Raw genomic sequence first — 120,659 nt, 5'->3', positions numbered from 1 at the left:
TTAGTGATTCTAAATGCCAAGCACATCTAAGATGAAGTTTTTCAGGCTCCATGTGAAAATGAGAGAGAAAAAAAATTTGGCTAACCTAAATGTATTCAGTTTTTAAAATCCGAGGCTATGCTCTTTCTATATTTTCCATGTTAAATGTCCTTTCCTTCATAAAGCTACTGTAATAGCAGATGGTAGTTTTGTGGGGTTCTTTTTCATGCTCTTATTCTGAGAGTCCTACAAGTGCCCAAAATAAATTTAGACATTTTACTGGCCCATGAGGTCCAAATATCTGAGAACAAGTAACTGCTCAAGTCTGTGGAGTGTAAAATGGATTTTCTTTTCTAAAAAAAAAAAAAAAAAAGCTTTTTTTTTTTTTCTGACTTTGAAGAAATATGTAGCTCATACATGAGAACAGGGAACTCCAAGTTCAGGACTGATGTTTCCTGGGAGAGGGAGGACAGGGGCCCTCAATTGATGCCTTCAGGTTTTGTTTCTTAGGCTGCCTGACTGCTACATGGAAGCTCGCTATTTTATTCTCCATATAGTTGTATGTCTAAAATATGTTACACTAAAAATAATGCATACAGTACCTGGGAGATGAGAACTTACAGAGGGAAGGAGAGGAATGAAGCCGCCGGCAGGCAGTCCAGGATGTAGGGGACTTGGTTGGTATTAGAGACTGGATGTTTGACACTTCTCACTGATGAGCTCTTCCTGAAAAGGGCTTGAGGGGGCCTCAAGGCAAGAAGAAAGCTGCAGACACTTCTCTTTATTGATGGCCCAGGAGGACAGGAAGAGCATCTGAGGGTTTGGGAGAGGAAGTGACTCACTTGAGGTCCTGAATGAGATAAGAACCTGGAATGGAATGAGGGCTCTGAGGGCTGTTCCCTCCAGTGCCCCTCCATCACCTAGTGGCCCTGCCCCTGGAGGAAGTGGCCCTGGGGGAGGTGTTGGGTGGAGGGGGTTGCTGGGGACCCACAGGGCAGAATATCCTGAGTTTTAGTGACTCTTGTCACACCTGATTCTGCAGGAGATATACAGAACAGGTTTCAGCGTTGACTCCAAACTTCCTTGAATACTGTGAGGGTTGAGCCGGGTTCCACTCCCTCACGTGGTCCACACAGCAGCCCTACCCCCCTGTCTAGGACAAGAGGAGGACTAGAAAGTGTGTAAGAAGCCTCTGAGCAGCCAACTCGGCTTTAGGGCACTGCAGGGAAACGTAATTCTCTGAAAGCCACTTCTCTGAAAATCAATTTGCCAAGACTAGTTCTGCAAATGGTCCATTTGCTGGTATTTCCCAATTTATATTTTAAAAAATCAATTTATAAAAAAAAAATGTTTTTAAAAACACCCGATAAGAATTACAGAGATTCATGTCAGGTAAGATGGGTTAACAGCTTTTGAAGATTTCTCTAAAGTGTCTTGGTCCAGTTTAACATTATAGTTTCATTTAGTTTTACTTGTGGTTTGATAATTATTTTAGTTGCAGTCAGTTCACTGAAACCTGACAAAGATGAAAGTTCCCTGTTTGATTTTTTTCCCCCTCGTACGTGTGTCTTTGATTTGGGGGAAGGAGAACCGATTCATTTCGATTGACTAGTCTCTGATGTCAAGGATTTTATGAATTGTAGATAGGGCAGGCGTCTCTCTTCTAACAGGTTGTCAATATAGACTGTTGCTTTAGTCCTTTTTTTATTTTATTAATTTTTTTATTGTTTAAAGTATTACATATTTCTCCTTTTTCCCCATTGACCTCTCCCCGGCCACTTCCACTCCCAGCACATGCCCTCTCCCCTGTACTGTCTGTGTCCACTGATTATGCTTATATGCATGCATGACAGTCCTTTGGTTGATCTCTTACCCCCACCCCTACCCCCTCCAAATCTCCCCCTGCCTTCCTTCTGAGGTTTGATGGTTTGTTCGTTGCTTCCATGTCTCTGGATCTACTTTTGTTCATCAGTTTATGTTGTTCATTATATTCCACAAATGAGTAAGATCATGTGATATTTATCTTTCTCTGACTGGCTTATTTTTCTTAGCATAATGCTCTCCAGGTCCAAACATGCTATTGCTATGGTAAGAGTTCTTTCTTTTTTTACAGCTGTGTAGTATTCCATTGTGTAGATGTGCCAAAGTTTTTTAATCCACTCATCTGCTGATGGGCACCTAGGCTGTTTCCAAATCTTAGCTATTGTAAATTGTGGTGCTATGAACATAGGGGTGCATATATCCTTTCAGATTAGTGTTTCTGTTTTCTTAGGATATACTAGTATACTTAGAAGTGGGATTACTGGTTCAAATGGGAGTTCCATTTTTATTTTTTTGAGGAAACTCCATACTGTTCTCCACAGTGGCTGCACCAGTCGGCATTCCCACCAGCAGTGCATGAGTGTTCCTTTTTCTCTGCACCCTCACCAACACTTGTCCTTCATTGATTTGTTGATGATAGCCATTCTGACAGGTGTGAGATGGTACCTCATTTTTGTTTTGATTTGCATCTCTTGGATGATCAGTGACTTTGAGCATGTTTTCATATGTCTCTTGGCCTTGTGTATGTCCACTTTCAAAAAGTGTCTATTTAGGTCCTTTGCCCATTTTTTATTGTATTATTTATCTTCCTTTTGTTAAATTGTATGAGTTCCCTGTAAATTTTGGAGATTAAAGCCTTATTGGAGATAACATTGACAAATATGTTCTCCCATGCAATGGGCTCTCTTGTTTTGTTGATGGTTTCTTTTGCTGTGCAGAAGCTTTTTATTTTGATGTAGTCCCATTTGTTTATTTTCTCCTTAGTTTCCATTGTGCTAGGAACTGTATCGGTAAAGATATTGCTATGACATATGTCTGATATTTTGCTGCCTATGGATTCTTCTAAAAATTTTTTTTTTATTGATTTCAGAGAGGAAGACAAAGGGAGAGATAGATAGAAACATCAATGATGAGAGAGAATCATTGATTGGCTGCCTCCTGCATGCCCCCATGGGGGAACAAGCCTGTAATCCAGGCATGTGCCCTGAGCAGGCCGGCTGGGCTAGTCCTTCCTTTAATTCACAGATTTATTAAGTGGCTCAATCAAATGGATATTTGTGCGTGTTGAGTATTTGTAAATGCTTTGTATCTGAAATCTGAATCACACACAAAATTAACATTCAGGTGAGCAGAACTGGACTGATAAATCTATTAGAACTGGTTGGGGTGAAAACACAACTGATTTAAACTAAAAAAAATTTCCACCAAATGCTTCCAGATGTTAACCAGAATATTGATTTTAGAGAAATTACTCTACTTCTGGTCAAATCAGATGTTTCAAATTTTATATATTAAATAATACCTTTGCTTCATTGAGTTCCCCTGTATCTTTATATCTTGACTTATACCTGTTCCTGACAGGCCTGATGAACCCCTCCCTTGTTTAAGGTCCTTATCAAATGCCTTCTCCTCCAGGAACCTTTCCAGAGCAGGGTCAGGCACATTGTAGATCCTCAATACATGCTCTGGGAATGACTAGATCTTCCCTTTCTTTGTATAATCCACATCTAAGTGCACCTTGTATTAAAGTTCCTTGTGGACAAGGCCTAGCCTCCGTCTTCAGAATTCCAAACAATAAAGTAAAGCCCATCAACATTACACTAGATTGGGAACTCTGAATGCATGGCGTGGACACTCCTGGACTGTGGTTGATTTAGCACTAGCTTACCCTCCTACCATCTGAACTAGATATTGGGCTCCCTCCCCCATGAGCTATCACCTCCACCTGCAGAGATGGCAGCTTCCAGAGTGTCACGGGGTTAAAAGACATCTCCACAATGTCATACTCATTGAGCAGAGGGAAGACCCCAAGTGTGACTGAAGAGGGACGGTGACTCTCTCAGACCCTGTTTTTATGAAAACAGCCAGCATGTGGCCATAAGATTCCAACAGTTCTGTAATAGTCAGGGTTCTCCAGAGAGACAGAACCAATAGGACATACAGAGACACGTAAGAGATTTATTATATAAACAGGATCACCTGAGAAGCCCCAACTCTTCCATCTGCAAGCTGGAGACCCAGGACACCCAGTGGGATGGTTCAGTTCAAGTCTGAAGGCTGAGAATTGGGAGCTGATGTGCAAGTCCTGATCTGAGTGTGAAGGCCCGAGATTCAGCAGCTCTGACGTCCAGGCCAGAGGAAGATGGACGTCCTAGCTCAAGCAGAGAGCGAATCCGCCCTTTTGTTCTGTCCTGGAGCTCAGTGGGTTGGTGATGCTCACCGTTCTGGGGAGAGGTGTGATGTGCTTTGCTCAGTTCACCAGTTCAAATGTTAGTTTCATTTGGAAACACCTGCACAGATGCCCCTACAAATCATGTTCACCAGTTACCTGGGTGTCCCTTAGCCCCGTCAGGTTGACACATAAAATTAACCATCGCAAGTCCATTTCCTCTTGGTCTAGAAATACAGAGATCCTAGGGCATGTAACTCATAGGACAGACAGGTGTCAGATCACTTGGACAAGTTTACAAGATTTCACATCAAGATCAAAATCAACATCTCTCACCCTAGCCAGTTTTGCTCAGTGGGTAGAGCATCAGCTTATGGACTAAAGGGTCCCAGGTTCGATTCTGGTCAAGGGCACATGCCGAGATGTGGGCTGGATCCCCAGTGTGGGGTGTGCAGGAGGCAGCTGATCAATGATTCTTTCTCATCATTGATATTTCTATCTCTCTCCCTCTCCCTTCCTCTCTCTGAAATCAATAAAAAATCAACATCTCCTTTTCTACCCAGAAAAGTCATCAAGAGAAGGTTCTCAATAGGTACAGGAACTGTATGTTCCATTCTCAGGAACAACCTAGATACATTATCCTGTCCCCTCTTCTCTGCAAACTAGTCCAGGTTCTGAGTTTTGGGGTTATTAAATACTAATGGCCCAGTGCACGAAATTCATGCATGGGGGGGGGGGGGGCATTGTCCCTCAGCCCGGCCTGCACCCTCTCCAATCTCGGACATCCCTCTCACAATCCGGGACCGCTGGCTCCTAACCACTCACCTGCCTGCCTGCCTGATCGCCCCTAACCACTCTGCCTGCCAGCCTGCACGCCCCCAACTGCGCCCCCCCCCCCCAGCCTTCTCACCCCCACCTGTCAACCCCTGCTGGCCTGCTCGCCCCCAACTTCCCTCCCCTGCTGGCCTGATCGCCCCTAACTGCCTCTGCCTCAGTCCCACCACCATGGCTTTGTCTGGAAGGATGTCTGGAAGGTCTCCCAGTCTAATTAGCATATTATCCTTTTATTAGTATAGATGGCCACCCTACACATTGTTCACTGGAACTGTGCTCGGTTACCCTCTAGAGGGAGCAGAGGCGGCCTTTCCCAGCCTCCCACCTATGAAGTCAGGGCTTGCCTTCACCTCCTGCCGCCCAGCCCAAAGATGACCTCATCGGCCCCTCCCTGTGCTTCTCTCTGGCTCTACTATAATCTGGGACAGAGCCCAAACATCTCATCCTGCAAGCTCCTTCTTGCTTCTCTGCAGCTGTTTCTTATCTTAAGGTACTCTCATCTCTCCCCACTGCAGATGGTCCTCACTCCGAGAGCACTGGCACCCATTTACAATATCACCTCTGCCTTTCCAGCCCGTGCCTGCCCCAGCAGTTCTCATCCTGTCTTCACAAGTAGAATACCCAGAGTGCTATTGAAAAAGACCATGTTAGTCTGGTTTTCTGACCCCTAGTTGGTGGGGAGCCCAGGCTTGGTTATTTCCTTCCTTCCTTCCTTCCTTCCTTCCTTCCTTCCTTCCTTCCTTCCTTCCTTCCTTCCTTCCTTCCTTCCTTCCTTCCTCTCTCTCTCTCTCTCTCTCTCTCTCTCTTCCTCCCTCCCTCCCTTCTTTTTTTCCCCTTCTTTTTTTTTTCTTTTTCTTTCTTTTAATTGATTTTTAGAGAGAAAGGGAGAGAAACATTGATGTGGGAGGAAAACATTGATCAACTGCCTCCTGTACATCTCCTACCAGGAATTGAGCCTGCATCCTGGGCATGTGCTCTGACTGGGAATTGAACTACTAATCTTTTGGTACATTGGACAAAGCCCAACCAACTGAACCACATGGGCCAGGGCCTTCGTTATTTTCTTTAAGTTCTCAGGTGCTTTGGGGCAAGGTTGAGAAGCCAAGAATAGAAGCACTGCTCTGACCTATTCCTGGAAACCATAGCTACTAGGTGCCCTGGGCAGGTGGGCAGGTGGGCAGAGCTCAGGGAGGATCTAGAGAATAAGCACTCAACTTTACAGAGCTCTATGGTGGTAAACCGCTGGGTGCACAAGTCAAGTCTGAATCACGTTGCGAACGGATGGTGCTTTGCTTGTTGACCTGCCAGCCCCAGTACTCACTCTGCCACCCAGAGACACTAGGTGCCAGGAGCTTCACCAGCCTGGGAACCTTTCTGCCTGACAGACCTTTGACACAAATCGAAGTTAAAATCATGGGGAAGGGGATGGCAATACTGTCAAGGAACTGTATTTTCCCCAACCCAAGAGTCTGGTGGCTACAAAAGCATGGTGGAGGTGCTAATTGTGGTATGCATTCATTCATTCATTCATTCATCCACCACTCATTCATTCATTCCATAAGTATTTTCTTGAGCCACCCACCTTATTATGGATCTATTGGGACATGGAGCGAGATGTCACACCAGCCTCTGCCCTCTAAGGGAGATGAGATATATGTGTAAATGATCATGAACAGAGACAGTGGGTGGCAGGTGACTCGTCAATGGATTCTGGTGTCACCAGTGTGCACAGCAAGGGCAGAGATGCTGAGGTGGTGGTCCAGGGCTCTGTATTGAAGGTGAGTGAGGCTATCAATAAGCTAGAGGATGCTCTTGGCAGAGGGAACCATGAGAGTAAAAGCATGGGAGTGGGGACATGCACTGCCTTTGGGGTAGGGGGGACATCTGCACTGCTGGGCAAGTCAGTTACACTTTCTGTGCCTCAGTTTCCTCATTTGTTAAGTGGGAGAAAATGATATCTCCTTCAATGCTGTTGGGAAACCTAAGTGAGGGATATGGATAAATGCTAAGAGTAATGCCCAGAACAGCTTGTTTTATACAAGTAATATAACTCTATGCATTATTAGAAAATGAGATGGAGACTCGCTGAAGGGTTTAATCAGAGGAGGGATATGGTCAGACTTGTGATGTAGGAAGCCTGTCTCAGCAGTGCTGTGCAGGACCAGTGGGGCAGGGAAACAGACCCTGCGGGAGGCTGATCTGATGACCTGAACTGATAAAGGAGAGATAGGTAGGACAAGGCGAGGCTGAGGGAAGGTCACTGCTGGTGGCCGGGGCTGTCTACACCTCCCTGAGCCCTAGGGAGGAAGGAGGGGAGAGAGGAGGAATAAGATGTGTGTGCTCCTGTTCCTTGAGGGTAGAAAAAGCAGGACAGGGTGCACCACCCACCATGAGGAAGCCCTGGGGACGCTGTGCCGTTGCAGAGGGGTGGACTGCCTGGAAGCACCAGGCGGAGATGGACCAGCCTTTGACCACCAAGGTTCTCTTTCCCACTCCCACTGCTCAGGCCAACCTCACTAGTGGTCTTGGAGGGCTTAGCTCTGTGAGTTCTAGAAGGAACCATGCAATAAATTTGGTGAGGTCTTGTTCCTGCCAACCGTAGGTGGGAAGGGAAAAAAAGGAGGGATGGTGGGGGCGGGGGGTTGGGGAGTGGGGGAAGGGGAAGGGGAAGTTGACCTTGAGTAAGAGTTTGGGTAGAGCTTCTTGGCTGTGGGGTTCTCATTAGAAACACCCCTTCCTCTGCAGGCTTTATCAACATGTTATAAGAGCTAAAACCACTTGGGACCTGGTGAAATCAGGTGTAGACCCATGGTGTGCTGTCTTCCCACAGACTTCTGTGTCCCTACAAGTGTCCTCAAAGCCCAGGGGCTTTCGACTGGGCTATTGATGCTGGACAGCTTTGCTTTCACAGCTCAGGGTGGAGCCTGATTGGTCCGGGGAGCTGCTCTGCTTCCTGTGAGTTTTGTTTTCCATGAGGCAGAGGGAAATTCCAGTCAGGAACCCCCGTAGTGTCTGTCAGGGTGTGGGGGGAGGTTGGAAACAGCTCGTTATCTCTCCCAAAACAATGCCGGTCCCTTGTCCTGTGGGCTGGCTCTGGAAAACAAAGTATCTTTTGAGCATGCACTTTTAGACCAGAGGATTGTACTCCTGTGTTATCATTATTGCAGGTGGACATAACCAGGATCTGGGAAGGAGAGGGACAAAGAAATAGAGAACAATAAATAATTAACCTGGTAGCTCTGAAAGGGACCCCAGAGGCCTTCGACTCCATTGTTGGCTGAAGTTTGGGATCTGTACCAGTGATGGTACTGGAGGTGCTTTCAGGCCTTAAACTGGCCACCGCAACGAAGAGAACAGGCCTCCCTTTCTGAGGCTAACGTATCCAGGCTGGATTGTCTAAGATGGCTTTGTTTTCAGGACATTGTTATTGTTTCCTTTTATTCATAGAAAGGGAAGCTTGTTTTCCACTCATAATACTGACATAAAGTGTCATTTCAAACACATTTACTAAATGCAGAACGTGTGGATCAAAAAACAGAGAGCAATACAAAAAAATGCAACATTGTGATGGTGACTCTCGAGTGACGGGGCTTTTGGAAACACGAATGTGACTGAGCCTTCCCTTATACTTAGGAAGGGCTCACGGCGGCGATAGAGGGATGGCTTGTCCAAAGTTCCAGGAGAGAAAACAGGGTGTGATGGGGACGGGTGTAAGAGAGCTGGAGAATGGGAGAGAGAGAACAGAACAGAAAGTGACACAGGCAGAGAACTTTACCTGTGGAGACTCCCAGGGAGAAGCCTGCAGCTGGAGGGTGAGGAGCCCAGTCACTCTGGACCCACAGTGGCCTTCCCTCCGACGGCTCTTGCACCTCAGGAAAGGCCACAGCACTGGTCACCTCCTCTTCATTTCTCAAGCCCAGTGGGAGCCAAGGCCCAAAATTTGGCTGCAGTCACAGAGGGACTTTTAAAAATACAGCTTCCTAATCTAATTTGTTTCACCAAAGGTTTTTAAAAATTACTGGAGGCTGTAAATTCTTTTTTTGCACATCAAGAAAAGCATCGTGAGCTGTAGATTTCTATCAGCCCAAAGAGAGGCAGAGGGGCAAGGGACTGCTAGAGGGACTGGTACTATCTGTCTTGAAGGAAGGAAAGAAGAGAGAGCACTTCTTGTCCTTCAGGTCCAGCAAAACTAGAGAATGAAGGTCAAGGTCAGTAACTTTGGGAGGAAGTTGGGATAGACATCTAGGAAATGCTGTGGACATGAATAGATGACAGCAGACGGGTCATCTGGTAAACCTGCATAGGCTCTAAAGCCAGGAGCTTGGGCTTCTGGAAGTTTCTAGTATATGCAGAAGTCTAGATTGAAGGCTAGTGTGGAAGTGTGGAGGAGAGAGCTTTCCCCAAGATTCTCTGCATGCTATTCTCTCGCCGGACTCCCACCACACATGGAAGCATCCTGGTCAGAGGCTGGCAGACATCACTGGCTCTGATGAAGCTGTGTCTCCGGAGACTGGAGCAGGAGAAAGGGACATCTCCAAAGACTGGGTGGTGGGAATCCTGCCCAGGTCCCCAGGGCGTGGGGTGGGAAGGTATGTAGTTGAGTTCAGTGGCTCCCTGGGGACCACCATGTAAAACCTGGGGAAGATTATAGAGCTGCCCAGGCTGTTTGGGGCAATGCTACGCAGACTGGACATTGAGTTGGCTCCCAATGAAATGCAAGTGCTACCAAAGGGCAGGAATGACAGGCCCGTTCCCTGCAGAAGGGAGTTTCCTGCAGCCATTGGCTCTATTACAGACCTGTGCCTGCCACTCTGAGAAGAGCATCCAGAGCATGACTTCTGATTTGTGGCTAATATTTGAAGCCCTCATTTGTTATCTCAGTCCATGACATCTTGACGTGTACAACACATGTGTCCCGATGACAGTGCCTTTGTGGGGGTGGGGGACTGCTGAGGGTCACTGTCAGTCTCCTTGAGATGTCTGTTGCACGCCTTCCCCACTCTCCAAAGTAAATTTCGAGAATGCTTAGCCTATGAGTTTAGGCCAGGCTAATCCAACCCCTACTCTGAGAGTCAGTGAAAATAACTCTCTGGCCATTTTCTTGTGATGCAGTAACAGAAACAGCTTAATTACATTATGAAAATCTATCTAATAATAGAGGAATATGCAAATTAGCCAGGACGCCGTAACATCACGACTGAACAACAGGGACCTGAGGCTGCATGGCGCCTGCCCGGGGTGAGGAACTTCAGGCTGCACCCCCGACCCCAGCACTGGGCCGGGGGACCTCAGGCTGCGCCCCTCACCCGGTGGGGCTTGACAGGGGACCTCAGGCCACGCCCCTCACCTGGTGGGGCTTGACAGGGGACCTCAGGCTGTGCCCCCCCCCACCCCAATGCTGGGCTGGGGGACCTCAGGCCATGCCCCCTGCCCAACAGGGCTTGACAGGGGACCTGAGAGTGTGCCCCCCCCCCCACCCAGTGCTGGGCTGGGGGACCTGAGGCTGCACCTCCCACCAGGAGGGGCTTGATGAGGGTGGGACCAGCCATGTCTGGGTCTCACCCAGGCTGGCCGGGTCTGGGTCTCCTCTGTTTTCGAGGCACGTGTGTGTGGTGGGCAGGGACTTGACTCTAGGTCCCATGGTGTACCCCAGACTATGACAGGAGGGAGATTTTCATATACATTTTACTAATTTTCTTTCATCTCTGACATTTCTATTATAGAGAAAGGGCAAGTAGCAATATTAAAATATTTCCTCTAATTAATTCCCTTTTAATGTGCATGAATTTCATGCACCAGGACACTAGTAAAGTTAATAAGCAGGAGCAATGGGGCATTTTGGGGATGCACAGAATTAAAATTGCGAATGATTGAGAAACAGCTGTCGTCTTCCAAAACACAGGCTGTCAGAGCCCAATTCACAGCCACCCAATCACAGTGGCCTTCCCATTGTGACCTGGCTCCCACACCCCTTGACTATGGGAGAAGGGATGTGTTAGCTGATGGAGGTCCCCTTTTGGGATCCCTGCACCCATTTGCACACCTCAGCCCAGGAACTATCTTTCTGGTGGGGCTTTGGGAGATGGGTGGTGTGTGTGTGGGGGAAGTGGGCAGAACATGGACATGTGGGCTGGGCACCTGCCAGTACTGACTGGGCTACAGCCTTAGATTGTAGTTTTCCCCCCAGATAGTAGAAGTATGGTTGCATGCAAGTGGTGGATACCTAATAAATAGTAGTGCTTATTGCTTGTGTTACTGGACCATGATGTACACCTGCTCGACAAATTTTGCATGGTTGTTATGCGTCCAGGATTAAGAAGATCTGGAATGTTTTGTGTGGGACAGGCGAGGGGAAGGAGAGAAGAAGAGAGAGTGGGAAAGAAGAGAGATGGAGAGGAGGAGGAGGAGGGAGTGAGAGGGTTGATGGAGGGCAGAAAAGAAGAGAGAGGGAGAGGAGTAGAAGGGAGTGAGAAGGCTGGTGGGAGGATAAAAAGAGAGAGCACCTTGTTCCTTCATTTGCCTGGGGCAGTGCAGCCAGAGCAGAAGAGTTGGAGCCAGTTCTCAGCTCCACTGTCATGCAGCAGCCATATGGCCATCACCAAGTCAGTCTCTGTCCCTCACCTCTACCCCACCCCCATCCCAACCCAGTGAAACCAATGATACAAAATTTTTGGACCGGAACCCGGATTCTTTGTCCTCCAGAGTCAAAGAATGAATCCACAGACAGAGGGTAGTATAGCAAAGGTGGAGATTTATTGAAGAACAAGTACAGACTCCCACGTGGGGAGAGGGAAAGAGTCCCACAGAATGTGGTAATATGCTAATTAAGTACAGACTCCCACGTGGGGAGAGGGAAAAGGTCCCACAGACTTCCTGTTTCCATGGTTTATAAAGGCTGCAGTTCCTGTGTCCTGATATCCCCTCTGATTGGTCAATATTCCCTTTCAAATTGGTTACTATAGTGACTCCTGAGGCCCTCCCCTCATTGTCTTCCTATTCCTTCTGGGCTTTCTTCCTTCTTCTTTATTTTGTAAACTAGAGGCCCAGTGCACAAAATTTGTGCACGGGCGTGGAGGTGTCCCTCAGCCCGGCCTGCACCCTCTCCAATCTGGGACACCTTGAATGATGTCCGACTGCCGGTTTACAGAGATCGGGCCTAAACCGGCAGTCGGACATCTCTCTCACAATACAGGACTGCTGGCTCCTAACTGCTCACCTGCCTGCCTGCCTGCCTGATTGCCTCTAATCACTCTGCCTGCCGGCCTGCTCACCCCCAATTACCCCCCATGCCAGTGTGCTCACCCCCAATGGCCCCCCGTGCCAGTGTACTCACTTCCAACTGCCCCCCCTGCTGGCCTGCTCACCCCCACCTTCCCTCCCCACTGGCCTGCTAGCCCCCAACTGCCCCCCTGCTGGCTTGCTCACTCCAAACTGCCCCCCCTGCTGTCCTGATCAGCTCCAACTGACGCCCACTGATGGCCTGCTCACCCCCAACTGGCCCCCCTGCTGGTCTGCTTACCCCCTACTGCCCCACCCCCCACCAGCCTGATCACCCACAATTGCTGTCCCATCCTGGCCTGTTCATCCACAACTGCCCTCCCCTCTTGGCCTCTAACCACCTCTACCTCGGCCCTGCCACCATGGCTTTGTCCAGAAGAATGTCTGGAAGGTCTCCTGGAAGGTCTCCCAGTCTAATTAGCATATTACCCTTTTATTAGTATAGATAGAGGCCTGGTGCACAGGTGGGGGTCGGCTGGTTTGCCCTGAAGGGTGTCCCAGATCAAGGTGGGGGTCCTGCTGGGGTGCCTGGCCAGCCTGGGTGAGGGGCTGAGGGCTGTTTGCAGGCTGGCCAAGCCCCCCAGCGGGGACCCTCACCCCATGAGGGTGTGGCTAGCCTGGGTGAGGGGCTGATGGCCATTTTCAGGCTGGCCATGCCCCCTGGCACCCCAAGCTCCCAGCCCCTCTTTTATTTCTTTTCTTTCATTTTTTTTCAGCGCCTCCTTGAGTGGAGGCCAGGGCCGGCTGGAAGTATCTGGGATTTATTTATCTTCTATAATTGAAACTTTGTAGCCTTGAGTAGAGGCCAGGGCCAGCCAGGGCAGGCGGGAAGCTTGGCTTCCTCCATCGCTGGGGGCAACCCAAGCCTCCTGCTCACTCCAGCTCCATGGCTGCTGCCATCTTTGTTGGATTAATTTGCATACTTGCTCCTGATTGGCTGGTGGGTGTAGTAGAGTGATGGTTAATTTGCATGTTTCTCTTTTATTAGTGTAGATATAGACCTTTTTTTGGCTATTTCCAGTTCCTTTGTCTTATGGGAATATACCTGTTGCTGCTTCCTTGTCTTATGTAAATGCAACTGTTGCTGCTCCCTTGTCTTTTGGAAATGTAACTATACCTGGCTTCTTTGTATTATGGAAATATACCTTCTCTTAGTCTGTAGCCCCCTGTGTTTTTCCATGGACCCCAATTCTAAAAATTCCTTAACACTGCATATGTCCCCCTAAATATCCTGTTTTACCAAGAGAGGTTGAGTAAGACCACGGCATTCAAGATCAGCTTATTTGATGGATGGAACTGGAGACCATTATGCTAAGTGAAATAAGCCAGTCAGAGAAAAATAAATATCACATGATCTCACTCATTTATGGAATATAATGAACAACATAAACTGATGAACAAAAACCGATCCAGAGACAGAGAAGCATCGATCAGACTGTCAAACCTCAGAGGGAAGGTAGGGGAGGGGAGGGGTAAGGGGGAGAGATCAACCAAAGGACTTGTATGCCTGCATATAAGCCTAACCAATGGATACAGATAACAGGGAGGGAGAGGGCATGAGGTGGGGAGGGGCAATGGGGGGATAAGGACACATATGCAACACCTTAATCAATAAAGAAATTTTTAAAAAAGAAAAAAAATAAAAATCATCAAAGAATCTTAAAAAAAATCAGCTTATTTGCTTTGTACACTGGGATATAGGATTCAAGGACAAAGAGCATCAGACCACAGCCATGCCTGGACAATGCTTGTGTGACCTACTGCTCTGCTTCAGGCCCCTGGAGAGCCTTGGTTTCTCTTCCTGAAATTTACTTCTTATTTGTTCCCTCTGGTTTGGTCCAAATCCCAGGGCACTGAGCTCCTGCGGGCCTAGCTCTCCCGTGACTCTCCCCACAATAGCTACAACCCAGCTGAGTTTTTAGGACTTGCATTAGTTATCTATTGCTGCATAAAAATGATATAAAAACATTGTGGCTTAAAAGAATAATAAACATGCATTATGTCACCATTTCTCTGGGAGCAGCTGAGCTAGTGGTCCTGGGTCAGCATCTTTGGTGAGGTTGCAGTGAAGAAGCCAGTTGGTGAAACTTCATCATCAGAAGGCTCCACCTGGGGCAGGTAGATCTGCTCCCCCCAGGGGCTTCCTTACAGGTGGGCAAGCTGGTGTTGGCTGTGGCAGGAGGCTCAGCCCCTCCCCTGAACCTCTCCACAGGCCAACACGGTGTCTGGCTTCCTCTAGAGTGAGTAACTAAAGGCAGAGCAAGGCAGAAGGAAGTCACACGTTGTCGCATCCATCTTACTGTATTGGTTCTGCAGACCAGCCCTGATACATTGTGGGAAGGGACTGGAGAAGGTATGAATTCCAGGAGGGGGATCACTGGAGCCCACTGGGTGGCTGGCTACCACAGGAGTCCGCAGGCCTGAAAGTCTGTGCGACTTTGACCAGCCAGTTCCCTGTGCCATTGACTCTTGCTACCACAAAGCTGAAATAATTTAGCCTTTCTGCTTCATTTGGCAAACACCTTTGAGTACATTCTCTGTGTCAGGAGAAGTGATAATCCTGGGGACACAAAGACCAATTCTTTAAAATCACAGACTAGTAGAGAAGGTGACACTCAAACTGGAAAGTGTTGAGTCATGGGCACGAATAGATAGCTGGGTGGGATGGGTGGGGACCCAGCAGAAGGAAGTGGTCAAAGCGGGGAGTCAGGGAAAGCTCCCTAGAACAGGTGAGGCCTAGCTGGGTCTTGAAGGATGAATAGGAGTTCATGAAGCTGAGGGAGTGAAAAAAGGAGGGAGGAATAGCATTCCAGTTTGGGGACCATGTGGGCAAAACACAGACCGATGTCAGCCTGGCTCGTCAGGGGGATTCAAGGTGCTGGGCATTGCTGGGTCAAGATGCCGTTTCTCTCAGGTGCTCTGGTTTCAGAACCTCCCAGAACCAGTGGAAAGTTTTGCATGCTTTGAACATGTGCCATTAAACAGGCAGATGCCAACTGCTGTGCTTGTTTGCCAGTTACTGCAGTGGAAAGCAATTCAGTGGAAAGTTCTTGGGAGAGTCAGCCCTGGAGGACCCGCTGTAAGTTAGAACAGCAGAGAATGATAGAAATAGTTTCCATTTGTGGAAAAGATTGTTTCATGCTTCATCCCTGTAGGCAAACAGTTTCATGGTTTCAGGAACCCCCTCCCCAGTTGCTCTCAGATGGGGTGTGCAGGAGTGTATATACTAGTATGTCTGTGTATCATTTTCCTTTGTTTTGGAACAGTACGCTCCCTACTAGAATCAGCAGGCATGCATAGGTCTGAGACAGGCGTACTCAAACTACGGCCCGCGGGCCACATGCGGGTGTTTTTTTACTTCAAAATAAGATATGTGCAGTGTGCATAGGAATTTGTTCATAGTTTTTTTTAAACTATAGTCTAGCCCTCCAATGGTCTGAGGGACAGTGAACTGGCCCCCTGTTTAAAAAGTTTAAGGATCCCTGGGAGAGAACATGTGACTCACAGGCCTGCCCGCACCAGTGAGTCTAAAGGTTGTGTTGAGTTTTCAGCAACATCTGCCACCCTGTAAAATGCGCTATACCTTTAATGCTCTGGAAAAGTAATATGCTAGGTATTTAGCATATACAGTTTGTGAGGTTTGTCCTGTGTTCAGCTTTACTGTCTTTAAATGATATATTCATTTGGGGTAGAGACTGTTCTAATCCCTCCCTCCTGTCCCATGCATAGACACTGCACATGATAGAAACCAGGGGAAGAAAGTGTGGCTGGAGGGAGTAGACCCTAGGGTACCTTCTGCGCTTTGCCTTTCCCTCTTCTCCTTCTCCACAGGCCCTCAAGACTTGTTCCCTCCCCTCCCCAGTCACCACAGATTCCATGTGTCTCTCTGGACAGTTGGGTGGGGAGCTGAGGGCTGAGCTCATACCTGGAAATCACCCAAGATGGAGAGAACCTATGTGGGCCCAGCAGGAGGGGGTATATTGGGGGCTGGAGTGGAGTCTGCCAGGAGAAGACAGACAAGGTCTGTGCTTGATGGTTGGCAAAGGTAAGTGATGTCAGATAACAGACTCTTTTCCAGCCCTGGAGCAGTTTCCAGGCGTGGAAGGAGGCCTGATGCCAACCTTTCAAGTCGTGTTCAACAGACAGCTGTAGATTGAACTGCAGAGAGTGGGCCTGGATGGGAGAGAAATAATCCAGCCAAAGTGGTGTAGCCTGATCCTTCATGATTTCATCACTCAGCCCCGCTGGGAGGACTGGAGCTGCAGCCCTGGGCCGATTTCATGGTAGTGGGGAGGGCCCGGCTTCCGACTCCCACCAGGCTTCCACAGAGGAGAGAAGGGAGATGGAAAGGCAGTGGGCCTCCGTCTGGGTTGGTGACTCCAGGTTATCTGAAAACAGAGTCCAGTTCAGCTTCTGATTCAACTGAGGTGGACAAGAAGTTAGGAGCTCCCCTCTCCACCCAGACAGGGATGTTGTTGCTGACACTGTGATATAGGTGACACTGTCACCTTCTTACCCCAGCCCCCACTTGCTTTGTCTGTACTTGTTAAGAGCTGGCCCTATAGTCACATTTATGCCTAGATTCTGATTCTTCAAGAGTTGGAGGTGCAGGCTGCTCTGGCCAGCTGGGCCTGTGGTTAGAGCCAGATTCTGACCTCCATATGCACAATTTCCCTTAAGCAGCTACAATCTGAGAGCGAGGACCTGTGGCCCAGGCATCCAGACAGAAGCTCTGGTCATATTGTTAAGCATCTATATTCAACATTTGTCTATAGAATGTACAGTATTATTTCAGTTTTGGTCTCTGTAGCTATGACTTCAAGGATGTGTACTCCTAATGACACACATCTTTCTTTCTTTTTTGAAATACAGCCTTTATTTTTTAGAGCATCTTTAGATTCACAGCTAAATTAGGTAGACAGTATAGAATTCTTGTATCTCCCACTTCCTCCCCCCCGCTCCCACATAACTTCACCTATTATCAACATCCCAAACCAGATACAGTGGAACTTAATTTCTCAAACTTAATTTGTTTAGGATGGCTGCTTGAGAAGCGATTTGTTTGAAAATTAAATCATTTTTCCCCATTAGAAATCATGCAAATTGAATTAATCTGGCCCAGACCCCTGAATGATTCCCTGTTTTAACCTTTCTTATATACAGTACATGTCTAATGTACCATCTATATCCTATCTAATAAAGAGGGAATATGCTAATAAACTTCCCTGCCCTCAAAGATGGTGGCACCCATAGCCAATAAGGAGGGAATATGCTAATTGACTGCCATGCCCTCAAAGATGGAGGCGCCCACAGCCACAAGATAGTGGAGCCCAGTCCCCTCAGCCCCGCCGGAGTGGCAGGCGCACGGAAAGGCTGGGCCCGACCCCAGGCGGGCTCAGCCTTGCCGTGCGCCTACCTCCAGAGTCCCTCAGCCCCCCAGCCAGCCAGGGCCAGCCCAAGGCGCAGGCAAGCCTCGGATGGCAGCTGCCCAGCCTCACAGGGCCATCTGAGGCTCAGGTAACCAGGGCCGGCTGAGGCTTGCATTGCCAGCAGTGGCAGCAGCAGAGGTGTGATGGGGGTGTCACCTTCCCCTGATCGCCGGGTCAACCTCTCGCCCCTGAGGGACCTGGACTGTGAGAGGGGGCAGGCCAGGTTGAGGGACCCCTGCTCCAGTGCATGAATTTTCATGCACCGGGCCTCTAGTATATATATAAAAGGCTAAGTAACTGACCATCAGTCCATCCAACCATCTGATCGACCCATAGGCCAGTACATATGATGCACATTGGCAATCTATACTAATAATAGCCTAGGGCCATCACGACCAAAACAGACGGCCAGTCTCTCCCGCAGGCTCCCATTGATTGGGGGATGGCTAACAGGGAACCAGAGTGAGTGGCGTGCAGGGACTGGTGAGCAGCTGGAAGGCAGGCCTCTTGGTCCCTCCTCCCGGTCCTCAGACTCCAATCAATCGGTGGCGGAGGCGGGGCGAAACTGGCTTCCTTAGTAGTCCTGCAGGTACAATTTTCAGAGGACAGGCCAGGCACCAATGGATCAGCACCGCTGGCACGATCTTGACAGTGCTGCCGGCCTCCTGGATGCAGCCACTTCCCCTCCCTAGATGCTCCACGAGGAAGAAAGGATACCGCCAGCAGTGCTGGGGCGACCAGCGGTGACTGACTGCTCTCCCCATGCTTCCTCCAGGTCACTCGAGCCGGCCCCCACTTGCCTCGCTCCAGATGAAGTGTGATCACTGCACACAGAAGGAATGCAGTAAGAAAACAAAAACCAATGATCAAGAGAATGCCGCAGTCAATGTCCAGAGTCCGGCTCAGGAGAATGGAGAGTAGGGAGAATTCCATAAGCTGGCCGATGCCAAGATATTTCTGAGTGACTGCCTGGCGTGTGACAGTTGTGTGACCGCAGAGGAAGGAGTCCAAGTTTCTCAACAGAACACCAAGGACTTCTTCCGTGTTCTGAACCTTAATAAGAAATGTGATACCTCATAGCACAAGTTGCTGGCAGTGTCCGTGTGTCCTCAGTCTCTGCCTTATTTTGCTGCTAAATTCAGCCTCAGTGTCACTGATGCATCCAGTAGACTCAGCGGCTTTCTCAAAAGCCCAGCGGCACACTGTCTTTGACATGAAGAGAGCTGCGGACTTCAGCATCCTGGAGCCTCAGAAGGAATTTGTGCGTCGGTACTGCCAGCACCGTGAGGAAGAGCCCCGGCTACCCTTGCTGACCTCTGCCTGCCCTGGCTGGGACCGATATGCAGAGCGTGTGCTGGGTCACCCCATCACCCCCACCTCTGCACGGCCAAGTCTCCCCAGCAGATCATGGGCTCTCTGGTGAAGGAGTACTTCACCAGACGGCAGAACCTGTCCCCAGACAAGATTTTCCATGTCATTGTGGCCCCGTGTTATGACAAGAAACTGAAGGCCCTTTGAGAAGATGTTCCCACAGCTTTACATAGTTCCCAGGGTGCTGACTGTGTGTTAACTTCAGGTGAAATTGTCCAGGTAATGGAGCAAAGTGACCTCGTCTCGAATGACGCCGCCGTGGACACTCTGTTTGGAGACATAAGGAGAAGGAGGTGAGGCTCCATGAGGGTGCCAGCTCTGACGGGTCCCTGGCACACATCTTCAGGCACATCGCCAAGGAGCTGTTCAACGAGGACATGGGGGTGCTCACCTACCGCACCCTGAGGAACAAAGACTTCCAGGAGGTCACCCTTAAAAGGGACGGAGCGGTTCTGCTACGCTTTGAGGATGCTTACGGCTTTCGGAACATCCAGAAGTGCTCCTGGAGCTGTAGAGGGGCAAGTTCCCCTGCCACTTCGTGGAGGTCCTGGCCTGCGCCAGGGATGCCTAAGCGGCAGGGGACAGGCCCAGGTGGATGACGGGTGTGCAGACAGGGCACTGCTGTGGCAGATGGAAGACATCTACGCTGCCATCCCGGTGTGGCCCCCGGAGACCAGCGCCCACGTGCAGGAGCTGTACCAGGAGTGGCTGGGGTCGGGGGTTGGGGGAGCGCGACTCCCCACAGGCCCAGGCACCCCTGCACACCGCCTAGCAGGGCTCAGGGCAGCTTGCCAGGACATCAAATGGTAAAGGTCCAGCAGACGCCTGGCCTGCAGGCCGCCTGAAGAGGGTGTCAGACACGTGAAGGAAAGGCTTAGCATCTCTGTCATCGCTTTGGTTTTCAGAATTCCCTGCTCCCCATCTGTCGACTCCCTCCCTCTGAGGGGCACTGTCGTCGTCACATGGGTGCAACTGGAATATTGTATCTTGAGAGGATTGCCCCAGTGTATGTATCCTTTTATCCGATGATGAAAACATCCCAAAGAACAAGAATGGAGACAGACTACTGTCCTTTAGGCTTAAAAAACCCCCAGGAGTGTCCTGCGAAGAGCTGAGACTTGGTTCTGCCCATGCGCCTCAGAGAGATTGGATGAGGAAATGGCCCGGTTTGGCCCTGACTTTACCCACTTGTGTTACTCTTGAAGGTGTCTTTGCCACAATGTGAATAAACTGCCACCTTTTGGAATAGGGGCTCATACGAAAGTCTGCATTTCCAACTTTTCTTGAAACAGATCTATATTCTGCAGCTGTGGCCACCGTCCTGAGATCAGGTCTTGTTGACCAGGTCCTGTTGATGGGAATCAGGGGGCACTGGAGTGGAGGCCCCTTTCCCTCCCCCATGGTGTCCTTTTACATTCAGGGATCGAGCTGAACTTACTTTGGGGGAGGCCTGACAAGGGTGACAGGTGTCACAGATGGAAGGGTGGAGAATGGAGAGGCAGACACCTTGCTCGGTCCCTCCCTAGGTGGGGTCAGGCAGATTAAGGTGGGCTAGCCCACCCCACAATTGGGTGAGGTAGTGTCCTCTGTGTCCACCTCTCACCCCATGGGCCCACCCACTCCCCTCAGCTCCGGACAGCCTTCTGCTTTCCACGACAGTACACTCTGCCCTCACATGCTGCTCGCCCTAAGTGAGAAGGAAGACAGCAGTTGGCCCACAGACAACTATACAGAAAGATAGGGCTCACAGCTGGTGAGCGCAGTGGCAGTGGTGGGAGCCTCTCCTGCCTCCATGGCAGTGCTAAGGAGCAGTGAGCTGAGTGGTAAGGAGCAGTGAGCAGGAGGGCAGTAAGGAGCGAGGGGTCCCGGGCTGCGAGAGGGATTTCCAACTGTTGGCTGAGGCCTGTTCCCCAGGCCTAAGCTGGCAGGCAGACATCCCCTGAGGGGTCCTGGACTGCGAGAGGGTGCAGGCCAGGCTGAGGGACCCTCCCCCCATGCCCCCTGTGCACGAATTTTGTGCACCGGGCCTATAGTTTAAAAATAAACATTGACTCGCACATGTGTGATACATATAAAGCTCACTGGCGCCAATTGCACTCGTGTGTTTCAATCTGTCATTATTGATAGTGAATTTGGTTGACACTTCTATTATAGAGTACTAGAGGCCCGGTGCACGAAATTCATGCATGTGGGGGGGAGGGTGTCCCTCAGCCCAGCCTGCACCCTCTCCAATCTGGGATCTCTCTCACAATCCAGGACTGCTGGCTCCCAACTGCTCGCCTGCCTGCCTTCCTGATTGCCCCTAACCGCTTCTGCATGCCAGCCTGATCACCCCCTAACCACTCCCATGCCAGCCTGATTAATGTCTAACTGCTCCCCTGCCAGCCTGTTTGCCCCCAACTTCCCTCCTCTGCCGGCCTGGTCACCCCTAATTGCCCTCCCCTGCAGGGTTGATCGCCCCCAACTGCCCTCCCCTGCTTGCCTGATCACGCACTACTGCCCTCCCTTGCAGGCCTGGTCTTCCCAACTGCCCTCCCCTGCTGGCCATCTTGTGTCCACATGGGGGCAGCCATCTTGTGTGTTGGAGTGATGGTCAATCTGCATATTACTCTTTTATTAGATAGGATGGGCAAATAGCAATATTAAAATATTTCTTCTAATTAATTTCCTTTTAATGTGCATAAATCCATGCACTGGGCCACTAGTTTAATCTATAAATAAACACTTCTTTTTAAAAGTTTATGGAACCACCCCTTAAACAAATTTAACCTTAAACAAATTTTTCATATATCACTGCCTCCAAAATACTACCACTGGCTAACTGCTTTTCTTGTATCCAATCAACAATTTTTCTATCTAGTCAATTGCCTATGATTTTTTTTTGAGCACTTTCACACCCTTAGATACATTAGCACTCTTTGTTTTAAAATTGTGCTAATCATTGATTTAGCCAGCAACAAAAGCATTCTCTCCTTTGTTTGTTGCCTGAGTGATGCTTTTTGTCATGCTGAGGTATCAGCATCAAAGGGTGGTCAGATTGAGAACTGAAGTTTTGGTTGACAACAAAGACATTTTTTTCTGTGAACAACTTGGTAGAGAACTGAATTGTTTGAGATGGAAGAAGTTCTAGAAACAAGGTTTGACTGTAGTCTATTTGTTACAATTGATTCATCCAAAGTCCATAGTTGACATTAGGGTTCACTCTTGGTGTTGTACATTCTGTGAGTTTGGACAAATGTATAATAACATATATTCACCACTAGTGTCATATAGAGTAGTTTCACTGTCCTAAAAGTCCTCTGTGTTCCACCTATTCATCACTCTCCCACCCTCAATTCCTGACAGCCACTGATGTTTTTACTATTTCTACAGTTTTGCCTTTTCCAGAATGTCTTATAGTTGGAATCATACAGTACATAGCCTTTTCAGATTGGCTGCTTTCACTTAATAAATGCATTTAAGTTTCCTTCATGTCTTTTTCATGGCTTGCTGGTTCATTTCTTTTTAGCACTGAATAATATTCCATTGTCTGGATGAACCACATTTTATCCATTCACCAAGGACATCTTGGTTGCTTCTAAGTTTGAGTAATTATGCATAAAGCTGCAGGTTTTTATGTGGTCAGATGTTTTCATCTCCTTTGAGTAAATATCAAAGAGCAAGATAGCTAGATCATATAGTAGGTTTTGTAGTTTGGTAAGAAACTGACAAACTGTCAAGTGGCTGTGCCATTTTGCATTTTCACCAGCAGTGTGAGAATTTTTATTGCTCCACATCCTCACCAGCATTTAGTGTTGTCAGTGTTTTGGATTTCAACATTCTGATAGGTGTGTAGTGATAGCTCATTGCTGCTTTAAGTTGCAATTCCTTAGTGACATGGTGTGGAGCATCTTTCCATGTGCTTAATTTGCCATCTGTATATCTTCTTTGGTGAGGTGTCCAGGTCTTTGCCCATTTAAAAATTGGTTTGTTCACTTAACAAATATTTTTTTTCCTAGTCTTTGGTAGCTGGGATTTGAATGCCTTCTCATTCTCTTCAGGCAATTTATTTTTTATAATTTTCTGAATTTTATAAATTTTCCATAATACAAGTGTATAAATTTTAGCATCAGAAAATGCAATTTTTAAAGTGCTGTTTTACTTTGATATTTTATTATGGCCTGATTTTTGCATTGGAAAGATCATCTGGCTGTGATATGGTGGTGAGAGTGAAGTGTGGCAGGCCAGTTAGGAGGCTGTTGCTGTTTTTAAGACCAGACCTACTGCAGCTAATACTAACTTGGAACAATGAAAGTGGTGGGCAATGGTAGGATTCTAAATTGTGGAAGCAGGGTGTCATGGCTTACAGATGGAGTAGTCATGGGGTGAGAGTGAGTTAGAGGAATCAGATTGGATGAATGCTCATAACATTTACTGAGATGGGAAGATTAGGGGAGGAAAGGATTAGGGATGGACAGCAAGTTCTCTTGGGTCAAGTGTGAGATATAGACTTCCCAGTGGGCATGACAGATAGGCTGCTGGGTAGTGAGTCTGGAGCTCAGGGAGGTGAGAACTAAAGATATAAATTTGGGAGTTACTGGGTGTTGGTGATGTTCAAGTCGTAGGAATGGATCAGATGTCCCAGGAGCATAAAAAAAGAAGTCTGGAGACTGAGGCTTGTGGTTTCCCACATTTAGATCTGGAAGAGAAGGGGCCAAAGGAGATAAGATGCTAGGAAGATAGAACAAGGAGAAACATGAGGGTACAGGAGTTGGAGGAAGTGTATTTTCAAAAGGAAGGTATGGTGGGCTTAGTCAACTTTCCTGAGAGGAAGTTGGAGAGTTATGATGCAGAATGAGCTGGGACTGCTGGGCAGTAGCATAAACTCAAGATGGTTGGGTCCAAGGTGAAGGACAGACAAGGTCTTCCACCAGAGGTGGATCCCTGAGTGGTGGTAGCCTGAGGTAGGATTGGGTGGGGAGGGCAGGTCCTAGGGTGACAAGCATGTTTGGTTCAAGAGCTATAATGCAGGGTTGATACATAGCTGCCTTTCATCTCAGCTTTGCCACATACCAGCTGTGGGATCTTGGGCAAGTCACTTGATGTTTTCAGATTTCAGATGCCTCTGCTGGTAAGGAGGGAATCAGACTAAATGCCCAGGTCTAACTTGATTAATCTGTCTCTGCTTGCCCTGCTCAGTGAAGGAGGGAAATGAAAATATTTTCACCTGCCCCTAGCAGCAGCTATGAGAAATCGGAATTCCATGGTAGATTATCAAAATTCTTTAAATGTAGCTGGTTTTGCCTTACTTTTTGATCTATTCAACAACACAAACATTATCAGATATTTTAATGCTAGTTCCTTTGTTAAGAGGCAGGAATGTAGTTAACAAAATGGTCCTTGCTGGAAATTCTCAGGGTTCGGTTTCATGGAATTGCTTCATTGGGTGAAGTGGAAACATAACTTTCTTACTGCTTCATCTTATCTAATAGACAAACATGTAAATTGACCATACCTCTGTTATGCCCACAGCCGATCAGAGTGAGTATGCAAATTAGAAGGCCAGAGATGATGGCTGCCCAGCTGCTCTAGGCAGTCTGCAGCGAAGACTAAGACGGCAGACTCTGGCCGAGCGAAGGCCTGGATCCCGGGTGCTGGAGGAAAACCAGTGCTGGAAGCCAAGGGAAGGAAGGCCTATTGCACGAATCTCTTCGTGCAACGGTTTCTAGTTTTAATACAGTTGTGGATCCATGTTTGTGTCAGAGAAAAAAGGGTAGGCAAAGAAAACAAGTGGTGGTAGATGGAGGGAGACACTGGGAAAAGAAAAGGGCCGTGTGAATTAAACCAGAGTCGAGATTAGTCTAATAATACTGCCAGCTGTAATGAAGAGGATGTTGAGTGCTGAATTTAGGCAAAAGGTTTGAGTTTCTGTGAGATGGTAAACAGCAAAGGAAGCTGTGTTTGACCAACATTCTGACCTTACTTTGGAAAGTGAAGGCTGGGGCTTAGAAGGGGTAAAGAGGTTGAGAAGTTGAAAACTTACTAGATACCTGCAATTCCTTAAGTTCTTTTCCTTTTTTAGTGAAGTTTCAAACATATACAAAAATATACGCAAAGACTATAATGAATTCTTAATATCTCTCATCTAGCTTCAGAAATTCTCAGCTTATGATCAATCTTGTTTCATTTTTAGCTCCATTTTCCTGCCCGTAATTTTGAAGGAAATCCTAGACATAATACAATTTTATCAATAAATACTTCAGAATTTGTCTCTAAAGGTAATCAGAATGCTGTTAAACAGAAAAACACAACTACTGAACTTCAAATATCCAGTCAATAGTGGATATTTCCGATTTTCTTATTAAAAAAGTTTGTTTGATTTAGGATCCAATTAAGTCCATACATTGCAATTGTTTGATATGTCTCAAGTCATAGTTAGAAACCTGATACCTAAATTAGAATTTGAAATTAATCGAATTCATCAGAATGCTTTGCTATTAGCCTTACAATCACATCCACTAAGTGGCCAGATATTCAGCTGTCTTCAACTCAATTGCTGTTTGTGATTATACTGCATCCTAAATGGCTTAATAAGATGCACAAAATGACCCTTGCTGGTTTGGCTTAGTGGATAGAGTGTTGTCCTGTGGACTCAAGGGTCCTGGTTCAGTTCTGGTCAAGGGTGCATGTCCGGGTTGTGGGCTCGATCCCCAGTCGGGGGTGTGCAGGAGGCAGCCAATCAATGGTTCTCTCTCTTCATTGATGTTTCTCTCTCTCTCCCTCTCCCTTCCTCTCTGATATCAATAAAAATATATTTTAAAAAAGATGCACTAAATGACCTAACTCTTTCTCTTATTCATCAATTAATTGCAAAAGTTTATGTATACTTTTTAAAAACTGTTGTGAGGTTTGCCATTACTTCAACATATTCTGACAAATGTTCCCCAAACATCCACCAGCCAAGAAACCTTTAAGGGTGATTGTTTGTGTGCTTTTTTTAATTGTATAATTCATTTATACAGAGAAATCATTTGGATTGATCTATATACAGTCTTTCTGAATTTTCACTTCCCCTGGCCAATTATAGTTCACATACCAATCAACATTTACTTGAACTGATCACCATTATAAAGCTGCCACGACACAGAACTTTTAGTCCCCACTTAAAGACTAGGATCTCATTTGAACAGGAACACTTTATAATAAAAGATTAATGTCTTTTCCCCCCTCTTATGAATAAATCCACCAAAATTGATCTAATGCGGTCAAAATTTCAACATATTCCATTGTCTTTTCAAACCCATTATTCGCAGGCATTATAAACCAAGGCAAATAAAGTCCACTTCCCCCAAGCCTTCTACAACTTACTACACACTCTCAAGTTTAGCTTTTACTATCTCCTTTCACATTCTGGCACAACCAGATAGTTTTCCTTTAAGACAAAACTACTCTCTTTTTCCCTCTTTTTTTTTTTTTTTTTTTAATATTTATTACCAGTCAGCTGCCTTCCCTCTTGCTTCTCAGACAACACTAAAACTTTCAACCAAATTCTTAAGGTGGTTTTCCTTTCAGTAATCTAGAATATACTGTCAGTTCATGTGTGTTCATCGGCCCAAAATGCTACACTTTAAAAATGGCAATTTTCTTAATTGGCTCAAAAAACAGTATGGCTTGGTTTCACTTGGTAAAGTTAATATGATTTAAAATATATATATTTTTTTATATATATATATACATATGCACACAAACACATTTTTTAATGAAGGAAACAAAATACTTTAAAGACATGCCAATTTGAAAGGCATCAAAGTAAAAAAATAAAAGCAAATCCTAAAAACTACAATAAAAAAATTAAATAATTGGCAGATTAAATGAAAATGAGGAATGTGTAGTGGAAAAACAAACTAACATAAAGCATTCCAGTTGATAAAATGGAAAACCTATTACGTTTTATGGTTTGTTTTCCATGGAACTTATGTTTCGATGTAAATTCTGAAATATTACATGTATTCCATGTAAACTTTAGATGCCAAAGTTAAAATTTCAAATTCTGCACACAAAGTTTATCAAAATAACACTGGTAAAATCCTAGTATTTGCAAAATTTTAAGTTTTGGCAAATACTGTAAATACCACAATTGGTTAGTATTGAAAAGTCATGATGAATGCAGAATGAAGAGAAAACCATTTCATAAATGTTTCATTTGATTGAAAATACCAGGCTTGAATGTTCTAAATAATCTCGAGAAAATATCTGGGGGGGGAAAAGAATTGCAGTTTAACAGTAATCTGTATGTATGTATATGTGTGTGTGTGTATATATATATATATATATATATATATATATATATATACACAAAGATATATATATATATATATATATATATATATATCTTTAGCTGCCTTAAAAAAAAAAGGGGAACAACCACCAAAACCAACCAAAAACATAGAAAATGTTAAGACTGGTACTAAGTAACCCTGCAATGTTCCCATGCTCACATTACAAGATAAAACAAACTGTACACATTTATAAATAAACAGTTTCTCCACTAGTTAACACTCTTTATACCAAAGTCTCTTTCCGTTTGCCACTGAAGTGGGTTTTGTCCCTTGCTTTCCGGAAGCCAGATTGTGTTCGGTGTGCTTTGACACTCTTAATGTTGTCTGTGGCGTGCACTGGGGAGCCACATTCTGAAGTATCTCCATCAACTTCGACCTGAGTCACACTCGACACCGTGGATGCCCTTCTCTGGGCCCTGATGTTGCTGGCGGCGGGGTTGTTCTCTTCACACTCCTCATGGAGCTCTGGCAAACCTTGCAGCTCAGGTGAATTAGTAGCCTGCTGGAAAGGGGCAATAGCAGTGCGAATACAATTGAACCACTGCTGTTTGTGGAACACATCATTTGCTTGTAGAGTGTGTGACTGGCCCGGAGAGGGATCTTGGAAGCGAACTCTAAAGATATTTTTAGCTAGAGAAATAAAAATGAAAATAAATAAATACATAAAACAGCAGACTTAAATAAAAAGATTATTCTAGATGACATGGTCATACTATCTTAATAAGGGTGCTGGTTATCCTATATAATAAAAGGCTAATATGCAAATTGTCCCCTTGACCGAGAGTTTGACCAGGGGGTGGGGCCGGCCAGCCAACCTCCTGTGTCCCCTCCCCCCCTGGGCTGTCCCGGCCCTCTAATTTATATAATATGCAAATCAATTAGGTAGATACATGATATAAAGTTCATACATGACTTATCAGATACACCTGCTGGTGTTAGAGCAGCAAAGCACTTTACATAGCCTATCTAATAAAAGAGTAACATGCAAATTAACCATCACTCTGCTACACCCACAAGCCACGCCCACCAGCCAATCAGGATCAAGTATGCAAATTAACCCAACCAAGATGGCTGCGGCTACGGAGCGAGCAGGAGGCTGGGTTTCCTCGGGAATGGAGGAAGCCAAGCTTTCCACACACCCTGGCCAGCCCAGGCCTCCACTCAAGGCTACAAAGTTTCAATTATAGAAGATAAATAAATCCCAACAAAAATGGCGGCAGCCACGGAGCTGGAGAGAGCAGGAGGCTTGAGTTGCCCCTGGCGATGGAGGAAGCCAAGCTTTCGCAGCCCTGGCCTGCCATGGCCTCCGCTTAAGTCTACAAAGTTTCAATTATAGAAGATAAATAAATCCCAGATACCAGGGCCTCCACTTCGGTTGCCAGGGGGGTGTGGCCAGCCTGCAAACCACCACAGGCCCCTCGCCCAGGCTGCCCCACACCCCACCCTGATCCAGGACACCCTTCAGGGCAAACCAGCTGGCCCCCACCAGTGCACCAGGCCTCTATCCTATCTAATAAAAGAATAATATGCAAATTGACCATCACTACAACACACAAGATGGCTGCCCCCATGTGGACACAAGATGGCCGCCACAAGATGGCCAGAGGAGAGGGCAGTTGGGAGGGACCAGGCCTGCAAGGAAGGGCAGTTGGGAGGGACCAGGCATGCAAGGGAGGGCAGTTGGGAGCGATCAAGCCTGCAGGGGAGGGCAGTTAGGGGTGACCAGGCCTGCAGGGGAGGGCAGTTAGGGGCGACTAGGCTGGCAGGGGAGCTGTTAGGCATCAATTAGGCTGGTAGGGGAGCGGTTAGGGGGTGATCAGGCTGGCAGGCAGAAACGGTTAGGGGCAATCAGAAAGGCAGGTAGGCGAGCAGTTGGGAGCCAGCAGTCCTGGATTGTGAGAGGGATGTCCGACTGCCCGTTAAACGGGCAGTCGGACATGCCTCGAGGGGTCCCAGATTGGAGAGGGTGCAGGCTGGGCTGAGGGACACCCCCTCCCCCGCCCCCTGTGCACGAATTTCGTGCAACGGGCCTCTAGTTAATGAGTATAATAGTATATATAGGACAATGGAACCTATTTCTTTTCTAATTTTTTGTGTAGGAACAGAACTCTTAAAGATTAAAACAAAATATATTTAGGTTCTGAGTTTGTTTAGTTAAACTGTTTTAAAGCTAGTATTTTTACCTTTATCTGAGTTGCTGAAAGCCCCTCGAAAGGACCCTCCCATTCTCACATCTCCATCCTGTAGGTCTTCCAAGACCAGCTCTTGGACTGGGATAGGCTGCCGGTAAACCTGGTAAGAGTGTCGGTCATTTCGTGTAACAGGCCGGGTCAAAACCAAGATGTCTTGAAACAGGAAAATGTAAAGTTTCTGGAGAAAGGGGAAACAAATGCTTCTTAAGTATGGTACTTTGTGACTGTAGGTGATTGAAATCCATTAAAAGAACTTGATTTGACATTAATTTCATCACATTAATTTACTAAGATACCTTTACAAATGACCCCATAAAGATGGTTATTTCAAGGCTGTGCATATTCTACACGGACAGCTTTTCTAATCTCAGACTATATAAAACTTTTAAAATTGGTGTGTAACATTAGATTAAGCAGCAGCTGAGTAAATGCTACTCCCCACAAAGACCTGATTATCAGCAGTAACATGACTAGAAACACCAGTACTGTATTCCATAGTTTTCTAACAAAGGAAGGATTAAAAAATGCAAGCTGGTAAAAATGTTAATTAATGGTTCTACTTTGTCACAAACAAATTTAAGCCTAATTGTTTTAAAACAATTAGGCCTCATGATAGAAATCAGAGATATCACATTTTAACTTTTTCCAAAAAGAACCTCAACTTATAAATTGAACTTTTGAAAAGCACTTTATGAAACAAAAATACTATCTATCCAAGCTTATACTTAGTTCTAGCTGGTGCTTTTGTAATTATTTAAAAAATAAGTTTGCTTTCATTCAATCTGCTGCAGAAATGTGTTCAGTAGTACTAAGAATGACTTCCATCACTATAAAATAAACTCTACATTTTTTGAATGAGTATTCTTTATTATATATTATGAAACTTACTATTTAGAAAGGAAACTCCTAGCCAAACAAGTTGATGACTTATGCTTCAAAACAAAATATTATTGATTCTCCACTAAGGCATTTAAGTAATTCATGAGAAATCATGTTTGCTTTATCAAATAACATGAAATAAAACCCAGTAATCTTTCATTATGTGATAAATTTAAACAGGGTTGGAAAGAAAAATAATAGCTCACTTTACATTAGCATTCAAATGCACTCACATGTCCATTTTTGTTCTTCAGTTCCCCGTGGCAAAGCAATGCTTTGCTTGCCTCAATTCTAGGATCCTTTTGCTTTTCATCCAGATACTCCAGTTTGTCAATATAATATTGGCATTCTGATTCGCCTTTCTTCAAGTTGATATCAGAGAGAACGCCTTGTATTATCAGTACCTAAAAATTACCAAAACATTGATGGAGCATTTTCAGCTTACTAATTTATCCTGCTCCCCTATAAGGCTAAAACATCTTTTTAAAATGATAAAAATTTTAAAGCTTAAAGGGACTCTAGAAATCAGTAAATTCAATCAGCCCCTTCATTCTACATATAAAAAAAAAGCCTCAGCAAAATTGGGTGATTTGCCCAAAGTCACATAGCTAGCTAGTGAAAAAGATCAGATTAGAATCCAGTTTTGTGATTAAAATATAAAATATATTACGTCTCTTTATACTATGCAGTGCACTACCATATTGGGTACTAAAAACAACAGAACACTTCACTATGCTGGTGTGATATGCATAAAATTTGAGAGTATCATTGTAAATCTTTTTAAGGCAAGCTAATATATAAATTTGCAAAACATGAGTCATGTATTTGACTACTTACAGCTTCTTCCAGAAGCTGAACATCAGGGTGGTCTTTTGGAGTGTGTCTAAGAATTTCTTTTAACAGTAAAGGGTATTTGACTAGGCGACTTCGAGGAATATCTAGGAAGCTCCAAAGATCTAGTTTTCGACTGAAGGGAGACTCAAGACATCTCTGGAGAAAGTCCTGGACTCTTGGATCTTGTTTCTTTTGATCAAGAAGAGCTTTGGCTGCCAGCTGGTTACTACAATAGCCTTTGTAGGCATTCAAGCCTGGCAACTACAGAGTAATTAAAGAAAACAAAGTATGGTAAGTTTCTGTTATGATTTAGTCCATTAGTAAGCCTGTGAACACAAAACACAAAAACTACAGCTATTCTTAAAAGTTTTAACAAGCTGTGAAAATTTTCCTGCAGGTGACAATGGGGGAAGGATAGTGTTTTGGGTTGACATCAGAACACCCTATTCCAATAATTTGACTAAAAAATTCAACCAAAGACTCATGACTTCCCCCAACCTCAGCTAGATGCTCTTCTTCTGTATTCCCAGGACACCTGAGTGTTCCTCTGGCACATTCATCACCAACCCCGAGACTGTTTATATACTTGACAGATATTCTTTCACTAGATTTTAAATGTAGAAACAGTCTTTCATCACCGAATCTCCTGTGATCCCTCCTAGAACAGTGCCTAGTATCTGGCAGGCACAAATGTTAACCAAAAGAATGAAACAAATAATTAATGACATATACTGTGGGGATTCTGTCCAAGGGGGGGGATATATATATATATATTTTAAACTATCATTCCTGAAGTATTTTTTTTTAACAGAGACTATACTAGTAACTTCTTACAGCTACATAATTTTGTTCAGTTTTAATGTCTTACCTACTTTTAGAATCCAGTTACTGGATAAATCATCTGCTATTCATAAAAAATAACAAGTATAGAAAATATATAAAAAACTATCTGAAGCAAACAACTCCCTACATACCCAGTTCACAAGAATGTCACCAATCTGCTCTATTGTTCCAGAAGGTCTGGTTGCTTCTCCTAATCTTGCCAACAAATCTGAAGTAGAGAAAAGCAGAAATACCAATAGTAGGCTTATTTTAAAGTAATTCAGCATTAAATTTAAAATGATCTGTGTTACTACTGTTTAGATACTAATGAAAATTAAGGAGCATATTTTACCTTCATGCAGAGGTATGTAAGCATCCAGATCACCAAATATTTGTGTTAGTTCCTCTTCTGACATAATAGATAACTTTAACATGGGGTCATGGTAGGCCTATTAGATGGGAAGAAATGTTTCACACAAAGATATTGAGCAAATAAAACACAACGAGAGGATCTGTATTTGAATGTAATTATTCCTTTTTCTTAAAAACTAGAGGGGAATCCTATTCGTTACACTAAAAGACATTAAGGTATGTATTAATCCCCAAGTAGACGCTCTTACTGATATTCATACTTGAAGAGATGTGTTTAATAAATCTCATCTTTACTGTTTGTAAAAAAAGTATTCATCAGTAGATATTTTCTACTTTTCTTTTTTTAAAGGTTAAGAGAACTATCCTTTAGAATTTGTGAAGTATTTTTAAAAACTAGGGCATATAATAAAAAGTTATTTACTGACCTTTCTTGCAAGCTTGAGATCCTCAATTAAATCCTGTTCACCTCGAGACATTTCATATATTGCCTAAAAAAAAGTCCAGCAAACATGATAGGTCATTCCTTTCTTTGAGAAAGGAAAATTATATACAATTGATATTTACTGATATTCTGAACAATGCTTTTTGAAGTGACTCAGTCTGAAATCTGTAATTCAGAATGGAATCTCAAATAAGAGGCTGCCATGTTTCATAATTTTACCCTCTCCTTAGAGTTGTTAAGTTTGATGACCACCACCCATCAAAAAGTACTACTCAGCATGTGTTATGAATTGCTGCTCAAAATTGCAAGTTGATTTTATCACAGGCATTAATTTGCTATTCTTCTGGCAAAACACGTTAAAAAAATAGGGACTATTTTTAAAAATATAAGTCAATAAATATGGTCTATTGGATGCCAGCATACCTCCTGACGTTTAATTTCTTTGGTAGTTAAAGACTCCTTCATACTGACATCTAACATCTCTGACCACAATACACTACTTCTCCTTTTAGCAGGTGTTGGGACTGTTGATCTGCTCGACGACTTCTGGGCTGAAGCTGGAGATCTATTGTCACCACGAAGGGTAAATGACTTAAAAGAAAACAAACAAACACAGAGGTGAATAAAAGAGAAAAGATTTGGAAGATACAGTAATTATTCCTTTTTCTTAAAAAAATAAGACAAATTAACACCAAAGTTCTGAGAATTTCTCTATGAATAAAACAACCATTTATCCAAGCTTTAATCTATCATTTTAAAGTATTTAAAAAAATGTATGTTTAAGTATAATAATATAAACCTGTTTGTATAACTCAAAGAAAAATACAAATCTGAGGCTTCTATAAAATGTCCCCTTCACTACATTATTTGCTCCCCATCCCCTCCCTCACTGACCTGTATTGTTTGACCAAAACGTCTGACTGCTCCATTTCTTACAGGAGAGATTAAATTTGCCAAGGATGTGACCCGAGCTAGAGGTCGAACTCTTTTATTGCTTGGCTCCTGTAAAAACAAATACAGATTACGTTAAAACGCTAAGAACACTTATTAAAAAATAAGTAGTATAAAAAGCCAGTCAAATATCTAAATTATCACTGGGCACATAACAAATATCATTAGACAGAAGAAAAACTAAAATTAAAACAAAGAAATTAGATTCTAAAACCCTATAGAACTTTTTAGTTTAATATAGTGGTTAACTTTAAAAAAAAAACCACAGTATTATGAAAATTTTCAAACATACATAAGAATGGAGAATAGCATAATGGATCTCATGTGCTTATCATTCAGCTTCAACAGTTTTTTGGTGGAATAATTTGTTTCATGTCTGCCCCTACTGAAATATTTTAAAGCAAATCCAAGACTCTGTATCATTTCATTCTTAAATATTTCATTTGGAGACTAGCTTTTAAATGAACATGTATGACACTGGAATGGGTCATAGGAGGTGTTCAAGCAGAGGCAGGGGTCAGTGGTTAAGAGCATTCAGGCTCTGGAATGTGACTGGGCCTAAATCCTGGTTCTAGCACTTGCGAGGCAACATCCTGGGCCTCAGTTTTCTTATCTGTAAAATGAAGTTAGTATTAGAACTTCTCTTAAAGTTGTTATGAGGTTAAATAAAATATGTTTAAGGGGTTCAGAATAGTGCTTGAAACATATTAAGTTTTAATTATCACTAATATTTTTTTCTTAGAAATATTTCCACTTACTATGTAAATGTTGGGATTTAGAAATAATTAGATCTCTTAATTTATTAACTTAAAGGAAAAATAGGGAGACATGCAGTAGAAATACTTATTTTTTTACATGTATTGTTTTAAAAATAACAGTATATAGCAAACATATCACTTATTCAAGGATCTCAAAAGTTTACAAAATTCATTATTCTAATTTTACTGCTAGGAAAATGGAGGCATACCATTAGGTGACTCATATAGCTATTGAAATAAAGAAGGACAGATCAAAAAACAGGCCTATCCTTTATGTCTATGGAGTTATAATTATTTGTTTGTATTTGATGCCTTTGACAATTGTGGCATCTTGACAAAATAATTTTGATGGATATTCAGAAGGATCTATAATTAAAATTAAAATTAGCACTTAAAAATAAAAACTACCATTTAAAAGTAATAGATGAAACATTTTTTTTCCTAAAAATTCTTTGACATGACTAAAGCCATAAAAAAAGTAAGGGCTGTGGAAATTGAGTAAAAATAATCCCCTAAAGTAATTTAAGAATAAAGTTGCAGAAAGAGTTAAAATTCTCTGGAAACTTAAATGATTCAAATAGTCAAAGAAGCAATTAGTTTTTTAAGCTACTTTACACACACACACACACACACACACATAATATATATATATATATTTTAAACCTTTTCCATATATATATTAACAATACCTACTAAAGTAAGGAGACTTTGTAGATAATCAATTCAGGCCTTTCAAGGCCGTAAGAGGAGCTCCAGACCAACCCTAGCCCACCAAAATAATTAACTTCAAAGTAAAACTTTGACTATAAAGCCATTAATGTGCAAACGTTAAATGAACTGAAAAAGAAACCTTCAAGATATGTTGTAAAATGACACACTGTGTGGCTGAGGACATGTGTGAATGCCTTTACAATATACATCTGTGCAAGACTGAAGTGACATGCATGGGCAGAAGGTCTAACATAAGGCATTCCTTTCTATTTAGTAAAGACAGAACAAAGAATCTTCTGTTTGAATGGAGATATAATTACCTCACAAAGTAAGATATGCCAACATTAACTAGAAACAAAGCAGTTGTCAGAAATTCTGTTCCACTTTTTGGAAAAAGGTTAATTCCTCTTCCTTGTTTAAAACATAATAAATTTGACTTCCTAGTAAATCACAAAATATTTAATTTCGATTTAAAAGTCTATGGAAAGGTACTATTCCCAGTGAATTTGAAAGGATAAGTTATTTTAGCTGGGAGGAAGGTAATATTTGATATCTATTTTATTACATAAGATCAAATTAATGATAACAATTCTTTATAGGGTCAGTTTACTGTACAACTAATATTTTCCTGGTAACTCAAAATTATATGATATTTAAAACTAAAACTACAGAATTTAGATTTAGATAATTAAATGTAAATATATCAAAGGCATCTTTCTGAAACTACTGTGGATTTTGTTTATGCAGTCTCTTTAGGGTGGCAGGATATTACGCTAAAGCAGTATCTGGTGGTTAAATATGTTCCATAGTCTTTTAGAAACACATCTATAATCTCCCTTTTTCACAAAGGATATATTAGTCTTAAGAGTTTAATCTAATCTAAGATGTCCTGGTAAGAGTGTCTAGCTAGCTCAGTCAGTAGAGTATGAGACTTAAAATGTCTTGTTAAGAAAGTATGGTACTAAATCAGGAAATGTGGATGCTGGCGGTGGGGATAGTGGGAGGACACCTTTGTACTTTTCACACATACTTTTGGGGATCCAATAGTAACTTTCCTGCCTTACTTAAAGGACATATGTTGAGTTTGACAGACACAACACAAACATTTAGCATATGTATTTCAAAAGTATAAAAAATTTTAATGAATAACTTGAAAAGTGTGAATGAAATGTGAAGACATAATACTGAATTATGGTTCACTAATTTTAGGATATATACACTATTTGAAAAAAATGTAATACAGAAAACTTTTATGGAAAAGTGATATGGGTTGATTAGGCATTCATGAGTCACCCAGAGGACTGGGACGAAAATTTGTCTTTTAAAATACAGGTTTGGTTTGGCTCATGTGAGCTATAACCAGAAATAGTTTTCTTTAGAGATTCAGATGAACCATTTTAATTCTCATAGTTTGGATAATAAGAACCTAAACATTCACACTGTCGCAAAACATATTTTGAAGACAAAGTTTTTCGAGAATTGGTATCAAACCTACCCTTTGCATAGGTATCAAACCTACCCTAAGGATGCAGGTACAGTGTTTGGAGGTGATGAAGGAAGAGAGGAGGCAGGAGTCTACCTATCTTATTATCACTCAAATTAAGGCTTACATAATGGATTTGTTGCTGCTGTTGCTTATTTTTATTTGGAGTGCTGTTAACAGCATTATGGTGACTAAAAGAAGGTTACAAAATGGGTACCAGATATTGAAACTATACAGCTCTACAAAAGACAATCTGAAAATCTACTCGAACAAAGAAAGAATACCAAGAAGTTTTACATGCTCAAGAACTTTCTATCACAGGCAACCTTTCACCAGGGCAAAGTTCACTTAGATGGGGAAAAACATTCAACCTTTACCATAAATTTATGTTGTTTATTTAGGTTAGCTTTTAATCAAACTAACTAGTTTAGCTAGGGGAATCTGCCTTGAGACTGAGCTTTTAATCAATCTATTTATTTTACTAATCCACCTGAGTCAGATTTTATGCCTTAAAACATTTTCTGGATATTTATCTATAAACAGAAAAAAGGTTTACTGGGATGTACCTTGCACATAAAAGCAACAACATGGAAAACTTCTATTGTGAATGGAGGGTGTTTTTTTTTGTAAAAAGGTTTCTTCTACTAATGGTGTCACGTAAGAGTATTTCAGGAGGGTCTCTTCTACAGTCAACCAAATCAAGACACTTTAAATAAAAACAGTACGGGTTTGGGTTCATTAGTTTGGGCTACTGGATAAATAATTTTCTCTTCTACCTAGCAAGAACTTTAAAATAAGAAGGATGAAAAGTTATTTATAAAAAGATAAAAATGAGTTAAGAGCACATAGAATTTCTTCCCTTTCTACTTAGTAATTGAAGTAGCCAAATTTAGTTATTTATTTAAGGCTGTGTTGCTAGCACCAAAAAACCTGACAATATTCCTGTTGTTTTTAATCTTTGAAATAAAGGTACATCAGAAACATGGCTAGTGTCTGATACCAAACAAAAAAGGTTAGTTTCAGTATTTACACTGTTCACCATGTATGACTTGCTCTAATCAATGAAAATGCTTAGATTATTTTGAGAAAACTGAAACATATAAGCAAAAACCAAACAAACAGAGAAACAAAAACCAAAGTTAAACCACACCAAAAGAAAGCATACCTTCTAAAGATGGCAGCTATTTTAATAATCAAAAGGTGTATGTATATATGATTCACAGCTTTACTGAACCTTAAGAACTGCACATATTTAAAATATGTAATTCATAAGTTTTGATATTTGTATATAGCCACAAAACTATCACCACAATCAAGTATATACAGTTAATAAAGTACAGAAACATTAAATATACTGTATTATGTAGTATAAATGGAATACTCATATAATAGTAATCAACTGTCAAAAATTAAATAAAATAGCATAAAAATCACAACTTATTTTGATAAATGTTCATACAGATTTCTAAAAACCACACTGACTTCAAACAATTAAAGCAAGGAGGTGGCTGTAGCTAAATAATAATTCACTGGTTTAAATATTTTAACATTTTTCTTTCTGAAGAAAAAAGTCGCATACAATTAACTTATTAGATGTGGAAAAAAAAATAAAAACAAGCACTAGATCAGACAGCATTTTAGTTGAAATTTGTTCACTAGCTGGCAGGGGAATCTTATTTATTCCATAAAACAGTTTCTAAGACTAGATAACATAAATGCAAGTTAAATAAATAGTAACTATTTAATAAGCATTAGAAATGTGATCAATTTAACCAAATTGAGCAGCATAACATTTAAAACCTTTTTCTGTTTCAAGTTTGTGTACACTCATACTATGCTATGTATAAACTTAACTATACCATAGTTCCTAAACTTTACCAAAGTTCCTAAACACACTTCAAACTTGAATATAAATTAGTTACACATTTTAACATTCAGCAAGATCAAAAGTTAAGTTTAAAATTTTACTGTTTATAAATTATTAAAAATCTTAAAGTTCTGTGGAATTAGAAGACATCCTTTTGGCTTAATTTTTCTCTAAAAGTCTTACCTCTGGTTCTCTGAAGGACTGATTATTTACATCTAGGACTCGTATAGTCCTTTTAATAGGTAGGAGACCTCCAATCTCATCATGAGCCACCATGCTTCACCAAGTTTCCCTTAAAATCTTTAGAGTTAATCCACATCCAAGTCGCCCTATAACCAAGCACTACACAGACACACAGGCTTTTCTTCTGAGTGCTCAGCCACCCTTGGCAGCCATTTGCCCATGCCTCTTCCTTGTGGTGGAGCTAACTGCCTCTGGGAGCAGCAGTGAAAAAGCACACAGACCTCAAGGCTCTATGGGAGGGGCTAGCTTCGGACCAGGCTCCAGTGGGCGGGCACCCAACAGACACGTGACTACAGCTAACTGACAGCTGGGCACACCTAGGCTTCTCATTTTTCACTGTGCAAGAGAAAGCTCTTTATCAAGAGGTTTGGAATGTCTACATTAAGAACAGAAGGGAAAAGGAAACTGGGTAAATGTAAGGCTTTTTCTGATTTAAAAGCATTCCCAAAGGGAAACTAATTGCTTATTTAGGTTACTTACTCTACTACTTAGTCACAGACAGGAATCCTTTTTCTATAAAACCCTATTGCCTAGAAAGAAATTTAGTATGGGCAATTTGACAAGTTTAAGAAAATAATAATTCAGAATTAAATAAGTGTATATAGCTAAAGGAAAGCCTAATTATCCTGGGACCTTGCCTTTATTTTACATGAGTATAAGTATATTCACAATTGTAAAATTATCTAAGTCTTTAGAAACTGGTTCCCACCATGTTTTCTTGAGACTAACAAAGTGCAGTAGGCACACTTCAGGTCACTCTGTTCTTGAAATAAATGTGAAGTATAATTGGGCTACCTCACAGTTTAAAGTTCAGTATTTCTTAAGACTTAAAGGCAGTTACTTTTTCTCTGTTTTAAAATTTTGATATCTGTGTAATAGATGTTTTATAATAAATACACAAAAGGTGATTTCTGTTCTAAAAATGTGTAACAGGGTCCTTCTCTATTCTGAATTAACCTTGATATAGTCCTAACAGGGTCAAAAATCTACATAAAAAGTCTTGCATTTTACAGCTGAAGAAATGAAGTTCACAGAGGTGAAGTGAGGTCACATACTAGTGACAGTCTCTACATTTCTAGGCTAAATCCTTTCTTCTCTGGAAAAACATTATTTCTGTTGGTCTGGTAGTCCTGCTACAAAACCGATTTTCTTCTTTAACATAAAGTACTGTATTCTATTTTGAAACACAGGATTTTTATCCTAACTATGAAAGACATACTGCTGGTAATCTGCAAAAATATTTCCATTCTTAGGATTTATTAGGAGCAGAGAAATCTTAAAAATCTACTGTGTAGAAGGCATTATTCTAAATAATGAGGATGGTACAAAAAAAACAGGTTTCATATCTAATCCTAAAGTGCTAATAGACCATTGTGTAAAGGGAAGGCACATGAAGAGATAACTAATATAAGACAGCTTTTGAAAATTCCAAAATAACCTATATAGCTAGTAAGTGCTGCAGGAGTTCAGAAGGAGAAACCACTTCTGGTAGTTTTCTGAGCTGAGATGAGGAAAGACGCTAGGGAAGAGGCTTTAAGATGTTATTTCATGCCTTGAAGGCCATGTTATGTTTTTCATAGGTCTGAGCAAGGGAAAAGTGCAAGGCTTTCTCAAAGGAACAAAATGAATTCAGTGCGAGGTCACGGGCTGTGGGTAAAGACAAAGGAGCAGAGCGTTTTATTGAGCAGATGTGAGAGAGAAATGAAAGTTATGTTGTAAAGTGGTGTTGAAGATGGTTTTAAAGTGACTGGAAAATGCAAAAGTCACAATCAGGTATCAAGAACTCTGTGTAAGGTAGGAAACTATTTGCAAGCGACAACATATGCGAGAAGTCAAAGATGCCTATGATTTTCAAGTTCAGAGGGGTAACTGTCAATGTAAATAAAGGAATATGGAGGAATGAGCTTTGAAAGAAAATTGTTTCATTTTAGATGAGTCTGAGGTGGTGGAAGAACATGCAATTGAAAATACTGACCTAGTACTTAGAAATGCTTGGCAAGGACTTGGAAGAGGCCAGAGGATAGATTAGGTTGGGGAGTCAGACACAAAGAGATCAAGTTTTGGGAGTGAATGAAACACCTGGGAGAGAAAATCTGGACAAAAAGAACAGGGGTCCAAAGATCTAACTTTGGAGAAATGCTAAGGGAAGAAGAATTTTGCAAAAGGAACAGTCAGAAAGAGACAAAGCAAGATGCCAAGGGGAAAAAAAGTATTAATTATAGCAAAAAGGTTAAGAAGAGTAAGAAAAGATTCATAGATTTAGTTTAATGGATAAGTTTAATGGGACCTCAAGTGTGCTAGTTCATTGAAATAAAGACAGAAGATTACAGAGGTTGAAGAGTGAGTAGAGCAAAAAAATAGTGGGCATAGCCCTAGCCGGTTTGGCTCAGTGGATAATACATCAGCCTGCGGACCAAAGGGTCCCGGGTTCGATTCTGGTCAAGTGCACGGACCTTAGTTGCAGGCTCCTCCCTGGTCCGGGCCCTGGTCAGGGCATGTGCAGGAGGCCAACTAATCGATGTGTTTCTCTCACATTGATGTTTCTCCCTGTCTTTCCCGCTCTCTTCCACTCTCTAAAAAATCAATGGAAAAATATCCTGGGATGGGGATTAACAAAACAAAACAATAAAGTGGGCATAGACTATTTATGATGACAAATAATCTATACAAAACAATTTACTAAGGTTTGCAGGACAATGTTACTTCATGCAGGAAGAGCCAACACTGTCCTTCTGTAATCACCAATGTGTTTTACATTCAAGATGATGCTAATAATTTATCTTTCTGTATTGAGACTTTTTTTTTAATCCTTACCCAAGGATATTTTTCCACTGATTTTTAGAGAGTGGAAGAGAGAAGGAAAGACAGAGAGAAATATCAATGTGAGAGAAACACATTGATTGGTTGCCTCCTGCAAGAGCCCCAACCAGGGCCCAAACTGCAGAGGAGCCTGCAACCAAGGTACATGCCCTTGACCGGAATCGAACCTGGGGCCCTTCAGTCCACAGGCCGACACTCTATCCACTGAGCCAAATAGGCTAGGGTGTATTGAGACTTTTTTTTTAAAGTAATGGTGACTAGTATATATCATCATCTATTGTTTATTACCCAGTCACACCTGTGCTATACGTGATGTGGTTGGCCTTAAGAATGGTTGACTCGCTGAAACCGGTTTGGCTCAGTGGATAGAGCGTCGGCCTGCGGACTCAAGGGTCCCGGGTTCGATTCCGGTCAAGGCATGTACCTTGGTTGCGGGCACATCCCCAGTAGGGGGTGTGCAAGAGGCAGCCAATCGATGTTTCTCTCTCATCGATGTTTCTGGCTCTCTATCCCTCTCTCTTCCTCTCTGTAAAAAATCAATAAAATATATTAAAAAAAAATAAAAAAAGAATGGTTGACTCTAAGTTGCATGATTAATCAATGGCTAAATAGGTCCAAATCTGGTCTGTTCGACTCATATTAGAATATAGCTTCCAGAGAAGTCACTAAACGTAACACCGTTAGTACATGTTGGGTGCATGCTCAGTGCTCACTGTCATCTGGGAATCAGGGGCAGAGCTAGGTTTAAAACCTTGGTCTCAGGCCAATGTTTGCTGAATAACTACTGGCATTTTCGAGAGAAGGAAACCCCCCAAAAGAGGAGAGATTATCTACCCTGTATCCTTTGTATATCAAGGCAGGTAAGAAAAAAGATAAAATAGTTCCAGCTGCTTAAGTTGTAGAAAAGATCCTATTTTAATTGATGATTTATTTAATGATCATATTATTAATAGCAATTATTTACATAACTTTCTACAAATAACATACTTGAAGAAGACTGGTTACGTATCTTCTATGTATGCAGAAAATCTAGAATTTATAAACTAAAAACTGAGTTATCTAAAAATAATGCAGCTTTGTAAAAAATATCAAGTTTTTGGTAAAATTACTGGTTTCCAAAGACCAGGTTTAATTATAGCCTGTTCTGCTTTACAGGGCTATTGATGCTTTCTTTCCTAAAAAATGATTAAGGAAAGGAGAAAGATAACATTGTTTCCCTTCTCCAAAGAAAAAGGACAGTTAGGCTATACTTAAGTTTTTTCTCCCTTTAATGTAAAATTAGAATTCTGGAATTTAGAAACAAATGAGAACTGAAGAATAACCTTTGCTTTTTTTAAGTCTAGATATTATTACTTGTTTCCATTTACTTTTGTCTGGAACAAGTAATTATAAATTTAGCTAGGAAAGCCAAAATAGGTAGAGAAAACTAAATCTAAGCTCTCTGCTGCCCTCTACATGTGACAATGTGAAATGCAACTGCCAACCTGTTTTTTTCAACTTTCTAATTGTTTTTAAGGATCTTATATAGAGAAATACATAAACAATCTTTTAGTCTGTAAAGAAATATAGATGACAGTAAAATTTGTATTTTCAGCCCTTGTGTAGTTCTGTTTTATATTACTAAATTAAACATATATTTAAAAATATATACAAGTGTAGAAAAAGATTCCACAAGTTCACAATAAATACTTTAAGGACTTTTTCTAAATATAAGAAAACTATGTTCCACTTTGAAATACTAGAGTTAAAGATACAAATAACTACTATGTATCTCACTAAAAATTGGTTAGTTAAAAAAAAAGACAGCTTAAGGGAGCTGTGGGACAACATGAAACAACAATATTCAAATAGTAGTTGTGCCAGAAGAGGTAGAAAGGGAGAGACTGCATTTGAAGAAATAATGGCAGAAAACTCCCCTAACCTGGTGAAGGAAAATGTCACACAAATTCAGAAGGCACAGAGAGTCCCAAGCAAGAAGAACCCAAACAGGCCCGTGCCCACACATATCATAATTAAAATGCCAAGAATTAAAGACAAAGAGAGAATCTTAAAGGCAGAAAGAGAAATGTAATTTGTTACCTAATTGCTCCCATAAGTCTGTCAGCTGATTTTTCATCAGAAACTCTACAGGCTAAAAGAGAATGGCATAAAGTATTCAAGAAAAGATCTGAAACCAAGATTACTATATCCAGCAAGGCTAGCATTCAAAATAGATGGTGAAATAAAGAGATTCCCCAACAAAAAAAAGGCTAAAGGAGTTCATCACCACCAAGCCAGTATTACAAGAAATGCTAAAGGGCTGCTGTATTGAGAAGAAAGAGAGAGAGAGAAACCTAGGCATACAGAATTAAAATAGCTATAAATAAGTACCTATCTCTCTCTATAAAACCCTAATATGCAAATAGACCGAATGGCGGAACCTAACAACCAGTGGCTATGATGTGCGCTGACCACCAGGAGGTGTGTGTGGAACATGCAGATGTCGGCTGCAGTGGGATGATGGAGCAGGTGAGTAGCGATGCCAGACCAAAGCGGGGCGCCACTTGCTGTCATTGGGGCAAGCCTCTAGTGCAGTGATGGTGAACCTATGACACGCATGTCAGCACTGACATGCGTAGCCATTTCTGATGACACGCGGCCGCTGAGGCGGCCACATGCCGAGGATGAAACATTTGCTGCTCCTGAGGATGAAACATTTGCGAAATAATGTTTTTTCCTCAAAGTGACACACTACCCGAGTTATGCTCAGTTTTTTGGCCAAGGTGACACACCAAGCTCAAAAGGTTGCCCATCACCGCTCTAGTGGTTACTGAAAATGTTTTGCTCCCGCACGCCATTGTCTTGCCCGGCACTTGCACCCACTGCTGGCCCTGGAGCCGCCGCTCGCACCCACTGCTGGTGCTGGCCCCGCTTGAACCTGCTGCTGGCTCCACCTCAATAGCTCCGCACTGTCAGCAGGTGAGAGTGGGGCCGGCGCTGTCAGCGGGGCTGCCGGCAGATAGGGGACCCGGGACCACGGCGGGAGGGTGTGGAGGATGGGCCAAGACCCGCCCCTGTGCCCACCGCAGCCTCGCGAGCCACAGTTCCTTTCAAGGTGCACGAATTTGTGCACTGAGCCCCTAGTCAATAATAACCTTAAATGTATATGGGTTAAATGTTCCAATAAAAAGACATAGGGTAGTTGAATGGCTACAATAACATGACTCAATTATATGGTGTCTACAAGAGATCCACCTCAGAACAAAAGGCTCACACAAGATGAGAATGAAGAGATGGGAAAAAATTTTCCATGCAAATGGAAATGAAAAAAAAACAAACCCCCACACAAAAAACCTAAGGTAGCAATATTCATAGCTGACAAAATAGACTTCAAAATGAAGGCCATCACAATAGACAATAAAGGTCACTACATAATACTAAAGGGATAGATCCAACAAGAGGATATAACCCTGGTAAACTTATATGCATCCAATATAGGGACAACTATATATATATATATATATATATATATATATATATATATATATATACTTTTTTTTTTAGAGGACCTTAAGGGAGAGATTGACAGCAATATAGTCATAGTAGGGGACTTTAATACCCCACTGACTTCACTGGATAGATCTTCCAGACAAAAAATTAATAAGGAAACAGAGACTCTAAAAGGACACACTGATACAGATGGATTTAATAGAAATTTATAGAACATTTCACCCCAAAGCTGTAGAATATACATTCTTCTCAAGTACACATGGATCATTCTCAAAGACAGACCACATATTAGGACAAAAAATAAATCTCTATAAGGATCTAGAACAAATACTCCAAAATCTTATTTTATATTGCTGTGGCTATTTAAGGAACCAAAAAAGTCCCCGAATAGCCACCGCAACCTAGAAAAAGAACAAAAAAGCTGGAGGGATCACAATGCCAGAAATAATGGCAGAAAGACCCACACAGGATGGGAGTGAAGGGATGAAAAAAAAAACCCACCAGATATCAAGTTATACTACAAATCCACTGTAATCAAAACACCCTGGTACTGGCACAAGAACAGGCATGTAGATCAGTGGAACAGAAAAGAGACCCCAGATATCGAACCAAGCCATTACGCTCAATTAATATTTGACAAAGGAGGCAAGAGCATACAATGGAGTCAAGATAGTCTCTTCAATAAATGGTGTGGGAAAATTGGACAGATACATGCAAAAAAAAAAAAAAAAAAAAGAAAAAGAAACTAGACCACCAACTTACACCATATGCAAGAATAAACTCAAAATGGATAAGAGAATTAAATGTAAGTTGCAAAACCATAAAAATCCTAGAAGAACCATAGACAGAAAAATCTCAGACATCTCTCATAGCAAAGTACTTGCAGATACATCTCCTAAGGCAAAGGAAATTAAGGAGAAAATAAACAAATGGGACTACATCAAAATAAAAAGCTCTGCACAGCAAAAGAAACCATCAGCAAAATGAAAAGGGAGCCCACTGTATGGGGAAACATATTTGGCAATGATACATCTGATAAAGGGTTAATATCCAAAATACATAAGGAACTCATACAACTTAACAAAAGGAAGACAATCCAATTAAAAAATGGGCAAAGGACCTAAACAGACACTTCTCCAAAGTGGACATAAACATAGATGGCCAAGAGACATATGAAAACATGCTCAAAGTTACTGATCATCAGAGAGATGCAAATTAACAATGAGGTATCACCTCACACCTGACGGAATGGCTACCAGCAATAAATCAACAAAGACAAGTGCTAGCAAGGATGTGGAGAAAAGGGAACCCAAAAATACAGCTGGTGGGAATGCAGGTTGGTGCAGCCATTATGGAAAACAGTATGGAGTTCCCGCAAAAAATTAAATATGGATCTGCCATCTGACCCAGTGATCCCACTTCTAGGAACATATCCTAAGAAACCCAAAACACCAATCAGAAAGAATGTATGCACCCCTATGTTCATAGCCGCTCAATTTACAGTAGCTAAGATCTGGAAATAGTCCAAGTGCCCCACAGCAGATGAGTGGGTAAAAAAGCTGTGATACATTTACACCTTGGAATACTACGTAGCAGTACAAAAGAAGAATCTTTTATCCTTTGAGACAGCATGGAGGGACTTGGGAGATTATTATGTTAAGTGAAATAAGCCAATCTGAGAAGGGCAAGTATCAAATGATCTCACTCATATGTGGAATCTAATGAACACAATAGATCCAGAGACAGAAGCATGGAATAGATCAGTGATGGCGAACCTATGACACGCGTGTCAGCACTGACACGCGTAGCCATTTTTGATGACACGCGACCGCTGAGGTTTATTAAATACAATTATATATATCAATTATACATTTATGTTATTTAAACTATAAATATCGCAAAATAATGTTTTTTCCTCAAAGTGACACACTACCTGAATTATGCTCAGTTTTTTGGCGAAGTTTGACACACCAAGCTCAAAAGGTTGCCCATCACTGGAATAGATTGTGGAATCTTAGGGGGTAGGCAGGGGAGGGTGGGTGGGTGTGAAGAGATCAACCAAAGAACTTGTATGCATATATGCATAATCCATGGACACAGACAATAGTGTGGTGAAGGCCTGGGGCAGAAGGTGGGGAGGGCTAAAGGAGGTCAATGTTGGAAAAAAAGGGGGACATATATAATACTTTCAACAATAAAAAAAAGATTCAGTACAGGTGCTGAGCATTAATATATATTTACTTATAGAACTAAAACTAAATGGTTATTGATCATTTGTAATGGCTAAATGCTCTGACACAGCAAGACTTTTAAAAAATGGAGAATGGTGAGTGTGTACATGAAAAGTAAAATAAGCACTTATTACTTTAAATGTATTAATTTAGAATAAAAAGATACTACTTCAATCGGAAGAAGGAGAAGAGGTGCTATTAATTAAAATAATGCTAATAGGAATGAACTAATCTGTAGCTTCCAACTGGAGGGAATTGGAAGTATATGAAGATATATAGATCTACTAGTTATATAAAGATAACCAATAGAATAAAAACACGAATCTTCCTAAATGTCAAGAGATATACTAAAGCAAAAACACATAAAACAAACAACAACAACAACAAAAAAGGAGAGAATAAAATAGAACAGATAATGAAAGACAGCATGCAATGGTTAATCAAGACAGTGGGATATACAGATACATACAATTGGTTATATTTTAAAAAAGTGGAGGATAAATTATAAAATTAAAAAAAAGATTTTGTATGGAAGAAGGTGCAGGGTACAGAAGCAAGGAATAAAATGAGAATCTTATAGAATTGATTTTGAAGTTCTATACAATTTTGTTACATAATTATAAGAAAAATTATACTAAAAAGTAGTAATTCTTAAAAATAAAAAGATGTGAGTTACTGCCATTATACACATAGAAAATAACTAGTTCAGTAATTTAAAAACAGCAGGATTTTTACATTCTTACTATATATAGTCTGTGTGTCAAAACAAATAAACAAAAAACTGAAAAATAAAACATAAAAGGTTTTCAGTAATTTTATCATTTATAGTAATTTGTAGTAATGTATACTGTTGTCCTAGAACCATGGGTAAATCAAATAAGTAATTATATCAGTATTCCTAAAACCAAGATTTTTAATGCAGTTGAAAGAGATCAATAAAATTGATGAGATTAAGTAAAAATCTTTAGCCTTGAATTTAAAATATCAACATAAACTCATAATTTTATCTGAAAGATTATATATATTTCCTAGCTTTGTCCATTAAAAAGGCCTAGAATCAACGATCAATCAGGTAGCACGTAGTTCATAATGCCCAGATTTTAACCTCTACCATTTCCCAAGGAAATTAGAACTTTTAAAAATGATCAATTGCAGGTGTGGAACAGAAAAAGAAACAGGGCACAAAAAAACCCTGAAAAATAAAACATAAAATGTTTTCAGTAATCATATCATTTGTATTAATCTGTAGTAATATAGACTGTTGTCCTAGAACCTGGAATAACTTGTCAATCTGGAAGAAAAGGAGGTTAGTAAGCCTCTAGATATGAGGTGAAGATTATGTCAAAATGATATGGGAAATCAACACATTGTACACCTTAAATTTACACAATGTTACATGTCAAGAATATCTTAATAAAGCTGGGGGAGGGGGTGGAGGAAGAAGGACACAGGAGCCATCATGAAGTAGCCTTCAGTGACCAAAGAAGGAATAATTTGAGAATAGTGAGAATAATAATAAAAATGGGTCAAAATACAACAAATATGTTCATATCCATGATTTCATATAATATTATAAAGAAAAAATCATTAGTTACTTTGAAAGAATTTGAATGACTAAAACTCATTATTTTTGAAAAGTGGTAAGGGAAAGGAATCAAGCACTTGTCCCGCCTTTATTATAAATCAGTACCTCGAAGTGACCAAATGGTTGATGAAGGGAATTTTCTCTTTACAGAAATATACCAGATAATAAATTGAGGACTGATAAAGGCACAATATCATAATTTTGCAACCTCCAATAAGCAAAATGATCTAAGCAATGATAATTAATTTTAAAAACATCACAAAAAGACATCATATACCCCCTGAAGGTAGTACACAGCCCAAAAAAAAAACAACTTCTACATCTAACTACCAATTTATCATAAGTACAGGAAATAAGAGGAACATAGGAAATGATGCCAGGGGGATGCAATCATGAATATTCAGGCTATGGAAAGTTCTACAGGAAAAAAGACATGGTTCCTTCAACAACAAAATGACAAGAAAACCAAGAGTTAGAGAGGAAACCTACAGATTAAGAGATACTTAAGAGATATAATCAATCACAATGTATGGACCTTATATGAATTGAAATTCAAACAGACAATATGAAAAAACAAAACAAAACAAAAATTGTATAAGACAATCAAGGAAAGTATGGGCACTGAATCTGATAATACAGATGAAATGGCACAATGTCTAGGATTTCCTTCAATATGATCCACAGGCAGGTAGATGAGTGATAGGTGAAACAAGAATAAACTGATCACATATTGATAATTGCTGAAACTGGGGTAAAAACAAGGAGGATTGTCTCTAAGTAGATTTGACTATGATTTTATTGTGGCAAACTACAAATAATTGTCTTATTTCTGTACATGATTTGATTTGAAGCATACCTAAAAATACCCAGGATTGCCATTTCATGCTTCTTTGAGTACAAGATTTAAAAATGTAATTGAAGCTGTTTTGCAAAAAGCCTGACACTTAAAAAACACATAATTCTTCTATAACAACATTATGTGTATGTGTGCGTGCGCGCACGTGAGCGCGCATGCACTAACACACCAACTGGCTGGATTTGCTGAAATGTTGATGGGCAGGCCTATACAAATTTAAGTTTTAGAAAATACCTTGTCTTTTAAAAGCAACTGCCATCATTGAACATAATGTCAAACTATTTTTCAAAATCTCACTAAAAATGTATACCTTTTTCATAATGATCTTTAAAAAAGGTTCCTTAGCCCTAGCTGGTGTGCTCAGTGGTTAGAACAGCGGCCCATGGACTGAAAAGTTGAGGGTTGGATTCTGGTCAAAGGCACATACCTCAGTTGCAGGCTGGATGCCCAGAACTGGTCAGGGCACATGCGGGAAGCTACCAATAGATGTATCTCTCTCACATCAATGTTCCTCTCTCTCTCTCCCCCTCCCTTCCACTCTCTCTAAAAATCAATTGAAAAAATACCCACAGGTGAGGATTAACAAAAAAATAAAATAAAAAAGGTTTCTTAAAACCAAGATAGTTCGATAAAATTTGCCAAATGATAAAAATGTATTAAATAATTCCAAAGATACCAAGCTTTTGGACTTAACTACAATTTTACGCCAAAGGACATCATTATTTTTAAGTATGCACTGAGCTTTAGTTTTTCATAGGTCATACACTGAGAACTCATGGATCGCATCTGACTTGTAGATGAGTTATTTGGCTTACATATTTTTTTTTTAGAAAAAATTTGACCCAATTTTTAAAATTCAGATTTCACATAAAATCCAGAATTTGATAGTCCTACGTGCAGCAGTGGGCTAGAGCACAGTAGCAGCTTCCTCCTTCAGGAAGGGTTTGGCACTCTCCTTTTCAACAGTCCCTATCCTACTTCCTTTCTCTGCATATATTATAGGCTAGTCTCCTTAACACATTTGAATTTGTTACCACCAGTTATAACCTAACATTGTTTTAAGGGAGGTCTTCTCCTCATTCTTAATAAAGTAGAACAGAAAAAAGAGGCTAGTATCTATAAGAGCCAATATCATTAAAAAAAAAAAAGCATTTATTGTTATTATAGCATAGAAATAAATGCTACCTGCATACCGTTAAATGCTTTTTTTGACAGAGCAGTAAGGCTTACCTTCAGATCAAGGCTGCTAAGGCTTACGACATCATCATCTTTTGCTCTTCGTTTTCTTTTCTGTAAGACAAAGCAAATTTCATTCTTATATAAAAAAAAAATGCATGTTACTCTATTAAACAAAGACTCCATACAACTAGAAAAATTACTTTAAAAAGTGAAGCCTTTGGCTGTATTCAGAAGAATATTTTTGTGAGGGATGCTAATAAATTATCTCTACCATATGTACTGTTTAAATAGTACTCCTGCACTAAATTATCTCTTGTGAAGTGATTCCACTATTAAAAAACTTTGGTAAAATTTCTGAGAACAGTACTCTTGTATAAGTCAAGGGCTGTTTGCACTTGTTAGAGAAAAAGTAAATATATTTTATACATAAAGGCAGTAAGTTTCTTTAAAAAAATGAAAACATTTATTCTATGGGAGAGAGGAAGTCTTCACTAGAAAAAAAGTAGGCTTTTCTCATGGCCCCAAGTAATCACCCACTTTGAGGAGAAAATGGTGTGAGAAGAATCACAATTGAGCAGGACAGGGACAATAGGGAAAAAGAAAAAGTCCAGACAGAAGTGGGGAAAATACCTAGAGCTGGAAAGTCTCAGAAGCAAGACATCATGAAAACAAGAGGGAGCATCATGAAGTTAAAAAAACTATCTGAACCAAGCCTCTTTGTTAAAAGTTCAGGAAAGCTACGTTCACATTAAAATGAACAGAAAATCCTCCAAGTCAAATCCTACACAAAACAACTCTAAGAAGAAAGAGAATAAGGGACAGAGTAACAATTCTACAGGGAATGAAGGAACCTTAGAAGGGTATGTTCAAAGAAGCAGAGAAAAACTATAACGTATTACTTCAAATTAAGCTAAAAGACATGAAGAAAATGACAAAAGACATGAAAGAACAATATAAATCAAAATTAGAAAAAAATTGCAAAATGAGGTGACAGAACTTAAGAAATCGTAATTGATCCTAAGGCCATATCCAGAAGATGCAGAAAAGTATGAATAATAAGAACCTAACTTTGAAAAGCAAACTAAGCAAAAATCCTGCACATGTGTATCTTATTTGTGAGGCTGTGTATTTGTAAATAAGTATATGAATAAAACATAAAGGGATACATAATGGTTTTGTTGACATGCATTAGAGTGGAAGTTTGGGGATGGAAGGATGAATACAGAGAGAACAGGGATGAAAACTATTGCAAAAAGATTGTACTGAGGGGGGAAAAGCACATACTAGTACATAACCATACTTATGTACTTATATGAAACTAGAAAACTAGAGGCCCGGTGCATGAAATTCATGCACTGGGGGGTCAGGGGGGAGGGGAAGAGAGCCCTCAGTCTGGATTGCGAGAGGGCACAGGCCAGACCGAGGGACCCCACAGGTGCACTATCAGGGCTGGGGACGTGGGAGGTTGGCAAGCTGGGGAGGGACTGCGGGAGGGCTTCAGAGTGTGTCCGGCCCATCTCACTCAGACCCAATCGGCTGGACCCCAGCAGCAAGCTAACCTACCTGTCAGAGCATCTGCCCCCTGGTGGTCAGTGCATGTCATAGAGACTGGTCGACTGTCTGCCCCCTGGTGATCAGTGCACATCACAGCAAGCAGTTGAGCGGCCTTAGCATATCATTAGCATATTACGCTTTGATTGGTTGACCGGACAACTGGACTGGACACTTAGCATATTAGACTTTTAATATATAGGATTGTACACGTATGTAGGTATCCTATCTAATAAAGAGAGAATATGCAAATTGCCCATTATGCCATCACAAAGATGGCGGCACACACAGCAGAGGCGGGGTTTCCGTAACACAAGATGGCTGCACCCACAGTGGAGGCGGGGTTTCTGTAACACAAGATGGCTGCACCCACAGCAGAGGCTGAATTCCTGTAACGAGCATTAACGAGTAATCAGCAGGGACCTGAAGCTGCGCCCCCCCGCCTGGTGGGGCTTGACAGGGGACCTCAGGCCACACCACCCCACTCCAAGGCCACCCGGGGGACCTCAGGCTGTGCCCCCTACCCCTGCGCCAAGCCGGGGGACCTCAGGCTGCACCCCCCGCCCCGGCACCAGGTCAGGGGATCTGAGGCCATGTCCCCGGCTCTGGTGCTGGGCTGGGGGACCTGAGGCTGTGCCCCCGCCTGGTGGGGCTTGACGGTGGACCTCAACGTATGCCCCCCAACCCGGTGCTGGGCCGTAGGACCTCAGGCTGCTCCCCTCGTGCCGGGGGACCTCAGGCCGTGCCCCCCACTCTGGCCCTGGGGGACCTGAGGCTGCATCCCCCACTTGGTGGGGCTTGATGGGGGATCTCTGACCGCACCCTCTGCCCGGCGGGGCTTGATGGGGACCTTAGGCTGTGCCCCCCACCCAGCAGGGCTTGATGGGGGATCTCTAGGTGCGCCCCCTGCCCTGGCCCAGGCTGGGGGCCCTCAGGCCATGCCCCTTACCCAGGCGCCGGGCCAGGAGACCTCAGACTGCGTCTCCCACCCCCACACTGGGCCAGGGTCCTCAGGCCACGACCCCTGCCCCAGCATTGGGCCAGGGGACTTGAGGGTGCACTGGGGGACCTGAGGCTGGGCCCCCTGCCCGGTGTGCACCAGGGGACCTGAGGCTGCGCTCCCCGCTCAGCGCCAGGGACCTGAGGCTGCATCCCCCGCCTGGCAGGACTTGATGGGGGACCTGAGGCTGCACCCCCCCCACCCTGTGGGGCTTGACAGGGGCCCTGAGGTTGTGGCCCCACCAGGCAGGGCTTGATGGGGGACGTGAGGCTGCGGCCCCTGTCTGGCGCCGGGCCTGAGGACCTGAGGCTGCGTCCCCCGAGCGGCAGGATTTGACAAGGGTGGGGCCAGCTGGGTCTGGATTTCACCCAATGGGGTAGGGTGGGGGGGGCGGCTGGGTCTGGGTCGCGCGCAATTTTGAGGTGCTGCGGGAGGGCAGGGACTTGACTCTGGGTCCCGCGGTGCACCCCAGACTCTGACAGGAGGAAGATTTTCATATACATTTTACTAATTTTCTTTCATCTTTGACACTTCTGTTATAGAGAAAGGGCATAGCAATATTAAAATATTTCCTCTAATTAATCCCCTTTTAATGTGCACAAATTTCATGCACCGGGCCACTAGTGTGTGTGTGTGTGTGTGTGTGTGTGTGTGTGTGTGTGTGTATAAATATATATGTATAATAAAAATATATATGTATATATAATGAAATTTAACAAATTTTAAAACATTCTACTATATTTTCTTTCATTATTTTAAAGGTAAAATAATATCTTCATATTTATATATTCAATCCATCTAGAATTTTATTTTTGTATGTGGTACAAGATAATATAACTAACATGTCAGTCCACCCCTGATACCATTTGTTGATAGCACCATTTCTTCATAATGATTACGATGCAGTAAGTTTTCAAATATACATAGGTCAGTTTCTGGGTTCTCTGTTTTGCTCCATCGGTTTATTTTTCTATACCTGAACCCATATTATGCTTTGTAATTATAGTACTTTGGTAGTAATTCTTGATAACTAATACAGTAATTCATATGCACCTCAACTTGTACACTACATTCACTGTTCTGGGTCTTCTATTTTTCCATGTGAATTGTAGAATGAGATCTATTATACTGTAATGGTATTTCTATCAGAACCACACTCTGAATTTATTAATTTGGGGAAGAATTGACATCTTTATGCTATTGAGTATTTCCTTGTCTGAATGTGGTATAGCATCATGTAATTAAGTGTCCTATGTTCTTCACTAATGCTTTCCAATCTATATATATAAAAGGCTAATATGAAAAGTGTCCCTTCGGGAGTTCGACCGAGAGACTGGGAGTTTGATCGCTTGCTATGACGTGCGCTGACCACGAGGAGGCGGTGCAGAATGAAGGAAAGCCCTGGCCAGCACCCAGGGAAGGAAGGCCCTGGCAAGCAGTCAGAAGGCCCTGATCAGCCCAGATTGCCCCAGATCGCCAGCCAGGTCAAGGGACCCTACCAGTGCATGAATTTTGTACACCGGACCTCTAGTATTTCCCATAAAGTATTACAGATCTTAAAAAAAAAAAGTCTTACAGATCTTTTCATAGATTTATTCCTAGATTTAAAAATTGTTTTTATTATAATAAATGCACCTTTAAAATTACATTTAACTGTTTACTGCTACTATATAAACATTCTATTGATTTTTTAATATTAAGTTTATTGGGATGATATTGGTTAACAGGATCATATATGTTTCAAGTGTACATTTCTATGATATAAGATCTATATATTGCACTGTGTGCACACCACCCAAAGTCAAACCCTCTCCTGTCACTGTTTATTAGGCCAATTCCAACCCCATGATTCATCCCACCACCCCCTTCTCTCCGGTAACCACCACATTCCTGTCTGTGTCTGCGAGTTTCAGTTTTATATCCTACACTAGAGGCCCGGTGCACGAAATTCGTGCACGGGGGTGTGTGTCCCTCAGCCCAGCCTGCACCCTCTCCAATCTGGGACCCCTCGAGGGATGTCCGACTGCCCGTTTAGGCCTGATCCCGGTAGGATCGGGCCTAAACGGGCAGTCGGACATCCTTCTCACAATCCAGGACTGCTGGCTCCCAACTGCTCGCCTGCCTGCCTTTCTGATTGCCCCTAACCACTTCTGCCTGCCAGCCTGATCACCTTCTAACCACTCCCCTGCCAGCCTGATTGATGCCTAACTGCCCTCCCCTGCAGGCCTGGTCACCCCTAACTGCCCTCCCCTGCAGGACTGGTCACCCCTAACTGCCCTCCCCTGTGGGCCGGGTCACCCCTAACTGCCCTCCCCTGCAGGCTTGATCACCTCCAATTGCCCTCCCTTGCAGGCCTGGTCCCTCCCAACTACCCTCCCCTGCTGGCCATCTTGTGGTGGCCATCTTGTGTCCACATGGGGGCAGCCATTTTGACCACATGGGGGCAGCAATCTTGTGCGTTGGAGTCATGGTCAATTTGCATATTACTCTTTTATTAGATAGGATAGAGGCCTGGTGCATGGGTGGGGGCCAGCTGGTTTTCCCTAAAGGGTGTCCCAGATCAGGGTAGGGGGGCGGCCTGGGCGAGGAGCCTGTGGTGGTTTGCAGGCCAGACATGCCCCCTGGCAACCCAAGCGGAGGCTCTGGGATCTGGGATTATTTATCTTCTATAATTGAAACTTTGTAGCCTTGAGTGGAGGCCTAGGCCGGCCAGGGTGTGCAGAAAGCTTGGCTTCCTCCATTGCTGGGGGCAACTCAAGCCTCCTGCTCTCTCCAGCTCTGTGGCTGCCACCATTTTTGTTGGGATTTATTTATCTTCTATAATTGAAACTTTGTAGCCTTGAGTGGAGGCCTAGGCCGGCCAGGGTGTGCGGAAAGCTTGGCTTCCTCCATTACCGGGGAAACCCATGCCTCCTGCTCGCTCCAAGGCTGCAGCCATCTTGGTTGGGTTAATTTGCATATTTGCTCCTGATTGGCTGGTGGGCATGGCTTGTGGGTATAGCAGAGTGATGGTCAATTTGCCTATTACTCTTTTATTAGATAGGATATGAGTGAAGTCATGTGGTTCTTAAGTTTTTTCTGACTGACTTATTTCACTTAGCATAATATCTTCAAATACATCCACGTGTTGCAAATGGCAGTATTCTGTCTTATATTATGGCTGAGTAGTATTCTATCCTATATAATAAAGAGTTAATATTCTAATTAGACTGAATAGCCAAATAACCTTCCAGTTGTCCTTTTGGACGACCTTCCAGACAAAGCCAGGGCTGTGAGGGCTAGCTGAGGATGTGAGGGGCTGCGAGCACTTGCCAAGGCTGCAAGGAACTGCAAGGGCTGACCGAGGCTGTGAGGGGCTGTGAGGGGCTGTGAGGGCTGGCCGAGGCTGTGAGGGGTGGCGAGAGTCGGCGGAGGCTGAGAGTGAATGCGAGGCAGCCAGGGCTGTGAGGGCCAAGCCCCTTGCATGAATTTCATGCACTGGGTCTCTAGTTATATATATTTACCACATCTTCTTTATCCAATCCTCTATCGAAGAACACTTTGGTTGTCTCCATGTATTAGCCAACGTGAATAATGGTGCAATGAACATAGGGGTGTACATATCTTAGTGGATATTTTCAAATTTTTCAGGTAGATACCCAGGAGAGGCATTGCTGGATCCTACGATAAGTCTATTCTTAATTTTCTGAGGAACTGCCAGACTGTTTTCCAAAGTGGCTGTACCAGTCTACAGTCCTACAAACAGTGAATGAGGGTTCCCTTTTCACTACCTCTCCATAATACTTATTACTTACTACAGGCCCAGTGCACAAAATTCATGCAGGGTGTGACTTTTTCCTTTACCAAGTTAGGGAAGTTTTCTATTCAAACGCCTACTCTAATCCTTTCTCCCTTTCTGCCTCTTCTGGCACACATACTATTCTAACATTGTTACATTTCACATCATCCCACAGCTCCCTTAAGCTGTCCTCTTGTTTTTTAATTGTTTTTTTCTTTTTGGTTCTCTAATTGAGTGATATTTTCAATTCTTCTAATTTACTGATTCAATCCTCAGCTTCTCCTAATCTGCTGTGTATTTCTTCCAATGTGTTCTTTAATTGTGTTATGCCATTCTTTATCTCAGACTGTTCTTTCTTTCATAGTTACTATATCTTTTTTCATACTGTTGAGCATTTTTAACATCAATACTCTGAACTCTGTTTCAGATAAATTTCTTACCTCTGCCTCATTTCTCTCTTCTTCTGGAGAATTCACTAGTTCTTTCATTTGGGGGTTGTTTCTTTGTTTCCTCATTTTGTTTGTCTGTTTGGGTTTGTGACTATGTTTTATGTAGATCCTCCATACCTCTCAATCACTAGTGTAGGACAGTGTTAAAAGCTGTTTCTGACTAATTGGATCAGGCAAAGACTCAAAACCTCAGTCTACAGATTAATAGGATTCCAATTTGAATTGCCCCCAGGCAATTGTCCTTAGGTGTAGTGAGTTTTTTCAACAGGGTGGGGCAGTTGCTTCTGCCTGGAGGCTAATTGTGACTTTTAATCTCTTAAGTGGCATCAGGGAAAGGTGTTTTCCAATAGAGTGTGTCAACTGTCTTCCCCCTCAAGGCAAGTCAAATGTCTGTGTGGGGAAAATGTCCGCTGTGTGAGGGAATGATTCAGCTCAGGAAACTTGGGATGTCTGCCTTCTGAGCTCTATCCCCTGAGTCCCCAGTCCTGGATTCTGCTCTCATAGCTCCAGTCCACGTCCCCCTCCCTCTGCCAGAGCACAAGGTGGGTGGCTCCTCAGGGAATTTTTGTGTGTTGGCTCTTTAAGAGGGTACCCAAACTTTCAGCTGCCACTCCCTGGCAGACAGCACCCCACTGTTTTTTACAGCTAGATGTTATGTTGGGACCCTCCTCAGTTTGGTGCTCTCTGCTGGGGAGTCCAGTGTCCTGATTAGATCCCAGAGTTCTCAGTGGCACCCCACACAGCTGAGATATCTCTCCAGAACTTCAGTTGCCGTCTGTGGGTGCCTGGTCAGCCCTTTCGCACCTCCACTCCTCTGCCCCTCATAACAGTCTCTATGCGGTCTCCATCTTCAGTCCTTGGGTATCAGGGTTCTCTCCTGTGAGTTTTCCATTGATTATTCAGAAAGCCTTCCCGTGTTTCAGTTGTAATTCCAGCTTGTTCCTGGGATAAAGTCCGAGCAGCATTCTCGTACTCTGCCGCCATTTTTAATTTACCAATTTTTGTTCTTTTCTTAAACTATGTATTTAAAAATTATAAATATCCCTCTTACAATTCCTTAATGACATTCAACAAGTTTTAATATATAAATGGTAAGATATTTCTTTTTTCATGGCAGACCTGTGCAAAAGTGTTTTCCCTAGTGGGATGCACCCATTCTGGAGGATATGCAAGATATCTTCCCTGGGTGGGCAGGAGGGAAATGTTAGAACTTTTATTTTTATGCATTTCTTAATCCTTAAAAATAAGCTTTACTAATATTTAATATACAGATGATGAGTTAATCATTACTCACATTAACCTTTTGCACTCGGATGTCGAGTGTGACTCGACACGGTTAACATCGGTAGCAGCTCGAGAAAAAAGCAAGCGAGTGCAAAGGGTTAAATGGTTAAGAATAATGGTGATCTAATCAGATCCAACAAGAAGTGAGTCTCAAACTGAAATTATCATGGCTACCTGAAATATATTTTATGTCCCGTATCATTAACTTCACCCTTAATGTGTATTGTGCTTTGAGATAATTAGTTAATAATGGTGGTATATACAAAAGTTATAAATAAACATATCAGGGACATATGCTCAAACATTTTTGTAGATACGTTTGCAAATCAAGTTTAGAAACACTTCTAAACTTTTTTTATTTAAGTGTATGCTCATCAGATAGTAAGAGAAAAGGATCAAGATGAAAAAAGTTGCAAAGGAAATACAGAATTGCATTAAAATCAAAAGATACTTTCTGTGAATGCTTATCTGGCCAATTAATGTATATAATTAGTATAAGAGTACAGAAGTCTTGAACAGGAGTCCCCAACAGAAATATAAATTCAAGATAAAGGAATAGAATACAAATTAAATATGTACTGCTGTATCCATCAGCACATAACTATGGGCACACAAGTAAAGTTTAGCATGCTAGAAATAGAATCCCTTTTGCTATTTCAAATAAATAAGAAAAGCATAAAAATTATGCTCTATTTGTACATACTGTATTTAAGTGAGTACTAAGAGGTAATGTGTTTTTAATTACAAAAAGAATTAATTTTCTGGTGTCACTTTGCACGAAGTTAGATGTCTCTATAAAGTCTCATTCTAAAGATAATGAAGAAATCCCTCTATATTAAATGATTAATAACAGAAAGCAATTCATTCTTCATATCCTACATTTTTATATTTTTCAACCAAGACAAAAGCTGCTAGAGTATGTAACAAAAATAACTTCATGTTTCATAACATTCTCTTAACTAGTGGGAATAAGAGAAAGGATTACATAGAGTTAAAGATGAATGTTTCTTTCCAAAACACGTTTTATATGTAATTGAAATAAAAATTTCTTTTAGTTTGTTAGAAGGAAAGAATTCAATTAGGCTATACTAAAGATGTTGAGAGAAATACAGACAACTGAGCTGTACACCAGACTGAAAGACAACCCAGGAAATAATTCTATCTAATGTCTTGAAATAAGAACCTAGGCATCTACTCACCAAAGTGAAGTCCCAGTGGGGTCCAGGTGTTAAAAATGTGAAGGAGCTACCTCTCCTAAGGGAATATCTGTTAACAGAAATTAAAACAATAAATAAATTGAGAGTAATGTCAGTAAAATAAAGCACTAGACATATAAAAAACTAATTCTTTTCAGTTTCAAAACTGTTTAATGTAGCCTATTAGTCATTCAATAAAAAAAAAAAAAACAGGGTAGAGGTTTTAGTTACCTTTAGAATCATTACAAAATTGACAGAGCCTTTATAACATTAGTGAATAGATTAAGAGTATTTTTTTAAAAATTACCAAACCAAGCAGAGATTATTTTAGGAACATATACAAGTTCCAATTATATGGAATCTCTTTATATGTTACACTAGTAGGTTAAATAAAACGGTAAATGATGGAAAAATATTTGATAAAATTTAACATTCATGTTTAGTATTTTAAAAACAAGAAAAGGGTATTTTTTTCTAAAAATGTTATTTTATATGTATATTTTTATTTATTTCAGAAAAAGGAAAGTAGAGGGAGAGAGAACCATCAATGATGAGAGACTCATTGATTGGGATGGGTTGCCTGCACGCCCCCTAATGGGGATGGAGCCCGTAAACCAGGCATGTGCTCTGACTTGGAATTGAACTGTGACCTCCTGGTTCGTGGGTTGACACTCAACCAGGGGTGATGCTCACCCACTGAGCCACATGGCCTGGGCTAAAAGGGTATTCTTAACATCTGTATAATAAAAGCCAAAGTGACGGTTAAGGTGGAACGACCGGTCACTATAATGTGCACTGACCACCAGGGGGCAGATGCTCAACACAGGAGCTACCCCCTGGTGGTCAGTGCGCTCCCACAGGGAGAAGCCGGGCTCATGGCTGGCGAGCGCAGATGTCATGGCGGGAGCCTCTCCTGACTCCGTGGCAGCACTACTGAGCGGTGGCAGCAGGTGCAGCGGGCCGGGATGAGGGCGAGCGGTGTGGTGCCTGACCCTGCTTCGGGCTCCTCCCTGGCCACCTGCTGCTTGGCACACTGCAACATCCCCCAAAGGGTCCCGGACTGCGAGAGGGATGTCCGACTGCCGGCTTAGGCCCAATCCCGGTGCCATTCTCTGTAGAAGGAAGTCAGTCTGAACAACTCAGTGACTCAGCAGGTGCAGGGAACTCAGGGTCAGCCTGCCTCCGCGCTTGACTCACCCACTCAATGGTGTTTGCAGGACAGACCTTGGTGGCCCAGCCCATGCACATGCATCAGCTGCTGAGGCTCAAGCAGCAGGCCGTGCAGCAGCAGAGGGCCACCCAGCCACAAGCTTGCAGTCGGACATCCCTTGAGGGGTCCCGGACTGTGAGAGGGTGCAGGCCGGGCTGAGGGACACCCCTCCCCTCAGTGCATGAATTTTGTGCATCGGGCCTCTAGTAATAAATAAAATCTAAATGCATTTAATTTGCATTTCACATTAAACTTCTTTCATGTACTGATTTTTTTTAAATTACGATTTAACAAACCAAATAAAAAGTTTTGAATAACTACATCTGAGACAAAGGTCTTAAGATTAAAATGTGACTAGGATTTTGTTCTTTATTAAGTGACAGATTTTTTTTTGTGTGTTTGTCATCTTTCCATGCAGTGTAAAGAAATAAAGAGAATCCTTATGACAAAAATCTGTCTTCACTTTTATAAAATACTAGTGGCCCGGTGCACGAAATTCATGCACGGGGGGGCGGGGTCCCTCAGCCCAGCCTGTACCCTCTCCAATCTGGGACCCCTCAAGGGATGGGCCTAAACTGGCAATCAGACATCCCTCTCACAATCCTGGACCGCTGGTGCCTAATCACTCACCTGCCTGCCTGCCTGGTCACCTCTTGCCCCCCACCAGCCTGATCGCCCCTCACTGCCCCCCCTGCCAGCCTAATTGCCCCCCTCTGCTCCCCCTGCCGGCTTGGTTAACCCCAACTGCATGCCCCCGCTGTCCTGGTCGCCCCTAACTGCCCACCCCCCTTGCCGGCCTGGTGGCCCCTCATGGCCCCCCTGCTGGCCTGGTCACCCCATGCAGACTACTGTTCAGTCATTTGGTCGTTCCTCACTAATCTCCCTGCTGGCCTGGTCGCCCCACGCAGCCTGCTTGTTCAGTCGTTTGGTTGTCTCTCACTAACACCCTGCCGGCCTGTTCACCCCACAAAGCCTGCTTGTTCAGTCATTTGGTCATCCTTCACTAACCCCCCTGCCAGCCTGGTCACCCCATGCAGCCTGCTTGTTCAGTCATTTGGTTGTCCCTCACTAACCCCTGCCAGCTTGGTCACAGGCAGCCATCTTGTGAGGGTATGAGGGTTAATTTGCATATTACCTCTTTATTATATAGGATAAACCTCAATATTTATAAAACATGGAGAAAAATCACTAAACTAGAACAAGAAATAAAAACAGTTTATAAACTATAGTTGTTAATCATTTCAGATGTAAATAGTTTTTTTTCCTCCTTTGTGGAAATAAAGATGAACCAAATGAAAAAAGTAAAGGCTATCACTTGTATTTGGCAGACTCAAAAGCAGGCTATATGATTTATTGGGGTGTAATTTGGCTTGCTCTATCTGGTTGTTTCTAAATTAGAAGGGAAGACAAAAATCAGGGAAGCTGGCAGGTATTGATCAAATCCTGGTCATTTGGGGCCAAATGTTATTAAAGTTACTGTTTGGCTTCCTGGATTACCAACCAGTCCATTCTCCAATTTTATATTTCATATTTCATTCTTGATCCTCAAGGTCTTTGTTCACTGTAAGTTACAGAAACACAACAGATGGCTATTTTTTTCCTACAATAATTTATAAGTTTAAATAAAATACAGGCTCTTGTATTTTTGAAGCTAAATATAAAGAAGTTTGTTTATATTTTGACAAGGAACACAAGGGGAAAGGACTACAGGAGAAAGAGGATGTCAAAACAGCTTCGCCGAAGAATTAATACTTAATACAAAAACTGCATCAAAGAGAAACAGCAATTAACACAGTATACAAGAACCAGGAAGGCTCTCTGGGCAAATGGAGTAGCACATGTTAAGAAAGATTGAAATAAATTATATTCAGGAATCTCCAAGTAGTTCCTTATGTTTGAGAATCAAAAGAAATAAGGAAAGGGTAGATCATAATAAAAGGCCTTACATACATTCCTTAAAGAGTATAAACTTGATCTTAAACATGTATGGCAGCTATTAGCTACTGAATTCTAAGTAAGAGAAGCATGGATTAGAAGTCTTGGTCAGAAAGACCAGTTAGGAGGTAACTCCAATACTGCTTACAATAGATGGTAAGGGGCTGAGGCAACAGCAGCAAGGTTTAGAAAGGAAGCAAATTAGAAAGGGTTCAATGACAAAATGGATAGATTTTTCTTTTTCTTTGTTATGCCTGTTGATACTACCAAGGTTTTGGCATAGTGAAATATGATGCTACTAATAATTAGATATAGATACAGAAAGATCTTAAAGTATTTAAAGCAAACATTTCCTAAATAGTTATTTGGGAAAGGCTTGTTAAATAAATAAATAAATAATCAACCAGGTAAATTTAAAATATGGAATGGTCTTTATTGAACTATTCATGAATCAGGCAGCATCTCACCTAGCAAACAGAAAGGAGCTCTGTACAAAATACAAGTTTTTAAAGGCAGAAAGGGGTTTTGAAAAGAACACTATTAGTAAAGACTACATTGTTTCAGGCAAGGCTATTCTTCTGAAGGGAATGGAAGGGACCTATAGGCAGATTATCTCATTAGTACTGATCAGGTAATTCCATGTGGACTGGTTAAAGGTTACATTTCTGGGAAGCTGAAACTACAATTAGGTTAAGTAGAAAATCTTGGTCTGCTGAGGTGGGGCTTGGCACAAGTGACTCCATTTTGGGTCTGTGGTTTCTCTTTAACAGATTAAAACACAGTAAGCTTTTTAATACTCTCTCTTTTAAAATATGTTTTTATTGATTTCAGAGAGATGAAAGAGAAGGAGACAGAAACATCAATGAGAGAGAAACATTAACTGGCTGCCTCCTGCACACCTCCTACTGGGGATCAAGCCTGCAACCTTGGCATGTGCCCTGACCAGGAATGGAACTGGTGACCTCCTGGTCCATGGAATGACAACCAAATGAACCATATTGGGCAAGTCTTCTAATACTCTTGGAGCTTATTGTTATTTATTTATTTTCTTTAAGGAGAGCAAGATAACTTAAGAAAGTGATTTTGCCACTGCAGAGAAGTCAAGCCACAATGAAGAAAACAGTCTGATTTTTTGATAAACAAGGTGTTTAACAAAAAAGTCATCTGAAATAGACTGAGTGGCCAGATTATTATGATCCCTGAATGCATAATAATCTGGCCATTCTGTGTGTGTGTGTGTGTGTGTGTGTGTGTGTGTGTGTATTAGAGGCCCGGTGCATGAATTCGTGCATGGGTGGGGTCCGGCCAGCCTGGCCAGGGGGAGGGGACATGGGCGGTTGGCCAGCCCGCCTGCTGGTCGAACTTCTGGTTGAGGGGACAATTTGCATATTAGCCTTTTATTATATAGGATATACACTAAGTGGCCAGATTATTATGCATTCAGAGATCATAATAATCTGGCCACTCAGAGTACATTATAAGCCTTATTACTAAACTCTATCCTATATAATGAAAGGCTACTATGCAAATGACCGAATGGTAGAATGACCGGTAACTATGATGTGCACTGACCACCAGGGGGCAGACACTCAACTCAGGAGCTGCCCCCTGGTGGTCAGTGTGCTCCCACAGGGGGAGTGCCGCTCAGCCAGAAGCTGAGCTCATGGCTGGTGAACACAGCGGCAGTAGTGGGAGCCTCTCCCGCCTCCGTGGCAATGCTAAGGATGTCCAACTGACAGCTTAGGCCCACTAAGCCATCAGTCGGACATCCCCCCAGGGCTCCCAGATTGCAAGAGAGTGCAGGCGGGCTGAGGGATGCCCCCCCCCCAAAGTGTACAAATTTCGTGCACTGGGCCTCTAGTATAGGTATAATATTATAAACAAACTAGAGGCCCGGTGCATGAAATTGGTGCATGGGGGGGGGCGGTGTCCCTCAGCCCAGCCGGCACCCTCTCCAATCTGGGACATCCCTCTCACAATTCAGGACTGCTGGCTCCCAACCGCTCACCTGCCTGCCTGCCTGATTGCCCCTAACCGCTTCTGCCTGCCAGCCTGATCACTCCCTAACCACTCCCCTGCCAGCCTGATTGATGCCTAACTGCTCCCCTGCTGGCCCAATTGCCCCTAACTGCCCTCCCCTGCCCGCCTGGTCACCCCTAACTGCCCTCCCCTGCCAGCCTGGTTGCCCCTAACTGTCCTCCCCTGCAGACCTGGTCCCCCTTAACTGCCCTCCCCTGCCGGCCATCTTTGACCACATGGGGGCGGCCATCTTGTGTGTTGGAGTGATGGTAAATTTGCAAATTACCTCTTTATTATATAGGATACTACAATGTAGATTATAGGAAAAACAGGACCTTCATATTATGACTTACCATAGATCACACTTGTTAAAAACACTGTGATAGGTAAGTGCTATCATATACCACATGACTGAAAACAGCCTTCAGTGGGAATTGGGTTGAGAAGCAGCAATTATGATTTCTCAGATTATTTTTAATCTAATACAAATATTTATTCCAAAGTAGTAATCATAGTGGCACTTAAAACATTCAATAAACACTGCCATTCAGATATAAGACAAGTGTTAAGGAGAACACAAAACCAAAGCTACTTTTTCTCTATTCACTAGAATCAAGCATACTGACCTCAGAATAAATTTGATGTCTGAAGGCTGAAAAGAAAAATACCTCTTAGGAATTTTAAATAGGTTAACAAACTGGAAAAATATTTCCAACTGGATGGCAAGATTCTTTCCAGCACTAGCTATAATCAGCTTTATAGTAATGCTATTTTTTCCCCATTTCAATAACAAGTATCTATTTATTTTGAATACCCATGGAAAAAAATAACTCAAAACACAAATTTTGCCCAGAAAGCATGGGAGACAGTGCCAACTTTGAAAAATCATTGGAAGACATAGTCATTTTTCACAGGATCAGACTCAAAATGTAATAGCTATTTTAAATCCTGGTGGAAAATTTTTTTTTATGTCACAAAGCAAAAAGATTGAAAGTGTCCTTTTTTAGAAGATACCCAATAGAGTCCATTTAGAGGGAAGTTTAAAAGATAAAATAGTAAGTGATGCTGTTTCATCTTATCAATAATTTTTGTCCCATCCCCTTTTTTTATACATCCAAATAATTATAACACTAAGGCATAAAATAAATAATACATTAAGGAACCGGCTTGGTATATAAAGTTATGTTTCCTATTAAGTCCACTGTGATTATTCCTTGGCCTCTAATACACTTCCCTTCGTATTTGGTGTGTTTTTGAACAATGTATATTATTTTTGCATTAAGATAGCTTTAGTTTAAACAAAGCATAATTAATAATAAAGTTGATGTTCAACAAGAGAATCATTCTGTTAATTCATCCTTAAACCAAATTATATTTTCAGAGATTATGATTTGTTTCCCTGTGATGGAAGATAATTAAGAACTGAATTGGAATTATAAATGGCAGAAAGGTAGCTCAAAAAACGATTTTCATAAAATATACCAGACAATATAAGTGAGGTAACTCTTCCAATTTAAAAGGAAAACTACAAAAACATAAAGATACTTACTGGCTTAAAATAAGGTAGATATTTAGGGGATTACAATGAAAAACAACCAAAATGATTTAGAGAAGTAGTTTTTAAACAGCAAGCAAAATAGAAGGACTAATGATGGGAATATAGCAGAGTAGGTAATTAAATTAGCAAGAAGAAAGACTTGAGGCACAGGGACACGTAAAATATGACAAAGTGTAATTGAAAATTGTTTGGGACACCTCCAGATCTGTTAAGAAAAATTACTTCCTATGTGAAAACAAGAAATGCAGCTGCTCAGCTAAAAAAGTTGCTCCCACACACCAGCAAGTACAACTCAAATAAATGCCTCAGTTTAATTATAAACTATCACTTGTAACTTGAAAATAGCTAAAGTTAAAAATGTTGACCTGTAAATGCTCAGGTACCATTAATGTACAAATAATGATGTAAACTATGCTCTATAGTTAACACTTGTTGATTTGGGGTGAGGGCACGCTGAACTATTCAGTTCTCAATTTCTTTGCAAATTAGACAAAAGAGAAAAGACAATTATCACTGAAACAGTTCAATTATTTGAATAGAATATCTGATGTATTTGATACTACTCCTTTGACTCTTCAGCACCTTTGCTATTAAGGAACTGTCTCTTTTCCCACTTCATAAAGATTTTGGAGGAGTTGATAATCATGTACACTCTATACCCAATCACATGGGTTTCTCATCTGAGAGTTCCACATAACAGATACATCTTAGAAAATCTCTAGTCTAGAACACAGCTGAACATCTACCAGTAGACACCAGCACACACACATTCCAAACTAACATTAGTGTTTTTGTATTACATAATTTTAACATACTTATCAGATTGCCTTGCCCAAATTGCCTTGCACCAAATTCAGGAACAGGGGTACAGGGCATAATGACAGCAGGAAGTTAACAGTGAGGGAAGAGAAAAAATCTAGTAGCTTTTTATCACCTCACACTTGCTAAAATGACTACCATCAATAAATCAACAAACAGTAAGTGCTGGAGAAGATGTGGAGAAAAGGGAGCCCTAGTACACTGCTGGTGGAAATGCAAACTGTTGCAGCCATTATGGAAAACTATGGAGTTTTCTCAAAAAATTAAAAATGAAATTGCCATTTGACCCAGTGATCACACTTTATTTAGAAAGATATATTCTTAGAAATATATCCTAAGAATCCCGAAACACCAATCAGAAATAATACTGTATATGCACTCCTATGTTCATAGCAGCGTTATTTACAACTAGAGGCCTAGTACATGAAATTCGTGCACAGGTAGGGTCCCTAGGCCTGGCTGGCCATCAGGGCCAATCTGTGGGGTGACTGGTGGGGTGATCAGGGCCCCCCCGCTTGCACGCGCCTTGGCCAGTTTGGCATTGCCTACTCTCTGGACCCACCCCCCAGGTCACCTCCCTCTGCAGGGTGACCAGTGGGGCGATCGGGGGATCCCCACTGGCACCCGCCTTGGCTGGCTTGAGGCCCACGAACTGGGGGCAGCTCCTGCATTGAGCGTCTGCCCCTGGTAGTCAGTGCGCATCATAGGGACCAGTTGTTTCGCCGGTTGTTCAGCCAGTCGATTAGCGTATCAGGCTTTTATTATATAGGATAGCTAAGATCTGGAAACAGCAGCAAGTGCCAATCAGTAGATGAGTGGACAAAAAAGCTGTGGTCCATTTACTAGGTGTACCAGTTAATAATGTGGATTTTTTTCAACAGATGGAGTTACACATGTGTTGATGTATATGTGATTTGATATGTATGCTATTTTATTGTATTGACAACAAGCTTCAAAACTTATGTCAAATTTGCTGAAGGTGTTAACATCATAGGTATATTTGTGCTTAAAAATGTTGAATTTCGTGCCAAAAAAAGAGCATTTGCGGGAAGTTTTAATTCATTACTTTATTTTGAAGAAAAAGTTATCGTATACTTTGGGAAGCTTATGATGAACATGCTCCATCTCAAGATACTTGTGAACATTGGTTTAAATGCTTTAAAAGTGATGATTTTGATGTGAAAGACAAAGATCGTCCAGGTCAGCCGAAAAAGTTTGAAGACCAACTATTACAAGCATTCTTGGATGAAGATGTGTGTCAAACTAAAAAACAACTTGCAGAAAGATTCAACGTTGCTCAGCAAACAATTTCCGATCGTTTACAAGCAATGGGAAAGATTTTAAAGGAAGGAAAGTGGGTGCCACGTCAACTTTTATTAGGATAGATCCATGGTCGGCAAACTGCGGCTCGCGAACCACATGAGGCTCTTTGGCCGCTTGAGTGTGGCTCTTCCACAAAATACCACGGCCTGGGCGAGTCTATTTTGAAGTGGTGTTAGAAGAAGTTTAAGTTTAAAAAATTTGGCTCTCAAAAGAAATTTCAATTGTTGTACTGTTGATATTTGGCTCTGTTGACTAATGAGTTTGCCAACCACTGGTATAGATGAATGGGTTACCAACAAGATCAAAAAATAAAAAACTTCCTGGAAACAAATGAAAATGAACATACAACAACCCCAAATCTCTGTGACACAGCAAAAGCAGTCCTGAAAGGGAAGTTCATAGCATTACAGGGCTACCTCAAAAATAAAACCAAAAACAAGAAAAATTAATAATAAACTATTTATCACTACAACTTAAAGAAACAGAAAGAGAACAACAAGAAAATCCCAGAGTAAGTAGAAGGAAGGAAATAATAAATATTAGGGCAGAAATACATGACATACAAAAAACAATACAAAAAAAAAAAATCAATGAAATCAAAGGCTGGTTCTTTGAAAAGATAAACAAGATTGATGAATCGTTAGCTAGACTCAAGAAACACAGAGAGAGGACCCAAATAAGTAAAATCAGAAACAAAAGTGGAGAAGTAACCACTGACATCACAGAAATACAAAGGATTGTAAGAAAATACTATGAACATATGCCAATAAGATGGACAATGTGGATGAAATGGACAAATTACTAGAAAAATATAATCTCCCAAAACTGAATCAGGAAGAATCAGAAAAACTGAATAGGTCAATAATAACTGATGAAATAGAACCAGTAAAAACAAAACAAAACTCCCAGCAAACAAAAGTCTGGGTCTGGATTGCTTCACAAGAGAGTTTTACCAAACATTCAAAGAAAAACACCTATACCACCGAAACAATTCCAAAAAATCCAAGAGGAAGGAACACTTCCAAGCTCTTTTTATGAGGCCAGTATTATCCTAATTCCAAAACCAAATAAAGACACTACAAAGAAGGAGAATTACAGGTCAATATCCCTGATAAACATACACACTAAAATCCTCAACAAAATATTAGCAAATTGGATTCAGAAATATATTAAAAAGATCATACACCATGACCAAGTGGGATTTTTTCCTAAAGGGATTTCCTAAAGGGATGCAAGGCTGGTACAATTTTCACAAATCAATAAATGTGATACACCATATAAACAAACTGAAAGACAAAAATCACATGATCATATCAATAGACGCAGAAAAAGCATTTGACAAAACCCAATACCCATTTTTGATAAAACCTCTCAGCAAAGTGAGAACAGAGGGGGCATATCTCAACATGATAAAGGCCATATATAACAAACCTACAGCGAACATCATACCCTATGGGCAAGACTAAAAGCATTTCCCCTAAGAATAGGAACAAAAAAGGGATGTCCGCTTTCACCACTCTTTTTCAACATAGTACTGGAAGTCATCAGACAAGGAAAAGAAATAAAAGGCATCCAAATTGGAAAGGAAGAAGTAAAACTCTCATTATTCACAGATGACATGATATTATACATAGAAAACCCTAAAGAATCCACCAAAATACTACTATATTTAATACATGAATTTGGCAATGTAGCAGAATAGAAAACCAATACCCCCCAAATGGATGGCTTTTTTATACACCAACTAGAGGCCCAGTGCACGGATTCATGCACCAGTGGGGTTCCTGAGCCTGGCCTGCGCCCTCTCGTAATCCAGGACCCCTCGGGGGATGTCGTACTGCCGGTTTCAGCCTGATCCCTGCTGGCAGGTCGAGGGACCCCACCGATGCATGCCTCTAGGATACATATAAGATCTTTGGTTAATCTCTTCCCACCCTTCTCTCCACCCCCCAGATTCATCAGTCTGTTCCATGTTTCCATGCCCCTGCATTGAGCATCTGCCCCCTGGTGGTCAGTGCATGTCATAGCTACCGGTCAAATGGTCCCTATATATATCTATATATATCTTTATATATATAGATAATGAATACTCAAAAAGAGAAACTAAATCAACAATGCCATTTACCATTGCAACAAAAAATTAAGATACTTAGAAATAAACTTAACCAAGGAGGTAAAAGACTTGTACTGGGAAAACTACAGGATGCTGAAAAAAAGAGATAGAAGAAGGTATACACAAGTGGAAGAATATACAGTGTACATGGATTGGTAGAATCAACATCATTAAAATGTCCATACTACCCAAGGCAATCTACAGAATCAATGCAATCTGTATTAAAATACCAACAGCATATTTCACAGATCTAGAACAAATATTCCAAAATTTTATATGGAACCAAAAAAGATCCCAAATAGCCACAGCAATCCTGAGAAAGAAAAACAAATTTGGAGGGATCACAATACCAAATATCAAGTTATATTACAAAGCCAATGGAATCAAAACAGCCTGCTACTGGTCCAAGAACAGGCATAGAGATCAATGGGACAGAACAGAGAATCCAGAAACTGACCCAAACCATTATACTCAATTAATATTTGACATAGGAGGGAAGAGCATACCATGAAGTCAAGACAGTCTCTTCAATAAATGGTGTTGGGAAAATTGGACAGATACATGCAAAAAAATGAAACTAGACCACCAACTTACACCATACACAAAAATAAACTCAAAATGGATAATAGATTTAAATGTAAGTCATGAAACCATAAAAATCCTAGAAGAAATCATAGGCAGCAAAATCTCAGACATCTCTAGTAGCAATATGTTTAAGGATATATCTCCTAGGGCAAAAGAAACTGAGGAGAAAATAAACAAATGGGACTACATCAAAATAAAAAGCTTCTGCACAGCAAAAGAAACCATCAACAAAACGAAAAGGGAGGCCACTCTATGGGAGAACATATTTGACAATGATACATCTGATAAAGGGTTAATATCCAAAATATATAAGGAACTCACACAACTTAACAAAAGGAAGACAATCCAATTAAAAAATGGGCAAAGGACCTAAACAAACACTTCTCCAAAGTGGACATACACATAGATGGCCAAGAGACATATGAAAACATGCTCAAAGTTACTGATCATCAGAGAGATGCAAATTAACAATGAGGTATCACCTCACACCTGACAGAATGGTTACCAGCAACAAATCAATAAATGACAAGGGCTGGCGAGGATGTGCAGAAAAGGGAACCCTAGTTGGTGGGAATGCAGGTTGGTGCAGTCATTATGGAAAACAGTATGGCGTTTCCTCAAAAAATTAAATATGGATCTGCCATTTGACCCAGTGATCCCACTTCTAGGAATATATCCTAAGAATCTCAAAACACCAATCAGAAAAAAATGTATGCACCCTGTTTGTAGCAGCACAATTTACAATAGCTAAGATCTGGAAACAACCCATCAGAGTGGATAAAAAAAGCTGTGGTACATTTATAGCATGGAATACCATGGAACAGAGTGCGGAATCTCTGAGGGAAACGGGGGGCGGGGGGGGGGTAGGCAGAATTTGTATTCATATATGCATAACCCATGGAAAAAGACAATAGGGAGGTTAAAGCCTGGGGTGAGGGGCGGGGGTGGGCTGGAGAGGGTCAGTGGGGGGAAATGAGGGTCATGTGTAATACTTTCAACAATAAAGATTTTTAAAAAAGTTAATGTGAGCATTCTTTTATTTTGAGCAACTATTACTACAAAAAGTAATAATAATGACAGTTGTGGCTTATCAAGAACTGGCTCATTTGTTTAAAATACGTTTTGAAAAAACGGTCCACCCCTAAAATTAAATTCCTTTAAGGGAACAATAACCCTCAGATCTGAGTTTATACAACAGCTAACCTGCCTTGAAAGTACCTTTAATCTTGGCTATCCAATCTACAAATTCATTGATTTTACTGGAAAAACAAAATTCAAAGAGTTAAGTCCTATCACTATTGGTATATTACAGATCACAGTATTATCTTTCTACCAATGGATAGCATTACTCTTAATCCGTTTAAAAGGAAAATATTATAAAACTCTTAAAAGGATCAGTATGTACTTATATTCCTGCCATACAGTGATATGTAACGTTCAATGGATTTTCCTAAAGTCGCATAGGGCAAAAGTAGATGAAAATGCTACTTATATTCAGTATTTATAGTATTTGCAAAGAAGAGCTCCTTAATTGTGGCTGTGTGAGTGAAAATAATTGTTTCACTGGTTATGATTACTAACAGAACTCTTTTTTTTTTTAATTAAGGTATTATACGTGTACATATCTTACCATTGCCACCCCCCACCCCACTCCCATATATGCCCTCACCCCCCAGAGTTTTGCATCCATTGGTTATGCTTATATGCATGCATACAAGTCCTTTGATTGATCTCTTATCTCCCCCACCTCTCCCTAACCTTCCCGCTGTAATTTGACAGTCTGTTTGATGCTTTACTGTCTCTGTATCTGTCTTTTTGTTCAAGTTTATAATGTTCTTTATTATCCATAAATGAGTGAGATCATGTGGTATTTTCCTTTCATTGACTGGCTTATTTCACTTAACATAATGTTCTCCAATTCCATCCAGGTTGCTGCAAATTATGAGAATTCCTTCTTTTTTTATGGCAGCATAGTATTCCATTGTGTAGATGTACCACAGTTTTCTGATCCAGTCATCTGCTGACGGGCACCTAGGCTGTTTTAACAGAACTCTTTAGAGACCTTCAGTGGAGGGAGCATGACAAACCATATTAAATTAGGAGCTAGGAAATACAGGACAAAATATTCCCAGTATCCAGCTGTGGAATTTCATTGAGCTTCAAAAAGCCTAATATATAAAAGAAGCTGTACTAATTTTCTTTTGTACTAATTTTTAAGGCTCTCTCTTTCAATACCAAAATGGGTAAAATCAATGATTTTCGTTTGTTTAATAATAGCAAACATGTGTTGAATGCTTATTATGGACCAAACACTATTCTAAGCATGTGAGATGCCTGTATGAGTTACACGCTTTAACTCATAATCCGCACAGCGACTCTACCAGGTAGACATTATCACTAGCCTCACTTTACCAGTGAAGAAGCGGGGGCCGTGCATTAACTAATTGGGTCAAAGCCTTCAGGTAGTCGGTGACAGAACCAGGACTCCTATCCTCCAGGGAGCATGGCTTTGGCATTATTCAATGGCCCTGGCTGTGTTAGAAGTCACCGCACTCGGGTACCATTCCGCTCCCCCAGCCCCGCAGGCTCCAGGGCAGTTTCCGTCTCCCTCGGAGCTGCCTCCATTCCAGCAGCTACCCCGCCAGCGTGGGGAACCGCGGCCGGCCCCAGGCCCGCCCCCCGAGGGCGGAGGCGAGTGACCAGCCCGGGTGCCCAACCCCCGCCGGAGGGAGGTCGAGAAGGAAGAGGAGGAAGACCAGCCCGCCAGCCCGCCACTCCAGCCGCCTACCACCTACCACCCTCCCGGGCCTCGGACCAGCTGCCCGGGTTCCAGACGTGGCCGGCCCCCGCGTTCACCTGCGGTCCGGCTCCGGCCTGGGAGTGTCAGGTGAAGGCCCCGCGGCGCCGCCCGCGCAGAGCTCGGAAGTCCGGCGGCTTCGTCTCCGCGGCTGGGGTGGCTTCTGGGCCGCCAGCTCGGGCTCCATGGCGCGCAGGGGGATGGGGCAGTGGCCCGGTGCCCGGGAAGTCCGCCGGGACGGGCACCGTGCCCAACCACTTCGGTCCTGAGAGAAGTTTCTGTCAGGAATGAGCCGCTGCCGCCGCCGCCGCCATCTTCCGGGGTTTGAAAATGGTGACCGCCCTGCGCCAGCCAATCATGGGACAGCTGGCCGTTGCTAGGAAACGTGAATCCCGCCCCTCTCCCTCTCCCGCTCCCTTTCCCCCCCACCCCATCCCCTTCCTGGCGCCTTAGAAGTGGGAAAGGGAAGGTGGTTGGAAGGAACAGCCCTGCAGACTAGTTGGGTGGCCTTGGGTTTTATTCTATTCCTGAATTCCAAGGCCCAATACCTATTTCAGTGTTTATTAGGACTTTCACCGCAGGCTAAGGCACAAGAAAGGTCGAAAATAATAACCTAAGATGAGGTTTGGTCAGGTATGCTAAATTATTCCTGTAAAATAACCGAAGATAAAGGGAAGTATTCTTAGGGCTGTCTCTAGGAAACCATTAAAATCAAATTATGAGCCCTCCTGTCTCCCAGTGCGGAAGAGACAATCTCTGTTCAGCAAGAAAGTGCAGAAGGCAGCAAAAGGCAGAACATCAAAATAAGGACCCTTTCAAATAAAAAAGACAATTGTTAAGTAGCACATTGTTTCCTATTTTAAATATTGCTTTTTATATGTCCAAGGCTTTAAATTAACCTCTCCTTTGATTCCGTTTCTGGTAATCTATCCTAGGAAATAAAACTACATGTACATTGAAGGGTGGCAGAATATGTCATCCAAAATATGCTACTTGGACATTAGGATTAATTTTGAGCTACAGGCACTTGAAGAACACCAAGTGCAAGCAAGAAGAGTACTCTCACCTTCCCCTTTCTTCCTGAAAGTGGGAGATAAAACTCCCAGGTGAAAGCTGCCTCCCATTATCACCAGAGATGGGAGGAGCCAAGAGAGAGTGAATTCTGTACAGACTTTATTAAAATAACTCTTATCTTCTTCTTTAGTCTCTCTCTCTCTTTATATATATATATATATTTTTTTTCCTTTTTCTAAATATTTTGGTTACTTTTTCCCAGTTGCCTCTTTTTCTTTGACCTAGCATATAAGCACTAAGATTTTGCCTCTTCTTTGGTTCTCCATTTTCCCCTGGGGGCTCCCATGTACATGTAAAAATCTGTTTGCTTTTCTCCTATTAATCTGTCTTCTGTCATTTTAACTAAAATACTGAACCAGATATCCTAAGAGGACAGAAGTAAAGTTTTGTTTCCCCTACAATATGAAGATGTTAATGGCACTGTTATTTAATGGCATCAGAAAAAGTAAAGATTATCTAAATAAACAATGATAGGGAAATTGTTAATTATGGTTGATCCACTGGAAAGAATATATTTGAGCAATAAAAATGTTGTGGGGTCAAACCCTGGAGTCAAAATAAGACCACCGGAGGCTGCTGATTGATTAAAAAAGCAGGCAAGGATTTATTGAACTGGCCAGGACGGCCGCGAGAGCACCACACGCAGGTGGCCACACTCACGAAGGCGCCGTTCCAGGTGTAGGCAGTCCTTTTAAAGGTCTAAACCACAAGAATTTTCCTTTGTCCTGCTGGACATTGGAATGTGGCCCTATCTTGCGAAAGCAGGTTTTTACAGAAGCAGAACCAAGCGGAGTCAGAAATCTCTAAAGGTTATCTACAGTTTCTACTCCTGGAGCTACTGAGTCAGTGGGAATCAATCTCCTGTAGTCCTGGTCCACAGGCACAGGAAAATTACCTTTGTGAGTCTCCAGGTCTCAGTCTGGAAGCTGAGGTAACTCCCCTATTGTTTAAGCAAGTAAGTGTGTGCAGAAGCCAGAATAGCAGGGTTAAAATTCAAACAGCAGTTTTTACCTAAGTATGGTTGCTACCATACTTCACACACATTTAGATCCTACCATGTGAAATTGCTGAAATTTGACCTTTTAAAACAGCAGTTTCATCATTCCAACCCAGTACTTTGGTAAGGTCTTCAGAAGTTAGAGTCTGTCAGTTCTCAATTCTTAAAACTGGTTTTGATAGTGTAATTGGAGATAGGCAGTCTATAATAATCAATTTGCAAAGTGTTAGATAATCCTGGATGTTGATGTGGGGATTCTCAGTGGGGAGAGATTTCTTTCCAGTGGTCAGAATACTATTGTTTTATGCAGAGCACTTCTTTCCAATTTTCAGATACTTGGGAACTTACTATTTTGTTTAATTATTCACAATATTTATTGAATTCCTACATATTATGCCAGGCCCTGTGCTAGATACACTAGGGAAACAATGAGTAGAAGACAAATTTTAATAACAAAATAGCTTTACCTAGAAACAGAATGAAAGAAAGGGGACCATTCTGAGGTTTGGTCATTCAAGACATGAAAAAGCCATGCGAACTGTCTTGATTCTACAAGATGTAAACTTTCTGGTGTCTGAATGCCCCTGCCCCCAAAGGCAATGCCTTACTCTGCCTTAGAACAGTGTTGAATACATGACAAATGTTCCCTGAACTCTCTTTTTCTCAGCTCCTTGTAAACTGCCCATCTCCATTAACAAATTCTTCAGAGCAGAGCTTGAGGGAACTGATTAAACTTCAGCTTTTATAGTATACTAGAGGCCTGGTGCATGGATTCATGCACTGGTGGGGTCCCTCGGCCTGGCCTGCACCCTTTAGCAATCCGGGGCCCCTTGGGGGATGTTGGAGAGCCAATTTCGGCCCGATCCCTGCAGGCCAGGCTGAGGGACCCCACTGTGCACTGGGCCTCTAGTATGCATATATGATCTTTGGTTAATCTATTCTCGCCATACCCCCGTCCCGCTTCCCTCTGAGATTCATGAGTCTGTTCCATGTTTCCATGCCTGTGGTTTCCACTCCTGGGTTGAGCATCTGCCCCCTGGTGGTCAGTGTGTGTCATAGCTATGGGCCAGTGGGCCAGTCACTTAGGCTTTTATATATAGAGATATTTAGAGTCTAGATTTCCCTTCCTAAGAAGATATTCTCATTATCTTAATTAGACCTAAAAACTGTTCCAAGTTTTTCAACCACAGATTTACAACCATAGATTTGCAAATATTCTCTTGGGGGACTTCCTCAAAGATTATTTTTAAAACCTTTGACTATATGCAATGACACTACTGATCATGTAGGTTGATATTAATTGATATTCAACAACTTGTATACTAATATCAATTAATATGTAAACCAATATTTCTAAAATCTATTTTCTTACATTATCTAAATAAATTAAACTCTGTGTTTGTAAAACTGCTTACTAAGTGATACATGAGCTGGTTTCAGCAACCAGTAAAGTCACATGGTATGTACCAGTTGTATATAACTTGGGTTATAGAGGAAAAATGCTGGGGATGGGTAGTTCTTGCCAGTTCCATGTTCTTTTTTTTTCTGCCACTTCCAACAATCTGATTTACCACTCTGCATCACAGACATTTCAGTTCTTTCATCAAACCCTCAGATTAATGTTTTGCAGAAAAATCAGAATTGGAAGAATGATGCCAAAGGGACGATTCCTCTTATGATAAATTTATTTTAAGAAGAAAACTCTTCTTTTTTTTTTAAATCCTCACCTGAGGATATTTTTTCCATTGCTTTTCAGAGAGAGTAGAAGAGAGGAAGGGGAGGAGGGAGGGAGAAGAAGAAGGAAGAGGAGAGAGAAACATTCATGTGAGAGAGACACATCAACTGGTTGCCTCCCATATGAGTCCCAACTGGGGGTGGGAAGGGAACCCACAATCCAGGTACCTGCCCTTGACCGTGAATTGAACCTGAGACCCTTGAATTCAAGGGTTGACACACTAACCACTGAGAATACTGGCCAGGGTGAAGACTTTCTTTAAAAAAAATTTTATTGAATTTATTGTAGTGACATTGGTTAATAAAATTATATTGTTTCAGGTGTACAATTCTGAGACATCATCTGTATATTGTATTGTGTGCTCACCACCCCAAGTCAAGTCTCCTTCTATCACCATTTATCCCACCTTTACCCTCTTCTACCTCCTCCCACCCCCTTTTCCCTCTGTCAGTCTGTTCTCTGTATCTATGAGCCTGTTTCTATTTTGTCCATTAGATTCTACATATAAGTGAAATCATATGGTACTTGCCTTTCTCTGACCAGCTTATTTCACTTAGCATAATACTCTCCTGGTCCATCCATGCTGTAGCAAAAGGTAAGATTTCCTTCCTTTTAAAAAAAATCTTTACCTAAGTGCCGCAACCTTTTGCAGCGAGGATTCAGGATCTGGAGAAGGGGCCACACACAAACGAATATACTAGACAAGAAATATAAATTTAGAAGTTATTGGGGGAGCCAGGCAGAGACCTACTCTCTAGTGGAGTGGACCTCTGAATGTCCAGACCCATAGCTTTTTATTTACTAGAATATACATTTGCCCTTTAGCAAACAAAACAGACATATCAATGGTAAGGTTTGGTAAACAATAAATGATTATCAGGTTAGGGGATTGCCTTCAGCCTTTCAGCCAGCAGCAGGGTAATACTATGCTGATTCTCAGCCCTTGCTGAATATCAAAGTCCATCAGCCTTCTCACATTTATATGTTAACTACTTGCCTCCAGCACCCAAGGATGTTTACTGATTTGAGAGAGAGAGAGAGAGGGAGAGAGAGAGAGAGAGAGAGAGAGAGAGAGAGAGAGAGGAAAAGAGAGAGAGATAAATGCCTATGTGATCAGTTGCCTCCCATATGCGTCTGACTGGGATAAAACTTGAAACCTATGTATGTGCCCTGACCAGGAATCAGACCCACAACCTTTTAGTGTGTGGGACAATGCTTCAACCAACTGAGCAACCCAGCCAGGGCAAGATTTCCTTCTTTTGTATGGTCTCATCATATTCCATTGTGTAAATATATCATAACTTTTTTATCCACTCATCTACTGATGGACACTTGGACTACTTCCAAATCTTGGCTATCCTATCTAATAAAAGAGTAATATGCAGATTGACCATCACTCCAACACACAAGATGGCTGCCCCCATGTGGTCAAAGATCCTGCCCCCATGTGGACACAAGATGGCCACCACAAGATGGCCTGCAAGGGAGGGCAGTTGAGAGGGACCAGGCCTGCAAGGGAGGGCAGTTGGAGGCGATCAACCCTGCAGGGGAGGGCAGTTAGGGGTGACCAGGCTGGCAGAGGAGGGAAGTTGGGGGCAAACAGGCTGGCAGGGGAGCAGTTAGGCATCAATCAGGCTGGCAGCGGAATGGTTAGGGGATGATCAGGCTGGCAGGCAGAAGCAGTTAGGGGCAATCAGGAAGGCAGACAGGCGAGCAGTTGGGAGCCAGCAGTCCTGGATTGTGAGAGGGATGTCCGACTGCCCGTTAAACGGGGGTCCCAGATTGGAGAGGGTGCAGGCTGGGTTGAGGGACACCCCTACCCCGTGCACGAATTTCATGCACCAGGCCTCTAGTTGTAAATAATACTGCAATGAACATAGGGGTGCATATATTCTTGAATTAGTGTTTAAGTTTCTTCAGATATATTCCCAGAAGAGGAATCACTGGGTCATAAGGCAGTTCCATTTATACTTTTCTTGAGGTAACTCCATAGTGCTTTCTACAGTGGCTTTATCAAGCTGTACTCCCACAAACAGTGCACAAGGTTTCCCTTTTCTCCATATCCTCGCCAACACTTGTTTGGTGATCTATTGATGACAGCCATCTGACATATGTGGGTGAAATCATCATTTTTCTGATGATTAGTGATGTTGAACATGTTTTTATATGTCTATTGGCCATCTGAATGTTCTCTTTGGAGGTCCTCTGGCCATTTTTAATTGGATTTTTTTTTTTTTGAGTTGAGTGTTACAAGTTCTTTATAAATTTTGGATATTAACATAATTACCATTTTAGATGCATCATTGGCTAATATTTTTTTCCCATTCAGTCAGTCTTTTCATTTTGTTGATGGTTTTCTTTGCTGTGAAAAAACATTTTAGTGTGCTGTAATCCCACTTGTTTATTTTTTCTTTGTTTCTCTTGTCCAAGGAGACATCAGGAAAAATATTGCTATGAGAAATATCTGAGATTTTACTGCCTATGTTTTCTTCTAAGATTTTATGATTTAAAGTCTTACATTTAAATCTTTAATTCATATTGAGTTTAGTCTTGTGTAAGGTAATGAAGGTGGTCTAATTTCACTTTTTTGCCTGTATCTGTCCAGTTTTCCCAACATCATTATTGAATTGACTATTTTTACCCAATTGTATGTTCTTGCCTCCTTTGTAGACTATTAATTGACTATAAAGGCATTTTTTTTTCTGGTCTCTCTATACTGTTGCATTCATCTATATGTCTGTTTTTATGTCAGTACCATGCTGTTTTGATTACTGTGGCCTTGTAGTGTAGTTTGATATCAGGTAGTGTTATTCCTCCAACTTTGTTCTTGTTCCTCAATATTTCTGTGGCTATCCAAGGTCTTTTGTGGTTCCATATAAATTTTTGGAATATTTGTTCTAGTTCTGTGAAATACACCATTGGTATCTTGATAGGAATTGTGTTGAATCTATAGATTGCTTTTGGGTAGTATGGACATTTTAATGATGTTAATTCTTCCTACCCATGAACATGCTATATGCTTCCACTTATTTGTATCTTCTTTGATGTCTTTCTTCAGTGTCTTATAATTTTCCGATTACAGGTTTTTACATCTTTAGTTAAATTTAGTCCAAGGTATTTTATTTTATATTTTTCATACAATTATAAATTTTCTTAGTTTCCCTTTCTGATAGTTCATTATTGCTGTGTAAAAATGCAACTGATTTCTGGATATTTATTTTATACCTTGCTACTTTACTGAATTCATTGATCAGTTCTAGTAGTTATTTGGTGGAATCTTTAGGATTCTCTATATACAGTATCATGTTATTTTCAAATAATGACAGTTTTGCTTCTTCCTTTCCAATTTGGATGCCTTTTATTTCTTCTTCTTGTCTTATTGCTATGACTAGGACTTCCAGTACTATCTATAACAATAAAAGCATAATATGCTAATTAGACTGGACATCCTTCTAGACGACCTTCCGGACAAAGCCGGGGCTGTGAGGGAAGCCTGGGTCACGGGTGCCAGAGGGAAGCCAGTGCCAGCAGCTGGGGGAAGGAAGGCCTACTCTTGCATGAATTTCGTGCATCAGGCCTCTAGTGTTGAATAAGAATGGCAGAAGTAGATATCTTTGTCTTGTTCCCAATCTTAAGAGAAACACTTTTGGTTTTTGCCCATTGAGTATGATGTTGGCTGTGGGTTTGCCACATATAGCCTTTATTATGTTGAGGTATGTTCCTTCTATCCCCATTTTGCTGAGAGTTTTTATCATAAGTGGGTGTTGGATTTTATTAAAAGCTTTTTCTGCATGTATTGATATAATGAAGCGATCTTTATCCTTTATTTATGTGCTATATCACATTTATTGATTTGTGGATATTATATTAACCTTGTATCTCTGTAATAAATCTCACTTGATTATCATGTATGACCTTTTTAATGTATTGCTGGATCTGGTTTGGTAATATTTTTTGAGGATTTTAGCAAGTATGTTCATCAGGGATATTGGCCTATAATTTTTATTTTTGTAGTGAATTTATCTGGTTTTGGAATTAGTAAAATGAATTTGGGAATTTTTCCTCCTCTTTAATTTTTTGGAATAGTTTGAGTGTTTTCTGCTACCTTGCCTTTCTTCCTCTGCTTCATCCAACCTACTGTTTATTACTACTAGTCTATACTTTATTTCAGATATTATATTCTTCATTTCTGACTGGTTCTTTTTTATGGTTTCTATGTTCTTTTTTATGCTTGCTATCTCTTTGTTGAAGTTCTCACTAAGTTTATTGAGCATCCTTATAACAATTTTTTGAACACTATGTCTGGTAAATTATTTGGCTCTAATTCTTTTAGCTCCTTTTCTGGAGATTTCACCTATTCTTTCATTTGGGGCATGTTTCTTTGTCTCCCCATTTTGTCTGCCTCTTTGTGTTTGTTTCTATGAATTATGGTAGGGTGTCTTATATCCTAGGTGTCCTGTGGGACCCAGTGGTGCAACCTTCTTGAGCACCTGAACTGGGTGCTCCAGGAATGTCCCTTATGTGGGTTATGAAGTTTTGATTTCTATTGGCCTGTTTGTGCATGGAATCCCCCCTCAGGCTGAAATCAGATTTGTTTCTTAAAAACTATTGTGTGTGTGTGTGTGTGTGTGTGTGTCTATTTTTTGCTTCTATCAGTTATCTATTTATTATATAGGATTATTTTCAGATATTGCAGTAAAAAACCAGAAAAAGTAGAAACTGGAGTATTAGTTGTAGGGTTTAAGAGGGAGAATTAAACTTTAGAAGAAAATGTGTGGCTAGAAAAAGCTCTATTAATTAGAAGTAGATTGAGACTAATTTTTTTTATGCTTAGACTATCTTACAAAGAGACTATTAAAACTTTAAAATACTGAATTATGTTAGTAACAGGGGAGGAGAGTGGAGGAGAGAAAAGGGAGAAACATGGACATTGTGGGTGTGGGAATGACAATGGAAAGCTATTTAGGTTGGGGAAGCCAGGGCTGCCAACAGATAATTAGCAAAGATAACTTCAGAAATGTCAGAACATCCATCAGAATTATTTCTCAGAGCTGAAGACTTCTTTCTTTCTTTCTTTTTAAAGAAGAATTTCTTGCTAAGATTTTTCTTTTCTCATTACTTAGCAATGAATTGCCTGGTCTATATTAAAAAATACCTAAGAAAGGAACTTTCAAAAGAAAGGAAATCATAACTAAACATCACATTTATATACTTGCATTATATTACACACACATACTTTTTTCTTTTAAGACTTCTTTATGTGTGTGTATGTGTATGTATGTGGATATATATATTTAATGGAATATTATCATGGACACTTGAAGTCTGAAATTGGTGGAGCAGACTGGCAACTTGCTTAGAAGCTGAAGCTAAAGCTGCTTCTTTTCTTAAAGCCTTTCAAGTGATTAAATGAGGCCCACCCACAATATCAAGGGCAATCTTTACTTAAATTGAAGTGACTGTCAGTGTAAAACCACATCTACAAAATGCTTTCATAGCAATACCTAGATGAGTGTTTGATTGAATAACTGAGCACTAAAGGCTAGCCACCTTGACACATAAAACTATCACATCAGAAAACTTCTCTGGACTTGAAATTCCAATTATTATTAGTTGAGGAAACTTTTTCCTTTAAGACTTAGTTTTTCAAGGAAAAAAGGAATTACTAAAGAAATGATGCATTTTAAAAATTATATTACAAAAGAGGTTTTTCTTCTAATTCCTTTGCAAATCTCAAGTAATCACAGCATTATCTCAGGGTGTTCAAGCCACCACAGCCACATTGAGACTGAAGAGCTGAAAAGTGGCGGGGCTGCTTTAAGTGAAGCCAGCAGCTCAACTCTCAGGCGGAGTCACTTCCTGCCTTGTGATAAAGCTCACCTGGGCAAACTCTGTCACTCATTACCAGGGGGCACCTTCAACTCAGCATGGTAAGTGACTACTGTGCTTGTACATTGTTGACAGTGTTGCTTTGGTGTTGTAGAAAATTTTACTCATCAAATTTGGCACTCTTCCCCTCCAAGACATTTTTAATAAATTCTTGATATGAGAGAAGAAATTTTTAAATAACTATTGTTTCTCTTAACAGCCATGTTTGAGGCTGATTTGAATAAGCTCTCCTCTATTCAGCTCTAGTTTTGCTGCTTTTAGCAAAAGCATAGTTGATTTTCAGGTATTTATTGCCTTTAACTGAAGTGCTGAAGCAATAACCTCTCCTTCCTTTAGTTTTTGCATTGGTTTTATACCTGGTGTGCTGATTTTTTTTTTCTATATAAATCAATTGTTTCACTTCCAATTGTGGTTTTAGAGTTTCTGGTGACCTCAGACCCAGGTAACCATTGTTAGGCTCATAAATTGACAGGTAAAGTGCATGGACATCTTTGTTCTCTCTTGAGTTTAGTCCTTTGGGGACCACCCTTTAAGATTCACTTTCCCTTTAATCTCTATGTGCCAGTCACAGTAATTTTTAGTATCTCAGCATTTCTAATTCTTAAATGGAAGCAACCTTTCAAATTGCTTTTTCATCTTTTATCTTCTCACCCCATGGAACATTTCTAAGATGTTTAGATTGTTTTTCTCTTAAAAATGATGCCTTCTTATATGAAGGATCCTCATGGTAATGGAAATGTTGTGACTTCACTATATCAATTCATATTCTGGGTATGGTATTTACTATAATCTTGCAAGATATTTTCATTGGGGAAATGGATAAAGCACACGTGATCTCTGTATTATTTCTTGCAACCACATAATAATGTGCTATGACTTACCAATATTGATATTTAGTGGGCATTTTGCAATCTTTTATTATTTTATAGTTTGGTTAATATTTTAACAGATGGCTTGGAAAGGAGGGGAAGGCCAAGAGAAGAATAAAGTGAAAATAGCATTCCGTACCCTGGGACACAGTTATGTTATAGATTCAGCTGCTTCTCAAACCAGTAAAGACAAGATTGGACCTTGTTGGGCCAAGTATTCCTGCTAAGTTAAAAAAAGACTGTATCACTCCTATGTCTGAACTACTTGCATACCAGCCACAGAGCAGCAATTATTTTTTTTTTTCTATTGGTGATTTTGGGGGGATCTAAATATTGTGAGCAAATATCACGTGTGCATCCCATGGGAACTGGGTGATCAATAGCTGAGGAAGGATGCCGTGAGAGGAATCTACATGTAAGTGGTTTTCATGATGTAGAAGTGTGAGCCCCCCCCCACCTTTTAAATTTTTACCTAAATATAGGAATTTAGATGAATATTGATCTGATTATAGTAGCTATTGTACTGAGATCATTTTTAAGTCGAACAGGAGGAGACATATGGGTGTGAAGAGGCTGTTTATGGTGGAATGTGTTGTTTTCCAGGAGTTTGGAATATTGGTTGATACTAAGTGAAGTGCTTTCTAAATTGAGTTCACAGCCTTTGTTGGGAGAGACAGATACTTGCATAGAGAAGAAACAAGAGGGAAGTACTCAAGTAGTGATCTTGAATTCCTCATAAAGCAAAAAAGGGCTGTTGTGTCTTGTGAGTCAAGGAGACAAAGTGCAGTTTGATGTGCTGAGTGAGAACAGAGTCCAAGCCAGATTGCGGGGATGTGACCTCCCTCCCTCCGGCTAGAGGACTTTTTGCAGTTGAACCTCAGACCTTGAGAAAGTACAACCCTGGACAGGGGCAGGGTTGCCTATCAGCTTATCAGGCAAACAAGTTGAAGGGCCCCTCTGGTACAAAAGACAGGCTTCTCCCCTATAAGACCACTGCTTAGACTTGTCCCATGACCACTGGCAATCAAAACTCAACTATATTAAAATCAGCAATTGCTATCATTTCAGATTTTTAGGATTAATTTTTTTCTTTCCCTCTCTTAGATGAATAGATATTTATCTGTTTAATTACAACTAAAAAGGTTGTTTGGCTTTTAAAATAACGTGAATGGTAATTTAACAGCAGGATAAGAGAGTAGAGGCTAATGAAGAAAACAATAAAATTTAAACAGGAAAATAAAATCACTACCTAGATATAACTTCAGTTATATTTTGATACATTTTAAAAACACTTTTTCTAACTTATTTTTAAATGTACTTGACATTATATATCATGTCTTTACTTTATCCTATATAATAAAAGCCTAATGTGCTAAGTGTCAGACTGTTCTACTGTTCAAGCAGTTGCTATGATGTGCACTGACCACCAGAGGGCAGATGCTCTGAGTAGTAGGTTAGCTTGCTGCTGGTGTCTGGCTGATTGGGACTGGGCGAGAGGGGCCAGACACGCTCTGGAGCCCTCCTGTGATCTCTCCCCGGCCCCTATCGTGCACCAGTGGGGTCCCTCAGCCTGGCCTGCACCCTCTCTCAATCCAGGACCCCTTGGGGGATGTTGGAGAGCCAGTTTTGGCCCAATTCCCACAGGCTAGACCGAGGGACCCCACTGGTGCACGAATCCATGCCCCAAGCCTCTAGTATAAAATATAAAATATAAAGTAAAAATTATATCATTTCCTATGTCATACTTTTGTGTGTGTAAATATTTAAGGGTTGGATAACATGCCATTGTGATGATGTATCTTCCTTTAAATGCTCAACAATAGATAAGTGGTTAAGTAGATTGGTTCTTGGTTTTCACTTTTTTGTATTTTAACTAGAGGCCTGGTGCACAAAATTCATGCATGGGGGTTGTCCCTCAGCCCAGCCTGCACCCTCTCCAATCTGGGATCCCTCTCACAATCTGGGACTGCTGGCTCCTAACCACTCGCCTGCCTGCCTGCCTGATTGCCCCTAACCACTCTGCCTGCCAGCCTGATAGCCCCCTAACCACTCCCCTGCTGGCCTGATTGATGCCTAACTGCTCCCCTGCTGGCATGATCATCCCTAACTGCCCTCCCCTGCCAGCCCAATCGCCTCCAACTGCCTTCCCCTTCAGGGCTGAGGGGACTTGGGGACTCTGGCTGGATGAAACGAGCCTGAAGGGACTAGGGGACTGAGGCTGGGTGAGGTGGGGCTGAGGGGACTGGGTACCGCCATCTTGTGAGGGCATGGCAGTCAATTAACATATTTCCTCTTTATTAGATAGGATGCTGTGAATGCCATTGTGCCTAAATCTTTGCATTTTAGATTACTTCTTTCTTTTGTAATTATTTGTTGATGCCATTTGCCTATTTATCTTGTAGATATCTCAAGGGTGTTATAGAAAATCTAGAGGCCTGGTGCACGAAATTTGTGCACTGGGGTGGGGGGCGGTGTCCCTCAGCCCAGCCTGCACCCTCTCCAATCTAAGACATCCCTCTCAGAATCTGGGACTGTTGGCTCCCAACTGCTCACCTGCCTCCTTGCCTGATTGCCCCTAACCACTTCTGCCTGCCAGCCTGATCACCCCTTAACCCAGTGGTCGGCAAACCGTGGCTCGTGAGCCACATGCAGCTCTTTGGCCCCTTGATGTTCTAATGTCACTTCTTCAAATTAGACTTGCCCAGGCCGAAAACCGACTTCTGCGCATGGGCCACGAAGTTTCAATCGCACTGTACATGCATGCCCGCATGTGGTATTTTGTGGAAGAGCCACACTCAAGGGGCCAAAGAGCCACATGTGGCTCGCGAGCCGCGGTTTGCCGACCACTGCCCTAACCACTCTCCTGCCAGCCTGATCGATGCCTAACTGCTCCCCTGCTGGTCCGATCACCCCCAACTGCCCTCCCCTGCCGGCCTGGTCACCCCGACCTGCCCTCCCCTGCAGGCCTGGTCACTCCCAACTGCCCTCCCCTGCCAGCCCGGTCACCCCTAACTTCACTCCCCTGCCAGCCTGGTCACACCTACCTGCCCTCCCCTGCAGGCCTGGTTGTCCCCAACTGCCCTCCCCTGCTGGCCATCTTGTGGCGGCCATCTTGTGATCACATGGGGGCAGCCATCTTGTGCGAGGGCGTGATGGTCAATTTGCATATTACCTCTTTATTATATAGGATTGATGTATATAAAAATTGCTATGTATACTGTATAGCTGGGTTGTTAAATCTATTGCATGTTCCCTTGGTAAATTTTTAACTACTTTTAATCTTAGAACATCCTCTCCTTATTTAGAACCCATAAGAATAGTAAGTGTAAAATCTCAAGCTATGTAAAGGCACCCTGGTTGGTGTTGTTAAGTGGTTAGAGCATCAACTCCCACACTGAAGGGTTGTGTTTCAATTCCCAGTAAAGGCACATATCTGGATTGCAGGTTTGATTCCTGGCCCAGGTCCAGACATATCTGGGAGATAACTAATCAATGTATCTCTCTCATATCAATGCTTCTCTCTCTGTCTCTCTGTCTCTTCCCTCTCTTTCCCCCCTCCCTCCCTCCCTTCCACTCTCTCTAAAAATCAGTGGGAAACCCTAGCTGGTTTGGCTCAGTGCATAGAGTGTCGGCCTGGAGACTGAAGGGTCCTGGGTTTGATTCTGGTCAAGGGCACATGCCCTGGTTGCAGGCTTGATCCCCAGTAGGGTGTGTGCAGGAGGCAGCCAATCAATTATTCTCTCTCATCATTGATGTTTCTATCTCTCTCTCCCTCTCCCTTCCTCTCTGAAATCAATAAAAAATATTTAAAAAATAAAAATCAATGGGAAAAATATCCTTGGTTGAGGATTAAGAAAACAAACAAACACACAAACAAAAGATATAAAAAAGTAACAATATTAATTTATCTGATATGGCTTTCAATATGTGTCAAAGCTATACATTGATTTTGGTTTTATTTCTTTCCAATAACCAGCTAATTTTTTTCTTGGTAAGATAACTTGATTTTGTACATATATTATATATAAAATTATATAGATAGTCTTAATTCATTCTTAACCAATTACACAATAGGTGCTTAACTTATGTTCTCAAAAGAAACCTCTTAATGGAATTAGAGAGCTTGGTTCAGTTGTTCCTAATACTTACCTGTATCCTGCCATTTGGTTTCCATGAGATATTTTCATTTTGCCTTATAATAAATTTCTCTTATTGACATAAGCTAGCTTGGTTTCTGTCAGTTGGAAGCAGAAGTGCTGAGTGACATGGATCATGAGATCTAAGGAGGACTGCTCAGTTCTAACTCATTCTGGCTTATTTCAGAGGGAGTGCCTTTCCATTCACGTGGGCCAAGCTGGCATCCAGATTGGAGATGCTTGCTGGGAACTGTATTGCCTGGAACACGGAATTCATCCAGATGGTTTTATTCTTGGCAATAGAAAGGATCAGTTGGAAATTGCTAAAACAGAGCATATGGATGCCTCTTTCAATACCTTCTTTTGCGAGACAAGAGCTGGGAAGCATGTGCCCAGAGCACTCTTCATTGACCTAGAGCCAACTGTTATAGGTAAGGTTTTACATTCTAGTGTACTTAACCAGGGTCACAATCAAAGCAAACAAATCAAGTATCAGTGGGTAGGACTGGCAGATTATACAGTCTACCTGAACAGGAAGGCTCAAGTGATCTTTCAACAACTCCATTAGGAAACACGGTTGTCATCCTTGATTTATAGATGAGGAAGCTGTGTCTTGGGAAGGTTATAGAACTTGCCTTAGTTAGATCACTGAGAATAATTGTCTTTGTTTCCAGGTCTGCCTTCTTATAAAAGCCATTATGCTTTAATAGAAAACCAGCATAATTGAGTGCAGAAGAAAATATAAATAATTAACAACATCAATAAATGTATTAAGCCATACAAAATTGCCAATGGATGATCTTTTTTTTTTAACCCAAAAAATGTCAGTTTCATATGATATAACCTCATAATAGAAATTTCTGCAAGGTACAGCGGTATTACTGAAGCAGAATAAGTAACTGGGGAATCATCAAAGCTCTCCTTCTGGGGAACAGCATTCGCAAATTCACCGAGGCATGGAGGAACATGCAAGTTTAACAGGAGTTCAGTGTGGCTGGAACTCCCAGTATGAGTAGGAAAATGGTAGAAGAGAAGACTAGGAAGATAGCTGGGGCTACATCATTGGTGTAGGTAGGGGAAGTAAGGAGGTATGGTCATGGGAAAGATTTTTCAAGTTGAAGATTTAGGGGGAGACAGTTGTGAGTGATGGTGATTTAAGTGGAGTGGAGCTGAATGGCACTGGGGGTAAGGAAGCCAAGGAATCATCAAATAATTGTGTTTTAAAACCATGGAAGTCACTGAGGATTCTGGGCCAGGTACTTAAATCTCTGGTCAATGTGGAAAAGTTCTAGGAAGTTGAATGGACAGTATTAATGGTACTGTAATCACTGATTTACAAGAAAGTTGATTTCACTGAAAGAATTTATGGAACTAATACTCTCAAGATCTCAATTGGGCATTGTCATGAAGAAGCAGGCTTTCATAAATTCCATAAACTCCCTCCTTAGACTGAACTCAGCCTTAGAGCTTCATGTGAGAAGCAAAGAGTCTACCCAGAATTAGTTTCCTGCTTATGTCTTATTTATAAATATAACTTAAAAAAATCCAACTTGGACAGGTTTATTTTTTGTATGTGTATGTCAGTTAAAAGTCATTTAAACTCAATATTAGTAAATTTGAACATTTGGGGGTGTACAAAATTCATGGTCATATCATATGCAGGAGAGCAAGATGATTTGAGAGAATAATCTTGCTATTAGAAAATTAGTGCATTTCTTTGTAGGCAGTGAGCTTCTTTGACTATCTATGGATATTTGGTGCCAAGGCCAATGATGTATAATAAGATAAATCTGAATAAATGCATGCCATAAAGCCAATTTTATCATTTTTATTTGTAATTCTTATTTTATGGTCCATGCATCATGCTCTATGATCTCATTTAATACTCACAATAACTCAGTGGGTAGGTTTTGTTATTATCCTTATTTGTGAGGTGAAATAATAATTGAGGCCTAGAGACAAAAGTACCTGCTCTATAGCTAAAGTGAGGAAGGCAAGATAGGAACATAGGAAATTGATTCTTGACACATGTTCTTCACTACTATGGAATGCAGCACCCAACTGTATCCAGGGCAACATCCCCAAAGCCTACTTAACCCTCAAACATTACTGTATAATTCTTTAGGAGTCACGCTATTTGGGTAATTCTAAGGTAGGGGTGTGGGACATGGGCCTCCAACATGCTGTGTTCCTCATGCTGCCCAGGGTTTTTAAAGGCAATGAAACCAGGCAAGGGTTGCACCTGGTTGTATTGAATACTTGTGGGATCCCTTGTCACGTCCCGCGTGTTTCAGGGTTCCCGTTCAGGTCCAGTTTCTGGAGAAGGCCGCAATCAAAATGAAGAGCTCAAAAAGAATCAATTTGGGTAAATGGGGGGCCAGGCGGGAGCCCACCTCTAGTGGGAGGACTACTCCTGCTCTGGCCTTTGCTATCCCTTTTATTGGGGTTCTGAGATACACCCATTGCCCTTAGGCAGGTAATTCCAGTAACAGACAGATTATCTTATCAATAAGGATTTACATGATTATTTGGTGGGGAAGTTGCCTCAGTTACCATTGTCTCAATTAGATAGGGAGTGGTTTGCTCTGACCTTTAGCTTCAAGGTTGACCAGCCTTCCGGGGTTCCCTTTTCACATAACTACCAAATGACAATGTTCGGTTTCCGGCAAATACTGCCAACATCCTACCATTGATTTCCCTGCCTCAGGCATTTATATTAACTGCATTTGAGTCATGTGGGTATTTAAGCATGCCATACCTCTTTGTTAAAGCCTCTTTAAAGTATACTAATAAAAACTTAGATTGGTATCCTCTTCCATGCGTTTCCAGGACATTGTTGGCTCTCTGTGGATAGAAATACTTGTTTTAAAATACCAAAGTGCCACAGGGTGTGGGGTGGGTTGAACAGTATCTCCTAAAAATCTATGTCCACTCAGAATCACAGAACATGACTTTGTTTAGAAATAGGGACCGTGCAGATGTACTTTGTTCATATGAGTTCATACTAGATTAGGAGAGGTGCTAAGTCCAATGATCCATGTCCTTATAAGAAGAGTGGACCCCCAGGGAAAAGGGCATGCACAATGGAGGCAGATAGTGGAGTGATGCAGTGGCCAGCCAAGGAACTCCAGAAATTGTCAGAGTCATCAGAACCAGGAGACAAATGCAGAACAGATTCTCCCTCAGAACCTCCCAAATGAACCAACCTCGCCAACACCTTGATTTTAGACTGCTGGCCTCCTGAATAAATTTCTATTGTTTAAGCCACCCAGTTTGTTGTAAGTTGTCATGGTAACTCTAAGAAATGAATAGAGAATATATGATGGAAAAGCAAATTTTCAATTGGTATGGAAATACTTATACTTTTTCCTAGACTAAGGAAGGCCAGTCAGCAGTTTAAAGTCATTGCTTTACCACAACATTGGGGAAGAAGGGAGGTTCATGGTCCAGGGTTGTATGAGAATTAGCAGAGGGCTAGCAGTTGATGGAGTGGAATGACTGACCTGCTTTTCCCTCTGCAGATGGGATTCAAACAGGCAAGCACCGCTCTCTCTTTCACCCAGAGCAGCTTGTTAGCGGGAAGGAGGATGCTGCAAACAACTACGCCCGAGGACACTACTCTCTGGGGTCAGAGATCATCAACCTTGTGCTAGAGAGAATCCGAAAGCTGGCAAGTGGCTCTCTTCTAAGCAAGGTTGGGGGAAGTGTGCCCAAGTGCCTGGGATTCTGTGAAACACCTCCCAAGCATCAACAGCAGTTCTACCATCAACACCATCACCACCCAACCTCTCTCCTCCGAGCCTCTTGCCATGCTCAGAGCTGGGAAGTTCCTGATGTGGGCTTTAATTACATTTTGTTAAGTAGGAAACGCCACAGAAGCCTTCACACTTTATGTACAGCCCCATTTTCTTCTTTTTTGTTTAGATTTATTGAGGAAATGTTTTATTTTATTTTCCTGCTGCTTTATTGAAATATAACCTATCTATACTAAAATAAAAAGGTAATATGCTAATTAGACTGGGAGACCTTCCAGGAGACCTTCTGGACATCCTTCTGGACAAAGCCACAGTGGCGGGGCCGAGGCAGAGGTGGTTGGGGTGATCAGACCAGGAGGGGAGGGCAGTTGGGGGTGATCAGGCCAGCGGAGGGGGGGGGGAGCAGTTGGGGGTGAGCAGGCCAGCAGGCAGAGTGGTTAGGGGCAATCAGGCAGGCAGGCAGGCAGGTGAGCATTTAGGAGCCAGCGGTTAGGAGAGGGATGTCTGACTGCCAGTTTAGGCCCAATCCCACAGGGGGCAGTCAGACATCCCCGAGGGGTCCCAGATTGGAGAGGGTGCAGGCAGGGCTGAGGAACACCCCCCTCCCCGTGCACGAATTTTGTGCACCAGGCCACTAGTATATATATATAAAAGCCTAAGTGACCTGTTGACTGGTTGACCAGTAGCTATGATGTGCACTGACCACCAGGAGGCAGCCACTCAATGCAGGAGCTGACCCCTGGTGGTCAGTGTGCTCCCTCAGTGGGGCCAGATGCTGGGCTCATGGCTGGCGAGTGCAGCTGCAGCGGTGCGAGTCTCTCCTGTGGACACTCCCTCTGTTCCCCCCCTCCCCCAACTGGACCAGGGCCGGGATTGGGACTGGCATCGGGACTGACTGGGCATGAGCCCATGGCTGCTTCTTGGTCATAGGATGCCGGTATTGCCCTAGGACGGTGCATGGAGACCACAGTGGAGCAGCAGCGGGCCTACCGAGTGGTGGCAGCAGCGGCAGGTGCAGTGGGGCCTGGATGAGTGAGCCTGGCATGGCACCGGGCCAGGGCTTGGGCTCCTCCCCCAGCAGCCTGCCACTTTGGCACTACTACATCCTTCAGGGGATGTAGGACTGCTGGTTTTGGCTGATACCTGCAGGCCAGCCCGAGGGACCCCAACAGTGCATGAATCTGTGCCCCAGGCCTCTAGTTGACATATAACATTGTGTAAATTTAAGGAGCACATATGATAGATATGATACACATATATATTGCAAAATGATTACCACAATAGGTTAATACCTCCATCCCCTCACATAATTAACTTTGCTAAAATTTTGTCATGACAACATTTAAGATCTACTCTCTTAGCAACTTTCAAGTAAACAATAACTATTGTCACCATGCTGGACATTAGAGTCCCAGATCTTGAATTTATCTTATAACTGAAAATTTCTACCCTTTAACCAAAATCTCCCCATTTCCCCCACCTCCCAGCGCTTGGCAACCACTATTCTACTCTCTGTTTCTACAAGTTTGACTTTTTTAGATTCCATATATGAGTGAGATGATACAGTATTTGTCTTTCTCTGATTGACTTACCTTACTTAGCATAATGCCCACAAAGTCCATCCATGTGGCAAATACCAGGATTTCCTTCTTTTTAATGAATAGTCACCATCGACTCTTACTTTTGCTAACTCATGGTTTATCTTGTTACTAGAGACTTCCAAAGCATTCTAAAACTTAGTAATCACTATTTGTAAAGTTAACAGAGGCACATTCTACCTGAAGATTAGTTACTCTATTTACTGACAGTTAATTCTTTAAGAACCTGTGTCTGGAGAACCTTTGTTGAGGAAATATTTTGGCATTTGCCATACTCCTTAAGTAATAAAGTGCCTTTACACCAGCCCGGTAGTCTGGGCATAGAAATGATAGGCACTTCATCTAATATGGGGGAAAATATATTGCTTCAATGTTTTGCTAATCATTTTCATTGTTATTGATAAAGACCTTGCTTTAGATCACATACAGATATATTCATGGAGGCAATGCAGAACAGTGGAATATTTATGCTTTTCTTATAGTAAATCTCCAAAGTGCTTTGCCATCCCAGAAGTAACCACTGAAATATGTTTCAAAGTAAAGTTTGTTGTGGAGTTGATAATGGCAAATAAGTTCTTTCTGAAAGTTTTGGTTTGTTTTGGGAACTTGTGTCCCACCATTACCACTGCTTCTGGCTTTCCCAGTATTTGGCTGAGTTCCTACGTTTTGTTTTCTTTTCCAGGCAGAACAGTGCAGTGGACTACAGGGATTTTTGATTTTCCGAAGCCTTGGAGGAGGCACTGGATCGGGATTTACATCTCTCTTAATGGAACATCTCTCAATACAATATGGCAGGAAGACTAAATTGGAGTTTTCTGTCTATCCAGCCCCCAGGATCTCCACTGCTATAGTAGAACCCTACAACTCCATCCTCACCACCCATTTCACATTAGAGCACTCGGACTGTACCTTCATGGTGGACAATGAGGCCCTCTATGACATATGCCATCATAAACTTGGTGTTGAACGCCCCTCTTACACCATCATTAACAGGCTGATAGGTCAGGCAGTATCTTCCATTACTGCTTCCCTCCGGTTTGAAGGGCCCTTGAATGTGGACCTAAATGAATTCCAGACTAACCTAGTACCTTATCCGAGAATACATTTCCCTATGACAGCCTTTGCCCCCATCATTTCTGCTGACAGTTCCTACCACAAGGACTTCTCTGTGTCAGATATCACCACTGCTTGCTTTGAGGTCTCCAACCAGCTGGTCAAGTGTGATCCTCGACTGGGGAAGTACATGGCCTGCTGCCTACTCTATAGAGGGGATGTGGTCCCTAAGGATGTCAATGCAGCAATTGCAGCCATGAAGTCAAGGAACTCTATTCAGTTTGTAGATTGGTGTCCAACTGGCTTCAAGGTGGGCATCAACAGTCAACCACCCATGATGATGCCTGGGGGGGAAATGGCCAAGGTCCAGCAGGCTGTCTGCATGCTGAGCAACACCACAGCAGTTGTAGAGGCCTGGGCCCGCCTGAACCACAAGTTTGATCTCATGTATGCCAAGAAGGCATTTCTACATTGGTACATCAGAGAAGGCATGGAAGAAGAGGAGTTTTCAGAGGCCAGGAAAGATCTGGCATCTCTGGAGAAGGATTACGAGGAGGTGGGGCAAAGTTTCTGAGGTATATGTGATGGTGAAAATAATGTTAAATGCCATGCTTACTTTTTAAAGACATTTTACAGTTAGTGGGTAGAGTTCCTTTGATTAGAAGAAGAAAGAAATCAAATGAAGCAAGAACGTAAGTTCCACACTAAATTAAATCGGCCAATATTAACAATGAGAACATCTTTTCTTGTCTGTTAGTATAATTCACCACTGCTACCTGTGGACCTTCTAAGCTTGGGAGTCCTTTCTGGGTCATGTCATTTGTGTGTGTGTGTGTGTGTTTTGTCAGAATGGAAACCTGGCTATACTAGAATATTCTTTGCTTTTCAACCATGACACTATGAAGCACTAAAGTTAATGCTTTCCCTATCCTCTACCTGAGTTGAAAAACAGCACAATTTTGATTATTAATGTTATTTCCTCCTTATCTATATTTTGTACTTTGATTAAATTATGAGCATTTTCAGTATAATTCTTTTTCTTCCAAATGTGGACTTAAAGTCTCAATTTACTTTTTATACAAATAAACAAGAATGTTCTTGGGTCTTTCACAAATTTGAATCTGTGTGTCCTATAGGCCAGAGGGTGAAAATGATCTCTTTCCCATTTTTCTTCCGTGAGGAGGTGTTCTCAAAGTGTAGCCACAGAACCCTGCATCAGAACCATTTAACAGGTTTAGAAAAAAAAAAAAAAAAAAAAAGACAGATTCTTGACCATCACTAAAGACTTGCTAAATGAAAAGCCCCGGGGATTGGAGGGGTTATGACTTGAGGATTTAAAGTTTTAAAAAAACACCACTTAATAGAATTAATTTTTGGTATTTAAACAGTGTTACTGTTTAGTAGTAACCCATTTTCAAATGAGTTATAATTTAAAATAGACAAAATAGCTATAAATGCATTAAATTCACTAGCTAGATTTTTAGAAGCCATGATGTTTAGCTTAATAGTTAAAATTAAGGTGAACTAGATACTGCAAAGGGGCTGGCTTGGGTTGGTGTTGCTCTTGAGCTGATGATAGATGGTTTTCAGGTGCCTCATTAATCTGTGGTATTTACCTTTCAGCCTTAGTCCTCTGGTTGTACTCTCTCTTAGCCTCATGGTGAGTGATTTCGGTCTAGTAGGCCCTATAGCCTTGGCTGAAGGTGTAAAGTTGTGTGTCTTATTGTGAGACTTACCAAACTGCAATGCTGCCACCTTCTTACATGTGTCACTTGGATCCCAGGACTTCTGCTCTATCTTTAACATATTCCTGGTAGATGCTTTTACTGAAATCACTGTTCTGAGATGTGGCCTTCAAGAGCTCCATTCAAACAATGTACTATTTTGCTGTTTTCAACTCAAACCATTGTCACCATGGAGGCCAATGACCACAGTTTGGTGGAAATGATATATATTTGTCAATACTTGTGAAGATATGGTTTACCAGCCCACACAACTATTAGTGAGTTTTTGCTCAGTCCTCAGGTCTCTGAGTATTTGGCTGGATCTCGGACCTTGACTTCTAAGGACCTCTGTCAAGGCCTCAGTCTATGCTGATAGCAAAACAATGTCATTCCAGAATTCTCCTTGGGATAGTTAATCCTAAGATGCACTAAGACTTCCATTATAGTAACAGGGTAATGAAAATGACTTGCATTCTTATCTTCTGACTTGCTGCAATCAAACATTTGGAGGGAAGTTAAAAAGTATTTTTTCCCTCCAAATAAAAGGAGTGATTTGGTGAACCTATCACTTTCACCAAATCCAACATAGAAACAGTGGACTCTCTGGCTCTTTCAGTGTGGAAGAAAACCTTCAATGTTTGAAGAAGTCTATGCTAATGTCCAAATTACTGGGATAGGGGGCTCTATTTTTCAATTAACCTATGTCTCTCATGTTTGCCTTTTAAAATCATATCTATCTTTTTTAGTTGTAAATAAAGCTGTTTGATGACATAAGTACTATGGATACTTCACATGTGAGCTTTAGGGTTAGGTTTCCTAGAGGGTAGTCATCAAAATTCACATATTTTTTTAGGCTGTTTCTTTAAATCAAGTTTGTCATTGTAAAAGGGAAGAGGTAACATGGGAGAAATATTTAATTAGATATTAGGAAAGATGGATCCAGTTCATGGCATTGTTACAATTATCTGTTCTTGAAATATATACATACATTCTCCAGATTTTAAAATCCTCATCTTGGATAAGGTTATTTCTAAGACCCTTTCCAGTTCCAAGATTTTGTGAGTCTAAGAATTGATTAACTTGTGATGCTACTTGTACAATGCCCTACATAAATATTAGATTTGCCAAGTTTTTCTTTATTATTCATATTTCCTCTCTATTAGCTTATTAAATATTTTTTTAAATAAATCTTTATTGTTCAGATTATTACAATTGTTTCTCCTTTTTCCCCCCCATATCTCCCCATCTCCCGGTTCCCTCCCCCCATTGTCCTTATCCATAGGTGTATGATTTTTGTCCAGTCTCTTCCCATACCCCCCACACAGTCACCCCTTTCCCCCCACACAGTCACCCCTTTCTCCCATTCTATGCCTCTGATTCTATTATGTTCACCAGTTTATTCTGTTCCTCAGATTTTTAATTCACTTGATTTTTAGAATCACTTGTTGATAGATATTTGTTGTTCATAATTTTTATCTTTACTTTTTTCTTCTTTTTCCTCTTTTTAAAGAATACCTTTCAGCATTTCATATAATACTGGTTTGGTGGTGATGAACTCCTTTAGCTTTTTCTTATCTGTGAAGCTCTTTATCTGACCTTCAATTCTGAATGATAACTTTGCTGGGTAGAGTAGTCTTGGTTGTAGGTTCTTGCTATTCATCACTTTGAATATTTCTTGCCATTCCTGTCTGGCCTGCATAGTTTCCATTGAGAAATCAGCTGACAGTCGTATGGGTGCTCCCTTGTAGGTAACTAACTGTTTTTCTCTTGCTGCTTGTAAGATTCTCTCTTTGTCTTTTGCTCTTGGCATTTTAATTATGATGTGTCTTGGTGTGGTCCTCTTTGGATTCCTCTTGTTTGGGGTTCTGTGCACTTCCTGAACTTGTAAGTCTATTTCTGTCACCAGGTGGGGGAAGTTTTCTGTCATTATTTCTTCAAATAGGTTTTCAGTATCTTGCTCTCTCTCTTCTGGCACCCCCAAAATTCGGATATTGGTACACTTAAAGCCATCCTGGAGGCTCCTTATGCTATCCTCACACTTTTGGATTCTTCTTTCTTTCCGCCTCTCTGATTGGGTGTTTTTTTCTTCCTCATATTCCAGATCTTTGGTTTGACTCTTCAGGTGCGGTGGTCTACTCTGTATATTCTTTATTTCAGACAGTGTATGCATGATTTCTGACTGGTCCTTTTCCATTTTTTTGGTATTCTCATTAAGGTCCTTGAAGATCTCTTCAAGTTTCTCAGCGGTTTTTAGAAGATTCTTGAGTAACCTTATAAATATGGTTCTGAACACTGTGTCGTCCATTAGTTTGCTTTCATCTATCTCTCCTACTTGTGACATACTTAGATGTCTCCACATTTTGGCTGCCTCCCTGTGTTGATGGAGTGGCTTTGTGTGGTCGGTGGCCTATAGGGGCCGGTAGCTCAGCTTCCCCAATCACCCTAGGTGGTCACTGTTGGTACTCCCCTTTGTGGGCTGAGTGGAAAGTCTTGGCGTAGTTAAAAGCCCTGATTGCTGTTGGTACACTGGGAGGAATTGACCTCTGGTCCAATTGGTTGTGAGGGCCTGCTGTGTCTATAACGGAAGAATTGCTGTGCTGGAGACACAGTAGGGTTTTGGTGCTCACTGAGTCTGCCTCTTGAATGTGTCCCTTATGAGAGTGGTTGAAATCTGGTGTCGTCCACACCGACAGGAAAGTCACTCTCACTCTCCGACCGGCCGAGAGTCCCGTAGGCATCTGGGTCCGCCGTGTGTCCCTAGAAACTGGAGTTCAGAGTGGTTGGGATTGTTGGTATCACTGGCGGGAATTGATCTCCAAGCCAGTTGGCTGTGAGGATCAGCAGTGTCTCCGCTGGGAGAGCTTCTGTGCTCAGCTTGGATGGGGCAGAGTCTCAGAGTGGCGCAGACAAGCTTTGGTTTCCCGTCGGCTCCGCCCTAAGAGGGGCGGTTTCTCCGTGCCCGAATTAATGGCTGCGCGCCTCAGAGAGAAGGCAGCTTTCGAGCCTCTCCCGCTGCCTAACAGACCAGTATCTCCCCAGCTGGGGCTGGATTTCAGTGCAGACCGGAGGTTTTGTTTTTCTCCCGAACGAGAAATCCAATCACTGGGAGGGCTGTGCTCAGCTTGGATGGGACGGAGTCTCAGAATGGCGCAGACAAACTTGGTTTCCTTCCGCGCCGCCCTAAGAGGGCTGGTTCCTCCGTGCCCTAATCTAAGGCTGCGCGCCTCTGAGAGAAGGCAGCTTTCGAGCCTCGCCCGCTGCCACACAGACCAGTTTCTCCCCGACCGCAGCTAGATTTCAGTGCAGTCGGGAGGTTTTGTTTTTCTCCCAAATGAGAAAGCTAGCCACGCAGCGTCTGCTGCCCTCTCTCTCTGCGCGCTGTGAGCAAGCCAGCCGCGTATTCAGCTGCCCACCCTTTCCGCGCTCACGGATCTCTGCACCTCCACAGCTCCTGAGGCTCAGCGTCCCCCTCTCTGTTTTTCCTCTAGTTGTAGGTTTTCCACTCTGCCAGCTTTCTGGTGGTTCTGGATGGTGTGTGCTCTGTTTTCCAGTTGTAGTTTCAAAATTGTTGTGGTAGGCAACAGTTAGGTGTTTACCTTATGCCGCCATCTTGGTTTCTCCGCTTATTAAATATTTATTAAAATATTTTAGTGTAGCCCAGCCAGCATGGCTCAGTGGTTGAGTGTTGACCTATGAACCAGAAGGTCACGATTCAATTCCCAGTCAGGGCACATGCCCAGCTTGAGGGCTTGATCGCCAGTGGTGGGCATGCAGGAGGTGGCTGATCAATGATTCTCTCTCATCATTGATGTTTCTATCTCTCTCTCCATATCCCTTCCCTCTCTGAAATTATATATATATATATTTAGTGCGCACCCTAGAAATTACAACATCCAAACTTGACTTATTGGCATGCATTAGTGTTTTTACCATTGCAGGGCAATGATAAGACCTCAGGACACTTCCACTTCATTTACTGTCCTGCCTTTTGTGTGTTTTTACCTATATTTTAATGCCATAGATATTTTAAAGCCCACAAGACATTGATTATTAGTGTTGTTGTTTTAAACAGTAGATATTTGCTTAGATTTTCCCTCAATCTTACTCTTCGTTCTGTCTTGTTATAACCATACTTCCACCTGGCATCATTTTCCTTTTGACAAAATAACTCCCTTTACTCTTTTTAAATGTGTATCTAGGGTTAAGAGGGTATATTATCCCTTTCTTCCTCAGAGAGTGAGATCACCTGAACTAATGATTGAAATAGCTCTGAGGAGTATAAGCACTAATTAAATGTGATCTTGAAGCAGGATCTGTCTTATTAATCTGAGTCTCTACAGTGACAGGCATAGAGTTGGTACTCAATAATTATTAGATTGAAAAACACCAGGAGGTTACTTTATTTCCTACTTTATATAAGTCACATCTATTTGATTTTTTTAAAAATATATATTTTATTGATTTTTTACAGAGAGGAAGGGAGAGGGATAGAGAGCTAGAAACATCGATGAGAGAGAATCATTGACCAGCTGCCTCCTGCACACCCCCTACCAGGGATGTGCCCGCAGCTAATGTACATGCCCTTGACCGGAATCGAACCTGGGACCTTTCAGTCCGCAGACCGATGCTCTATCCATTGAGCCAAACCGGTTTCGGCTATAAGTCACATCTATTTGAATTTTTTTATGTTCCTCTTTGATCTCCCCTTAAAAATTATTTTGAATCTTCACATATCCTCTACTATCCCAGAGGAAAGACTTCCTTCCAAGGTCACTTATGATTTGTGTGCTTTCTCCCCTTGACTGCTCTAAGAGACCTTATTTCTTCAACCCCCTGCATAGTCTGTCTCTCTCCATTGGCTTTTTTTCTTCTTTCTACTTATATGTTGAGGTCTCCTCATTCCAACAATCAAACAACACCCTTTTCTGGATGCTATTACTTTTAAAATATACTGTCACATGTTTGCACTCCATCAAACTTTTCAAGGGAATATATATTTGGTGCCTATACCTAATTTTCTGCTCACTCCTTAGCCTTTGTGATTTGGTGAACTCCCATTATTCTACTGAAACTATTGTCTTGAAGATCATTGATCATACTAGATTTATCAAAACCATGACTTTCTGGGGTGGAGCAGCAATGGGGGGATATGGACACATGTAATACCTTAATCAATAAAAAAATTGAAAAAACAACAACAAACAAACAACTGTGACTTTCTCAGTCTTCAGATTTCTTGACTTTAAGTATTTGGTAATTTTTTTTTTCTTGAAATGTTTTCTTTCGCCTCCTGTGGCACTACTTGGTTCTCCTCCTCAGATTCCTTTTTTCCATTGTCTGTGCCTAATGGAGATACCCTTGGTCCTTTTCTCTGGTATTTATTTTATTTTATCAGGTATATGTGGGTGACTGTGAAACTCTATGTTTCCATTCTCTCTTGAGATTTTTTTTTTCTAATCCTCACTTGAGGATATTTAAAAAAAAATTTTTTTTAAGAGAGAGTGGAAGGGAGGGGGAGAGACAGAGAGAGAAACATCAACGTGAGCGAGATACATCGATTGGTTGCCTCCAACACAAGCCCCAATTAGGGCCAGTGATTAAGCCTGCAACCGAGGCACATGCCCTTGACTGGAATCGAACCCAAGACCCTTCAGTCTGCAGGCCAACACTCTATCCACTGAGTTAAACAGGCTAGGGCCTCTCCTGAGTTTTATACTAGAATTCTCACCAGATGTGCTGGACGTATCCTCCCAGATATTATGCCTACACTTAAATTTAACTTCTTCCAAGAAAAACATAAATTTCCTCCAAAGAAATCTGCTCTTCTTTTGGTGTTCAGTACTGTTTATTTATGTCATCATCTCCGCACTTAAGCAGAGTGTAAGCAGTCATTTTTGACTGCTCCCTCCTCCTTCCTACATACTAGAATTAAGTCCTACCAATTCTGCTTCTATAATGTTTTCAGAATCCCTTGTCTTTTCTTCCTGTTAATGCCATCCTAGCTCAGGTCATCAAATCCTCTCCCTGTCCCTAGCACACTCATATCGAAATGCTTTTCTGCCCCATGGCTCAGTGGTTGAACATCGACTTATTAAACTAGTAGGTCTCAGTTTGATTCCCAGTCAGGGCACATGCCTGGGTTGCGGGCTTGATCCCCAGTGTGCTGTGTGCGTAAGTCATATCAATGATACTCTCTCATCATTGATGTTTCTATCTCTCTCTCCCTCTCCCTTCCTCTATGAAATCAATAAAAATATGTTTAAAAAAATAAATGCTTTCTGCCTCTCACTTGGTCTTCTTAATCCATCTTACTCATGACTGTGACTATTCTGCTGCAAAGCATAGACTATTCTGCTCCCTATACAAAGCTTTGATAATTCCCCATTGTTTTAGGCATAAAGTGTAAACTCCTGCATGTTATATGCAGAACCTGCCACCACTAGTTTCAGCTAAAATTTACAATCCCAACTTCTACTTTGCTGTCATACATTCAAACCAGACTCTTACCCCTTCTCAGCACAGATTCTCTTTTCTCTCTCCTATACCTTTGCTCCTTCTCCTTGCTGTCTCTCTTACTTCCTCTATGACCATGGGATGTAATTCCTATTACAAATCCAGTTCAGATGTCACCTGTTCCATGTAGCTGCTTGGCACTCTTCTTCCTTGTGCCCCTTCCAGCTACAGGATTGATCTGTAGTATCCACTTACTTCCACCTCAAGATTCAGGGATGGTTGGGATACATTACAAAATCTCACTATACAGGGTGGGGCAAAATTAGGTGTACAGTTATGGGTACACAAAACACAGTTTATTTTATTGTTATTTATTAATTATTATATTATTTTCCATATGAATAGCTGTAAACCTATGAAAGTATGCCACACAGTGTATTGTAGTAAGTACTCAGTGATGAAACTTTTTTTCCATGTGCATATCCTGCTTTGAACTTTTATTAGGCTCTTAGTAAATACCTAAAAATTTTTAATGTATATGTATTGTTTCCCCCTTCAGACACTGGAGGGCACTGGTGAAATGCTTAAAATAACTGCTCAGAAGCTCAAATAAGTGTTGATGTTCTGGGCGGCATTTGCATGTGTGTGCATGCATGTGTGTGCATTCTCATACACAGAAAAGACCATTACAGGTTTTTCTATTGTCTTAAAATTTAATAATCTACTAAAATTAAGATAAAGTAACAAATTATTTTGTAAACTTTTAAGTTTAGCTTGTGAATCTCATTATTTCTAAGTCTAGCAAACTTAAATAATCACTTTTAAAGGGAATAGACATGACTTTTTGGTCCCCATTTGCATTCTTAGATAAACATTTTTATAGATTTTATATTTCCTTTATAAATTTGATATATTTTCTTTTCTCTTAAAGACTAATTGTCTGACAAATTTTCTCAAGTGCCCTATTCATATCCTTGCTTATTTCTCTTTTGGGTTTTTTCTTTTCTTCTCAGTTTTTAGTAGCTCTTTATAAATTTGATCAATAAGCCATTTGTCTTTTATATGAGTGGCAAACATTTTTCCAAATTTTTGTGTTTTGTCATTCATTTGTGTTTTGATTTTGCTGCTGCTGCTGGTGGTAATGTTAACTGCTGGTGTGTGGTAATGTTACTTCACTATGTAGAAATTCATTTTATATATTTATGACTTATCACCATGAAGAAATGAGTGGAACCACAGTCCCTCTCTGGGGAACTAGCCCTTAGGCTCTGCTGCCAGAGGCTATCAGAGTTCTTCCTGATGTCTGTTGTTAGTGAACTTTTACTCATATTAAACCCCTCATCTCTGAATTCCTCATATATTCTTTACACTAATTGCTATCACTTTGCAGTTCATCACTTACCTATTCCCTGGTGGTATTTGCTTTTATTTCCATTTTTGTTTTGTCTATTTGCTTAGATGTTGACTCATGGAGAGCAGCGGCCTTGCCTCACACACCTCAGCATCTCCCAGGTGCTCAGCACCATGCTGGGCAGTTACTGTGGGTTCAGTGAGCAGCTATTAAAGGCTTCCAGGGCCTATGCACTAGCAGGCCATGAGGATGTGGAGTGTCTCATGGGGGATACTGAAAGCTTCCTCTCCTGTCTAGCCCAGGCTGTGCCCTTTGGGTAGGATCAAGCCATGGAGATGGCTCTAGTTTGAATGACAGCTGACATAATCCTGTCAGTTTGATCTTTCCTAAGCTCTTCTTTACTCTACCTATGACACCCAAGAACCATTCCCATCCTGGGAGAGATGGGGAATTGCCTTATCTATATCCTCCCTCATTTGCCTTTTCTTTCTGAGTTCAAAAGTTTGGAGGCAGCTGGCTGATGTAAGAGGAACTGACACAAACCAGGGGTTCAAGAAGTCACTTGTTTTAATGGAAGCAAGAGGATAGGGTAGGGATCTGTGGCAGGATGGTAATCAGTGTGTCTCTTTATCTTCCAGCCTTGGCTGGGGTTGCCGTGTGAATAGAGGAGCCCTAGGTGCTCTCTTCCCAGGCACGGGATCTTCATGGAGAAGTGTGGGGAAAGAGAAAAAGAGACACAGAACATAGGGAGAGGCCTTAGTAGATTCATATCTGTGAAGTTGGGACAATTCTGCATGCCTGTGTATTGTACAGAGAAAGCTGGGCTGGAGATAGGAAAGGATCAGAGGCATTGAGCAATGCGGCAGACTGTAAAACTGGACCATCCACAAAATAAAAACCGGTTGGGTGGGCAAACTCTTACCCTCCACCTGACCTCTATCCTTGTCCTTAATGGGCTGCCCTGCTGTCCTCGATCCTACTTCTTCCGTCCAATCTGTGCCATCAGATGGGCATTGGCAGCTGCCTTGGCTCTCAAGTTCTTGGCCTTGGCAATGTTTAAGAGGACATTCATGATGTTAGTGGGAACATCAAGGGAAAGAGTGAACTTGGTGCGCCGGTCACTCTTGGCCTTGTTCTGGTACAGCTTCCCTTTGAGCTGTGCTTTGGATAAGTACTTGTACTGGGGGCTTCCAGCTCCACCACTACCCCTGGGGCCAGAGAAGGTCCTTTTCTTCTTGTCTTCTCCCTTCTCCTCCTTCTCTTTGTCCTCATCTGAGGATGGGTCCTGGCTGGGTAGGTAGGGGAAGCCTCTCTTGCTCAGCAGGGGCATATCCTCCAGCTGGCTTTTCTTGGCCTCAGACAGGGCCGTGTTGATGCAGCAGAAGATGGACTCGGCTTTGGAGAACTTATGGGACAGACTCATCCTGGGGGCCCCTTGGAGCAGCAGCAGCAGCAGCAGGAAGTGGGCTGGCACAAGCATCTCTCCCTGTGGTAGAAATGAGGGAAATGGGAAGGGGCGTGAGAGGGGCTCAAGGCTCAGAAGGACCTGGGGTTTTGTCTATACTCTGCTTACTACAATGGTTCTCGCCACCCACAGCAGCATCTGGACATTTGTCTCAGGGGACTGAGTTGCAGATTTCGTTCTCTCTCTCTCTCTCTCTCTCTCTCTCTCTCTCTCTCTCTCTCTCTCTCTCTCTCATTTACCTCTATCTAGGGTTTGCAGGGTAAAGGAAAACAAACTCTCCACAGGGAAAAGTCATCCGTCATCCTTTGCTTCCCTACTGAAGTCTAATTCCTAAGCAAGTTTCTCCTCTTCCATTCTTCGGGTGCTTTTGCCATCATCTCCAGTGAAACACCACAGACATTTATATTTCTCTGCTACCTGCTATGAAAATAAGCAAGCCCCATCTACTTAGATTTAAAGTAGAGGGGTAAAACTCTACATCTATATTTTTCTTGTTTGTATATCTGAAACTCAACCATTCTTTAAGGTTGTTACAACAGTATCTTCTCTGGGTCATTTAAAGATACACACATAATTCTGAAATCTGTGACAGAGTCCAGTCCTAGGAACCTGGGCCAGCCTGAAATTCAGAGCATCTCTGAGGAAGAGGGTACTGGAAGGGAAAGAGTTTGGTTATATAGCTGTGCCCCCTGCTAGCTCCATTTTCCAGCAAGGAAGGGGTGGGAAGGATGACAATGTTATTCCCTATTTTATACAGTTTGTCTGCAAATACTGTTAAGAAGTTGAATTAAAAAAAATGAAGAATTTAGCTCAGCTATTGTGGCTTGGTGGTTGAGTGTCGACCTATGAACCAGGAGGTCACAGTTCAATTTCTGGTTGGGCACGTATCTGGATTGTGGGCTCGATCCGCAGTCAGGGGTGTGCAGGAGGCAGCCAATCAATGATTATCATTGATGTTTCTATCTCTCTCTCCCTCTCCCTTCCTCTCTGAAATCAATAAAAGTATATTTTTTAAAAATGAAAAATTTAAAAACATTTTAGAAAACAGTGGCTGCAGAACCTAGGGAAAGCTTTAATAATTTTAAAGGGGATAGTAGTGAGTATAACAATCAGCTGTTTTCTTCTTGTAGACTCGTGTTAGTGTTGTGTGACCACACACACACACACACACACACGCAGACACCTCTAAGCAGTGCACTCTCAAAGTGAGCAGTGAAGGTTTCTACGCGAAAGGCTCTTCCTCCAAAGAGCGGGGAACAGCCGGAGGAAAATTGACATGTTACATATAACTGGTCATGGGCAGAATTTATAACACTGTCGTATTATTTAATCCATTATTGGAAGTGGGGTGTGTGTGTGTGTGTGTGTGTGTGTGTGTTTGCTAGATTGCTATGCTTGAGAAAATTGCAAACAGGATTTCTCAGAAAATTTGGGCATCAAAATGGTTTTTCCCTTTCACAGGTAGCACCAAGTCCTTGGAGATATCTGTCCCTTTCCTCCAAAGTCCCTTGTGTACCAAGGGGGAAAGGACTCCAGGTTTTGAAGGCAAAGGACCTGGGTTTGAAACTTTCCTCACTTTCTTAATTATCTTGGGTGAATCTCTTAGTCCACATCCTAAAAAGGAGACATTACCTGCCTCACAGGTGTATTGAGAGAATGAAAGATGACAGAGGTTAAAGATGCTGGCACATGATAAATAATAATTGCAAGCATCCTCCTGCTCCTGCAAGCAGTAGGGAATATTCTGTAGTTCCTACCTCCTATCCCCATTGGTAAACTATTACTGAGGGACATTTTTCATGTTCATGACTGAATTCTGTTCTGAAAAAATAGATTTGTATGAACCCATTGTGCCTTCAATCTATTACCTTTTGCAAAGCATGTGTGTCTGTATCAACAAAAGGATCATTTTGCCTGTCCCTCCCCACCCCCCTTAGAAACTTCCCCATGGTCTCATATTTAAAACACTGTGGCATGCAGCCCTGTCTCCCAACTTTCATGTCTCACCCTTGTCCAGTCCCCAGCACCTCCTGCCTAATTTAGGGCAAATAAATTTATCCTTCGTAGAAAAGCCTCTATCCAAAATCTTACCCGAGAATGGACTTCCCTCCGGAGTGGAGATGCTCGGTGAGGCAGGTGCAGCTTCAGGACCAGGTCTGCCCTGGGAACATCCCCCTGAACTTCTGTCTCTGCTGGGGTTGCCGGCTCCTTTTCTTGAATTGTTTCCTCTCTATGGAGACCGCTCCACTCCCTCGTGTGTGTATTTAAAAGTGACAGATCACAGGGTGGGTCCTGATTCCAGACGTGGTGTCTGTCTACACTGGGATGCGATTTCATTTAAAATACAACCAGAAGCAGCTGTCCACGTCATGGAGACAGCAGGCAGTCTCTATCCTTGACCCCTCCTACCTGCCTTTCCTCCCAGCCCTCCCCACCTCTCACTTCCCCTCCTGCCCTAGCAGCTTGCTTCACTGATAAAAATAAAAAACACACTGTTAAACTGAGAGGCAGTTTCTTTGAAGAGTTTTATTACTAATCTTAGTTCTTACTAATTTCAGGCTTTCTACATCTCCATCATCCTAACCTGCCTTTTGGAAATCTAGAACTAGAACATGCTTTGAAAATAAAGAAGGCAGCTTGGGATATATTCCTAGAAGTGGGATCACAGGGTCAAATGGGAGTTCATTTTTAGTTCTTTGAGGAAACTCCATACTGTTCTCCACAGTGGCTGCACCAGTCTGCATTCCCACTAGCAGTGCACAAGGGTTCCTTTTTCTCCGCATCCTCGCCAGCACTTGCTGTTTGTTGATTTGTTGATAGCCATTCTGACAGGTGTGAGGTGGTACCTCATTGTTGTTTTGATTTGCATCTCTTGGATGATTAGTGACTTTGAGCATGTTTCCATATGTCTCTTGGCCTTCCTTCTGTCTTCTTTTGAAAAGTATCTATTTAGGTCCATTGCCCATTTTTTTGATTGGGTTGTTTATCTTCCTTTTGTTAAGTTGTATGAATTCCTTGTAAATGTTGGAGATTAAACCCTTATCAGTGATAACATTGGCAAATATGATCTCCCATGCAGTGGGCTTTCTTGTTGTTTTATTGATGGTTTATTTTGCTCTGCAGAAGCTTTTATTTTGATGTAGTCCCATTTGTTTAGTTTCTCTTTAGTTTCCATTGCCACAGGAGCGGTATCGGTGAAGATATTGCTTCGGTATATGTCTGAGATTTTGCTGCCTGTGGATTCCTCTAATATTTTTATGGTTTCCCATCTTATGAGAAACTAGAAACACCAATCAGAAATGATATATGCCCCCCTATGTTCATAGCAGCACAATTTACCAAAGCTAAGATTTGGAAACAGCCTAAGTGCCCATCAGAAGATGAGTGGATTAAAAACTGTGGTACATACACACAATGGAATACTACGCTGCAGTAAAAAAGAAAGAACTCTTACCATTTGCAACAACATGAATGGACCTGGAGAGCATTATGCTAAGCAAAATAAGCCAGTCAGAGAAAGATAAATATCACATGATCTCACTCATTTGTGGAATATAATGAACAACATAAACTGGTGAACAAAAACAGATCCAGAGACAGAGAAGCATAGATCAGACCGTCAAACCTCAGAGGGAAGGTAGGGGAGGGCAGGGGTAAGGAGGAGAGATCAACCAAAGGACTTGTATGCATGCATATAAGTGTAACCAATGGACAAAGACACCAGCGGAGGGTAGTGGTGAGGGAATGAGAGTGTGTGTGAGAGTAATGGGGGGATAAGGACACATATGTAATACCTTAATCAATAAATAAAAAAATAAAAAAAGAAGGCGGTTTGAAGTTTAGTTCGTTGAGGAAACTCCATACTGTTCTCCACAGTGGCTGCACCAGTCTTCATTCCCACTAGCAGTGCACGAGGGTTCCTTTTTCTCCACATCCTCGCCAGCACTTGTCCTTTGTTGATTTGTTGATGATAGCCATTCTGTTGTCTTGTAATTCTTGTGGGTTCTGACTTGCAGTGTTGTCGCACAAAACTCAATATATTTGAGCTATCAAAGGGCACATAAGGAGCAGGCACAGTATAGCGAGAGCTTTTGTTGGTAAAGCATTTGATTTTACCTATTTATTCATCTATTCATCCAATATTTGGGCGGGGGGAGGGGGGGCATGTGCTGATTGCTAGGTATTGCCAGAGCCCTCAGGAATTCAATGGGTAAGTTGTAGTCCCTGTTCTTACAGGACATTCGCAGTTTGGAAAGACATAAAAACAGAGCCTACTTTCAGTGTGGCAAACACCACCGCTCAGAAGGGTGCATCCTGGAGATTCAAGACAGGTGATGTGTGCCAGGAGAGGAGAACATAAGGTTCAGACAGAAAGGAGGTTTGGGTGGAGAGAACCAAGGACCAGAGAGACTTGTGGGCAAGAAGGTGAGAGAGAGGTGAGCAGTGGGTGTTGGGAGGTTGATTCATCCTCTGAATACCGGTTAGGATTTTATTTTTAAAGCAGAATTTTAGAAAGAGACACAATAAACAGTGGCTTCTTTTCTTGTTAATGGGCACTGTCTCCTTTCCACTTCCTAGAAAACTTCCTCACCTGAGGCCAAAGCTCCAGAGGACTAAACAACATCTTTTTTTCTTTTAATTTCCATTGTTGAAAGTATTACATATGTTCTCTTCTCCCCCCCCCCCCATTGACCTCTTCTAGCCCACCCAACCCCCACCTCAGGCCTTCACCACCCTATTGTCTGTGTTCATGAGTTTTGCATATATGTGTATGAGGTCTTTGGTTGATCACTTCCCACCCATACCTTCCCTTTGAGGTTCAACAGTCTGTTCCATGCTTCTGTGTCTCTGGATCTATTTTGTTCATCAGACTAAACAACATCTTGGTGTTGGTGGCTGGTGGCTGTCCTCTGAGTCCACTGACTCCTTCTCCAGACAGGCAGACCCATGGGTTCCCACTATACCATCTTGGGGTGGCCTTGGGATTGGCTGATGCTCCCAGGAACTCACGCATGTGAGTAGGCAGGGTGCCCCCTGGTAAGCTTGCAGGCCTGGGCAGTGGTTAAGGATGCCATCCTAAATGTACAGGAATTAAAACCATAAAAAGCAGTCTATTTGCTTTGTTTCTTGAAACTGGCTCCATCTAATGGAGGATTAGACAGAGTCTTGGAAAGAGGGTGATTAGTGAACAAAAACCACCAGAGTGTTGTCTCCAGTAAATGGTGATTTCCCTTAACACTCTCGCTGAAGTGTGTGTATGGCATTCTGCTCTGCTTGCACTTTCTCTGGCCATGTGAGCTATTGGTCTATTCTGTGAATTCAGCATTGGAAGGTTGTTTAGGGGTGTAAATAATCTACAGAGAGTATGTGGAGGACCAGGATGGGAAGAAAAACTGATTGGCTTCGTAAATGAATGGGAATGGCTTATCTATATTAATAAAAGAGTAATATGCTAATTAGACCAGGAGACCTTCCAGAGACCTTCCGGACATCCTTCCGGACAAAGCTGGGGGCCTGGCTGGCCTGCAAACAATCCCCAAATGGCTCTCAGACCCTCGCACTGACCGGCCATGCCCCCTGCAGGAACCCTCACCCTGACGGGGTCATGGCCAGCCTGCAAATGGCCATCAGCCCCTCGCCCAGTCCGGCCACACCTCCCTGCAGAGACCCCCACCCTGAAGGGGGTGTGACCAGCCTGAAAATGGCCCTCAGCTCCTTGCCCAGGCTGGCCATGCTCCTCAAGGGGACCCCCACCCTGATCCGGGACCCCCTTCAGGGCAGACCAGCCGGCCCCCACCTGTGCACCAGGCCTCTATCTATACTAATAAAAGGGTAATATGCTAATTAGACCAGGAGACCTTCCAGGAGACCTTCTGGACATCCTTCCTGACAAAGCCATGGTGGTGAGGCCGAGACAGAAGTGGTTAGGGGAGATCAGGACAGGAGGGGAGGGCAGTTGGAGGCGATCAGACCAACGGGCGGGGGCAGTTTGGTGCAAGCAGGCCAGCAAGGGGGGCAGTTGGGGTGATCAGGCTAGCAGGGGGGCAGTTGGGGGCGAGCAGGCTGGCAGACAGAGTGGTTAGGGACAATCAGGCAGGCAGGCAGGTGAGCGGTTAGGAGCCAGTGGTCCCGGATTGTGAGGGGGATGTCCGACTGCCAGTTTAGGCCCAATCCCTGTGACATCCCTCGAGGGGTCCCAGATTGGAGATGGTGCAGGCTGGGCTGAGGGACTCCTCCCCGCACCGTGCACGAATTTCATGCCCCAGGCCACTAGTATTTTTATAAAACTCATTTATCCACACTGCTTAAAGTACTTATACATAATAACATAGTCTATTTTCTCAATGTTTGAACTAGGCAGTAAAAGCAAAAATAGGAAAAAGCAGTTAGGGAGCTGTAGAAAGCTTGATTTATAGGAAAGAGGTTTTGCCTTGGTGTCAGAAAGGGGTGTTTGCACTGCCTCCTCTGTTGCTAACTTGTCTGTTTGATTGGGACTGTCACATTCTTTGCTCCTGTTTCTGATTTTAGGAGAGGTAGACTAGTATACCTTCTCTATTTTTCTAACAAGGGTGATGCCAAGATGGTATTTGTAAGAACTTGATAAAATTTTACATGGGCACAGAATATTATTGTCATGCTTGTTTTTCAATTCTTCCCTTATTTTCCCTTACTGATTTTTAGTTTGACTCCTCAGTTGTTGAAAAGTGTGTGCTAATCTCTCACTGTGTTGTGGGTTTGTAAATTTCTTCTTTAAAATCTGTCCATTATATGCTAGGTACATATAAATGGCCCTTTTCATCATTTTACTGCAAACCCTTTATGCAAAACAACATTTTTTGTGGTCTTAAAGTTTGCTTTGCCTGATATTAAAACAGATATCTCAGTTTTCTGTTGGTTAACATTTTTCTGGGTGCATTTTTACCAGTCTTTTTTGTGTCAAAATTCTCTGGAGTGGTATTTATTTACATTAAAAAAAATCTACTCCAACAATCTCCATCTTAACAAGGCCTTTAACAAATTTATACTAATAGTGATTACTAATGTATTTGTATTATTTTCTGCTGAATTACATTGTGCTTTCTATTCACCCCAGTTTTTTCCTATTTATTCCTGTTTTTTTTTTCTTCTGTATTCTGTTGGATTGATTAATTCTTTTAAAATTGAATTTATTGGGATGAAATTGGTTCACAAAACCATATAGGTTTCAAGTATACAATTCAACAAACCATCATCTGCACACTGCATTGTACGCCCATTATCCAAAGCAAAGTCTCATTCTGTGCCCATTTTCCCCCCTTTGCCCACCACTGCATATCCCTGACCTTTTCCCTCTGACTATCACCATACTGTTGTCTGTGTCTATGTGTTATATATATGATTTTGCTTAATCTTTTCACATTCTTTCATCCAGTCAGCCAAGCCCCTCCTTTCTGACAGCTGTCAGTCTGTTCCATGTATCGATGCCTCTGTTTCCATTTTATTTGTCTGTTTATTTTGTTCATTAGATTCTACATATAGGTGAGATCATATGGTATTTGTCTTACTCTTACTGGATTATTTCACTTAGAGTAATAATCTCTAGGTCCATCCATAAAATTTCCTTCTTCTTCTTTTTTTTTATGACTGAGCAGTATTCCACAGTGTAAATGTACCACAGCTTTCCCCCCCACTCATCACAGATGGGTACTCGAGCTGTATCCAGATCTTGGCTATTGTGAATAACGCTGCAATGATCATAGGGGTGTATATATTCTTCCAAATTAGTGTTTAAGGTTTCTTCAGATACATTCCCAGAAATGGGATTGTTAGGTCAAAAGGTGTTCCATTTTTAATTTTTTGAGGAAACTCCATACTGTTGTCCACAGTGGCTGTACCAGTCTGCATTCCCACCAACAGTGCATAAGGATTTCCTTTTCTCCCATCCTCACCAACAATTGTTTGTTGATTTATTGATGTAGCTATTCTAACAGGCATGATGTGGTATCTCATTGTGGTTTTAATTTGCATCTCTCTGAAGATTAGGGATGTTGAACATTTTCTGATATGTCTATTGGTTATCTGTGTGTCCTCTTTGCAAAAGTGTCTATTCAGGTCCTTTGCCCATTTTTTTTATTGGGTTGTCTTCTTGGTGTTGAGTTGTATAAGTTGTTTATATATTTTGGATATTAACCCCTTCTCAGATGTCTTATTGGCAAATATGTTCTCCCATTCAGTAAGTTCCTTTTTCATTTTGTTGGTGATTTCTTTTGTTGTGCAAAAGCTTTTTAGTTTGATGTAGTCCCATTTGTTTATTGTTTCCTTTGCTTCCTTGCCCAAGGGAATATATCAGCAAAAATATATCAATGCAGAACCTTGTTTTATGTGTGTTCTGTCTAAAGACACCTTACATAATATCTATTATTGATTAATTAACATTGAACTCACAGCTGACAGTTCTGTAATGCATACTTGAACAAAGCTTATCTAACACACATATTTTATCTATAAGGCACATCACAGTATTCTCAAAATTAGGAACAGTAGGCAGTACTTCAGTACTATGCTCAGGGTCCTACTTTAAACAGTGAAATTACCAACAAAAACCACAAAATGCAGAAAAAGTGGCAATAAATTACCGCAAAAAGGATTCCTTTTACAGTTTGAGCTAAAACCAGAAGAGAGAGCATTGCTTTGTTCAATCTTAGATAGGAGTATGTTTTTGAGTGATTTAAATTTTCACAACTCTGCAAAGGTGCCTGACCCTGAATGACTGTGGAAGTGTTTCAGGCCCTGGCTGGTTTGGCTCAGTGAATAAAGCATTGGCCTGTGGAATGAAGGGTCCTAGGTTCAATTCCAGTCAGGGGCACATGCCTGGGTTGTGGGCTCGATCCCCAGTGAGGGGTGTGCAGGAGGCGGCCGATCGGTGATTCTCTCTCATCACTGATGTTTCTATCTCTCTCTCCCTCTCCTTTCCTCTCTGAAGTCAATAAAATATATATTTTAAAAAAGAAAGTGTTTCAGGTATTAACTTTGGAATTACAGATAAATTGTAAGAAGTAAGTGTTTTGTATTCTTTTGTGAAATGGTCAGTCAGGTGTGGTCACAAAAGGAGACAGAGTAGGGGCTCAGGAAAGACAAAGTTCATTATATTCACAGGTACTAGAGACAGAAGGTATGCCCATCACTGCCTATGTTTTCTTTTAGGATTTTTATGGTTGTGTGACTTACATTTAAGTCTTTAATCCATTTTGAGTTTATTCTTGTATATGGTGTAAGTTGGTGGTCAGGTTTCATTTTTTGGGCATGTTTCTGTCCAATTTCCCCAACAACATTTATTGAAGAGACTGTCTTTATCTCATTGTATGTTTTTGCCTCCTTTGTCAAATGTTAATTGACCATAAAGGTGTGGGCTTATTTCTGTGCTCCCTATTCTATTCCATTAATCTATAGCCTTGTTCTTATGACAATACCATGTTTCTTTGATTACTATGGCCTTGTAGTATAGTTTGATATCAGGTAGTGTGATACCTACAACTTTGTTCTTTTCTTCTCAAGATTGCTATGACTATTTGGGATCTTTTGTGGTTCCACATAAATTTTTGCAGTATTTGTTCTAGATCTGTGAGATATGCCATTGGTATTTTAATAAAAATTGTGTTAAATCTGTAGATTACTTTGGGTATTAAGGACATTTTAAAGATATTAATTTTCTCTACATGATCATGGTATATGCTTCCACTTATTTATATCTTCTTTAATTTCTTTCTTCAGTATCTTACAATTTTCCAAGTGCAGGTCTTTTACATCATTGGTTAAATTTATTTCTAGGTACATTATTTTTTTGTTTTTGCAGTAATAAATGGGATTTTAAAAATTCTCTTTCTGATAGTTCATTATTGGTATATAAAAATGCCAATAATTTCTGAATATTAATTTTGTATGCTGCTATTTTGCTGAATGTATTTATTAGACCAGTGGTCGGCATACTCATTAGTCAACAGAGCCAAATATCAACAGTACAATGATTGAAATTTCTTTTGAGAGCCAAATTTTTTAAACTTAAACTTCTTCTAATGCCACTTTTTCAAAATAGACTCGCTCAGGTCATGGTATTTTGTGGAAGAGCCACACTCAAGGGGCCAAAGAGCCGCATGTGGCTCGTGAGCCGCAGTTTGCCGACCACGGTATTAGACTAATAGTTCTTTGGTGGACTCTTTAGTTTTTTTTAATATATGTCATAATACCCCCTTTGCAGTTTAATGATAGTTTTACTTCCTCCTTTCCAAATTGGATGCCTTTTACTTTTTCTTCTTGTCTGATTGTTGTGGTTAGGACTTCCAGTACAGTGTTGAATAAGAGTGGTGAAAGTGGACATCCCTGTCTTATTCCTTATCTTAAAGGAAACACTTTTAGTTTGTGCCAATAAACACACATTTTGAAAAGATTAATGAATTTATTGAAATGTGCTGATATGAGAGAGAGAGAGAGAGAAAATACTTTAATAATAGTTGTGTGGGAGCAAGACCTGTGCTCAGTAAACTCTCTCTCATTTCCTTAGAAATCCCATTTGGTTGCAGAGTAATTAATTTCCTATTGTTGTAAAGAAATTATACTATAATCCATATGAAGAATATCAATTGCATGGAAAATAGAGTGGAAATACTATGGAGAAAACTCTTGTCTTATCCTCTGAAAAGAGAATGTGTGGAGGCAACAGCGGAGCAGGACTCATGTTTGTGTGGAAAAAAGGAACATTGAGGAGGATAAAAGGCAGATACCTTGATGAAGCTTCTTTTCTTCATTCTACTATTGTAGAAACAGTCAATAAATTAACTCATCCCTCCAAAACGTGTATATTGGATACCTAGTAAGTACGAGGAACATAGGTGCTTAGTACTATAGTACTGAGTACTATGTACTTTGTACTATGAACTATAGGAACCTGCTGTTCAAAGTGTGGTCCAGTGACCAGCAGCATCAGCACCCTTGGGAGCTTGTTAGAGATGCAGAATTTTACCTCCCAGAGCTAATGGGCCAGAATCTGCATTTTAACCAGAGTCCCAGGTGAGTAAACACTATTATTCCTACATTAAATGACTTTACTATAAGAATATTTTTGTAGACAAAGTTTGAAAAATCAAGTGATTGAATGGGAAGTGAGCCTTTCCAGATTAGAAATGATTGGTTTTTGATTCTTTGTGGAATCCAGCTGGACTTCACCACAGTGAAAGCTGAGGGAAATAATGTCACTTCGGTCCCATTAGGGTCTGTGGCTCTGGGCAGGATATTCGTGTTGTCCTGACTGGGAGCTGGAAGTGGAAGAATAAAAAATACTGCTTAGTAGTTCATGTAAAACATCCCCAGAAAAAGCTCTTTGGGCCTTGGAGTGGTGTGGCACAGCAAATCCCATGTCATTCAGACCAGGGCATGAGCACCTGGATTTGTAGCCTGGGAAAGCTTGGGTTACATGTATTTGTAGCCATAGCACAGATATTATTTTATATTCTGCCTTTCCACCCTTCCAGTGCATTTTCAAACATTTAAAAAGTCTGTTTCTGCTCAGTGGAGACATTTTCCCACTCTCTGTCATGGGGATGATAACTTCACCATTCCCATTTCACACTCTGTATATTGTGGGATGGCTCGCTGAGCTTCACTGGGTTCCTCAAGTTCCCCTGTGGGAAAAGGAGGTTGGAGCAATCATCTTGAGTATCAGGCAGGCACTCAGGTTCCGGCGTTTGCAGAGCATATTGCTAACACCATACATATAGAATGAAGAGAACTCTGGGCTGATCCTGAGCTGCTAATGAGAACAGCACTGCTCTCTAGAGTCATTCTGCTGCAGCTCAAAAGTGAAAATGAGATTTTCCCCAAACAATAATTCATTGTTCATTCCTGACTGGCTGATCCTTCTTCACTAGGCTTATTTTCAAACATCCAAATGTTGTTATTGAAGAGATGGTTGGCTTGTCAGGGCTCTATCATGAAGGTAACTCCACTTTCCCCTTTGTAAAGTAAGCAAGTTTCCCAAATGACTCCCTATGCACACTTTTTTCATCTCAACTTTTTATTTGGAAAGTTTTCTAATCTCCAAAAAAAGTAGAAATAAGAGTATAATGAACACTGGTGTACTTTTACTGGTACCTAAGTTAACCAACTGTTGACAGGTGTGTGTGTGTGTGTGTGTGTGTGTGTGTGTGTGTGTGTGTGTGTGTGTGTGTGAAGAATCCAGACCAGGTATCTTATAAAATACCTCATATTCTGGATTTTTTTGTTTCCTCATGTTTAGATTCAGGTTAAACATTTTTGGCAGGATTACCACATACGTGATGTTATGTCCTTCTTACATCACATCAAGAAGTATATAACAGTTTATTCCATTACTAGTCATTTTAATTTTGATGACTTAGTTAAGATAGTTTTGCTAGATTTCTCCACTTTAAAGTACCCAAAGCAAGCAAAAGGAATTAGGTAGTAAAGATAAGAACATATGTAAATGAAATTGAGAATAGAGAGAGAATCAATAAAAACAAAAGCTGGTACTTTTAAAAGATCGACACAATTGATAAACCTCTAGCTAGTTTGACCATGAAAAGATAGAGAAGACACAAATTACCAATACCAGGAATGAAAAAAGGATATTTTTAACTAATTCTTCAGGGTAGTAATGTATGTTACAAACAAATGTACACCCATAAATTCAACAAGTTAGATGAAAATAAAAAATTTCTTGAATGACACAAACACCCATAGTTCACTCAAGAAGAAAGAGATACCTGGAATAGTTTTATATCTGTTAAGGAAACTTAATTTGTAGTTAAAACACTTCCAACAAATAAAACTTCAGGTCTAGATGGCTTCACAGGCGAATGCTATCAAACACAAGAAATAATACTAGTTCTACACAAACTATTCCAGAATATAGGAGCAGGACTGGGAGTAGGGTGAGGCAAGAGTACACCTATGCAAGTGTAGAGTCAGCACCTGTAAGTGACTGCCTCCATCTTGGTTGCCTCACCAGCACTGTATAGAAGAGGAGGAAACACATCCTAACTCATTCTATAAGTCCTACAAGAAAAGATAACTATGGAGTAATATCCATCATGAACATAGATGCAAAAATCCTCAAACAAATCAAATCTAAGAATATATAAAAAAAGAGTAATACACTATGACTAAGTAGAATATACCCTAGGAATCCAAAGCTGTTTCAACATTTGAAAATCAACAGACTAAATAAGAACAATGATATAATCATCTTAATAGATGCAGAGGAAACCTTTAGCAAAATTCAGCATCCCTTCATAATAAAAAAAAAGTAAGCAAACCAGTAATAGAAGAGAATTTCTTCAACCTAATAAATGTTATCTACCTTAACATATTTTATGATGAAAAAATAAATGCTTTCCCCCTAAAATTGGAAACAAAGCAAGGGTGTCTGCTGTTACTCTTTCTATTTAACATCATACTAGAAGTCTTAACCAGTGCAATAAGGCAAGAAAAAGAAATAAAAATCATACAGATTGTGAGGAGAAACCAAGATGGCGGCATAGGTTAAACACCTAACCTGCAGCCGGGCACAACAATTTCAAAAATACAACTAGAGGTCAGAACGGACATCGTCCAGAACCACAGGAGAGCTGGCGGACTGAAATGCCCACAGCTGGGGGGAAGGAGAAGGCCACGGGGACAGTCGGGGAAGCCGTAAAAGCCTGAGGTATGGAGAAACGGGCGGAGACACGAGCACACGCGCCTGCGGGGAGGATGGAACCGGAGAGGAGGGGGCGGCTGATGACCTGGCCAGAGTTCACTGGCAGGAAGGAGATAAAGG

The 120,659-nt window shown here is 41.7% G+C and overlaps 3 protein-coding genes and 1 pseudogene across 4 annotated transcripts; 2 read left to right on the top strand and 2 right to left on the bottom strand.

The window, feature by feature from the left end:
* Positions 1-18,540: 18,540 nt before the first annotated feature.
* Positions 18,541-19,911, top strand: LOC103298596 (nuclear prelamin A recognition factor-like; annotated as a pseudogene).
* Positions 19,912-27,491: 7,580 nt separating this feature from the next.
* Positions 27,492-74,937, bottom strand: NET1 (neuroepithelial cell transforming 1). Of its 2 annotated transcripts, XM_008155348.2 has the most exons (12): positions 74,810-74,937; positions 60,395-60,461; positions 51,185-51,244; positions 33,855-33,962; positions 33,384-33,551; positions 32,944-33,006; positions 32,499-32,595; positions 32,299-32,375; positions 31,328-31,585; positions 30,724-30,894; positions 29,603-29,789; positions 27,492-28,049 (listed from the first exon to the last, which is right to left on the bottom strand). In XM_008155348.2, exons 1-12 carry the CDS (start codon positions 74,935-74,937, stop codon positions 27,643-27,645), a joined length of 1,791 nt encoding a protein of 596 aa, XP_008153570.2. In that variant the 3' UTR covers positions 27,492-27,642. The 2 variants fall into 2 exon arrangements, with proteins under 2 accessions (XP_008153570.2, XP_008153571.2); XM_008155349.3 differs by lacking the exons at positions 51,185-51,244; positions 60,395-60,461; positions 74,810-74,937 and adding an exon at positions 38,914-39,153.
* Positions 74,938-89,586: 14,649 nt separating this feature from the next.
* On the top strand, positions 89,587-96,430 carry TUBAL3 (tubulin alpha like 3). Its single transcript, XM_054724865.1, has 3 exons — positions 89,587-89,881; positions 92,972-93,124; positions 95,490-96,430. The coding sequence occupies exons 1-3, from the start codon at positions 89,587-89,589 to the stop codon at positions 96,428-96,430; spliced, it is 1,389 nt and encodes a 462-aa protein (XP_054580840.1).
* Positions 96,431-106,360: 9,930 nt separating this feature from the next.
* On the bottom strand, positions 106,361-106,864 carry UCN3 (urocortin 3). Its single transcript, XM_008155346.3, has one exon. The coding sequence runs from the start codon at positions 106,862-106,864 to the stop codon at positions 106,361-106,363; it is 504 nt and encodes a 167-aa protein (XP_008153568.2).
* Between the last annotated feature and the right edge of the window lie 13,795 nt (positions 106,865-120,659).

The sequence above is a fragment of the Eptesicus fuscus genome, chromosome 2 (assembly GCF_027574615.1).
Source record: "Eptesicus fuscus isolate TK198812 chromosome 2, DD_ASM_mEF_20220401, whole genome shotgun sequence".
NCBI classification, from domain to species: domain Eukaryota; kingdom Metazoa; phylum Chordata; class Mammalia; order Chiroptera; family Vespertilionidae; genus Eptesicus; species Eptesicus fuscus.
The sequence above is the reverse complement of the archived record's forward strand: the minus strand, read 5'-3'. Positions and strand labels throughout refer to the sequence as shown.

Coding starts and splice junctions, on each gene's coding strand:
- NET1 (XM_008155348.2), bottom strand. CDS start 74,937: ATGGAGCCCGAGCTGGCGGCCCAGAAGCCACCCCAGCCGCGGAGACGA. Junction 60,462..74,809: donor AGGCCGGAGCCGGACCGCAG/GTGAACGCGGGG, acceptor TTCTGTTAACAG/ATATTCCCTTAGGAGAGGTA. Junction 28,050..29,602: donor TTTCAGCAACTCAGATAAAG/GTAAAAATACTA, acceptor TTATTTCTCTAG/CTAAAAATATCTTTAGAGTT.
- TUBAL3 (XM_054724865.1), top strand. CDS start 89,587: ATGAGATCTAAGGAGGACTGCTCAGTTCTAACTCATTCTGGCTTATTT. Junction 89,882..92,971: donor CCTAGAGCCAACTGTTATAG/GTAAGGTTTTAC, acceptor TTCCCTCTGCAG/ATGGGATTCAAACAGGCAAG. Junction 93,125..95,489: donor GAGAATCCGAAAGCTGGCAA/GTGGCTCTCTTC, acceptor TTTTCCAGGCAG/AACAGTGCAGTGGACTACAG.
- UCN3 (XM_008155346.3), bottom strand. CDS start 106,864: ATGCTTGTGCCAGCCCACTTCCTGCTGCTGCTGCTGCTGCTCCAAGGG.